Here is a 144,179-nt window from a genome sequence, read left to right as displayed (position 1 = left end):
AAATGATGAAAAACGCTAATCTAGTCGCGTGTTTGTATAATGTTGTTTGGCTGATAATTGTCATAGTATTGAAAAAAAATTGAAAGTAAAGAAATTACTGTTTTTAATAGGCATATTTTCCTTGAAATACATGACCGTGTAAAGAATATATGCTAAAAGTGTTTAAGAGTAAATTTCTTTTCAAAAATTAATTTAATCTGTGACCAAAGGATTTTTATTCTTTGAGTTTACAAATTCAAACATTGCAATTTGTTCAATCATCTTGTGCAGTGCAAAATTTACAAAATGACTGAAAAACAAAAAAAATTGGCAGAATTACAGTCTTTGTGATGTAAAATTATGGGTTGACATCACAATAACTGTTAATCTGTTTGAAGTACTAATATACTATAATTTAAAAAAGAAAAGTTCATGCAGAAACGGTAAAATATATTGTCAGCAATGTAGTGTTAGTTTTGACTTTACATCAAAATATGCCTTTGCTGGATACCAAATATATAGGGCGAAAGATTAAAATCAGCCATGTTCAGCAAAATCCACACAACAGCATTGATCCTTTTCTAATTTGATTTGATTTGCTTATGTTATCCTTGTATGACAGTCAGTACAATATGGAACTTGAACACAACACAGTGAATAAGTATGCTGTAAATGAAATGGTGTGGCTGCATCCACATGCAGCAATAGGAGTGCCTTTGTCTCTCACCCCTCATTTCCAACCTGTCCCATCCCTGAAAAAATAGTTTGGTCTTATATTTATGATGTTAATAATTTCTGTATTTGTTAAAATGTGCGCATCTCAAAAACTTTTAATCATAAACATTTTCATTGTTTTTTATAGCTGACCAGTCAGTTAACCAGTTTATTTTGAATATTTGCGCATTTTTCCTCAGTATTTGACATTTTCTGAATACCTTCTTATTCAGTTTGTCATTTTCTAAAAGTTTAAATGCTCCATTGTGTGGTCAAGCTTTCCTCAAGCATCAAATATGGTACTTCATATAGGAGGGTCTGCCTCTAGAGGGCGGGCATCATGAACAGTGTTTGTTGGTTAATTCCTCCACCTAAACTTCTGATTGTAGTGTAAACATTGAACATGGCCGACGTCCGATTTTCCTGTCTAAAACTTTCACTCATTTTCGTTCATATGACTCTGAAACTCCAGGAAACGATTGGGAAGAGGAAAGGGTTATCTTGATCTTGAAATATTGAGGTACTTGCCGATATTTTGCAAAATTAAATGAGAAAAAATGCAAGGAAAATGCCGACAGGCTTACACAATGACAGTTTTCAGACTCGAGGCATATGATCATCTCTGCAGATTATGCAACAGGCCCAGATCACGTGAGGCCATGAGGGGATATCTACGCAACTCAGTACCAAACACTAGCGCTCACAGAGTGAGCAAACACAAAGTGAGTACCCCTAACGTCAGCTCAGTAGTCTGTAATAGATTGTAGTCAACTAAGAAACCTTGGAGAAAGGCTTAACACTGTGGCTATGCCGCTAAGTCCCTTTTGATTTTTGTCATAGCTCAAAATCGTTCTCCCACACCTCAACCTGAGCCATGAACACCCCCACCAGTTTATGATATGACCCATCACAATGGCATGACGTCAACGGATCTTGACAGACGGAATTCTTGACAGACGGAAGTCTTGACAGCAGCATACTGGTTTTCAACTCTAATACCTTCTCTGTCTATAAATAGACACGAGAAGGTAATAATATACTAAACGCAAACAACCAATATATGAACGATGTGTGAAGCTGCTTTCCCTTTTCTAACATGACTCTTACTTACTCTTGCTCTGCAGGCTCAAGTCGAAAGCTTACATACACGAGAATACATTTTCGGTATCCATCGTCCAATACATACATACAAACGTAACACTAGCTGTCCTAACAATCATGCACAGATTAATAGGCAATACACAGCTCGACTCACAAAAAATGTAAACAAAGTTAACCTAAAACACAAGATTATGAAATCATAAAAAATACACTGATCAGAATACACAAATATCAGCCAATTACAGTGCTCAGTTTACAGCCAGTAAAATTCGACTAGAAGGAAAACTAACCAATCAACATGAAGGCGGGTACAAGAGCCAACACCACCCTCAATACAAACAAGATAACAAAAACGTAACGGTTTAGTATTTCATGTACGCACGGTAACCCCACTCTTTCCAAAACGAATGGAAGAACCACCATATTTTAGCATTTCGTTCAAAATACCATCCACACCTGGGGATTTCCCCGATTTTAATTTACGCAAAGCTTTTAATATTTCTGATACTGTAAATGTGGAAAAAAGAATAAAATTCACATCATATTCATTGGCCGCTTCCATTTTTGTTAATTCAGAAAGAATAAGTTTAGAAACATTATCAGTTTCTTCACAAGAAAAATTACCCAACTGCTTAAAGTGAGAAAACCATTCACTAGGAGAAATAGACGAGTCTATTTTCTTACTGACATGACTCCCTGAAATATCCTTCCACAATTTCCAGTAATCATTACGGTCTTCGGAATAAACCTTTTCTAACTTCCTTAATTGACTCTCTCTGAAAGAAGACTGTTTATATTTTAACAATTTTTTGTATTCTCTTTTCAGAGTGAAACATCTCCCTCTAATATGTGGATCATTTGGGTAGCGATTCAACAGTTTACAGCAATCTTTCAGATCTTTACGAAGTGAAACACAAGACTTATCAAACCAAGACTGAAAAACACGTTTTGATTTCTTCTTTTTCAATTTCGGCGTAACCTTACGTAAACAGCGATCTGAAACTTTGTGAATAATACCTTCAAATACTTTTACGATATCATCACAAGAATGGGAACTATGACAGTCAATATTAAAATTTCTAAAGTCTTCTTGAATAGATGAACTTTGCAGAGTATTTAAGAAATCTTGTTTAGCATTATCATTCCACAAATATTTACGTGGACATGGTTTACACTCTACATCAACTGACCGCTTCACAATATTATTTATATTCATAGAAAAACCTATTGGACAATGATCAGAGAAATGTGTAAAAGTATATACTTTGAAATAATCTATCCGGTCCACTAAATTCTTTGTAACAATACCATAATCTACTGTACTAAATCCATTTCCCTTGTAACAAGTCGGTTTTCCATAAAGATCCCCTGCAGTTCTACCATTTAAAATCTGTAAGCCATTTTGAATGCAAAGATCGATAAGTTGTCTCCCAAAGGGATTGATACTACAATTACCATTATCCAATGAAATTCTATGATGTACAGAGTCAGGAATATAATCATTAGGTGTATGACAGTGATTTATGTCATCATGTTGAATATAATCTTGCAAATTACCTGTCCTAGCATTAAAGTCCCCTACTAAAATTATGTCTCCCAAACTCGAAAATTCAAGAATCTCAGAATGAAGAGCTTCAAAATAATCATTATTTACATGCATTACAGACCCTTGTGGAGGCAAATATACACAACACATAAAAACATCACTACTGAATGAGAAAAAATCCTTATCAAGTTTTACCCAGAGCAAGTCAGAAATTTTTGAATTCATCTTATGGATACCTGACTTAAAGCATGACTTAAATACAACAACAGATCCCCCAGCAGCACGTTTACTACGTTTATGTTGTAAATTTCTATCAGATCTAAAATAACTATAACTATCAAAAGCAACAGTGTTTGACTTTGAAAGCCATGTTTCTTGAATACACATTATATCAAATAGATTAACAATTGAGAGAAAATCTTCATCACCACATTTTTTTGATAAACCACCTTGGATGTTCCAACTTCCAACACGTAAAAAAGAACGCTTAAAATTCCTTCTTAAAACAGCAGTACTCTGCGAGGCAAAACACATGGCAGTGTAAAAGCTGAATAACAGAACTGGACAAATTGAAGGAAAACTTTATGAATAGCTGACTACAAATAAATAGAAAAAAGTAGCCAGAATAACAGGTGTGCTAAATTTAGCACCTGGTTGACAAAGGTTAATGGACACACAACAACTCTTTTGGAGCACAGTGTAACATTGTAGCCATTAGTGGCTGTATCCAGACAGTCCCAGGACATTAAAAACAAACAACATGAAAGGAAACAATGCTTCTCTTTGATGCTCTAGTCACCCCATTTACTATCAGTCATCAAAAAACCTGTGCCACCTGAATTTATATGAATTCCATCACTGTGATACAGGTAACTTGCATTAACATATCTGCTGTGCTGGTCACAATCTAAAACTGGTTGCGATTACCCTGATCATATCTAGCGTATGAACTATTGCCATAATTATAGTATGGCCTTCTATTGTAGGGCCTATTTCCTTGGAAAAAATCTCTACTATCCACCCGTCTAAAATTTGACGGGGATCTATATGTACAAGAATGAGTGGTTACATTGCTTCTCTTTGTTGCTCTGACACCCCATTTAATATCACTCACCAATAGACTTGTGCCACGTGAATTTATATGAATTCCATCACTGTGATAAAGGTAACTATTGTTACCTAATCTATTATGATCTACAAAGACGCAGTGATTTATGTCAGAACATGCGTTCTTAACCTTCTCATTAATATACTGGATTTGATTATTTAGAATGGAGTATTCACCATGGAAAGGTAAGATACCCGACACAACAATCATTGCTTTAGGACAGACATACTTAACTTCATTACATAATGAAATTATTCCATCAATGATTACATCATCACGTAAATAACCAACATCATTCGACCCTACATGCAAGATTACCAATCTCTGCATCAATATTATAGACATTTCTCAAACTTGAAAAAGCTTCATCAATATTTGAAGCTCTAAGCTTAACAGAACGCTTATTCTTATATAACAAACTCGTGTTGATGTACTTAGTAATTGAATAGTAAACGTTATGAACAATGTACATAACTGGATACAGCATGGGCCAAACAAGGATAACAATAGCAAACGGCCTTTTTAAAGGCCAACACATACTCAAAAGGGAGATACCGTATCAACACTGTGCCATGCCTCGAGACCAAAAATGTATACTAAAATTATACATAAAATTACAAAATAAATAGAGGAGGTCAACATCATAAGATGGCACAGAAACAGAACACAATATAAACATATCACGTCAACAAAAATGTCGCATTACAAGAGCACAAAACAAAATAAACATTGATATATTGTACACTTAGCAGCCACGAATTCATCGGAATTTCCAATTCCAAAACACAAAATGCAATACACCCAATCTCTAAGGCATGTCGTCAAGAACACTATCAGAAAACGGTGAGTTACCATCAAACTGTTAGATAAAATAAGCAGAATGACATTCTATGCACTAATGATTAGGAAGCGTCAAAGGTTACTCGTCCACAGTGATTTCAAACAAAGATTACAGCTGACAATTTATAACACAGAAAAAATACAACATTTTGACAGACACGCACAACATAAAACATGTTGACCACATATATCTATCGCTTAATCTAGTAGTGCAATATGAACACGACCTTGAACAAAACTTAACAAAATTAGACATCCGAGCTTCAAGAATGAAAGAACAAACCTTCAGTGGGACAACATAGGAATACGTACAATCTGCCCATATACCACACAATTTATCCACTGAAGACGAACTTGAGGCAACTGATGAAGAAAGTCTGGCAAACTTTCGAAATGTACCGTCAAAGGATGGCACCCCCTAAGTCAGTTGCCGGTCACTTACGTGGAAAACGCCTGTCACGGTTTAACGGGGATCGAAACAAATGAAGGAAGCCATGTTGTTGTTGTTTGAGCTTAAATCCCTGCGTTGATTTGTCGCAGCACCGTCTAAGGAAAAAGACGTAGAGTTAAAAAACACAAAATAAAAGAAATTAAGGTGGTCTGTCCAACTCTCCCCTTCCGTTCTTCAGCAGAACTGCACGCTTGGTGTGGATTGTATATAGGTACTCCCTACTCCATAGTTCGATGAAATGTGTATAATTTAAAAGGTTGTTCGCATCCGGGTGTCTTGTAAAGTCTAAGATTATCTGTGTGAAAAGTGCGGGGTTGAGTACTGTTATCCTGTATGTTGACTGTGGAATGATTTCTTGAAGCTTGGTCTGGTATTTCAACCTTATATCTGTAAGAGTGCAGCATTCACTGAGGAAATGTTGTCTTGTTTCTGGTTCGAGGTTACATACATGTTACATACAACCAGCGTAAAGTTGGCGTCATCCTCATCCTCCTCCTCAGCCTCAGGTGACCTTTCTAGCTGACGCTGAAAACGACGCTGCTCAGCGTCAGCTTCAGCGTCGTATCCGAAGATTGCCGAAGTGACGCTACCCGATAACGGATAAATGATAAAATTCGCCCATAACTTAAGAAAATAACAACTCCATTCTTTCTCAACTTTCTTTTGAATCGTAAAACTGGCTCGCAGGTAATTTTTAATCGTTAAAATATCTCATACAGGCTAGTTTTTTGGAAATGTACGTAATTTTCAGTCCATAGCTCCGTGGATGTGTTTGTTGGTATCCTCTCAACTCTTGCGTTAAGATTTTCCAAAAATTGGTGCAAAAAGGTACACATGGTCCGAAATTTGTAAAAATCGCCACTATGAGAGGCGATATGAAAGCCCTAATTATTCAGAGGATATATAAAATAATTAACTTGCAGAACTATGACTTGAGGCCTGAAAAGTCAACGCCACCTTTGAACTTTAAATTGAAATTAAGGGCTAAGAATGTTGCATTGTAACTACATCGTGAGAAGCAGAGAGTTTACTAAATATTATGAAATACAAACCCAACTGTGTTCTGATTTCTGATTAACATTTACAGTGATATGAAACTTGGAGCACATTTTTAAAGTCGTTTTTACGCTTACTATTCCCTCAGACGCATTCGGGAATAATCGGATCTGACGCCGGTGAAGCTGACGCTGTAGCGTCATCCTCATCCTCATTTTCGCGTGACCCCTGAGGCTGAGGATGAGGATGAGTATGACGCCAACTTTACGCTCGTTTACATACATACATGTTGTTTTTGCACTGGAGGGTAGGCAACACCAACAATCATAACCGTGGGTCAGGCAAACGAAAGTAGAGGTGAAAAGCACTTGCAAACTATTGGTGGCGCTGTGTCATTCTGCGGTCGCCGGGTTCAATCGCCGGTCTCAAGAGTTTGACAGGGTAGATCAATTTTGGAAACGGATTTTTCTCATTGTAATTAGACAAATATAACTGGAGATGCTGTCCATATATATTTTTGATCAAGTAAAAACATTTGTACAAGGTAATTAGAAAATAAACAGCTTTGAGATGGCTAAAAAGGAATGCTTGAATAATGGCAGCAAAGTTGATCATTTCTCCACAGGTGTTGTATTTGCTTGAAATCAAGTTTATGATGGATCCCTTCTGAAATCATACATTTCTTGATTAGAGGGAGCAGATATGAAGGCGGCAAAGCTATTCCAACAAAATTTAATCATACTTTTCAAACTTAATTTAATTAAACAAGCAAAATATTTGAAATTTTAAGAGTGACATGAATTATTCTATTACAAACACACATAAAAATGCTTAAGGAAAAAATTTATTATTTAAAAGTTTAATATAAAATCATAACAAATATATAGAATACATACTTTATAAATCAAGCCTAAATTGGCAAGTACCTGGGATATGCTTTTGCCCTCCATACAGCATAAAAATCTGCTGTAAGGATATTACCTGAGAAACTCCACTTCACATAATAATTATTTAAAAAAATAATGACCAACTGTGATAAGAGAAAGAATAAAAATCACTTTTACTAAAAAATACTACACTAAGATTCACAACCTGTTGACTGATTGTTTCTACTCAGATTCATTTGCCCTAGATTATATTGAAACGTCCAGTGTTCACCTTACATTGCAGTATTGAAGCTAAACATTGTGATAGCTGAACCACTCATCATCACTCTGATCATTGCATTAAGACAGTCTATTAGTATACTTTGTAATGTTTCTATGTATCTATATGAGAACAAATATTGTAAGTGTAATATTTTTGATTACATGCAAAATAAAATATGCACTATAGACCAAGGTAAAAAAACAACAGTAATTCAGAAGTTACATAAATGTTGCTGGCACGTCTATGGCTTCTGAAACTCTGCTTCTTCAAAGAAACTCTTTTTAGCCATTTCTGAATGCATGTATAATTACTTCTAAACTACTACTACTTCAAAGACACTCTTTTCAGCCATTTTTTGAATTGCATCGTTGACAAGCTTCACAGCTGTACTGAGATGTTCATCAGTGACTGTAATGCAGTAATCTGCGGGTATTAAAGCACCACCTCCCTTCTCATCCACAGCTGGCCAGGGAGGGAAGCTCAGTCTTGGTCCACCAGTTACACAACTACAAAATAAAATTGATGGACATTGAAGCAAACACAACATCTTTTAAATAGCTGAAGTCTTTGGTATTTTCATTGTGAAATGTTTTACTAATGGGGAGTAAGTTTATCATCTAACACAATATCATATGAATACATGCAGTGAATACACTGACATTTCAAATAAACACGAAATCCCATGGCTGTACATGTACTTTGTAATGTTACAATGCTGTAATAAGATTACAGGAAAATATTATTTCAGTTACAATGAGATTTTGGTAAGTTTCTGAAATATGTCTAAAATGAAGGTGGTGAAGACAATGTTCATTTCTTACCCTTTAATGGCAGCGTTCTTAATATATATCACAGGCATTGTATATCATGGCAAAAAAAAGAACACATAAGATATTTTATATAAAATTTAAAATTCAGGATACAATGGTAAATGTTAATTCTTCAGCATATTCAAGTTTAAATTGAATTTTGTTTCTATTATTAAGAGTACCATATGTATGTATGTATTTGTGTATATATGTATGTATTTACATGTGTATGTATGTCTATATGTTTGTATGTGTCTGTATGAGTGTATTTGTTTGTATGACATTTTATGATTGAAAGTATTCATTTTTTTAAAAATATGCACTTTATCATATAGTAATGTAAATGAACAAATGACACAAATGTATATTTAAATTGTCAATTAAAAATTATTAATTTTAATTATTAATTAATATTAATAATTGATAATTACTTGTCTAAAACTCAATTAAAATATTTCATAATTTATGTTCGTAGCTATGTATGTTTTATTTGTTTTGTTAAATTTTGGTCAAAATTATGAAAATATCATTTATACACTTCAAAAGCACACTACTTATGGAATTTTTTGAAAGGTTACACAAGCGATCAAAGGATTAACATGATCACAATTTAGAATCATTTTAAAGAGATTTTAACAGAAAAAAAATACCGTCAAGGACAGTGTGCTCACATTCGGTTTGAATTGGGCCATTCGAGAAATATTTAAACCAGGAAAAACAAGAATAACAAAAGCAAATAAGGTCTCCAACTTAGGTACTGGAGGTCATCTTTAGGAACATGCATATCAACTTCTATAGCAATGGGACAAGCAGATCCTAAATACATAAGCAAATGTCAACCACAAAAAATAGACAGAGAAGGTTTGATAAGAAGAAAAGGTGGGAGTGGGTAAAAAAATGTACAAGGGATCTGGTAAAAAAGTAATGCTACCTCATCAATCTTCTAGACCCTACCCCCTCCTGAATATCAAATGTTCTATCCCTTGGTATTACATAACACCAGATGACAGGAAATATATTTACAGCCTTGGGGATTTTTTAATTAATGCCATGAGTGTTATCATTCTAATGTAAACAGCACTTAAGTTAGTTACAGATGGTGAAATGCCTTCCACTGTGGATGGTGATTACAACATCTGGAACTATCCCAGATCCAAATTTCTCATCAGTTCTTGTATGTCTTACATAGAAAAGTTGCAAAAAATTGGTCCGCAATGAAAAAATTCACCTAAGCTTTGTTTTCTGGATCAAATTTTCCTACATATTGATACCAAATATTGATGCCAAGGAGGCATCATGGGCCAGTGGCTAGAGCAGTGGACTCATGATCAAAGGATGGTGAGTTCGAGCCCCGGCATGGCTGTGGTGTTGTGTCCTTGGGCAAGGCACTTTATTCCTCATTGCTTCTCACCAACCAGGAGTGATGGGTACCTGGTAGGACAGAGGTTGTTATGTGTGCGTTTAGCTCTGCTGCGCTTATTGGCTGCACATGTGAGCTGTTGTCTGCTCCCCAGGGAGTTGAGTGGTATCATATGAGGTCCAGTGACCAGGGGTAATAATAATTGTAAAGCGCCTTGATCACATCTACTTGTGGATATGTGCGCTATATAAGAACCAAATATTATTATTATTATATGACAAAATTATGTTCGGAGCCTTCAAAACTGTCTCACAACATATCCTGGGTTGGTGTAGGTCATTTAAGGTCACAAACTGAGAAAATAAAATATACAAAATTTGGGGGTTTTCTAACACTTTGAACAGAAAATGTATCTAATAACATCCCTCGGGACTTTATACCAAATTACAAAGCTTTCAAACAAGTAATTTTGAGATCAAATTTTTTGACCAAAAATGACAATATTGTCTTAAAAATACAAATTTGTATATTTCAGGACAATTTCCACATATCTAACTATTGTCATCTCTGTACGTCTGTGTACCAAATACAAAAGCTGTCTGTCCAGGGGTTTTAAAAAGAAAAGACTGTTTAAGATTTTTTGACCAAAAATGACAAAATTGCTCCAAAATAGTAATTTTCCAAATGTTGTCATAATTTCAATAAATTAGAAGCATAACACCCTCGCAAAGATCCAACCTAAATTTGAGAGCAATTGGGCAGGCGGTTTCAGAGAAGAAGAATTTTTACTGAAAACGAGAAAAATCACCAAAAAATTCAGTAAAAATACAAAATTAAAGATATCTTCACAATATTCATAAAACTGTATTAGGTTCACCTAAGGTACTTGCACACAAATTTTCAAAGCAATCAAAACAGCGGTTCTCGAGATATTAAATCTTGACCATTTTCACATTTTGTAAGCTCATTTGCATAATTTTGGCAATGCAGACTTCATTTGAACAAAATCCCATCTATAGCCCAGGATGCATCCACACACCAAATACCAAGCTGAAATGTGCAGTGGTTTGCGTGTTTTTGATGTTGACGGACATACTGTACGTACATACATACATACATACATACATACATACATACATACAGACGCCATCGACTTCAGCTTATACGATAAACTCACATTGGTATAACCAAATGTGAGCTAAAAACAACTCTTGGACTCTTCGACGAGCCCACCCTTGCATTGTGTGTCATTGCCTGACAGTGACCATGGACGTCCATGCAGTGACCGGCAAATGACTTAAATGATCCCATTTCAATTTGTTGTCAAATATTGAACCAAGGTATGTATACTTCGAAACAATCTCGACTTCTTGATCGTGAACAATGGACGTAGGAGGGTTGCGTTCTTGCCTCCTAAAATCAATTATCATTTCCTTAGTTTTCTTAACATTTAAGTTTAGGCCTAGATACGAATTATCACACCACTCAACAAACTCGCTAAGAGCGGGACCATGATGACATTCTGATCCCTGTAGAAGTGAAAGCAGAGCACTATCGTTAGCAAACTTAACAAGATGGCTACCTTCATGTGTACTTCTACAATCGTCAGTATAAAGGATGTACAACAGAGGAGACAGAACGCAACCCTGAGGAGAACCTGTATTTGTTTGAATGAAACTTGACAAAAGACCATTGACAAACACCCTTTGTGATCTATTTGTAAGAAAGTCAATAATCCAAAGAACAAGTTGATTGCTAAAATTAAATTTTAAGAGTTTTTCTGCGAGGATGTGGGGTTGGATTGTGTTGAAAGCACTGGAGAAATCTTGCATGAGCACCTGTTTTTTCTAAGTCTTTGTACAGTGTATTGAGAATGAAAAGCTTAGCATCTTAAACACCTTTTCCCGGTCGATATGCAAATTGTAGGGGGTCTAGTTTGTTGCCAACCTTTGTCAGAATAATGGACTTAATTATTTTCTCAAATGTTTTCATTACCAGGGAAGTAAGAGCAACAGGTCGAAAATCATTGGGTTCTTTAGGGCTAGCTTTCTTTGGGACTGGTACTACTATAGAATTTTTCCATGTGGCAGGAATACTAACTGTATCAAGAGAAACTTGGAAAAGGTATTGTAAGACTACACTAAGCTGATCAGCACAGAACTTCAGGATGCGACCACAAATACAATCAGGACCTGGACTTTTGTTCACATTTAATGATTTTAAAGTTTTAGCTACTTTATCTTTCTCAATAGACATCCCTAACTCAGGAGATAATGACTGTTTTAGGTTTGAGATTTGAGATGAAAAATCCTCTGTTTCAAAACTAGTGAAGAATGTGTTCAGAACCTTTGGCAGCGCCTCTGAGTCTAAGTTATATAGTGTAACTTTTGACTCTGAAGGAGTAACCTTATTTACTGCTGCCATATGCTTGATACCTTGCCAAGTAGATCGAAAGTTACCAGAAAGAAACTTTGATTGCATTTTATTTTTATAATCTAACTTTGCCTGCCTAATCGCTCTTTTGACTTCTTTGTTTCAACTGCTTCTCGCCTGATGTACCCCGAAAAAAGATTCTCTTCTTCTGGTTAAGAATAGACTTCGATTTTTTGGTCACCCATGGCTTGTTATTGGAGAAAATTTAAACATTTTTCGTAGGAATAACAGAATCCGCACAAAATGAAATATAGGAAGAAATGACATCGGCAAGTTGATTAAAATCGATACAAGAATGATAAAACATCTCCCAGTCAGTACATTCGAAACACGCCTGTAGGCTAGAAATACTGTCTACTGACCAGTTCTTCACAGTTTTTGTTACTCTACGAATCCGCTTAATGACTGGTTTATAGATAGGGGCAAGCATTACAACATTGTGATCTGAAGATCCAAGAGGCCCAGGCAACGCAAAAGATTTGTATGCGTCAGGAACTGTACCATAACACCTATCAAGTAATTTATCAAAACGAGTAGGACACGAAACATATTGGTGGATATTTTTTGCACTCTTACTAAAGTCACAATGATTGAAGTCACCAAGTACAAACTTCGGAGCATCCGGGGCAAGTGATTCCAATTTCTGTAAATTATTTGATATGTGTTCAGCTGCTGTAGAAACATTCGCTCGTGGGTGTACGTAGACTAAAGTGAAAAACAATAGAGAAAATTCTCTAGGAATACTTTTCATACTTTTCTCTTAGTTTACCATGTATAGCGAATCAACATTCTCGATTAGATCCATGGCTAATCATCAAATTTTTGTACACACATGCACTTTTTACCTGCCACTTCAAGCAAAGTACATTTACATGAATAATCACACACATATTATAAATGTATAGATGTAGCTTGTTTTTATGGGGAAAACGGTAATAGTTTGCCTGATAGACTCCCATGTATTGGGATTTGATATTTTTTGGGAAACACTATATAAGCTACATTTTGCCTTCCTTTTAGGGTGGACTTCACAATTGTAGCAAGTCAGAAGGGGGATTTGAACACATTCCTAGTTTGTTAAGGGGGCATTTGAAATCAGAACGGTGTTGGAATCTAACATCCGCCACTCCCCCAGACATCCGCCACTCCCCCAGGTGTTTGTGAAAGCAGGCTAACAGCAAGTAGTAGTTGTACATTTATCGGATTTATAATGCAACCCGCAAGCAAATGAACGACATGGATCTTCAATCAAGCAGCTTATTAAAAGTCACGGCTATGATACGGGGCAGTTTTAACAAACTGAATAACTGAATACAATTTTCAAAGGAGCGAAAAAGGATAAAAACCACGTACACATCACTTGCTCCCAAATCACAAGTACAGGGAATTTCATCGCTGATACGTCCGACTGCGAAGCCCCTCAGAGCGGAATTTGACTTTGCCGCAAAATAGTTGGTTTTACTCTTTTATTTTGCGAAATTCCAAGATAGTCGCCATGTTTTACGGCTGTATCTTTTATATATCTCACCTTATTTTTTCTTGTATTCGCAATGTAAGATTTACGATGCTACTGTTATAATCATTTTTAAATGCAAAGTGTTTTACTTAGACCTTTCACAAAGCCATTATATCTGCGTCATGTTGAATGTTGTCGGTGAAAGCTTAACTTCAGTCCAACTAGAGCTTATTTTGCAACAAAAAATTGTAAATTGTGCACAAACGCATAAAAGTTCTGTGTTCAAGGCAAAGTCCAATACTTCATGCTTCAGCAAACTTCTGGCAGATACCGTAACCTAAACAAACTGCAATCGTTACAGCTGCTATCCCTTAAGCCATTCACCACCCACTGTAATCCATGGGACTTGAATTGTTATCCATGGGGACTTTGGACCTCTTTACTGCAGGACATGACAAAGCAACAGGATGGCAACATGAGTCAATTGATGGCCACAGGCTGAATGCTCGATTTTCATTTTTGTACCTGTATATACACGCGACGAATCTGATTACTCACTTTTATTTGTATCCATACAAAAGTAAATACAAAAGTAAATACAAACTCTTTGATAGCAATATTTACCATGTTTAGCTAAGAAAAAAACAATTGGGTGCAAAAACATACATCCATTTCAGTACCAACGGAAGATTCATGTATTTACTGCATGAAACCATATTTATTATGGAAAACAAAGAAGGTATATTCGAGTGTAATTTAAAAAGCAGAGTGTAGACCTTCTTCATGTCAGGAACAGACATGTTCATCAGTAAAAACATTGTAAGACTATTTTTCAAGATGAAATAAAAATGCATATGAAATAGTGTCAGAGCTGATAAATAACAGACACATTGCTGCCTAACTTTATAACTAGGGTTACTGGGGAGGAAGGGGGTGACAACTTTGGAGGTGCTACGGTGCAAAATGACCTGGAACCATGCAGAGTGGATTGGGGTCTCTATAAATATTTTAAAATTTCAAAAAGCGATCTTGCCTTAAAGCTTACCCTATCCCATCCCCTAACAAGCTGAGGAAATTGTAATAAATAACAGGTGCCGCCAACTGGTAAATTTCATCAATTTCACAAAATCATCCAAAACATGTTTTGAAGGCTGATATACCAATTTTACTTATTTTTGACCTTGACCTAAAATTTGGAGGGGAAAGTAGAGGTGTTTGTAACTGTCCTCCCACTGGCATACACAGAAAATGTGCCCTCCCACTGAATTTTGATGCCCACTCCCCTCCAGTATCTATGGACTGCCTACTCCCAACTACCCTCTCCACACTACTGAAATTCCCTGTTGCCCACTAGATGCCCACTGGGCAACCCAGATCAACAAAAAACCGTGCAAGCAGCTGGCAGTATGCCTTGGAACATTGCTCCCCTCTAAGTTAGGCACTTAATCTCCCCTCAAGTTCCATCAACCACGGCTTTCCCCTCCCTCTACATATTTTTCGGTACCCAATGTCAAATATTTTTTCCCCGCCCACTGAAAATAAAGAAATGTCTTCCCCGCCCACGGTAAATATCGATTTTTTTCTCCCCGCCCGGTGATTAGGTTTGAAATTTGCCCGCTGAAAAACTACGCACGAACACCTTTTTGCACAAACAGCTTAGTTGGCGGCACCTGAAATAAGGTTTCAATGAATATCTGTCGGAAGTATCTGAAATAAATTCATAATAAGATTGTCTTTAAAAGAACTAAAAGGCATCATGAGATAAATAAAGCCACAAACACAAACAATACACTCGTCTGTAATGACATAATGTGTGTGCGATTGTGGTTATTTTATTATACATACATATTACATTTTATTACATAGTAGTCACTACATTGATTAATTTAAACATAATACATATTCATGAACAATAATACTTTGAGATTCAATCACCCATATCATGATTACTATTGTTGATGTACTTATAAAAATTCATATTTTAGAATACAATATTATCATGTGAGTCAAAGTTCCCATTTTTCAAAAGTTATATAACAACAAAAATATAGGTATACACTTTCTCTTCAAAAAACTGAATTTATACAAATTAAATACCAAAGAGTTCAAGGTGAAGTGTTTGATTGTTATACCTATAGAGGTATTAGAAAAATGCTGAGGAAATGTTTTATTAATATGCATATGTCACCATATGTATATTGTACTCTGTCGCAAATAAACTGACAAGTAAAACATCCAACATTAAGATACAGTGAGATATTTGTCTTCAACTAATGTACTTTACTTGATCCTTAATTAATTCATATTGATAGCGACATATTACACCAATTAGCAGTTTACATATCCAGGTTGCATTTGTTAGTTTCTACCACAGTTGTAATGAACAATATAACCTTGTACTTTCAGTTTGGTAGTCCTGTAGCTTAACAAGATAGTTCTGTAGTCTAGTTTGGTAGTTTTACAATCTACTTCTAAAAATAAAAAGTCATCTAGTTTGGTAGTTCTTTAGTATAGTTCGGCACTTATCTAGTTTGGTAATCTCTCAGTCAAGTTTGGAAGTGATAAACATATATCCATTGTTTGTCATTCAATTGATGTGTGTTGGTCAGTTAGCCCAGCAGCATGAGGCAACAAGTCATCGTTGATGACACAGTCCCCGCTTGTCCATTTTGTTATAATCTTTGGTGTCTAGGTAGCTGTGGTCTAGGTAGCTGTGGAATGACATTGATGCAACGGGTGCATCAGGCCTGTGACTTGCATAATAAAGTAATCTGAAGAACGTTCAATAAAATTGACCCATCTCTGCCGGTAATGACCACTGAAGGAACTTTTGATTACATCACACATAACGATGCCCTCACTGCCTCTAGTGTCATGATGGCACATACTATACACATGGTTTGGTGGAATTTTAGAAATGGTATGGGATCGGGTATGTTGTTGTAATCAGCCATTTCGGATCATATAATGAAACAAATTAATGTGCACAAGAATGCAGCCATATCACGTTTAAACAAAATCAGTCCATCGAAGGACAGTGACCTATGTTTATATTTCAAAGACATAAAAAATCACACCAAAATTGAAATCAAATGGCTGTCTATTGACCATATATAGCACAAAATTAGTAGACATGCATATGTATGCCATAGTACTTTATCTTTGTACCAAATCTCAACAACATTGGATAAGGAATATTTGCATATGATTAAGCCTCAAGGACATGAAGAAATCCAAAAATGACCATACGGCAGCGATATTGGGGAAAAATGACAATCTGGCAACCATATTGGAACATGTCACGAAGTACATTGACATGTATATGTATGCCATAGTGCATGATCTTTGTGCCAAGTTTGGACAAAATCGGTGTAATGACCTTTGAATTAAGCTTCAAAGACATGCAAAATTCCAACAAAATGGCAGTTCTGCAGCCATATTGGCTCCTATCGCAAGGTTAATTGATACATGCATATGTATGCCATAGTGCTTTGCCTTTGTGCTATGTTTGAACAAAATCGGTTCAAGGATGTTTGAGTTATGGTTCAAAGACATGAAAAAATCGCAACAAAATGGCCGCCTCACGCCCATATTGAATCGTATCGCAATATAATTCAACATGCATATGTAGGTCATAGTGTTATGCCTTTGTGCCAAGTTTGAACAGAATCGGTTCAAGGATGTTTGAGTTAATGGTTCAAAGACATGAAAAATTGCAAACAAAATGGCCGTCTCACGCCCATATTGGATCATATCGCAAAATAATTTGACATGCATATGTAGGCCATAGTGTTATGCCTTTGTGCCAAGTTTGAACAGAATCTGTTCAAGGATGTCTGAGTTATGGTTCAAAGACATGAAAAATTGCAAACAAAATGGCCGCCTCATGACCATATTGGATCGTATTGCAATAAAATTCAACATGCATATGTAGGCCATAGTGTTATGCCTTTGTGCCAAGTTTGAACAGAATCGGTTCAAGGATGTTTGAGTTACGGTTCAAAGACATGAAAAATCGCAAAAATATGGCCACCTTGCGGCTATATTGAATCGTATCGCAAAATAAATCGATGTGCATTTGTAGGTCATAGTGCTATGCCTTTGTGCCAAGTTTGAACAAAATTAGTTCAGCAGTGTCTGAGAAATGGCTGCGGGGACTAATAAATGATTTCACCAAATTCATCTGTTTGATTTGCTGATCACAGCATTGATTGACAAAGCCTTAGCCTCACTGATTGACGAAAAACCTTAGCCTCACTGATTGACACAGCTTCTGTCTCATTGATTGACAAAGCCTTTCACTCATTACCAAAGCTTTTGCATCATTGATTGATACAGCCATTGCGTCATTGATTGACAAAGCCTTTGCTTACTGATTGACAAAGCCTTAGCCTCAATGATTGGCATAGCTGCTGCCTTATTGATTGATACAGCCTTTGCCAGGTTGAATTAAAATTTGCCTCAATGATTGACAAAGCCTTTCTTTGCCTTTTAAATTGACTAAGCCTTTGTCGCTCAAATTGGCAAAAGCCTCTGCCTCATTGATTGCGATAGCCTTTGACTCATTGATCAACAAAGCCTCATTGAGTCATTGATTGATATAGCCTTTGTCTCACAGATTGAGATAGCCTTTGTCTCATTGATTGAGATAGCCTTTGACTCATTGATCGACAAAGCCTCATTGAGTCATTGATTGATATAGACTTTGTCTCACTGATTGATATAGCCTTTGTCTCATTGATTGACATGGCCTTTGACTCATAGATCAACAAAGCCTCATTGAGTCATTGATTGATATAGCCTTTGTCTCACTGATTGATGTAATGTTCTCCTGATAACAAAGCCTTTGCCTAATTGATTGATAGAGTCTTTGCCCCTGGAATGCAGTTAACTGCAATTAGCGTAAGCCACTGTGTAAGTTTTCCAAATCTTTTCCTGATTATACTGAAAGCTGATAGTTTTAAGATTTTCAAGACAAAATACATTTGAACTGGAATGTAAGATAGCTAGTTTTGGTTTCCAATAAATATATTGCTTCAAGTGATGCTGAAAAGAGTTCTGACACACAAGTGTCCAAAAACATTCATGTAAAAAATACCGCAATTATACGGTGTCACTCAAATTTGATCGGAATTGGTATATACCAGTATGGGTACCAAAGATCAACAATAAATATTGTTTCTATCTGTTCAGTGCAGGAAAATTCTATGTTGATGTTATGACAATGATTTCTGCACAGTACAACCAGAAAAACAACAAGAAATATTTAAACCAGAAAAAAAAGAATGACAAAAGTAAATAAGGTCCCCATTTGCACATTTTTGACACTGACATGTTCATTTGAGCAAATTCACATCTCAACCCCTGAAACTTTAGGTACTGGAGGTCAACTTTAGCAACATGCATAGCAGAAACAGTTAGTCCCTCTTAGTTGGACCATAGACAGTCTTCCCCCCTCTACTGTCTATGGTTTGAGCTGGTCTGTTAATATGTAACAGTTCATAAACAATGACAGGAAATGACTCAAGCATGTTTCAGACACTGGCCATCACTCCTGCACATTTGCAGGATTTCCCTTTTTCTTACCTCATTTGCACATTTTTGACACTGACATGTTCATTTGAACAAATTCACATCTCAACCCCTGCATCTACCTGTACACCAAATACTGAGATGGTAGCTTTGGCGGTATGGGAGCCTTTGTGTGTGACGGACATACATCCGCACATACATATCCACAAATATACAGACATACAGATGCCACCGACTCATCATATAAGCTCTTTTTGGTATTTATATACAAAACCAAATATGAGCTAAAAAATGTCCTTAAACAAAATATAAACATATCACTTGAGGAAAATGAGAAACTTCAGACAGATGAAGATGAAGTCAAAATGTAAGGGAAATTCACAAGTCTGTGGCTTCTGGTCCACTGAATGTTTTGTAAATAATTAAAAAGTGGCAACTTTTCTTGAATTTCCATACTGCACTGTCTGTAAGTGTGTCACATTGGTTAAAGCAGTAGTCAGTCTGAAAAATAACATCAGATGTAAAAATATTAAATGTAGCATGCAGTTTAAAAAGTAAAAGTTCCGATTCTGGGCAGCCAGACTCTAATAAGAATAATCAAATAAGAATAATCAAATTTATATCATTAGTAACTGATGTATGCATGCTTATATTCAGTTTTACTGCTTCTCATGGGTAAGTTTTGGTCAATAGTTTTTTAGCTTTTTCATTATGGTAGTCTTTCTTTTATTTCTTTATTATTCGATAATGTCTAACTCTGATTGATTTGATGAATTCCATCTTTGACTTGCCCTTTTCTTTGATTTTTTCAGAACAAACCAACATAACTTATATTAGGTTTCTTTCTACCCTCTGTCATATTCACCACATACAAAAATGTTTCTAAATTAACATCTTACCATGTGATAATATCTCAATGATTGGTGATGCAAAAGAAAACATTTCATGAGACAAGACACAGAAACTATTAAATCATGTTCAGCTCACATTTGGTGCCCTGCGAGATGAAATTTTGCTGCAGTGAACCAGGAGATTAGTGTCTTACTACAAGTAAATAACTTATTCAGGAAAGAAATTCATGTATAAAAACACCTTATCAAGACTTATGTTCTAAACTTCAAAATTTGAAGTGGGTATATCATGTGCAAGCTTAGTAGTAAATACAACATATTAAAAATCCAATCAACATAGACATCATTCCACTGGATGTTGTGAATTTTGCTGCCATGGAAACAGGACCTGTGTCTACCGCCACGTTTCCTTGTGTATTGACTGGGGAGCATTCCTTACTAGCTTGTCCATCCAGGGCATCTTTGAAGAGTTTATATTCAGCTGGTGTGTTCTGCTCTGTGAAGTGATATCCTAGTCTGTGTGCTGTCTCTATTGCCCAGCTGGAGTCTTTGCAGTTCAAATATCCAGCCACGGCAAGTGTGAACAGGGCTAGCAGAAAGAACAACAAAAATAAGTGTCATATGTTTTTGTTGCCTGTTTTTCTTGAATTTTGTCATGATTTTCTCTATATTTTATTGTGTATTAACCATGACTATATATCCCTATAAAAAATATGACTACTTTTAAAATAAAGACTTTCACACGTCAATACATTGTCTTTCCTCATAGAACAAGAGAGTGTAAGAATTGATCAAACAATTCTATGTTCAATTTCTCTGATTCTTTGAATTTTAACCTGTTCACCCACAATTCCCTGTGAACAGGTCCACAATTACCATTGCTAACAATGGGATTGGGCCAAACCATGGTGGTGAAAGGGTTAAATACAGAGTAAAGCGTACAATGTAACTGTGTGTTATTTGCCCGGTCTTTCATCTAATCGTAACTTTTTCAGGTTAAAAGAAAGTTACTAGGAATAGTCAACAGAGAAACACTAGCAAACTGAAAACAATAAACGTTGGTAAAAATAGTAATGTCAATTTGAATACTTTAGAATTGTAACTATGGTTTCCAATCATTTTCAAAGAAACACATTCGAAGAAACACATCTTCCATGTTAGCTGACCTTTGACCTATCTGTAAGATGAAAGGTTTCAGGTCACACCATGGCAAATTAACCACTATATCAAGGTACCTAGAAGACCACTTTGATAGAAGCAAACAAATCACGGTCCTTCCACAAACCCGTGAACAAATCTTACAACTTACATGCTCTATAACCAGTTCTGCAGTGTACAAGCACAGGACCATGGGTCAGAGCCTCTTTAAAAACTTCTTTGAATACAATGAAAGTTTCAAGGTTGTATTTGTACTGACCGCCTGAAATAAAATGGGAGTACTGAAGATGTTTTTAAGGTTCCACAACAACAGCATGCCCAATCAGAACAAATACATGTAATCCAATTATAATCATGTGACCTTGGGCATAAAGTAACTACCTAGCACGTATATATTTTCAAAAAGCCACGATACTGCAGAACACAAGTCAAAATTTCATTGTCATTGTTTTGTATTAAGATTTTAGGACCTCATACAAGAAGTGCTGTGTCTTACTTCAATGACGTAACATTTCAGGTTAACATTTGTCTCATACACAGAAAATATCATGCTGTTTTTAAAATGAGTCCATGGTTTTGTTTATGTGCTTTCGTTTGTATCTTATGAATTGTTATCCATACAAATAAACATCATTTGATTTGTCTGAAGGAACTCAAAAAAATTCACCAAGGACAAAATACCCTTGCACAGTTTCCAAGTGTATAATGAATATTTTGCCAGTCACAAATTTTTCAAAGTAAAGTTTTTGGTATAGAGTTGATATATTGTGGCTATAATATAGCCATAATATATCAATTCTATACCAAAAACTATACTTTGAAAAATTTGGAAATTGCCAATCACATTTCATGAGTTCAGCAGTTTTGCTTTTTAACAAATGATTCGTAGTAAATACGAAACAGCTTTAGTTATCATTGGTTAAAATTGTTATTACCTGGTATTTTCAATTGTCACAGCATATCCACATTGCCAACAGATTGAATATTTTATGGTAAATCTTTTTTTAAAACCAAATTAAACTTTGTTCTCAAAAGGGATGAGAAATTCATGTTCCAAAAGAACAATAAAACATGGATGTTAAAGAGATGTAACATATCACATTAACTTTCATCTGAGGGTTTTTCGAAAATTGCGTTTCCTCTCTGTGAAATTCACCAGTCAGTCAGCTCTCCAGTGAAACATAACTCACTTGTATAGAAGGAAAGCTACATGTATGGTATGCTGTAAGACAACATGGTATTCTTAGTGAGACTTAACCCTTTTATCTCCAGACTTTGGTAAATTCTCATTGTTTCTGCTGGGAATGGGTGGACTCATGCACATGGAAATGGGGGTCAAGGGTTACCGGAACAATCTGAACCAGCTTAAGAGAATCTTTGTGAAGATTTGCATTAATGATGTCTTAACAACAAATACTCAAGCCATAAATTCGTGTTTTTTGCATTGTAATCAGGAGTGCTTATAAGGCAAGGTAGACGTTAATTTCAACTCTTACTCTGATAGCTTTGCAGCAACTTACCGACTGGAAGGTGATAATACATGAAATCAGTGTTTCCGTTTATGTACTCTGATTCCATGGTTTCATTGTAACCAATCTCATCACCAAATTCTCCAGGATTTGTAGATTCATAGTTGACCGTGGAAGTAGGTGAGATATAATTATTTGGCTTGTTTGGATCAATCCGTGATTCAAGGAGTCTTGCTGTCGACTGTCGTCCACCATTTGCGTATGTGCCAGTCCTATCAATTATGTTGAGTAGAGTAACTTCTTCCTGTGATGGGGTTCCCTGAGGTTTTACTGTAACTCCACGCCTTACATTTATGATTGACTTGAAACCAGCAGCTTCCATAAGAGGCATGTGTTTGCTGTAGATCTGGCCTGCAACAAACCAGTCAGCAGTCACAGGCTTTGCATGCCAGTATTGTTGCCGAGTGCTGGGGATTGATGTGATACTGTGGACACCAATCCTTGTGCTCTCACCGATGGCCTGAGCAATGAAATCAAGTATTGATTGGGTTGTGTAGTCGTGACCAAAAGCCTGACCTATTGAGAAGACATCATCGATGGTATAAGCAGGACTCGCATCGGGATTCATTTCTGATTGGCTGACAAGATACAATACTGTAAACAGTGTGCTGACGTAGGAATTGACACCTGCGACAAGAGTTGGCCTGGGAAGAGCTGCTGCAGTGGTTTTGAAGATCATGAAATCATCAAGATTGTCAAAGTTGACTGGATCTGTAGAAAGCACTTCCATTGGAATGGCAGCAAGCCCTGCAATGACTCTACTCTCTGCTGATGAAGGCAGGTTACGTCCAGCATTTGCTTGGGATCCCTCGGTGAAATTGAACAATGAAATGATTGATTTAAAGCCTGCCTCTGATGCATACTTGATCTCTCTGTCAGATAGCCTCCCGGCAGTGTGGAAGTCATCTGAAATTCGTTTTGTCCACCAGGCTTTGGGAGATGGGAAAGATGACCCCTGAACTTGACTTTCAGGTGAGGTAAGATATATGCCAATGATGACTGCAACTATGATACAGACCATTGTGATAGTGACCAGCTTTTGTACCGGAAATTTCTTCTCTCTCTCCTTTGACATCAATTCCTGTTGTGAAAACAAATTTTGCTTAGTGCTGCAAAATTACAAAACCTGTTCATGAACATTTGACTACAGAAGTCTGGCATTATGCAAATTAATAGAAATGTGATTTCTTTCATTAGTTTGTTGCCTTTACTTCCAATCAAATTATTATAAAACAAGTAATTGACAATGACATAGTCCCTGCTTGTAATTGGGAATAGGTCAGTGGAAAGAACTACATTGAACTTAATATGATCAACATGTAAAATGAAATCAGGGTACGAAAGACCTATCTGTGACTGATGCCCATATTGGATTGTACTGTAAACAAGTAGACATTAGCATGAATCGCATAGGGTTGTGTATTTTTACCAAGTCGGACAGAATTAGGTATGCCATGTACTGGATCTTGAAATATCAAAATTTAACTAATCTGCAAGAAAGTGGTTAAGGCATGCCTGAGTAATGGCTCTAAACATTAAAAATTTCAGAACGCCAGATATGAACCAAAAATGTCCCTATGTTCACTTAGGAGGAGACTTGCCATAATCGGCTATCGATACTGCTAAATGCCTTTCTTGACTGTTAAATCTTTTAATGATCAACATCTGCAGCAAGTTTCATCAGATTTAGTGCAGTAATTCAGGATACAGATCACAAATTACAAACATCCTTTCCCTGTTTAGAGACCCATGCAGCTTTACTAAAGAAAACAAAGGGATTGGTCCATACCATGGTGGTGAAAATTTAAAGCCAATCTGGACTGCCACCCTAATTATGAAAGGTCATTGAATAAGTGAATTAGTAATAAATCAACAGGATGTTGCTAAATGTCATTGCATTCAATTTGGTATATCAACATCTGTACCAAGTTTCATCAGATTTCAGTCGGTATTTCTTGAAATATCGAGAATGGTTAGAGTGTCTTTACACATTTACATTGGGAAGACACAAAGGTAATTTTGGATTAAGATTCAGGCAATACAAGTTTGAATACTAGACACCAAGATTTTTTGGATCCAGATTCAGAGGATGTAGCTGCGAATATCCCAAAAAGTGAATCCTTGGGGGCCAAATTTGATTGTTTTGTGAAAGCAAGTGGTGTGCATCAAAAGACCATAGAGTACAATACTTATGCCAAGTGACTCAGAAATTGCTGGTGACAGATGCATGGATGGACAAAAATTCAGATTCAGACAAAAAGAGTCTCAATACCAGACATCAAGGTTAATTTTGGATTCAGATTCAGAGAATGTAGCTCTGAAAATACCAAAAATGTGAATCCTTGGTAGCCAAACTTTATTATTTTGTGAAAACATTTGGCGTGCATTGGGAGGCTATAGGGTACAGTTAGGCCAAGTTGTTCAAAAATTGCTTTACAAATAACTGAGAAATCGCTGGTGACAGATGCATGGATGGACAGATGGACCTAATCTATAAGTCCCCCATGCTACACGCAGGGAGTAATAAGATACATTTATTGTTAGCTCATGGGATATAATACTAAAGACATCAAGTCTGAAGAATTGTGTGTGCGCCAATAATTTCAGTACAATTATGTGATTGGCTTTTATCATTTTTCGAATCACATGACGCCAAGTGCCAGATTTTATCAAAAGATTTTTGTTCACTGATGGTGAAATACAGTATGAAAACTTGCTTTCCCAGCTTTATATACGTCATATGGTACAGTACTGACCGGGATGGTCGAGGATGACAAATGTAAGCTCATCTTAGGTAGAAGTTTAATAACATGTAGTCCAAAAATGTCTTTGTGATATTCTTTTTGTAACCACACTGACTTGCATACTATCATGAAAGAATGCTGACCACAGTCTGAGATATAAAAATTTTAATCTTGTGATGATGATTATTTTTTTTATTTCTTTTACCACTCCTACAGACTGAGGACCCCATTGCAATGGACATAGATGATCAACGTACAACTTTTCAGCTTGTAGCTGTGCTAGCATGGAGCAACATGCGCTCAGCCCATGCAATGTATGGCCACCATCTTTTGTGGAGGGACGGCGGTATGGCTCTGTGACTGCGGTCACAGCACAGGAGACCCAGTAATCTGGTTGTTCTTGTTGTTTGTATTTTTGTTTATGTTTATACTAGTGGTGTTGTCGTTGAACAATAAAATTCAACAAACATAACGGTTGTTTTGTTGTCGTTTCAACTGTAATGTACCGGTAGATGTCATAAGAAACACTACAAGGACAACATCGTTATTTGACCGATGTGACTCTCTCCCAACGTACACACTCTTCCTGGACAGTGTACATTGAGTTGGGAGAGAGTTGCATCGGGTCAAATAACGAGAGTGTCCTTCTGGTATTTCTTATGACATCTACATTACGTTTGAAACAACAACAACAACAACAACACAATAGTTATGTTAGTTGAATTTTATTGGTAAACAACAATACAACTAATATAAACATAAACAATAAAACAACAACAACAACAACAACCAGAGTACTATGTATGCGACCTACACGACCTTTGAGCGCAGTTTCGATGACTGTATCCCTTTAAGTGTACAGAAAAAAGACATTGATTCAAAGAAAAACATAGGGCCCAAGTCCCTGAAGCTACCATAGACATACAAAATTAAGTATTTCCTGACTGTATGAAATTATCTCACTAATGTCACCCTAGGGACCTGTAAACCAAATATTAAAGCTGTCTGACCAGCGGTTTTGAAAAAAACAAGCGATCCAACAGTTGACAGAGCTCTGCTGTGTTATGAAGAGAATAACTTTTTGTGACACATGTATTGATGAAGAAGGTGGATATCTGAGATAGCTCATTTCAGGATGGTGTGACCAAAAATGGCAAATTTAGCTGCAAAAATACAAAATTGAAGATTTCATCATAATTTCAATATATTACATTAAGATAAAGCCTAGGAACCTGTATACCAAATATCAAAGCTATCAGATGATTAACTTTTGAGAAACAAATAATTTGACCAAAAATGGCAAAAATTGACCCAAAAATACAAAAATTGAAGATTTCATCACATTTCAATATATCACACTAAGACAACCCATAGGAATCTGTATACCAAATATCAAAGGCATCAGACAAGTACTGAAGTAGTTTTCAAGAAACACATTTTTTGACCAAAAATGGCAAAAATTGCACAAAAAATACAAAATTGCAGATTTCATCATATATTCAATATATCATATTTAGTTCATCTGTAGGCACCTGTATACCAAATATCAAAGCAGTCAGACGAGCGGTTTTAATGAAATAAATTTTTGACCAAAAATGACAAAAAAATTCCTTAAAAATACAGATTTGCATATTTCATCACAATTTGAACAAACCCCAAGTTGGGTTATTCCTAGGGACATGTATACCAAATATCAAAGCTGTCTGACCAGCGGTTATGAATATTTTTTACAAAAAACGCCTTTTTGGTGTTAATTTCCATATTTTCAACAATATCAAAAAATTAAAAATCATAATCATATTTTGCATCTATACAACAAATATCAAATCAGTAAGTACTGCGGTTCTCAAGATATATGAGTGGACCATGACAAATGCCTCACAAACGGACATACATACATACATACAGACTGACGACAGCTCTGGCAAACTGCGGGCAAATTTAATTGATTTTACTGGTGATATTGGGCCCGATACTTTAAAACCCCCTTAGGAGAACAGTTGGTATTTCATCCCAGGAACGAAATAAGTTGTGTAACCAGTGCCATGCCCTTCCCACGTTTGGTGTACGATGATACCCACGTGATGTCTAGTGTTTATCCTGTGGTCAAAGCTGAGGAATCCCTTGCGAAATCTCTTACATCAAGTTGCTATTGTTCTATGGTATGTAAGCTTATTGTGTTATATTCTATACCAATGAATTTAGTTGCAACCCTCGATGTCTGCAAACGCGACAGTTCATTAGACTATGGAGCTACCAAAAGATGATCTAGACAATGTGAGAACGTTGAAAAATGTATGGTTTTAATAATCACTAAAGTCGGCAACAAAGCTCTGCCTTTTTAAAACAGCTCAATGCTGTCTTGACAGTCTTTAGTTTTGGCATAGTCCCTCTGGCTGTGGACACCTATTAGGCAAAAAAAAATAAATTGTGCTGTTCCGATAACATGGTTTTCAAAAACAGGTTAGGTTGGTCGGTAGGAATTTTTTTTTTCAAAATATCTTCACGAGTTGTTGCACCTGGCTGACCGGAAACTAAACGGGAGGGACTGACTGGTTGGACGGTTTATGAGGTGACAATAAGTATTATTCCAACTCGACGAACAGATTTTATTCATAGACGAACGGTGACAGACTTTGCTCTTCCTGTCACATTGACCATGAGTTATTGAAAATTCACGAAATTTCGAAAGTAAAATACGTCTGTTTGCCCATTACGGAGTTGCACGGAGGCAATAGACTTTTTTACCTCCCTGGTAGTTGTAAGTTGAAAAAGGTACAAATCCGACTCTGAAAAAAATTACATCCAATACTCTTGAACTTTCTTGCCGGGACAGACATGAGACAAATCTCTCAATTTTAGGGGACATCAATTAAATAGGTAACGATGAGGGACTGGGGTAAAATTCACCCTCGAACCGCCTTTGTTCTCGCAGCCATTAAACGAAAGCAGTTGACCATGGTCAGTGGAGAAATGGTACCGAGCGACGTAGTTCAGTGGTATGGCAGTTATGTCAACAGAATCCCTTGCAATTCACAGTTATTTTAAAGGAGAGCTTTGGAGGTGTGAAATACTTAGATAAACCTTCGTGTGAACTTCGGAAAGGCGAAAAAAGTCAACCGACTGGGCTTTGGGGGACACACCCACCTACAACTTTCACTAGCTTACAGCGCGAAACACTCAATGTGAGATATGGACAGCCATAGAGATTGATTGTAAATGTTGTTTTGGGCATGGCATAGACACTTTAAACTGCGGATCGTGAATTGTAAAATTTGGTATCTGGCACATGGCTCGCGGCGCATGGCGCTCAAACTAGGCTTACCCACAGTCGCGGTACCAGCTTGCTGCAGATCCGTAGCCCTACCACTCCCTTTGCTGGTTGTGTTGGGGGAGCCCTTATGAAAATTGTCTGTAGAAATTCTATTGAAATTGATGACAAAATTCAATTAAAGTGATATAGAATTTCTACAGAAATTCTACTGAACCTATATCGAAATTAACGGAGTTTAATGGAGTTTTGGCCCCCTTTTTCTGTAGATATTCAACAGAATTTCTGTATCTTTTCTGTAGAATTTACAGAATTTCTATGTAAATTCAATACACGTTCTACAGTATATCTGTAGCACTATATTGAATTTCTACCACATTCTACAGAATTTTTATGTAGAATTTCTGTAAAACTATATTTAATTTCTGCACTCTTTTACAGAAGTTTGTTTGTCTTATATGAGTTCAAACTCTTAGAAAGTATGACAACAATATGTGTTAAACTTTTATTCAGTAAGGAATACCACCTTATGATATTGCCATAGATACCAATGCAATGAATTACTGCAAAACTCACAAAAAATCAGTCAGCAAGTAAATTATAAACATGTAGTTTATTTCTAAAAGAATTATGATTAACAATCGATCAAAACTTGATGAAACATACAGGGACTACAAAATATAAGGCAACCTACACATATGAATGCAAGGCCTACCTCTCCAGTCCAGCAGTTTTGACCGCAGCCAAGTGCATAATTAAAGTGTTGTGTATCTTAACTCACGTAAATTTCAGTTGATGCTGCAATGTGGATCCTTACAGTTGTGACATATTAGTGAGCTCCCTTCTCCATAACACTGTTAGAATCTTGCTAATGGACCTTGGATCCTAATGTTCCATGCAATTTGGAGTTGAACTTTAGTACTTTTCATAAGAGCCATGTGCACTGTGGACTGCCTAAAGTTCAAATGAATAATGCGTGGCTACACTATTATGTAATCAGCCCATTGTAAAGGCAGGAAACTATTTGCATAACAAAGTAAAGGCACAGGTCAGCTCACTTGACCTAGGATCTAACAAAGAGAGTCTGGTTGGTCTGTGTACAGTCATGAAATGTACAAAAGCAATGGCAAGGTACAATTGAAACTGTATACATTTTCCTGGCACATGTGTGTAAATGAAAATAGCTTTTCAGAATTAAAGGGTACACGAGAATGTGCTTAGAACTCTCCATAGTAAATGTCACTACCTTTTCCATATTGAAACCAGCTATATATATGTCACTGAGTTCTTATCAAAGCTCATGCCAACATGCAAAAACATTAACTTAAGTCTGAAACAGTGTAAACTGTGGGAAAAAACAGAAAAAAAATTTCCACAAAAGCTATGGAATCGAAAAATTCCATAAAAAATATGTTTAATTTCTGCAGATTTTCTACAGAAAATTATCAGCAAACTTCAATAGAATTTAAAGTTTCTATACACATTAAAATTTATAAAATTTAAATTTTTCTACAGAATTGTATTGAAAATTTTCAATTGAATTTCAATAGAAGCATATTTCCATCAGATTTCCATAAAATATACAGAATTTCTATAGAATATCAGAGTTCAATAGAATATCTACAGACTATTTTCGTAAGGGAGCAAAGGGCCTAGGGAGTGGTAGGGCTACGGATCCGCAGCAAGGTCCGAGGGACCGTGGCTTACCCGAGTCACGGTCCCTCAACAACGTGCCCAAGCTAGTACAAGAGCTGCAGAACTGAGCACTGCTACCTTTGAGGCAGCTCACCTGACGTACATAACAGTAGTGAAACTACATGTAGAACAAATACTGCAGTGGCACGATACTTGACAAGGTAAATCATTTTTATCCGATACTAGCCCTGCGTACGATGCTGTGTGTTCCCGGCGTTATATGGCCTCCGTGTAACGCCGGGAACACACAGCATCGCACGCAGGGCTAATCCGATACCGTCACTGATGCTGGAACTCGTGTACTGAGCCTCCGATTTCCCAGTGCTCAGACTGGGTCCAACTAAAATACTACCAAATTTCGCCCAATAACACTAACCCAATATGTTCAACTCTTATCATGCCCGGCCGACCAAAATACATTGCTCAGGACTGGAGGTGGGAAGGACATGGAGTATCGAGTACACCATGGATGTTTTTACATCCATGAGTACACCTTGCGTAACTTACATATGGCACTGCATCGGCAATTTGCAGAGGACGAGGTTTTTCGACACATCGTTCGTAAACTACACGTGATAACGCACCCTTTCGGTACCGAGCTAAGATACAAGGGACCTACCTACTCTAGCACGTGTATCTCCACTACTCCTACGGCTAGCGGCTCCTGAGACCCTTTACCAGCCTGGGTCTTGTGGTACCTATGGCATTATGTAGTCTGCTTCCTGCCACCGCTGCTGCTTCGTGAGGGTAGCGCCAGCAGCGGTAGAAACGGGGTATGAAGATGACACGCTGATAAAGGTCACATGGGGTCAAACCTCTATCGCGCTCTCGCAACAGATCATACTTTCGAATCATTGTAGGCAGTCTGCAGAGACTGCGACAGATAAATCCAACTACGATGCTTCCATGAGTGGTATTCATTTTTGTACCGTTCAAAGTGTATCAAAGAACACTCAAAAGTCGATGATATTCATTGTTCGTTTGTTCTCACTGCTAGTGTGTTTCCTCTTATCTGTGCACGCAAAAACATTGTCAATATGGCGACAGCAGCTGCGTCGTCGTCTGTGCCGCTCTTTTCGTATGACAGCCTTGTGCACGCACTCGCTGGTGCTACTGGCAGTGCTACAGCAATGACTGCCTTCTACCCCCTCGACGCAGCAAGGGTACGTCTACAGGTTGATGACAAGAGGCAAGCTCGACACACACCGCATGTGATAGCTGAAATCATACAGGAGGAGGGTGTGGGGTCGCTGTACCGAGGTCTCGTTCCAGTGCTGCAGAGTTTGTATTGCTCAAACTTCGTGTATTTTTACGCATACAATAGCCTCAAGATGATGACATACGGAGGTAATCGCAAACCTGGAGCTGCTAAAGATCTCGCCATAGGTTTCATCGCTGGTGTTATCAATGTTCTCGTAACCACGCCATTGTGGGTGGCCAACACTCGACTGAAGTTGCAGGGCGTGGTTATGAAAAGTAAAATCGATAAGGAGATCCGCCACCCGAAGTACAATGGAATGGTGGACGCACTGCGGCGAATATACAGCGAAGAAGGTGTTCAGTCCTTGTGGAGTGGAACTGTGCCATCCTTGTTCCTGGTTGCCAACCCATCCATACAGTTTGCCGTGTACGAAGCCTTGAAACGATGGCAGAGGCGACACTCTTCTGAGCTCTCTGGGCTCACCATCTTTTTAATGGGCGCTGTTGCTAAGGCAACCGCTACCGTAGCAACATATCCTTTACAAGTCATCCAGTCCCGTCGCCGTTACCATGGAGACAAAGAGAACGACGGGAAGAGACAGAGTTTCTTAGAAATGGTGATCAACTTGTTTAAAACACAGAATATTCGTGGACTGTACAAGGGCTTGGAAGCAAAACTTTTGCAAACGGTCCTTATGGCTGCCTTGATGTTTTTAACCTACGAAAAAATTGCGGCTTTTGTCTTTACAGTGATGAGGGTGAAACCAATCGCAAAGAAACATTAGCAGGTACCTTGGTAGAACACATAGGGAACGATTTGAGAGAGAGAGAGAGAGAGAGAGAGAGAGAGAGAGAGAGAGAGATGAGGATGATGGTGATGATGATGATGATACATGTAATGATGATGATGATGACGATAGAGAGACTTGAAGACATGCAGTTCATACAAAATATTGTATTTGACGTTATCACAATGCCTTTGGACTGAAGTAGCGATTAAATGCCTCAAAACTTAGGTACTTTTTGGATTCTTTATCCATCGTGCCAGGAGATAGATCATGATTTGGTCTGAACTTCAATGAACTTTTGTATCTTCTGTTATGTCTGATTCCACTAACAATGGTGGGCAGCTTACGAATCTAATATACGCATTTTATAATCGTGTAAAGAAAATGTGAATTTGGTTCCGAAAGGCAGATTTTTCTCACATTTTGTGTGAAAACAATTTTAAAGTTTGTACTGAACAAAGTATATTTCACTAGCAAACAAAGTGGCTATTGTACACTTGTATAATACCCATGTATTCAAGTTGTTCAGCATCAACTGAGTCTGGAGATGGATGATTCTTTTTGACAAATCCATAGTGAAATAGGTAAATAGATGTTACATCCGAGTCTCTCACCTATTTCACTATGATTTGTCAAAAAGAATCATCCATCTCAAGTTATTTCTCAATCCAGATGAACTTATTTAAAGAATGAACTGAGTCTGTTAATTCATTACGAATATGTTACCCATCCAGGGTGGTATAGGCCTAAGAATACAGCTATACAGCTGCTCATAACTCACCATTCTCTAAAGCTCAAACAACTTTTGGTAGTTGTCTAAAGAACTGACATATGAGACTAGCGTAATACAACAAGACAACCAGCCCAAGGTAGTGCAATGGATACAAGTTCATTTCATCACTGAATGCATCTTTCCTTGGTGTGCATCTGTGTACCACCAGTTATGTACTATCGACCACGTGTTATTTGTGCAAAAAATCGTCTGCCGTGTTTTTTTTTTTCACAGCTATATGAACTGCCAGTTAATTTTGTTGGCATAATTGTTTTGTGAAGTGAACGTACTCGACAAATAAAGTTCTTATTCTTCATATGCAACGAATTAAAAGTGTATTTCAATACTCTACGCGTCCGTGCACTTCCAAATTCTGAAATAAAGTTTCCATAGCCTGACGATCTATCACATTTTCCAATAGCACCGCGCGCTAGAAATTAAGGTTTAGAAATTAATATTTAGGCGAATTAAAAACATGTCGCTAGAAACGCAATCAACCATGTTTCAAACATATAGTAGTTGTGCATTTTTGCAAAATAATGCAAGAATAAACAAACTAATTTTTATTAGTAACAGCGAGCAGAAAACATATGCCACAGATAGTAAAAACATTGGTAGGGAAAGTTTCAGTTCCCGACCGAGCTACCCTATATCCCCCGGAGGGATGTCACAGGAAACGATCATATGTATTATCTGTATTATCGGTAGTGTGTGTGTCCTTCTACGCGTGATGCCCCGTAGTTTCATGTATCGGAATGGAAAACGCATTTTCTTACTCTAGAAGGCGGCGTCTTCCTTGCTGTATGCCAGATGACGCAGGTCATGATTTTAGGTTTGTTACTGAAGAGAGCGTTGTGTGCGAGATATTTACTGCTACACAGATGAATTTGGATAGGTTTTCTGTGTTAACACTACTTGCACATAATTAAATTAAATAATTGGTTTGCGAAGAGAACCCTTCACTTGTAATTTTTATGTTCATTTCATTGCTGGAAAAAAAGGATTTTATCAATTTCGTGACTTGTGGATACATATCTGTTTTGAAAATTATTAATTGAACGAAGACACCATTTTGAGTAACCTGTGTCGAAGGTTCCCACAGTGTTTCTATCTTTTAATGAGTTCCTTTTGTTTCGGTTAAAGTTTTGGTTAAAGTTTTCAAAGACGCAAGCTTGGAGTGCACGTGACTTGCTAACACCTTTGCTAGGTGAGTTGGTATATCGCGGTATATACCGTGAATGGCGTCTCAGAATCGGATAGAAAAAGCTTTGCATTGTCTGCGGTGAGAAGCGTCAGCGTTGCACTTGCTGTACGAGTGTTCGTCGTTCTATCAAAGTAGAATTTGAGCAAGTTTACAAAGGGCAGTGCTGTCTTAGCATGGATTTTAAATTACAGGGATGAATTCGTGTGGATTATACAGGTCATTGGAGCGATGAAACTGGTGCCAAGTCACGTACGTGGCGAATTTCAAACTAATGTTCCATCAATCATCGCTATGGCGAACTTTATACCTCGTACGAGGTTCTTTCCAACAATGTTAAATATTGCCAAGTATTCCATTGTAAAGTTTGGGGTTACTTGGCAAGATGTGACTGACCTGTATGGAAAACACCAAGGACATTGACCCTATATACTAAGAAAACACAGTTGTATGCCCGGATACTTTAGGCAGCGTTCACAAACAGGTCGGAGGTGGGGATTCCATGAGTCTAGAAAATGTTCTCATATCTTTAAAGTGTCCCCAATTGAATTCCTGAAAATCAAGTAACCTTTCTTTTTTATTTATTTATTTATTTAAAAGAAATACAATTGATGCAAAGATACAAATACAATTACCATGAGAAGAAAAGATAATAATGCAAAAAAAAAGATAAAAGTACATATTAGCATCAGCGCAATGAAAATAATAATTATAGAATTACAAATCGTTTCAAATCATAATAGTCTTACCACCCCCACCCCGCCCCATCGTGCTCCTTCACTCCGCAAGGCGGTGGAGGATCGTACATTTCAATGTTTTCTTTCGCACACGGCAAAATACGTACCAAAGCAAAGCACCGATCAGTAGAAAAAAATGAAGCACGATGAGATTCCAATCTTGCCGACGAGAAAATTGTATATGATAAATAATGTATGTACAAACTATATCTACCATGTTCCATGAGTTTACTTTCCCTCCACATCGTGTGTAAAAGTACGCAGTTCAAGTCTCTCTCCCTCTGACCAAACTTTCCGTCTATTTCATCTGAATCAGAACTGCTTTTTCACTTTCGCTGTCTTCACGGATGCTATATAGCGCTACCTATCTCAGGTGTACTGAGCATGAGCAGACTGGCAACTTAACACCCACTTTTGATTTCTTGTCTGTGCAGGAGAATGTAACTGCAAATTATTGTATGTACATTCTTGTAAGTATAAATTCCAACATTCGTTTTGTACGACAAGGTCACTGTAATTTAGATGACTATGTTTTAAGCAACGTTTCCCCGAATGCAAAACAAAGTGGTTGGAGCGGTTGCATATGTTACGTGCTACACATCTATGGGTATGAGAAAGTGCCCGTTTTATATGTGTTTGTACAATAAATACACAACTGCATACGATTTTGTTAAACTTATTCAACATTGCCTCTCCTGAGGTTTTAGTGAACGCATCCTTAGTTCCGTAACTATGATAAAGTGCATACTGATACTATGCAGTGTGTGACCTGTTTATTTCAAGTTACCAGTACATGGAGATGTTAATCATAATAGTCCTTCCTCATCATGACAGCGTATTAACTCATAAAAACACACCAGAGGGCTTTTTGAAATACCACGAACTCTAAAATCGAATATAGAATAGGATATATAAGGTTTCCTTGCAATATGAAAAAACCAACAGCATCACAAATAGGTTTCAATGTCAGCAAGGCAAATATCACGTGTGGTAAGGATTTGAAGCAAGCATAAAAGAAGATGCATCAGTTGTACGCTTCAGGAGTACACATATTGTGAGAAAATTTTAACAAAAATAAGAGTCATTTCTAACTTTCAAAGTTCATGTGTTTAACAATCAAATACTTCTAGAGACGGTAAAGTTAAAAAAACTTACGAATATGTAATTGATTATTCTGCAAAAAATGAAAATCAAAATGACAAATGATTGTAAATAGGAATTTTGGCTGGGGCAATTGGCGTATTTAAGATTTCAGTGACAATATTAGTGATGGCTAGGTGAGCATACGGCTTTAACGTAACTACCGAAAATTTAGGGACAAATGACTGTTACTGTACCCCGGTAGAGTAACCGTGAACAAGTCCATTGTAACCATACACAGGTCTTCGGCTTCACTTCATCATGTGAAAAAACTACAGGCAGATTTTGCTTAGTCTGGTTGATTTTGTCTGTGGTGTAGTGGAGGTAAAAAATAACATCACAATGCGCCAAGTGTGTGAAGGGGATTTCATTTGGCGGGGGGGGGGTATGCAAGACAGCTGGTTAGCGAACAACCAAATCAAGGTAATAGGTGTGAATATTTGAATAATGGCATTCTAATGATCTGTCACTTGTGCACTATAAAGCAGATTCTTGTATCTAGCTGTTGCACATAGCATGAAAACCGGATAAATGTCTGATATTTGCATTCTGACAAACAAACTTCCCGGATGTTCAGTGCAGACCCACGAACATTTCACGACTGAGTACTAGCCAAGCTTCATTGACATGCATAGAATAATAACTCAAGCTCATAGTACGTCAAAACATGGAGGTAGAAGCGAGATGTTGCTTTTACTTCCATGTTCAACCTACCTCCCCGGTCAAAAGTTCACGTATGACAGACTGAGTATTTTATCACGGCCCCTCCATCAGAGGTGCTGAGGGCGTAGTTCTTTGTAATTATCGTGTCAGTTTTGTCACTTTTGTGATCTCAATATTATCATAAAACAACAGGAGCCGCTCTGGCTAAAAGCAACACTTAAACAGGAGAGCATCATTTTTCTCCTGACACTCTATGGAAAGCAAGTGTGAGGTCACGATGAGAATGTATCACTTTCTCACCAAAGGTAAGACTTTTCCCTCATTCTCACATAGAATAGACTGTAAGATCCGTCGCTCGAGGGCGCTGTCTACGCTCCCCTCGAGCTATACGGATCTTTCGGTCTATATACACGGGATGGATTTCGAAATACAAAAATCAATACTGTATACAGAAAATGTTCGGTACTTCGGAGGTTAACATTATCATAAATTTAAAGGGACAAAGTCGCCCATTTTTCATTTTAAATAAAACCATCGCGAGAATGAATTAATGGTCATGACCATTAATTTATTCTCGCGTTGGTTTCATGTATCATGTCTAAAACCGGTGTTGAATATATGCATGGTCAACCCATTCATTCAGTATCTTTCAACATGTCAGAAAATATAAATAGTATCTCGTATCAAACAAAATTCATGAAAAATGGGCGACTTTGTCCCTTTAAAGACAGACTTTCATCGAAAGTTACACATACAACTTTTGACGACAAAACCACGCGGAACAGATGTTCCGTTATTATCACAATAATGATTTACCACTGTCGTTTAAACGATTCAACCTGTAATTTGTAATCAAAATACACTTGCATCGATATTCATAAGCAGCAATTTTGCGATGACATAAAACATTTCTCCTTCAAAAGTAAAGAAAATACATGATCGTTCTTGATTGAAGGGATGATAAAAGTGAGCACATTTCTGAGTCAATCATCAACATATCCCTGTAACTGTTGAAAATTATCAGTAACTGAAGTATGATCAGGAGTTCGATTGATAATACAAAAATGGCTGTCGAAAGCTTTAGCAATATCAATCGGGTTTCTCAAAGAAATTCTACCAGTGGTTAAACTGGGAGTTGGTGACAGTATCATAGACTTACCGGATCAGCGGGATTCGAATCACTACCAGTACAACTACACGGCTGACTTGCAGCGATTTGGAAGCTGTTATCCAATTGGTTGGCAAAATCTTACCATCATAATTGAATAATGCAAACAAACTCCCTAAGTTTCTGTGAATAGTGACAATCGACCAATCAGATATAACCTTGCAAACACACTGCAAGTCAGTCGGGGCCCCAACCGTACAGCATTTTTAGCATGGACAATAAGGTGTACGACTTTTTCTTGTACACATTCCAAGTATTATGTGTATTATAAGAGCTACCGCGCTTTAAGAAAAAGGTCACGCATTTTCATAGCTTGCACAATATCTCAAGAAAACCATTCAGGTTGATTTAAGAAATATTATTAAATATCCAAGTCCATGTGTCAAAATTATCGATCATTACATCAATGACATCATCAATTAATTAAATGCCAAGGGGCATGTACTTTGCAGAAAATGTTTTGAAAGATCAGTACTTATTATCACATCACGAGAAGCAGACTTTTGGCCGAGAAATGTTCACTTTTCGGCTAGCCAGAACAGAAAAGTCAATCCGATTCTGTAAAAATTATCTTGTAATATACATATGATAAAGACAAGACTTGGCCGCTTGACAGCTGCAGGTGATTCAAACTCCAAGTTGCACCATATTTTACGATAAGAAAGATTAACTTCGAGTAGACAAAATATCTACATTAAAGTCAGCATACGTATATTTATTTTTTGAAAGAAACCCTTTCTTCAAATAATTATAACAAAGATATCAGCATCAGTAGTATGATTGGATGCTCGATTAACAGAAGCGAAGAGATGAATGTGTGAAATCACCTGTATTTTCTTTCAAATGACGTTGCTGCATGAATCACAGTTGAGGGGTTATGCATAAATCAACCAAAATCACGAACAATTTGACTCAAGAAAAAAACCCTACCAACTATAAATATTTGAGCCTTCTTGAGGCCCAAAGGTCAGTGATTGCAAGTTGTTCAGTGAAATTAATTGTCCTGGGAAAAATCACCTATACGGGAATCTCACGAAATTTAAGAAACGAATATACATCACAGTATTTCTTGATATTTTCACATTTACATTTTGACATCTTGAAGATTTATTTTTACCAACGTGTGAGCATTTTCAGCATCTCTCGAACGTCTGACCATATCGTTTTTGAGTTGCGTTGGGAGGTTCCAAGGATAATATTAGATATACCGGTATAGGATAAAGGGGATGAACATGGATTTGGGATTATTATGTATCCATGCGATAGCCTTCCTTACCAGGCAACTTCAAGATCTTCAAGGTCACTATACATGATGTAGTTGTGGTGTTTCTCTGTTGTACCGACAAGCATACACTGAGGAACAGCGATTCGGACATAGTCTGACAACACACAACTGACTGAAACCCGAAGAATAACTCGGAGCTATAGAGGGCGCTCAGCACCACAATACGGCGAACATTCTGCGTAGGCGAGTGTCGGCTGTTAATAAAGTTAACTATTTACGATGCCCCTACTTGCTGTAGTGCGTACTGAACAAGGCCTCTACATACCTGACGGCATGGGCATCAGCCTAGAGTCACAGATATTTGACACTTGAATTCACAAATACCCGAGTCAGCTTTTCGCCAGGTACGTGCTTCGAAACTGCACCAGAAAGGCCCAGAGGACCGGCTGGACAGGTAAGAGTGGATCGCTTGCTGTATTTTTGGATCCGATCAGGGAACAGTGTACTTTGTTGGCTCTAGCCATGTAACCACAAAATTTGTAGTCATCTCTGGTCGGAGCTGGCCTTCGAAATTCCAGTCCCTTAAAATTAGACCCATCACGTTTCTGATTTCGATAAGTCTCGAAAATGTTGGTTTGCGTGCACGTCCTATAGCTTTACTGCATACGAGTTATTTTTCACCAACGTTTGGCGCCTTGCCAAATAAGTTACCTATTAGTAAATATCATTTAGACGACCTGTTACCTAATTTTAATTACATTAACGATGAATGTACGTCTGAACCTATTGTACACTGTATACCGTTAGATTAGATTTGCCTGCTTCGTCAGTTTTTTAACGAGTGCGCACGGTGTTTGGCCGCAGCCGGCGTTCTTTTTAATTCACGTAACGCGCACAAAGAGAAACACTACATTGGTAGGGCTATTATCATAGAAATCCTGGTCGCTCTACTTCAATATGAATCATCCGAAAGTACCGTGTTGTATTGACAAACAAAAATGTGCAGGTAGAAAGAATCCGAGCGTGAGATGAAAGCACGCTGGTATTTTTAAGCCTGTCTATTAGTTTAATAGGCTTATTTGAGAAGTTGGTTCTGTTTTAATTCGGACAGTTGTCACAATGCTAAAACGTCCCGATTATTTTGTAATCTCTTTGCTTTTACGTAATAATAGTGTACATATGGTGGTGAAATCAGGCCGATAAGTTTATTTTTGCATAGTAGCTTTTATGTAACACATGTCCACGTTCGAATACGTGTGGGCACTTCGTTTCAGCTCTGAGTTTTAAATCTCTGAAATTGACCTCTATACCATTGTCATTGTGTTTAGCCATTCTTGAACCCACGAACTTGGGCCCGAGCATACGTGTTCGTACATGAACCGACATGTTTTGACAGGGCAAGTAGATCGGCTATTGTTCTCTATTGTGTTATTTACGGTCAACACGCCATTGTTTGTGAAATGGACACAGTTTTTATTGTGAGTGTGGAGCGTGAGAGGTTGTGGCAAACCGCAGTCACGCTGCTGTTGTACTCAATAGTCCTTTTCTTGCATATCTGAAACATGAAATTTACCGCATTAATAAACAGTGGAGATATCGTCTGTACACCGTAAGATATTTTTATATAGGGCCTGATATACACTAATAGCCACACCCAGTGATTTAGGCCAATCGAATTATTTTTATTTACACTTCCCAAGCTGTTGACATTCGCGACGGATTGTTTTTGTGAACTTGAGAATAAAGTCAATGTTAATCGATCCGTAAACTTTGGTTGCCTGTATCTCCTACAGGCAAAAGAATCCACTTTGACTTCGTCGGATAACTGAGCTCCGACAAGAGTTAAGCCGGCTTACCGGCATCCCACCACATACTGCTTGAAGTTGCCGTTCGTTGACTTCATCGTGCCCTTCTTGGTCTTGGTCCGCAATGACCATGTCCTTCGATCACCTTTGTTATTGATCCGTGACGGTATTCAAGTGCAGATCTGCCATGCAGCGATTTTTGACGTTCGACGTCAAAATTTTTGACACCAAACATGTGTCCCTATATACCCCCTAGTGGCCACCCCCTCTATCTTATCGCCTGCTCCAACCCAGCTTATCATGAACCCTTGTGACCTACATATTAACACGCAATGATCACATCTACTACTGTCTATACAGTCTTAATTAAACTTGGAGAGTTGATATCAGCATAACAGCGTGGAAACCCGGATTAGGGAAAAATCAATTGTATTTCACCGAAGACGAAATCAATAACTTTGATGGACAGTGATTTGCACCAGACAATGGCGTCGTCTTCAAAGACGGAGACAAATCGAAATCGATTTAATACTCTGCATACTGCCACTGAAACAGTCATAACTCTCTATGAGGCATTGCTCTTGATGCAAGTGGTTAGTCTTTTATCTGCATTTTAGAACATCTTCATTAATGCGATGTGAAAATCCAGTATAGTGATGAAGAACTTATTGAGTTGAACACACGACTGCATCTTCCCAGATTCACTGAATCAAAACACCCTATACATGGAGGTCAGAAATGGGGAAATTACAAGCACATTTGTGTAGAGATATGATATGGACATCTGTGCAGTTTTTCAACCTGGGATACAAGTATGTACAATTCTAGCAGCGCACAATCTCAGCGTTACCCGGGGTGGAAATTCTTCGAATGGTAGTGTGTTTCCTTAGTAACAGGTTCAAAAGGGAAGTGGAATTTATAGGTGGGTGTTTCGTAAAGCCATTCTATTGTCGAAATAATTCTAGCGGAATACCAATGATATGTAAAACTTCAGTTGTCACGTACGCTGATATTATTTGTTATGCGTGGTAACCGTGTGTGGCCGTGGGTGCAAATGCGTGTTGAACACAATTGTAGTATTTGTACCCACCAGTGACTTTCGCGCTGGTACTTCTTGCACGTCAGCTCTAATTTTTCCCATCAAAATTATAGTGCAACATTTTACCAATTTTTAAGATTTTTTCTTTATTCATTTGATAATTTTGAACCAAATAGTCATTACATCGGCTACAGTTTCTTATCAAAATTTCGGAAAAAATCTTTTAAAAATTGTCTGGGATAATTTTTTTAAAGGCGACAAAAGTTGACTTTGGCGCTCAAAGCGTTAAATTGAGCCATTCCATATGTCCGCGAAAAAAACGCGTTTCAGATATTTTTGAAATCTCTATTGGCTTCAAAGCAATATTAATGTCAGTTTTTCAGTAAAATTACACATCAATAATGGATATGGTTCTCCACAAACTGTATCATTTGAACAATGCGTGATCTCCACAAATGAAACGTGACATATTAGAAAATCACATCGCCCTCTATAGGGATCGATTGGATGATGTACTCCTATTTACAGCTTTTCTTTTTTATTCTATAGTTCGCCATGGGAGAGTGGGACAAGTACATCTACAATGAGTCGTCATTGGCGCTATATAACCTTGGCTTAAGGCATTTTCCCGTGGAGCTTTGCGAGAAAGTTGACTTGACCAATATTCGACTTATCAGCAACAAACTGAGCGATCTACCGCCTGAATTCTCCAAATTTAAAAATGTCATCTGGTTGGACATCAGCAATAATGAATTTGAAATGATTCCCCCTTCAATGTGTAATCTGACCAGTCTGAAGTCGCTCTGGGCGAAGAACAACAAATTAAAGACTGTTCCATTCGTGTTTGCTAAATTGCTGAATTTGAGAGCGTTATTTCTCTACTCCAACGACTTGGAAGAGATCCCTGAAGGGGTGTTGGAAGCGCGGGAACTTGAATACCTGGATTTAGCTTACAATAAAATCAACGAAATTCCACCTGCAATTGTTAATTTTAGGAATATGACTGCCCTGGACATCCACGGCAACAACTTGACGGTTATTCCGGACGAGTTCTGCCAGTTAACGAACCTCCAGAAACTGAGCTTACGGAAAAACCAGATTTCTTATTTGCCAGTCGATCTGGGTCGATGCTTGCAAAATCTCTCCTACTTGGATGTGAGTCAAAATAGGCTTGTTGAGCTCCCTGGATCTATATGCGAACTGCAGTGCTTAGAAAGTCTTTTCGCCAATAAGAATGAGTTACGGAACCTTCCATTTATGATGGGTTGGAGAAGTCTGCCTTCGCTGCGGGTTCTTGAAGTCAACTACAACAACTTGACCGAACTTTCGGAAGGCATCTTCATGCTGCAGCATTTGAGGGCGCTGTACGCCAAACACAACAAGCTGAAGAAGTTGCCGGCGTATGCGGACAGAAAGTCCACGGGACTGCAGAGGTTAGTCCTCTGCGACAACAAACTGGTTTCAATTCCAGACATAATATGTGATTTCGTGAATTTGCAGGAACTACAACTTGATCGCAATCTCATCGAGACATTACCGGGTGGATTTGGAGAGAATTTCCAACGGCTGCAACTTCTGTCTCTGGATAACAACAAACTGAATGTCCTTCCGGAATCCATCTGTCAGATGAGCAGACTCCAGACCCTCTTCATCAACAACAACGCCCTCAGAATTCTCCCCCGTAGTATAGGCAAACTCAAACGCCTACAGACCCTGGACATGAGTTGTAACCAGCTTACCAGTCTTCCAGCGTCGTTCTGCGCACTCAGCAACCTTGTCGACCTGAAAATGCAAGGTAACAAGATTGAATATTTGCCGGCCGACTTGTTCGACGAACTGATACGTCTGAAGTTGTTGGACGTCAACTGTGAAACGGTTGAAACGGATGTTGTGGAAACAATTGAACGCGGTGAGTTTTGTGTTCATTAGAAATCTCAATTTTCTATAAATTTGGGAATTTCAATATAAATATAAATACACAGTAATGTAAATTTTAAAAAAATGCATCAAACATTTTGTCGTCATTCCTGGTCATAATATTCTACTTCATTACTTAATGGGATACAGTCGTCGGAACTGCGCTTAAAGGTCGTATGGGACCCATACGACCAATGTAAAAAATGTATCCAAGGCACAATGGTGATTGATGAAAGTTAAAACATGTCTGTCATAATCTACACCGTATAATTTAAATGTTGCAGCTATGATGATGAGGTGCATCTAGATATCGTGTACGAAATACATTGTTTGTACACAAGAAACTCGCACAGGCGCAGTTCCAACGACCGTTTCCCTTTAATATGGTTGTTTCACCATCCATGGGCCATCAAATATCTGGAGAGTATAGTTGGTATGAAGACATCCAAGGTTCAGGACATTGTTTCGGAGCTGGTCAAGAATACATACTACTTCAAGAATGCAACTTTTCCATTTTCTATATGTGAACAGTATTTTTCTTGCAACATCAGCAAAGTTGCAGATTTTTCCCTGAGTACTGTGTAAACACCGCCTTCCAAGATCTAATGGCCAATCTATACGCTAATGTGACGTGCTATTATGTTACACAAATAAGAAATAATTGAACCAGTACTTTAAATTGTCAGGAAGTATACTTTGTAGAAATTGGTGGCCATTAAAATGTATTATGTTGGTAGACTGATTGCCTTATCTGAGATAACTAACCCCTTTTTTCTGTTCCTCTTCACAGATGTCGACCTCAACCACACAGGGGACGAGGTAGGCTGTGGAGCCACGGCCGTTGCCATGTGAAACGCTGTGAAGAAGAGAGCATGCGCACTCAACAGGTGTCACTGCAACTTTGGAGTCGACAGAACCAAATCACGTCCTCATTGAATAATTATATCTGTATAGATCATGACGTTAAAATGCTGCAGTTGATGTAAAATGTTCAGCATCACAATTTAAGAAGCAGTGCAGTCTAACTCTCGTAAAGTTTGGCTTCAATTTGATATAAGTGACACGTTTCACGTATCGTTCGGTTTGCCGTGGTGGTGCCATATAAATATATCCCATCTCCTTGAAAACAAAACGAAGAAACAAAGACAACATCAAACTGTCAAAACATAGAATCAAGCAGCAGTACATTGACAGTGCACTTGTAATTGTAAATAATAGTTTTCTACATTGGACATCGATGTAAGGTGACTGAGTGCCGTTCGTTGTGGGTTTGAACCCGATCGAAAACTACACTGTATTTCTACATGGGACATCGATGTTTGACACTCATTACTACTCCGTGACACTTACAACATTAGATAAAGAGAGTGATAGATGGTCTTGATATTTCAAAATAAAAACTCATCATTAATAATTTATTCCAAAACTGTAACCGTTACTGATTCAGAGGGCCAGGTGATTATAAAAAGGGCATTTATATTTTTTCTTCTGCAAAACATTAGAAAAAAAAGCGTGGTCTCTAGGGGAAAGTGCATAGCTAAGACTCCTTTTCAAAAAATGTGTCATAACTTCGACAGCGGTAAAACTCGTATGTTATCATTCTGACCATAACAAGATTCAATATTGTATCTCTGAATAACATTAACCACACTGTAAACCCACTACCTCGTTATCTAGTCTAACTAACATTTACACCAAGAAAATCTTGCATTAAAAACGAACAAGAATAAGAACAATTGTTCTCTTATTACCACAGACAAATATAGACACAGACTGGCAATGCTGCATGCCTTTTGTTCCATGGTCGTCTCAGTAGACTATTACCTTTTTATATTAAAATGAGCTTCAAAGGTGTTAAACTTTTTGGAGAATTTGTTTGTTGTTGATAATTGCACGAGATTATACGAAAAATACGACGAGATGGCATCGTGCTGCCAGTCGCGTAGCAACCATAGTTACTTTGTGAGCTCTTATGGCAGAAACACTGCTTCACGCCAATCAAAACATAACACGCCAGCAGTTTCATAAACATGTCCTTCCTTAGACGAACGTGTAAAAAAAGGTATGACCGTAAACCATTGAGTAAAACCAGACAGTATCGATAAAAGATTTTCAAATTTGGTTCAAACACACTCATTATATATTCATAAAAATATGAGAGGAATTTTTAAAACGGTAAAACTCACTTTCCTGAAGCTCAAAACACTCCCGTTTTCGCCAGCACGTCAATTCCGCTCAGCACCACACGACAACAACAACACAAACTTTGCCGAACATACTTTCGCTTAACAATTGGCGAAAATCCGAAAATTACCGAATGATGCATGGTCGGCACTCTTCGGAAAAGAGAGGCGAGAGCAACCTGAGGCGAGGCGAACATGGATGAGTTACGTAACCGTTTCACGCCTTGAACAATACCCGTTGCAAGTCTGTTTCTATATTGTCTGTGTTATTACTAATAGTTTCAAGTCAGCCAAGTCAGAATGTAACGCACATCATGAATGATATTATCCATTCATGACAGTATGTCACTGATATTATGTCAAGATTCGAAAGTTCAACGGACTGGCAAAGCATTTTTTATAACGAACATTGTATGATAATTTATGATCAAATTCGATAAATTTATAACCATGTAAATAAATGTCCTTCACTAAAAGCTGAATTGAGTTTGTCTAATTTTTTCTCCTTGTGCACGAAATACTAACCACCCTACGTGTTGAAGATATTTCATATTTTTTAAGTCATAGCTCTTCTTCATTGACACAAGCTTCGGCTTCTGATCTAATTTCGCAACAAGACAAGCTATGCCATTTTCAAAACGATATCAGCCGTGTAACATCTGCCATTGATGACCTGGCTGTTTCTACTTAATCCGACCTGTGCAATCCGTGTTTTTTCTTGTGCGTTAGTCTCAATGTTATCCTTTTGTCGCATGTATTTTCCATCAATATTTAGGCATTTGTAAAAGCTTTTACAATTAATGACGTCATACACACAGTTATGCGGTCCTTTTCATGAGATAGTGGTTCTATGGTATTTCACAGCTTACAATAATCCTATTTTAAGCCACATTCCATAACATCTTAATGTAATCGTGTATAAGTGATTCCATGCCGAAAACTAGTCAGTCACAAGTCGTCGATCTTTAACATTCAAAACATGAGAGAGCCAAATTGTTGGAGCCGCAAATTTTTTCATCCTTTTCAACCGGGCTAGGATAAAAGCTTCTATTTTAACGATTTGCACACACCATTTAACGTGAGTATCTGTTATTGTCTGTGCAAATGCTGGTATTATTGTAGCGAGCAGTCTCAGATGTCCCAAGCTGCCACTCTAGCTACGATAACGCCACCAACGTCGATGAGGAGAAGGTGCTCCAGCACCGGTGACTCTCATAGCGTCCCTGGATACCAAGGCTGTCAAGTCAATAACAGTAGAGTTTACTTTGGCGTGGTCAGTTTAGGCTAAATACCTGAATACAGTATGTCGGACATTTATTAGACAAACAAAGAGAAACATCAGGTCGAGATGTGAATTGTGAGGATCGTCGGTTATACCGATTCACGCTTCACAAACGCAAGTCACAAACTTAAGTGCTTCATAATCAGTAATATGGCCGGGTCTCGAGTGCAGAAAAAAGAGTTATTAAAACGGACTTTTGAGAAGTATAATACGTAGGCGATCAAATTATTAATACATGTGGACCATCCATGTCATCTGATATTTGGAGGTCTTTAGCCTCCAATACTTTTTTCCACAAATATTTCTCATTTTCTCATCGGACCATTTTTTCAAAAACTTTGTAGTAACTGTATTGCATTTTAGGGCAATAAGTGGAGATCAAAGTGTGTGACAATTATAAGATCAAGATAAAGAGAATGGTGGATGGTCTTGGCATTGAAAAATAAGAACATCATTAATAATTTATCCCAAAGCTGTCACTGCTACTGTAGTAAAGGCTAAATAATATAAAACCGTTGCCTTGTAATTCACTTTACGATCTGATCACTTTAGGTAGAATGCGCCCTGGGGATAGATATGTGGACTCTCACATTTTACCCAAAACCTTCTAATCCATCGATTGCGGAGACTCATTTTGAAACTCTTGGAACAGTTAAGTGTTCACTGTCTAAGTTTAGCGAAATTCGAAAATTAATATATTTCATTTTCTTAGTAGAGTAAATACTAGGATGGCTTGCATTTTGAATGTCAAATATCGGTAAATACCTGGTGATTTGTTACTCTAGTACCGAACTTTGCACGTTGACCCCTAATTTTTATTCGTAATTTGGTAAGAGGGTGGTTGAAAGTTTCCTTGAGGTAAAAGTTGAGCAAAACTTAAAGTATTTCAGTTTTGAGGCACATGCTAACTTAAAGGCAAATGTGAAAATTTGATCACACCTGTAAGCTGATATTTACAGTCGATGGTTCTGCTATTTATTTCGTAAAAGGCCAATATGTACGTTTCCATGGTAATAATAAAGGTATCAACTACTGCTACACCAATCAAAAGATGACAGGCGATAGACCCTTACAACATTTCGAACTGCCCAGTGAGAGAATAAAAGTTATTGCTGTATTTCTGTCTATCTTACCTTTTGCCGCGGCTAAATCATGAAATAATTCCCCTGTGCTGTAGCCCATACCCACTTCACTTTTAGCCGCGTTTTCAATAAAACCTTATTACCGAGGAACTGGCTTTTTTCAGACAACCGTCAATCACCGACCCGGTTTTATCGTTGGCAATCTATAGTTGGCTGATAGTTAATATGTGCAAGGGTCACGACTTTTGAGTCGAGATGACACCGACGCTGACGATGTCAATTCAAAGAAAGGAACTGTAAAGAAAAACGGTTTATGGATCAACAAACAATTTTCGGAGGCAATCCTGTCGTAATTACGCCTCATGGGTTGTAAATAAAAAGCCTTTTCAGAATTTTCCGAATAACAGCTCGCATTAGTGGTCAACTTTACAATGTCTGTTACAGCATTCCGGTTTCCTAGCATCCAGCGAGAATCAAACGCGGCCTGTCAGACTCGTCTTCAGAAAAGGGTTTTTGCGGGGACGCTTTTTTGTTCTGCTCTCCTTGTAAATAGCAAAGACACAATTGTCAGCGATTTAGTCGCTCTGAAAGCAGATGCAAGCATTTGAATGGGGACAAAAAAAAAACCAGCAAAGAAAAACATACAGTGATGTCCAGTAAGTCGGTTGTTCACGGTATTACCTGCCGTGTCTTGTTTACCTGATAGGCTGTAGCAACGGTGACCAGCCTTGCCCAAGTGAGTCAATTCCGCTCCACGTCCGCGGGGAACGAAACGTATCTACCGCTGACGACACCGCTGGTTCTGCATGAAGTTTGTACTGAAACGAAAAATACCCTTACCAGGTGACACTGAGGCCCACCGAGACACATATATCGATGGTAAGAGAGCATTTTGGGGGTATTGAAATAATATCTGTATCGGTATTTGAATTCGCCGATATCTCAGGAGTAAAACCACCACGAGGCTGGCATAGCATGGTATGTACGTTACCATAATCTGCTATAGGAATCCAATTGATGAAATCAATTACATCACGGTTCCTCCACAAGGGACCGTGATTGTATGTTAAAAGGCGACACGACAAAACCTATTGGAGGCAGAAATCGGATTAGGTGTAAATCAGTATGAATTGACCATGGCGGTGGCTTTCACAGGATGTGTTCTGAATTTATCCCAGTAAAGGTTAGGCTTGACCTCTGTGCGTGCCTATGTACACAACTCATATCAGTTTGGAGTAGTGTCCAAGCCGACAATCTTTGCTCACGAAACACACTAAACACTGGCGGGGCAAACAACTCTTAACTGTCGACAGTAACGTGCGCGAGCTCTTAGTTGTCTTCTGAAATATATGACATATGGTTAAGCTGGCCTCCAGCGAACATTGATGTGAAACATGATATGAAACATGCACCCATGTAACAGGTAAGCGCTAGGATTTCTAAATTACCGGCATGGGATTTTCAAGACTCCGTTTCTAAGATCCGCTGATATGGTTTAATTATGCGGACCAGTGCACGTGTGTCACCATTAGTACCTGCCTTGTACATATACAGCCTTGTAAATTCCTGACTCCTTGTTTTTCTACAGTGAACATTTTAAAAACATTTTCCTGTATCTGTGTGGAGGCCCAGAGTTAGCATGATGAGGGGTTTCACTGCTGACACAGGGCAGTGAGTGATAAGATGGCGATACCATGAAATCTTGTCAATCACGACATTTGTTTAAAATATTCCATTTCAGCCGCCCGGTGAATATCGATCCCCACGACCTGACGCGTCCCTGGAATAGGCCACCAATGCCGAAATCCATCGATTTCTAATAATTAATATATCATTAGTTGACAGGGACTACCACAGTGTGGGGGCTAATCTGTCCCCGCCATCGCCACCATCGGGCAAGTTTCAAGTATTCCGACCTAAACTGAGCCTCACAAATCTTTACACATACAGACCTAAATACATGTAATCGATGTGTATACTGTACTAGTCCTACGTATAAGCTTGGCTGTAAATTAAAATGAGCGGCTTGAACAGACGTGTGTACCTGGCTTAAACGTGCTACCGGTCTGCTACCGTGTCGAGGTCGCGGTTTAAAATTCACAATTCTTGTTTACGTCAACAAAGTTCTGAATGATGTCCCTTTCAAGGTAAGATCCTCGATTACATAGGTAAACAACGAACCTCTCTTATCTGTTAGCACTTTCGTTAATGCCCATGCGCAGTCATTATACCCCGTCTTATTGTGTCAGTGATGCTTGTTTCATTCACCGAGTGTAGGTAGATATCTTTCCGAAGGTAAAGTTTTCTTCCCTGAAGGAGTAACCGAAATCAACCCCTTTTCTATTTCACAATCGAAATTTACTTGTCAGATAATCGATCCAAAGTTTGAGTTCTAGACGAAAATATTACTTACAGGTCATCAACAGGATTAACCCTGTCGATACCAGGCCGTTGTGGGCTCGAAAAATGTATTGTTCATCCGTGTAGTATTTTATAGGATAGAACAGATTGAAGTGCGTCTGGGACGCGATGAAATGTACAAACCGCGGGGTGATGAAATGAACAAACCACAGGCGAAGCTTAAAAAGCTTGTTGCCACCATCCTGAATATGCGGCAAATCTTTTTAATTTTGTAAAAAAAACGCGTACCCTTTCTGTATACAGCTGGCTCCTTGTTTGTGACGATAAATGTGGTCAATTGCATACTCTTATTCTCGTTCTTGTGACATGATTGAACCCTATCAATACCTAACACATCATCAGAAGACAAAATCATTTTACTTGATATGAAGTGACATTGTACACCATATACTCTCCCTTGCTTATGAGTATCTCAAGTATATCGACATGTTGTAAAACTGATAAGTGGATTTGGGTTTTTATCAAGGCGTGATTTCTCTTATCAAAGTCTTCTGTCAGTTGAAAGGACCAGTCATCAAAGGCTTGTTGTTCCATTGAATACGTAGACGGCAATCTTAACAGTAACCGCAACACACCGACAAGAGGCCTGTATGTGAATAGTTTAGATTCCAGTCAATTCAAATTGACATTAATAATTTTGTAATGAACTGAGGTCATATCAGGTCAACTCACTATTCAACTCTCAGGTAACTAAATAACAGATAAGATTTGCAGTGAAATTGAAAAAAAACCTTGAATTTGAATGATGAATTAATTGCAACAGTGAAGAATCTTGGGCCAACGAACAGGACAATAACACCATTTTAAGGGCTGTGTTCGTATTTATTCATCACGAAAAGCACCGTAAGGTATGCACTGGGTAGAACAATGCGGTAAATGAATCCTGACTGTGGCTTGATACTGTATTTGTAAAGGATCAGTAGAAATTCAACAGTAACGACATGGTGGGTAAAATATAGTGACAGCGTTTATGCTGAATACCGTTGCCTGAAGCTATTTCAAATACGGACATTGTTGTTTGTGAACAGTGAATGAGGAATCTTATGTATTCACGAAACGTACGTTCCACTGAGAAAACAATCGCTGTACTCTTGTCTGTAGTAGATCTTGTCCTTTTATCACAAGGCGGTTTGCGAGTGGGTTTGACAGCTACACTGACACAGCGAAAGTTCTGAAGTTACATTAACAAACAAAGTGTATTCCTTGCATTTTGTGCTCTCAGTGTAAACCACTGACTCGGGATTATTTTGTCAAAATAAGATTATTACAAGGAACTGTCTTCTTTGCATTAACTGACAGGTATACAGTATCAGCGATGACGTCACGAAGTTCGACAGAATTACACTGGAGGTACAGTTACCAAAGCCTCGTCAACTCCGTCAAGAGTTCACGACGAACTAGACGGACAGCCATCGGTATCCGGTCGCTGTCGGCGACCTCGCGTCGTCACCGCGGCACAGAGTTTCAGGACAGAGACGAAAGAACCGGAAGTTGAAAGGTATGAGACAACTAGCAAACCTCACGGACTGGTAGTTATCGTTGCCATAGAGAACTTCAACAGAGACAAAGACTGCCCTCACAGTTTACAACTGGCGAACAGGCCAGGCACGCAAGATGAAGTCGGTAAGTAGTCTCCGTTCTGGGAAAACACCCTGATCGATTCCACTCAATGCTGTAAAGTCAGATACTTTTGTTTCTGTGTTTCAACTTTGGTTTAGGCCTAACCAATAATTTTCCGTCTTGCTCAATTCGAAATAATTGCAATAAATTTGTCCACCACACATCACATAAAACATACAAATGCTGTTTCGCTAATGATAGGAGATGTAATCCTTGTTCATAAAAGCAAAAGGACTCAAGATAATGAAGCAATTAAATCTCATTTTGTTGTAACGTCTGACATATTTTTCAGTATTTTTACTCCTACTGTAAATTTCAGTTTCTTGATCAATCCCAGCATTTTCTTTAATGCTTAGTGTTAGGAAAGAATATCAAACAATATAATGACTATTAATATTATAAAATGTTACAGCTACTGTGTCTCCAAATACTAACATCCTTTCAAACTAATGCATTTGGCAATGATTGGAGGCAAAACGTCACTTAGTCACAAAGTATTAGACAATTGTAGCTTTGGGAGATCACGTGACATTGTGACTAATATAGACCAATCTTTAAAAATTCGCAATCTCCTCGTCTCTGTGTTATTGTAACTGACTCACTTCTTTGTTGGTACAATTTGAAATCCTGATAAGAACAGAGAAAAGAACATAGTGGGAAACGAACCATTACATAAAACATGTCGACAGAAAAGACAATAATAGCGTTTGTTTTCGTCACCACCACCACCACCACCACCACCACCACAACCACCACCACCACCATCATCATCATCATCATCATCATCATCATCATCACATCCTCATCAATAACAAAGATCGGGATAGTAGCAACGAGACAAAAATCAAACCAACAAGACGTTCCCCATCTACATTGCTTTGATGGAAAATGAATGAGGAATTTCATCACGTTTCGTCAGGTTGACGTAATAAAAAGCCATCTCGCATTAATAATGAAACAAACAAATGGATTAAACGATTAATTGATTGCTTGGCATAATGCCAACGTGAAAGATCCGATGACTGTAAAACGTCGAGCGGATAAAGGCAAGCAGGTCCATTTTGTGTTTGTTTTTCGTACACTGTAGCTGAGGTTTTATCGATCGGAAAAGGTGTCTCATAAGTCATATATCACAGATCTTATCTAATAATTTATAATGTCTTTACCCTTACAGCTTATCTACGCCGTGCCTTTGAAAGTCTAGGCTATATTGTACTGGTGTATCCGGACTTGACAGCGGCCAAGCTAAAACTGAAAACTGGTTTATTTTCCGATAAGGACCACACTCACTACGATTCCTTCGTCTGCTGTATCCTGTCACGTGGTACCAGGACTCACATTTACGGCTCGGACGGAGTTCCAATTAAGCTCTACGAATTAATCAGTGATTTCAACGGGCGGCGGTGCCCTTCTCTTGGCGGCAAGCCCAAGCTTTTCTTCGTTGAATCTCATCCGGCGCCAAAGGCCAACGTGGATGTACAATTTGCGGAGAAAGTGTACGGTGAGAAATTTAACGTGCAGTTTGCCGGCTACAACTTGAACCTGAACTGTGAATTATCGGGAGGGGAGCAGGTGGCTACCGTGGAAACGAGGCCCACTGACGTAGATTTCCTTATCGCCGCTTGCACGTGGAAATACCGCGGGAAAATCCCGCCTTCTGATGCATCCTACGTAACTAGACTTGTACATGCCATGGAAAAATCCAACGGCAGAAAGGATATCACACGGGCACTGACGGACGCCAGCGACGAATTTCAGGGAGAAATAAACACTATCGACTCGAGGGTGAAATTCACATCAACTTTAAGAAAAGAATTGTACTTATGCACTGACAAACCAACGAGAGCCAGAAGCGTTACATTTCACTCCAAACTAACCAGAACAAAAAGCGAATTAGTGTAACTGTAAGACAAACACATATTAAAGCTTTAGTGAGCTGTCATTATTTATGGACTGGGAGTGAATCGGCAGAAACGTTTGTCCGTAAAATTTAGTTACCCCACCCTGGCTTAACCAAGAAGTCCGAGTAACCGCTTTCTTACAAATGTTGTTTTGAATACCCTTCCCCTCTGTCTGTCTGTCTCTGTCTGTCTGTCTGTCTGTCTGTCTCTCTCTCTCTCTCTCTCTCTTGCATTTCAATTATCATGCAGAAGTGAACCATTCCCGCCGATTTCAAAGGGAAACAAACGTGACAATATCTCGCAACGTTGTCGATAACGGCACACATGAACATGAATATAAAATTCACAGAAATCTTTGTGATCATTTCTCACCTAAAGTTTGGCAAATATATGAGCAGCCACACACTTCAATCCTAAAGTTTGGAGTAACCTCACTTTGTACAGCTTTTGATATTTGGTAAGCGACCCTCTCCCTTCAATTCCTCCGACCCCGACTGTAAACAATGACAGCTTTCTCGATGTGTTAAACAGTGCAATGTAATTTCAGTACTTCTGTGTTTACGAACAATGACACAAACTTCGTGGAATATTTGCATATTAATCGAGTCCACAACGAAGTCAACGATGGTCAGGAGATATTTGATTACCCATGATGCAGTTGATCCCAAAAAAGACTACTGGTACTTCAATCAACAGTTAAACCTCCTTTGTTACAGTTTGCAATAACTATATTGTCTCGCTTTTAGTGATATTACTGTACCTTTCATGCCTCGTATGCCTTTGAATTATCTCTGACGAGGGCGATATAGTTTTTCATCCATCTTGATATTGTCGGATAAGTGTCCGAGCGGCACCCTTATAGCATTTTTTAAACTGATTAAAGGCCTCTGTCCAAACAGATTACACAACGGTAGTGCTTATTTAAAAGGTTAGAAAGAGGCCTGAATATTTCACAAAAAAGACAGTTTACATAAGAGGGGAAACTTCTGACACAAACTCCATTTTTGAAGATTTGTCTTCATCATTCATATAATATCCCGACTGGCACTCTATATGATAGAATGCGTCTCGGGAACAGATATTCAGACTCTCAAACTTTTACAAGACTATTTTGGTTTACCATGTTGGCTCACTTTGAAGCTCATGGAGTAGATAAACTTTTCACGGGAAATTTTTTGCGAAAATCGAAAATTTAGTTCTCTTCCCCATAGAGTTAATGCAGGGATGGTGGCCATTTTGAATTTCAAGTATCGGTAAACACTGAGTGACTCTATGGCCAAATTTTGTACGATGAACCCTGATTCTTTGTCTAACTTTTCCGTACGGAAACCTGAAACAAAACTTCAAGTCTTTCCACTACCTTTATAAAACATGTTTTCACTTCAAGTCTACGAGTCAGCTGATTTACGTCACCATACGCTTACCTGTAAAACTTTCCCAGTATTTATATAAAGGCATTTCAGGATGTATTTAATGATTGTTTATATTAAAAAGAAGAGTGTTACTTATAATAGAAAGGACTATTTCTTGTCATGTTTCTGGGGAAACTAATGCTATGAAGGCAAGTAAATTATAAATGTAAAAAGTAAATCACAATTGTGTTTTTGAGTTGATTTTATCCATTGACCTTACTAGAGAATACAAGACAGAACGGACTGACATCTTCTCTTTCTCTCCAGAAAATAATATTAATGTACTTTAATTGTGTATATCATCCGATAGAAATCAAGCGTTGTCACTATGATATCGCCCTCATTTCAAGTTAGATCTTACTGTCAACTTCTCGAGAAAATAACATTAGGTTTACGACTTCACGGTAAGCTAAATTATTCTGACGTCATTTCGGGTATATCACGTGTTTGTCTACCCTTACAGTAACGTGGTTCTGTGAGTTTATTTGATTGATAGATCACATATTTCGCGTTTTGTTTATTGTTTTGACAAATGAAGAAAAACTGAAGTTGTGTTATTTGTTGCCAAGGATACAAATGAACAAAATGAACTTCAACAACTTACAGGTGTCTGACCTTCCAAAGGCATGGAAGAAAGTTTGACAACGATTTGAAAGACCGGTTACGTCCTCTTGAGCACGTAGATTTTGATTCCATTTTGCCCCTTGAATGAGACTCGATAAAACCATACTTAATCCTGGTATTCATAGCATTTCTGCCACCGACCTTTGTTACCCAATACTCTGCCTCGTCAAATGGACAGATTATGGTCGAAACAAATGTGTCGGGTCAACCGGGTCAAATGGAAATATTTCTGTAATTGTTGGAAAAAAGCTCAGCCGCCTACAGCATTGATCGGATGGCACTTGTTCAGTTCCCATTGAAACTCACAAACATGTTCTGAGCAAGCTGGCGGCCTTCTCTTTTCAAAATCTTTATCCAACATCTCATCATGCTCTAAGACTTTTTAATAGAAAAAGGTTCGTGCAGGGTTTTGTGAGTTTAGGAGTTAAAGCGATTCAGTAGTTAAGATTGCATGAGTCCCCGTTAAAGGGTTATAAAGCATATGGATATAACCTCACTCGACAGGTACAGCGAGGCATGGCAAAATACCTGTCTTCGTAACAGACAGAACATCCATTACAAAAAACAGACAATACCGAGAACTTAGGGAAACTTATCGTATTACTGAGATGAGATGAATGTGAAAGATGAGAATCATCCACTGTGATTAATATTGTGAGTGGACTTTCATTTTTGCCAGTAGTTAAATAATTGTTTGCACTTGTAAAACCTGCACATTAACACAGTACGATCTGCTCCCATATGTGTTTAAGGTAAGAACTAATGCGAACCGCTCATGCTAGAGTAATATGAGAAAATAATCCCCATTTGGTCCAAGACAGGAACATATAGGTGAATAGATTTAAGAGGGCAGAGATAAATTTGCAACTTGGAGAAATATTTGCGTCCAGCTGTGTATATTATTTCATAGACAGTAGAGAAACGTTTCTCTGCTGACTATGGTTATTTATCCAACGCTTTCAACATTGCACCTACCAAGATGTGCAGCATTTCTCGACCCCTGAACAAGTGTACAGGATAAAGATTGTCAGGACTGGCCATAATTGATAAACTCCATGTTTGCAGAAAAGCTATGAAAATGGTTTTTATTTTTGTACCATTTAGAACCTCGATGGTTTATTTCGGAATCGCAGATTTTCACAGGAAGCAGTATTTCAAAATACGCATAAAACATCGATTCTGTGCATGACGTCACCGTCCAACTCAGCACGCTGCCTTCCATGCAATCTTTCAATAGTTTTTGTAATGACGTTTGACTTTGGAACCTCAGAAGTTTAAAGTGAAAATAGCCAGACACAGATATCGTTTCCCAAGCACTTATCTTCAAAGCACGTACACACGCATCATTACATCTGTTTTGAACTTAGTCCTATAAAAACAAGTTGTAAAGAGTTGTTACGATAGATTTGCATAAAAACCTTAGGATGGGCCATACCTTGAACACTCGGTCAATATTTAAATTTTTAACTCGAGGGCACGGTCATCGGACCTAATTGACTGATGGGGACGGATGGGACCTTTCACATCGTATACAATTGCCATATCCTACCGCTAAAAGTTGGCAGGGATTTGCCTACGTGTTCTCGTACGGGTTAGCCGATGGCTATACAACCACTATTGGAGAGTTGGATATAAACAAACAGCAAAACGCATAAAGTGTTTTCTGTAAGGGATATAGTGTGTACGCAAAGAGAATCAAAATAGAACATAACGTTGAACGCGTTGAAAATTGCAGTCTGAGTTTGTGTATATTTGTTGACGTTAGATCGAACACACTTCAATATTGATAACCATCTTCTCGTTTACATATGCGATCTTGAAATATTGGATTATATGACTTTCAGTCGCTATGTTTCATGCCACTTGTTACCGTGTGGATATTCCAGTCCAATCTTCCGTCATATGTCTAAGACACCTGCCCCTTGACCCAATCACTGCCCTGTCACGTACCAAACTTCGATTTTTTCCAAGTTGGCATGGCGACCTTACAGCTATAGTCTCTTGACTTGACGAGTCTATATAGCTGTTTGTTGCCATATTTTCGATAAGAGCCTGTCATGGTACCAGCACGCGGAATGTTTGATCATGTAGTACTCGCCAGACCTGTCGATAAACGCACCAAAAGGAGTCCGTTCGAGCAGCTAAACTGAGCGAGCGTTGTAAACTAGCAAGTTATCTGCTGTGCGCTGCAGGATTCAAGATCTCCTGGTGAGACGCACACCCTGTCACAAATGTCTACCCTTGACTAGTCTTTCGTGAAGTGACGCGTTGCATGACTGTCACTCACTTCTGTTCCTTCCTCGGTCACTTAAATCGGAACAAGGCAAGACATTTCAGAGCAGAGGTAAGTCGTTTTGACTAAAGATATTGCTGCAAGACTGTGAACTCGGAGCGGTGACGCACTCACAGCCTACAAATTCATGTACGCGTTCAACTTGCCTAGTTAGATTTTTATGCAACGAGAGGAACCGTATGAGGGAATATTACAACAAAGTTAACATTACGGTATAGCAAGTTTCCACGTAGGCCCTACAGAAGCAAACTTCGGATTAATTCAGGTTCGTAATTTAATCTTTACCTGACATCCCATCATGTTTGGTGCCTATGACGTATAGCCCTGACGTATATAGTCTCGAAATTCCACATTGTGAGGTTAATCACTTACAAATATTTATTTAGTTATCTGTGAATACACATAAATTCGACTTTAATGCACTGTAAAGTCGTGATTTACGATGAAATTGGAATGAGGTGTTTTATTATCTCATTAACAGAGTCTGCAATCAGGTGTAACAAACAGTGTAATTGGAGAGGTATTTCGGTCACTTGTACTGCTTTTGAATGCCTTTCCTCAATCTACCGCTACACTCTTAAAGTATGTAATATCTGTATTTTAAGGGTGTTAGTATTAACAGTTTCATATCAGATTAAGCTCTAAACCGGATTAGCGCTCTTAACGGTACATCAAGTTGTTCCTTGGGGCTGTTACGTACATATTGGTCGATTTTGAAGTGCGAATATTGCCATATTTGTCTCCATAACAATTTACTTGTCCGGTTGTTAGGACAACATTTTGAGATAGACGGATAGAAGTACTGATATCTTTCTTGCGTTCTGTTTGAAGTGATATGTTCATTTCTCAGGAACATTTCCTTCATGTAGCAGACGCCTACACACCATTTCGAACATACCGTTTCTCTCTTGTGAAGGCTTGCCAAATCTTTTTGTTTTCTCCTTCTCTATTAATTTGATAACCTCTGCCCATCTCTTCTGTCTACATGTGGTTGTCTTCTACTGTCTGGCAGTGTCTTGTGTCAACGTCTATGTGGCTCTAACATGTACGGTATTACTCGCCTCAAAATGGAACGATTTTCTCAAAAACAAGCAGGTGAAAACTTTATTTACTCCAATAACTTCAACATGAGCCCCGGCAAGTGGTCCATGCTGCTTCGATGCATTTCTGTTTGTCGTCTGCACTGCGCCACTATTCTTTCGTTTCCATTCTTTGTTTATTCGTCACCCAAGTCTGTCTCTGCTTCCATATATTTGATGTGAACCGTGTACACTTGCACAACGGTGCTTGTAAAGACATCGGACGCAAAGTAAACCCCTCGGCTACAGTATTTGTTCGAAAATTAACCGCAAGCAACATGCAGGTTCATATTTCAGTTTTTGAATAGCTCGACTGTTTGGTATGCTTTTATCCACACCAAACGCGTAATCTCTTCATTGTACCAGCTGAAAGCACGGACAAGTGTCTAACATACAGGTGGCCCACACATCGTTGCGGCATGCCCTGAAAAGCACTGGCCCTGTTGTTCACAGTGCGTTTACAATGTGTACCAAACACATACACATTGTACAGCCACCCGACATTTTTAACCTTTCGACTCAAAAACAAGTCCACTCCGCTTTTGAAACTTCGACAACTGATACACGAAGGTGTAACACCGATATCATAGAATGCCGTGTGCGGCATTTCACCATCATCCACCGCAATTCTTGGCAAGAACGAAGCTACGTAAGTCTGACGTAATTTTGTAATAGTGTTCTTGTGCACTTCCTAAATGAGTATTATTGTACATGGCTGTACTGGTGTATCGTATTCACTGTCCTTACTTAATCAATAACTGTTTCTGTTGCACGTATTTAAGCTGGCTTTTACTAGCGCTGGGATCATTGGTATTCTAAAGACGGTCTCTCATATGGAGGGATTCCTCTGGTCGGGTTGGAAAATACGTTTCCACGGTATAGCACGTGAAACCACGTCAGTTTACATAGTTTTTTTTCAAAATCGATCCGTCCGCCGACTATAAACACAATATCCGACATAAAGGAACAACAAAAATATTTTCAATAGATTCTCCACTAATTAGGACACAGAGATTTGACATTTTGTTTACTTCTCTTGATTAACCGCATTGCCTTCTTTATACAACTAATACTTTTGAATCGTTTAATCCCGATGTCTGTAACACTCTCTGTGCAAATCAACTTCACGGAGGAATTCGGGGCCATTTCTGTTTGCACAGCGTGAGGGCATCTCCTCGTTACATAGGAAGAGGCGGCAAATGTGGAACTCGATTTTTGTTGTTTTATCAAAACAGGTGGTTGCTGGAAACAGAATGCAGATTAATTCTGACGATACTAAGGAGTTCAATGGCGTTCACGGTGAGTCGTCTAGGGAGGCAGTCAACGGTAGTCCGGGACTTGATGAATATGGGTATCACCTCCATAGGGGAGAGACAGCGTTCAGTGCCTTGCTTAGAAAATCTCGGAAGAAGGGTTCTGTGTCTTACAAGATGTATTCCCGACCTCACGGGTTCGCTGTCATTATAGCGAACGAGCATTTTAACAAAGACAGCGACAATCCAGGCAGCGTTCAGCTTGAGGAAAGACCACACGTCAAGACAGAAGTTGGTAAGTGTTGTTACCAGAGATACATCTTTTTCTGCTGACCGTTGGATTTTGTAGTCTCTCACTGGTTTCCGCGCTTTTGATATGGCGAGTACTGTGGCGGGAAAACCGCGACACATTTTATTAATTATAAAACGTCACACGCGTGTGTAAAGACAGTGTAGTTTGCATTATGACATGGATTATGGCTAAGTTATCATGAAATATCGTCTGCAGAATGTTTCCAGTTATATATATATATATATATATATATATATATATATATATATATAATATATATATATATATAGTGTGTGTGTGTGTGTGTGTGTGTGTGTGTGTGTGTGTGTGTTTATATTACATCTGCTTAACAAAGTGTGCCACACCCTCACAGTTTAAACAAAACCTAACCCATCACAAGATTTCACACCTGTATCACTGAAAAACTATTATAATGGTGCATTATTGACATGGTATTTTCTAAATGTCCGTTTTTTCTAACTTGTATGTTCGTAATATTTTGAAATAACATCGGCATCTTCCCCGTAATGATTAAAACCGATACAGCCATAGAAATTCACATAACTCGATAGTTTATAATAATGTTTTAGTTTATAATAATGTTTTCTTTATATTTTGACATGGAGTTTACGAGAAATGGGAATTTTACGGGGTTTGAAAATGAATCACTCATAACTTTATTCAACACACTGTCTCTGTATAACTGTTAACATGTGGTAAAGTTTTATTTAAGAAAGTCGAATAAAACACATTTTGTGAGGGAAATTCATGTGCCACGTATCAGTGGGAAGATGTGCTGAAGAGTAATTTTAGGGTTCACACAGGCAGGTTTTTTAAAGGAATTCCTGAGAAGTTATATGAAGTCTTTGAATTTCCACAAACGACGATTAAATACTGCACTGGCATTAGTGCAACTTCCATGTAATCAGTAAAAAATGCAACCGCACTGTGCTTTTACAAAATAATTCACAGTTAAGTTAAAACGTTGACATGATTAATACGTGGTGAGGTTTTAATAATTTTCAGATTTATTCACGGACTTAATATCGATGGACGTCTAGTCTTGATCATATTCTTATCCATGAGCGATTTAATTTATTCCGAAAGGTTTATTCGTAATTCATTCCCAGTGCTAAACTTAAAATAGAGTTTGTTATCAATTTGATCAAATAGCGCTATGTTACGCAACAACGCACACAATCTATTATAGTTGATACGGTATGCTCTAATTAAAGAAAATATTTACTTAATTAATAGCAGTTTTGATTTGTCCTGTCTCCAACTCTAAATGTTTCCTTCAGAGGAAACATTTGAATGAAAAATGCTTGGTCGCATCGGTTTACCTCACATTCCACAGATTATTTTAGATCATTCCGTCTTCCCACTATGACGAAGCAGACCTAAGCCTGTTTTTCTGAATTGTCGAGGATCAAATTTTCTTTGTAAGCAGGTTTATTTTTTTCTAGAAAATATGCCCAAAACATCTCTTGACTGAAGGGTTTCCCGCCAGGGTATTAATTTCTGAATGTTTCTATTTATTCGTATCCAGGGGCTAAATCGAAATACGTATAAATCATAAACGCTTGGCAACTGAATGACCGATTGAACTGAAAAAATAATAACGGTTTTAAATTAAAAGCAAACATCGCATGCTGGGTGTCAGGAATTGTATTTGCCTATGATAATTTCCCTGCTGAAAATTTGCATTTCAATTCGACCAGACAGCTCGTGTTAGAATATTTTGATTTGAGATGACGAGCAGTGTACATATATATCAATCTATATAAAAGGAGAGTATTTATGCAGTTGATGATATAACATGATTGCAGCGGAAAGGGGGACTAATGGAAAGCAATGATACTGATCGCGTTGAATAATAAACGCACTTGGCATACTAAGCTTAATATTTATCTTGATAGCTGGATCTGAACAACGATGTTAACCGCTTCGCGTGCGCTGAACTTCGGGGCACGCCCAGCTCAGGCAGCTGCGATGGCGTGAAAGAGATCGTTCCAGACAGCCATTTTTTACGTGTGTATGTTTGCTGTCTCATGGTAAAACTATTCCTCCAATTACACTACCACATACATGACCATATTAGTGAATTTACATTTTGTCCACTTGAGATCTCAGAATTTGTGAATGTTGATGCATGATATTTTTCTGTTGCTTTGACGTTTTGATATTTACCAATTTTTAGAATTTTGACGAGGACAGTATTTTCGTCACTTTACGTCATTCCATTATTTGTTCTGTTTCAACGGTACTTCTCTCTGTTCAAGTTCTGTACATATAGCGTCAATGAAAAGATAACAGGTAGACGCAATACGGTTGATCAAATTCAATGTCAGGTACGCACTACAGACTTCAAACCACAAAGTCGCAGTCCCTAGGATGACTATATTCTGTCTGGACCTCCATCCACCCTAAAGAGAGGTTATACCGCGAAGATCCTTGTGATGTCACCGAATTAGGAAATACTGTGGCATTTTGACGCACATGAAAATTCTTAGGTTTGCAAATGAAACTTTTGGGCAAGCAGTCTCTTCCAGAAATTTCTGATCTGTTTTTGTAATGTGCGCATTGGTCTTCTATTATGAAGCTAGTCTGAGAAAAAAGATTCTGATATGAAAAAAGTTCGTTTAAAATCGAGTCAGTGTATCAAATATAAATCCGTGATGGGTTCAAGCCCATCCTGATTTGTGCGGACGTACACCAAAACAGTTATCTGTCACGGTTGTATCTGTTAATTGCGCCATTTTTAAAACTCAACCGCGGTCTTGCGCAAGTTCATGATCGTTACCTGCAAGAGATAGGCCTACATGTTCCTAAGGACAAAACCGGTGTGACATCACTTGTCGTTTTCATAATGGTTATCAGGGAAAACAGTGGCAAAATTGATTTTCAGAACCATACGCACACAAATAAAATAATTCTCAGGCTCAAACAATGTGATATCAGATCGAGCATATGGTAGCATACCACATCTTTATCATATAACAAAGTCACGCAATGTTGTTCATGGGTTACCATGCACGAAAACTAAAACTTCGAAAGGTATCGCCTCCAAGGAAATAATACAATTCTGATCCACGCTCTCATCAACTCTTGCCACAAAGGTGGAAACTAAATTACACCACATTGCTGGTTTTACTTGGAGTTTACGATGATATAGTTGTGGACGATTTCTTGCAAGTAATGATGTCTGTGACATCCACCACTTGCCACAAGATATTTGTATTCCTTATGTAACCCTGGACAGGCCATGGCTTGGTTTCATCACACGCACATATCATTTCCAAAGGCAGTCACGGTAGGTTATGGCGTCGGTCAGCGAATTTCACACTAGGAAGCCATCTGAAAACATTAACATTCAAGCTTCATTCGCACCAATGTATTAGTTGCTTTTTGAAGGTGTCCTTTCTAGAGATTTATTCACGGTATCTGGTTTGGAAGGTAATCTATTGTGTTTATACATGTAACAGCATAGACCTCATGACAAGGTCAGAATTAAACAAAAATTATGCCTTTTTACATGTGGCATTAATGATGGGCTTTTTATAGTGATCTAGAAGATAAAATTAGGATTTGAAGGGGATAACATAACCCTACCATGTCACCTGGGAACTATTCAAGTTTCAATCCCTGATTGTCTGTGGACAGCGCCCTCCTTGAGGATAAAAACATTATAGATCGATTTCGGTAAACACACTTGTGAGTCTGTAAGTTATCATTGGATAAAATAACAGTACATTGGCACAGAACAGGGCTACAGAATGATGAATAAACAATATAAACAAAGATTGTATTCGCACCGTACTCGGAATGTCGATGGATATCACGGTTGTATGGAAAGGTAAACTTTTATTATCTTGATCGTTAAACTTGTAATAATATGCTTGATCTTCAGTCTTGGCATACACTTGTAACCGTGTATTGTAGTTGGATGGTTTATTCTGAATTCAAGGTCTTGGGTGCAATAAGGAATTCCATCGTAAAGACTTGAGAAAACAAATATCAAACACTTGCCTCATTATATCGTCTCGGTGCACGGGACGTAAACTTAGCTAGACCTTGTAACAATCCTACGTGACGACACAGAACTCTTAATAAAACTTAATCTATAATAGTCTGTCACAAGGATCGTAAGGCGATCATAACAGGTTTGAAGTGCTTTGCTCTGAGAAAAGTTCAGTGTAAAAGTGAAATATTGTTATCTTACCTGTATGTGAAACGATAACAATATTAGTAGCGTTGAGAAAGCAGAATACGAGAATATTTTCATAAATGTCTATAAAGTACGTCTGGCGATAGTGACACATACTTTAAGTCAGATGCAAGATTGCCTGGCTTGAAAATCAATAAATTTGTTTATTTCAATGAAGTATAGCGTACAAATGCGTTTGTCCTGTAATATTGCTATTTCTTCGCACTGATGGCGTCGATCATGACGAGTGAAAACCCGGCCTTCTGGTATAAAAGCGTGTCACATGACACATGTGGTTTGTCAGGTGACGGAGGAGAAAGCACAGTGCAAACTGTGTGACAGACAGAAAGTTCATCTCAGCCCTGCGTTTATCTAAAGTTTCCTGGTCGTCCCGATCACATGCATGGAAGTGAAATAACAATATCAATACTCTGTTCTCAGCTCCTCTCCTTTCTTCATTTCGGCGTTTTTTCACAAGTGTGGCCTGTTATCGGGAAAAAATCAAAAAACACTTTTTATTGCTCAAAACATACGAGGGAGAGTGGAGAAAATCAAAATCGGTTGAGATTGATGAAATGGACTGTTTGCAGCGCGACTCACCATATCCAGATCAACTGCTTTGGAGATTTCCAGACTCAGATATAACACCAAAGCTGATACTGTTATAGTCTGATACTGTTTAAAAAAGTAACAAGTATGTCTTTCTGTTCGCTTTCAGAGTGTCTTCGAGGCGTTTTCCAAAGACTTGGATATCTTGTCTGTGTTTACCTCGACCTGACCTCCGAGCAGTTGATCAACAAATCAGAACTTTACTGCAGAAAGGACCATAAAGCATACGACTCATTCATTTGTTGTATATTGTCACGTGGGACGTCCACTCATGTATACGGAAGCGACGGCATCGCCATCAGCTTACAGGAATTCATCGCCAACTTCAACGGTCGCCGAGCGCCATCTCTGAGCTACAAACCCAAAATCTTCTTTACTGAAACGTACAAGGGGCCAACAGTCAGTGCTTCAAATACATTGGTGCGGACAGAGACAATCCAGGTGTCGTTTGCCGGGTATTGTTTAAATCCAGACAACCCCTGCGAAATTACCATGAATGCAGAATGTCGGGACTCAGGCGCCATATTGCCCGATGATTTTGATTATCTTCTGGCAAACTGTACGTACAAAGGAAAGGTTGACCCAGAAATTCGGTCACTGTTCATGATGATGCTGGCCGATAGATTGGACGGCTGGTCACCATACACTCACATCGAAACTATTTTAGATAGATTGAAGCGCGACCTCAAGCGGCAGAAAATGGAAGGATGTAGAGTGAATGTGTCCGTGGAATCAACACTTCGAAAATCACTTTCATGGACGAATTCATGATTTTTAAAGATCCAAGAACATCTACTTCCAATATAGGCGGCTGATAGGCGTCCGTAGCTTCCTTCGGTTTCTCGGTAAAAGTTGCCATAAAACGACATACTCACAACACTTTTTGCTTTATGATGCATGTGAACTTCCCAGTGTCCATCTACGGCAAGATTCATCTGAAGACGCATAAGTCCTAGAGCTTTACAACGAATAAAGCAAATACCGTGTTTTTACTGCACCATGTGATATTAACTGACACTTCCTTTTATACTCCAGTAAGCCTCAGCTCAAAGTAACTATTTATATCAACGAATCCGACTTATACGTATTTTCAGATGAACCACTTTAATCTTTGAGACCATCCGAAATCAATCACCAATCGATTGTATCGATTAGTCTTGACCAATCATTGGCTGAGATCGAGAGAACTTGGTGATCGACGACGAAAGTTAGTGACCGTTCGTGTTTTTGTTATTTTCTTTTTTGGAAAATGGGGTTTCTCCCCATATCTTCCAATAGTCAGCTTTGAACAAATACTTTCGTTGTCGCCACCATTGTCATTATCGTCATCATTATCATCGTCGTCGTCGTCGTCGTCATCGACGAATGAAATAGAGACAGCTGGGAAATGATAAGGAAGACATGACGAAGCTATCTGGCATTATTCTCCTCCAGCATTCATTTTGTTCGCTCTTTTTAACACAAATTTCAAACTTTATGGTATTATATGGACTAGCTCAAGATAGCCATCATGCACTGGCATTTTCACGAAAATTTAAAGCCACCTTCCTCTGCCTTTTCACTGTAAATATTCCCTTTTTAACACACGATTGTTAGGGGTGGAGCTATTATAGGAAAAACACTAGTTATACTCCACAAAATCTATACAGATGATAACATGAGGAAATATCTCTATCATGCATACTTACAATTTTCAAAAATCGAAGGCGTTAAAATTCTGTCGGTCATATTTAGGAGAACAGTACACGACCTTTTACTTAATTTAATGATTTTCATAATGGGTGAAAATTTTTCAGAAAACGAGAACATGCATTTATACACTTTTCCAGAGATTTGTTGCATTACCACAGCTGGCTATAAGTGCGGCGAGGGCGCTATTGTTGCCACTGTATGTGTACTTTGCAATAGACCATGTTCCGAACCGCGCGAGACATTCCGAGATATCGCGAGAATATGTGGTTCGCAGTGGACGTGTTCTCGCAACACAGGACAAACTGCGTAAAACAGGACAAGTCGCTAATTACGTTAAACACTGCATAAAATATATGAAGTTGCAATCTTTGCTTAGTTCTTCACTTTTTCTAGTTCCATACAAAGTTTGACTTGTATTACTAAGCTGGGAATCCTGTTTCTACGGGCATGTATTACAGTCTCGCGAGATCTCGCAATCAGCGGACCATCGTCTATTGTCACTGTATATCTCTTGTCACTGTATATCTCTGTGCATGCGAAGTCACACTTTCATAGCTGGTGTTTCATTTTTCTACAGAGTCCAGATTTCATGAACAAAGACATGTTTCAAAAGCTCTGTTGATAACTTCAATTTTTAACATTTATTCTTACAAAAATGCCAATTCCTTAAATACTGTAACACTTCCATATGAGTCTGACGAAAACTGGTGAAAGCTTTTGCTTGACCTTGACATAGTTTTTGAAGTGTACATTCAATTTGAAAAAAACTCAGTTTTAAGAATATTAACATTTGGTTTAACGTTTATGGGAAAAAGATAAGGATAATATTTACTGTGTACTCACTGTGTTGTGTTGTTATGTAAATGTCAATATAGTGAACTATACTACATGTCTTTATAGCTTTTGCATACTTTGGTATGACAGATTTTTTCTGAATTAACAATAATGAACTGTCCCTGCAGCAAGAAATAGTCCATAAATTGTGGTAGTCTAATTCACACTCTTAGCTTTTTCATTTATATACAAGTTGCTCTCTGAAGACACAATCCATCCTCCACTATCTCAGAGCTGTTCCATTTAATCAGGCAGTCTGCCGTGTAAGCTTTTCTGAAATGCACTGATCATTGTTGCAGAAAAATTTGCATGGAATGCCAAAGTCAGTCCTGGGTAACCTTTGAAATATTCTACACTGAAGGGCTGGGTAAACTGCATAAACACCTAAGAAACTTGAATTGTACATACAAGTTAGAAGGGACAGTCAATCTTCTTAAAACACTTTTATGGCTTTCTGTATTGCTGATGAGCACTCTCTTGATATCTGTGTAAATGTCTTTTAACACTGTAACTATTCCTTTTTATTTCAAAAGTTGTAACTTTTGTAATGGTGAACTATTTTGTTCATTTCAGAAATGTACTTTTGTTGATATGCTAATGTTATGTAAATGAAGAGATGCAGGAGCCAATCAGATCAAGTGTTGTACTTTGTTGTATGTTTACAAGAAATAAACACCAAAATGCAAAAAATTACTTTGTAAAAACTATGTTTTTATTACTGATGACAATCACTTCTTTGGAACTGGTCCAAGTTTCAAAGTCAAATTCAATGTCAGTGTCAAATATAGCGCTATCAACAGGGACTGTGCGCTATCTAAATATTTGAGGCTGAAAAATAACTCTGAAAACCAACTTCAAAGGTATCTCATGGTAGTCAGTAAAACTGTAAATCAAAACCGGACATATGTTAAATGTACATATTAACTCATTAGAAACAATTTATCATGTATAAGTCAATGGCAGGTGTTGATACGTGACATTTCATAAAGATGAAACTATTGTTTCTCATCAGGTCTGATGTATATGGTGTCTGTGCTTTACTGGGCAAACGAAAGTCATAACTGGAGAATACTGGGCAAACTGAAAAGAATTTCATCAATTAGCATAATCCTAGGGGGTCTACTTCATGAATCAACATAATACTAGGGGGTCTACTTCACAAATCAACATAATACTAGGGGGTCTACTTCATGAATCAACATAATCCTAGGGGATCTACTTCATGAATCAACATAATCCTAGGGGGTCTACTTCCTTCACAATGCTATTGTCATTACTATTGATGGCCCACTTAGAAAACCTTTTTTTTTAAATTGAAGACTGGGTCCAATTTTCTTCTGGTACACCTACAGAAAATATAGGTGTCTGTTCAAGATGTGTTTCCAAAAATATCTGGTGTAGTTTTTGCTTGGAGAATGACGCAATGAAGATTGTGACTTTTGTGTTACCAATGTCTGGTTTGTTTCCAAAATACTTGTTACTATTGATACACGTCGTTCTGGATATTTGCTGTATTATAAACACATTTCATCTGAACAGAAACACCATTCTCTGGAAAGAATACCAAAACTCAACATATTTTGCTTTGTCTGTTGATTCATAAAACTTATTTTTGCAAAAGGAGGGTTTGTGAACAGTGAAAGATTTAGACTTGCGTATTGTAAAACTCATACAGGGCACTTGTAAGAAATTCAAATCTGAGTAATTTATGAGCCATGTTAAAGATGCAGCTAGGAAACAAACACCCAATGGATTTGAAGTGTGAACTCATGTCGCAAAGACTGCAATGGTCATATCTTGATTATATGACAGCTCTGGGGTTTTGAACACTGAACACTGACACAATCTGATATCTTAATATCAACACTGGAAACAAAAATCACAAACAACCTAACAAAAGTATTGCAGACTGCATCAAATTTATGAAATCAAATTTTGAAATCAGATCAACACTAAAAGCATTTTAATATTTACAGTACAAAATTCATCATGTCTGTAACTTGCTTGACCTGAGGAACAAAACCTGTAGAGAATATTGTGAAAATTTCTTAGTTTTGCAGAAAGTTAATTTCTTTTGCGGACTGATACTTGGCTATTGACTTGCACTTTACATACATATAAAATAAAATAAATTAAATAAAATTTTTAATTTTGTAAAAGTGTACTCTATAGTTACTAACTTACTGATTAATCAGTTATATAGAAGCTTTGAGCTCATTGGTGACTTTGCAACTTCCTAACCAATGGAATAACTTCTATCAAAGAGTCGAGGATTTCATGTCTATATGCCAAGCATCATACAATGCTTGTCAGTGTTTAAAAAAAATCAAAATATCAGATTTTCTTGCCTTGTAAAACTGATTATTTACACTAGAAAGGTGGCCAACTTAAAGCTGGAACGCTACAAATTTGACTCAAAAGGTATTCATTTGGCAATAAAAAACAAATAAACATACCACTGAACTCCCATATCACAGATCTTTTACCCTGGGTACATGAAAAATGCAAAGTTGCACCTTGGGAGATTTGCCCACATTGGGCTGGTCTATTCTGGGGTAAAAGTCAATCTGCAGGCAAAACGTTTTTGGCTGCTTTTTATGGAGATGTCAAATGTAGAGATTTTGTGCTCTGTCATGGTATGACACCTTTCTTGCTGGTGTATCTTCCCAGCATGCATTGGCTTACATGCAAAGATGCAGTCAGGATCAGTATCAGAGGAGACTGACTTGTTGTGGACATCTGAGAGAGACAGCCATATAAGCCATAATGGTTGTTATGACCACAGTCTTTTTAGAATTCATTGTAGTTCTCAGCTACCTTTTTGAATTTGAGCTTGAACTTCTCCTGGGCGGAAACTGCTGGTGTGTCTGCTGTGGCTGTTGTTGTTTGGACATGGGATGTGGAATCTGACCGGAGAGCTTTCCCATCAAATTGCAGATTATTGCAGCCTGGAATAAATCACAAAAGTTAATGATACATGTGATTGGTCAGAGAAACCATGAGTAAATTCTGAAGCACAGTCAGTGTGCTCAATGAAATAACATCAAGTAGAAAGTGTTCATAATTTCCTATAATCCTGTTCTTTACATTCCCTATTCTATTGACTGAATCACCTTATCTGGTTTGTTGTCTGAGATCTCCACACACTTTGGCTCAACCTGTCCACCCAAATTCACAGTACACAAGTCCACACTCACCATTGATAACAATGGGTTTGGGCCAAACCATTGCAGTGAAAAGTTACACTACAATGCATAACTATTTTCACAAATCAAAGACCTTTTCTACCTTTTATAATAAGTGAACATACCTACATATGTTACATTTTGATTCTGAAATTTTAATTCTTATTGTTCAACTCTTGTCCTTCTGAACAGCTACGGTTAAATGGTTAACTAAACTTACTCAACTTACAAGTAATATCACTGTAACATTTCTTTATAGAAAGGTTGTTCAAATAAGAAAATGCAAACATTTTAGTCGACAGACACTGAAACTGGATTTCTGCAATCAAAACAATTCTCACTTCCCACCCAGACCAAACATATTGCCAAATTCAATATTGATTCAGAAGAAACGACAAACCACAAAGAAATCTGAATATTATCTATTTTGGGGATTGATTCATTTCATTTTTTACCTGCTTGGTCTTGATTTCAATGAATGGTGTCAGCTTCTCTTTCCTGTAGAGTTTAAACTGTCCTTTGTCAAGTGTACACTCCCATTGCAATCCATCGTACCGGGCTGAGTAAATCATGGTCTGTGCATGTCAATGGGAAGAAAAGAATGAATTAATTGATGATTTATATGTTGAAAGTTACAATGGGACTAGAGTCGATTTCCTGGAAGTAGTTTACGCTTGAATTTTCTCTCAATAATAACAACTGAACATGTACGTGAGAGAATATTTATGAAAAATTTGTTACCTCCTGCAAACATGCAGAAATTTTTTTTCACCAAAAATATGACAACTACACAGAGACTGAATGATTAAATAAACATCCAAGACAGCTGATAAGAAGTCAAATGAAAAGCCATCTCTGATATTTCTACCTTGGAATCTGCCTTGATGAGATGGATTCCTTGGGAATTAACTCCGATGTAAACACCAATGGGATTCCTTGCTCCGGATGGTGGTGGAGCAAAGCCAAAGAAGAAGGCTGATCCATAGGCTGGAAAACGTGTCCTGCAGTATTCCAGATACATCACCTGTAATTTCTGAATACAATAATGAGATAAGAAAGCATTAGGTAAGTGCTTGAAAGGATTTCTAAGTTTAAATGTGATTGAGAATTTGCTGAATTTTCTACACTGGGTTGATAGTTCCTGCTGGTGGACAGACTTGTCCTTTTGGCTTTCTGAAGCCAAGTTCAGGATGTATTCTTTGCTTTGATGAAGTTTGTGTGTGATGTATGATAGCGAGTATGTATATGCAAGCGCTTCATGATCGCTATATCATGTGGAGGGGTTGCTGTCAGAAAATTATAGCAACGTATGTCAGTTATTGAACTACCTGTATTCTCTCTTCTCTATGTGACTATGTGCCATTGTGAGTTGGAATCTGATCAAGAATTTACCGAATTGACACACTGTGTGAGTGATACTGGACTGTTGTAATAAAATGACACATCTACCATAAAGGTATGACCAGGAAGGTATATAGATTAGCCTGTTCATCCCTAATGCCCTGTAAACAGGTCTGCTATGAACATTGACAACAATGGGTTTGGGCCAAACCATGGTGGTGAAAGGGTTAAACAGAACATGGCAAGACAAGAATTGGCAGTATAGGAGTCCTGAGAATTAATTTGCAGGTGTGTGAATGCACTAAACAGTTATAGCAATCATGGAAATCAAATATATCAACTCTTTATCAACGAAGATAGGTAAAAAAACAAAATCTCATCATTGTAACTAGCCCTCCCTGAAAGGACATTCTCTTTTGACTGGACTGTTTCATTCAATGTGAAAATTTCAAATTGTTGAAATAGTTTCATCTCCTTCTTTTGCTTGCAGTCATATCACTGTACACATCACTAGGGGCTGTACACACTGCCATCCTAATTGGCAATGACTCATAAAATTGTGATCATTGGGATCTACTTTGATAATGAATTGAAACAGCTACAGCTGAACACTAGAATGTGAAGTGAGATGTGAGTCATGGCGGAAGAAAAGTTTAATTCTTCCAAACCATAAGAAGTGTCACTCACCGATGTTTCTTTGATCCCTTTAGCTGTGACATTCTTGTGTTCTTGTACAATCTTTTGTGCCCAGTTGATAGTTTTACCACTCTGTGATCTGCCGACTAGTTTCATGGTTGGGATGAAATGACGTAAGTTGATATTGCTGGAAAAAGTAACAATGAATGAGAATAGTAAATAATTCACTTCTAATAAACAAAATCAAAGATTATAAATCCAATGAAAATATTTCACTTGTGCTTGCCTAATATATTGAATGATTTGTTCAAGAAAAAGAGGTGAAAGCTGAATAAGTCATCACATGTTTTCTGAAGTGGTGACTTAAAAGCTTCATTTGTTTACAGACATTTCAATAATGCCTCTCACTTTATGGAACCTTACATTCCAACAGAACTGGTTATAAAATTTCCTTAGCGTAAAGACTGCACTCCAAGGTATTAAAATGTTTGTATATCAGAAACACAGCTCACGAATCACATTGGTACTGTAATGTAAATTACTGTTTTATTGCAAAAATTATGACAGCAATGTCGACTCACTTGAGAAATCCTGATCTGTGTTTCTTTGGATCATGGTCTCCGTAAATGATCTGTTGTATATAAGACAATGAAAATCATTATTAGAGCAAATACAATAGCCTCCTCATCACTTTATGCATGTTGTTTATTATATTCAAATAAAATGTTATCAAGTAATCTTAGTTAGTGTTGCTGAACGACTTTTACGTAACAAATATGTTCATATACTGTACGTGTACACTGGGTAGTTTACTTTTTCACGGAAAATACTTCATAATGTTGCCACGAAAAGAATAGTCTAAAGTTGCAATTGATTCATGATCTTTTTCATAATTCACTCATTCCTTCATCCACAGTATAATTTTTGTGAAGAGATATAAAGTTGATGGAAATCTATGACTCGGTGATTTCTCTTCTCTACTGCAAACTATTCTTGCAATTGAAAACCATAGCTGGCATTGCAGGATACAATAATGTTACCAATAAACCAAGGGTCTGATAAGAAGCTTCACGGTAACAAACTTGTCACAGTGTAGACTTGACTTACCTGCATGAGTATAGCAGCCAGATTTATTGCATCTTGGTCTGATGTAGGGTACATTGACCTTAGCACATTGAGAACACACTCATCAAAGAGCATTTTATTGGCTTCAGAATCTTTTATCTGTTGGTAACAACACAACACCCTTTAGTAATTCAAAAATTGTGACATGAAATAGTAAGTAGAAAATTCCTACCTCTGTTTATTCAGGGGATGCGAAAACTTTAGACTTTAGCTTCTAAACACCACCCTCTGTAGACGCATATTTAGTTTCTTTTGTTTTTCTTGGTGCATTATCCTAGGGTCACTTTCATTAGGTTAGTGTGAACAGGTTGCATAGCATAACAGTTCATGGGGAAAATTGTTCCAAGTTGAGTCTACCCTTTCACCCCTGATACTTTCTGTATGGGTCCAACCACACTATTGAAAACAATGGGTTGTACCAAATCAGGGGGTGAAGACAGGTGACATGGAACTTGTTAATAAGGGGTAGTGATGGATTACAGTTCAAGTTCCCATACTGCCTCAGCACACATGTAGGGAAGCAACCAAGCATATCAGATTCATGCACCAATAAAAAGCAGAAACTTATCAATGAACAAAAATGATGAACTCAGTTTTTTAATTTCCATGAATGCAACATTATGCCAAACGGGGCATGCCGAACATTGGAGGATGTCTGCATGAAAACAGCACAGTGTAGCATGATGTGTTTGAGGATGCAATTCCCTGCAACCGACAATCCTAAGTCACAAGCAATATCTGTTGTGAATTTCAACTAGGCAAAGCAGGTTCTCTTGTTTTCTTGCATGTGCACACACACACACACACATACATGCATAAGTCAACACTTTTTTATGGCATGTTGTGTAGTGAAAATATAAATACTTGAAAAAGTATTCATCTACATCACACCATTATTTGTATTATTGTTGCTCTATGCATAAGCACTGTTAAAAGGAAAATGCTGTCAACTAGTGATTGATCTAATTTCTCTTGACAAAAATAGCAATTGATGTAAATTAGCAAATATACAAATCTAAACATAACACACCAAATTGTTGGTTACCAGTGATTGTTAATATTTATAACAGTTATTGAGTTGTGGTTATAATTTGTTGTTGTTGTTACTATGGTTATTGCACAACACATAAAAGTTAACGTTGAAAAGCGGCGACGTCTACGCTGTGAATGCGACAGTGCGATGTTATGGTTAGCATACAAATAAGTGTACCCAATTTACGTACACCAAAAAAACATGAAACATCAACTCGTTTGCAACCGGTCGGCTGCCAACCTGACGTACCTCTCGCTCAACTGACAAAGGTAACTTAGCGTCTCGTCGCAAATAGAGTCGCGGCTTCTCAGCCTCGGGTTTGTAGTTTGTCAATTGTTTTACAATGATCTCCCATGACTTGATATGCAGGAGGGGCTTATGTTCTGCTCGCATTTGTAAATCTGTGTGCAATTAAAGAAACATGGATCTTCAAGTTCTATCTCAAAGCAAGTTTGAAATCTTCCCAAATGATGGCGACAGCCTAACAGAAAAGCACAATGCTCTAGAGATATGTCATGCACGAACATAATTATAGTAATCAGTAAATCATATTGGTGTTGTAATATGAAGTTTCTACTTTTTGGCAAAAAACTGTTTGAAAAAATCACAAACAATGACTGTACTCTTTGCATTTAGAGAGTTGTGGGAAGGTTTTCCACGCATTTACATCTACCCATCATTGCAATTTGCTCCAGACTTGTACGTGCGACATTACTGGAAAGTCATGCTCAGTGAGCTGGACACAAAAGTAGGGTATTGAGAGCAATTTCATTTCATTCAAGTTTGCCGTGCATGCAAGCTCACCAAATCATTTGTTTAGAAGGATGTATCAATGATGACAGAGAATACGCTGACTGATGACAGAACAGATATATCTGCAATGTTCGTACATGCTTTCAAAGCATTGAAATCATGAACTCCATGTTTGACATTGGAGTCTCTCTCCAGAGCATTTCTGTGCCTCTGCTAGGCTGTGCATCTCACTTGGGTGGGCCTTACCCACCTGTCTTTCTGCCCTCAGAGACAGCAGAGCGTTTCTTCGCAAGTACAAGTACGGTCTCTCGCGCTCTGGTTTGTAATTGGTGAACTGTCTAATTGTGAACTCCCAATCTCTGACCTCCATTATGGGTTTATGTGTAGGCCTTAATTGTAAATCTATGCAGAGAAAACCAAGATGGGAAAAAATACCGAGAAGACAGACAGGGCAAGACAGTGAAATAACACCACCGAGTGTGCAACAGACACCCTAAGTGCATACATTAGTATACTAGATTCCCTAAGTGCATATATAAGTGTGATAGACTCCCTAAGTTACCATACATAAGTGTAACAGGCTCCCCATGTGAATCACGTCTCCTTGAACTTTGAAACATTTCTTCCTAGGGAACACATTTGTAAGTAAGCATTAGTCTCCCAAGATATCAAATATGATTATCATTTGCAAATCCTGAATTAAAACATGATTGGATAGGAATAGGTGAAAATAGAGGATTTCTCAAACTCTATGCAGATTCTGAAACAAGTTACAGAGTATTGGAAAGTGTAAGATGACCTTATGATAGAGATCACTGCGTGTTTGATGATTGAATTGTACCAACTGTTTTGTCTATTGCAGCCTTGTCAGACGTTTGGTTTGTAAATTTACAACATGTCATGTCAAAATCAAACGTCCATTGTCAATTTACAGTGAAAGAGTGATGTTTTCAAGAGGTATACATGTAACTTTGGACTATTGTGTTGGCATTTAATAGTTTTAAAATAGTGAAATGGATTTTTTCTAATAATGAGTGATGCTTCCTGATAGTAAGGTTGCTCTATATCACAAAACTTGTTTAGATAGAAACATCTCAATGTTAAATGATTATTGCTGTGTTTGAAAACCTACATGAGGTGATAGTTTGGACATAAACAGCCCAGAGAACAACGTGTCAATCATCAAATTGGACACACCAAGTGAAGATTTCTACGAAGAGAGGGGGACAGGATAGAGTACGCACTAAAGCTTCAAAGACCGTGATATTGATATCTTTAAAAGCACCATAGGTGACTGAAGGGAAGTAGAGACTGTTGACACCCTAGCTAGATGAAGAAACGACACTAGTAGTAAAATAGACACCAAAGATTACCAGCCTCTAGACTACCATGATGAAATAATTGCCCAATTTTTTTTATAGGATTCACTGACATGTCATGGCCGTACAAGAAAATACCATACTGTATGAAACAAGAAAAGTGTCAAAAGTTTTGAGAGATGAAAGTAAAGAAACAGTGCTCAGCTTTTGTAGCATTCATTTTGCAGGAAGGACTGTAGCTATGACTGCTTCTGTATGCATCATTTTGAATTGTCTGATGTCAGTGCACTGTTTTCATTTTGATTCCTAGCACCCAATGTCATCAACTGAACAAGTTGTACAGTTGTACAGAATGGCATCAGTGCTCTGACATGTGACAATCCATAATGTTTCAAGAATCAGATCATAGGCTCTCAGAGCAGACCCCTTTGAGGGCTGACAGCAATGACAACAAATTTGAGGACGGTGCTTTCACTTACGTAAATTTTGAGATGCAATCCAGATGGCAAAGAGATGCTCACAGCCGACAGGAAGTTTTCCAAGTTGCTGTGGATGAAAATTATGTAAATATGTTAATAAATGAGAGAACAAAGAAATGGAATATAATAGTTTTGGGTTCATTTCTGACAATAATTTCATTTGCATATCACAGTAGAGATGAATAAGTATCAATGTATATATCCAGGTAAGAAACATTGAAATTTGCACTCAACCTAGGTCTCTTTGTTTGTCTGTAGCCTTGAATAAAAACAGGTTTCATGATGTCGGTGGCAGATTAACAGGAGAAGTGAATGAAATCTTCACATGGTTTTTTACAAACTATTACGGTTCCTCACTACAACACGGAAGGTCAATTGACTCAAGTCTTTACAATAACACTGAAATGAACACAGAAATTAACGCTAAGTATTGTTTGGTACAAGTGCACTTTGCAATAAAGCCATATGAACAGGCAGTAAGTTTAAGGGGCACATAGCAAGTCTGAGGATCAATTTTTCAACGCTACCTGTTTCTATTGCTAGTCTATGTATTCTTTAATTGCAGTAATGCTAAAGGAATGCAAACATACATGTGCTCTTCTTTCTCCTTGGCTTCAACACCTCCCTCTAAAATTTTCTATCGATGTCCACACAGTTTTACTGCAGTATGGCCGCTAGAGGGCTCCCTAACTTACCCTGAGCAGCTGTTCCACTGTTGTATTGTTTCCAGACACCAGATCAAGTACAACATGTGAACTGTCCAGATCCATCAGATGTACATCTATCTTTGGAGCCTAAAAATCAATCAAATGTATCTTAGCAACACAGTTTGTTTCTCTTTGCTTCATTGCAGGTTCAGTTTTACCATACACACAATGGGTCTGTCCCAAACAGGTGGTAAAAGATACAAAGTACAGCTATTAGCAACATAAACCGGAAAAATAGTGGCAGGATGGAACAGCCAGGTGGGACTTGAGCTCTGTACCCATATTTTTAATGTTGATCAAGAAAAATTATTTGTGCTTTAAGCTACAATAGAGGATTGCTCTTCATTAAAATCTCACTATGCAAGCTCAACCGACATTTGTATCATCATAAAACACAGTGCTTGAACGTTTTCTGATCAAAATGGATATTTATCTTCACAGAGCATGGATTTTTGTGCTGCAATCTTTCAAAACACAATGGACAGACAGCTTTACCCTTCCAAATTCAAGAGAAAAAGAGTGGAATGCTGCAAAATATCTGAGATTTGCAAAAATGATACTAACAGGTTTTTTCAAGGCTTCACGTAACATTGCAGAAACTTGTTCCCATTCGTTCTCTTGACTCTCTTCACAAAGCTGTAATGGTGTCTTGTTATCTTTATCAACAGCTGACTGCAAACAGGAAATAAAAATATAAACTGAGATAAAATGATACAGTCACCCATATTCCCATGGCTTTGGAGGTCAAAGGTTAGACATCTAATATAGGAAAGAGTACAGTCAAATGAAACATTGTGGTATTTTGTTACACATTACTAGTGTACTCTGGCTAGGGAGAATATGTTTCAGAGCGGCAGGAACAATGCATAGCCAATGAACTTGTTAGGAGTGGGTGGTATATTACTTTTGCCTTGGCCTTGATAAAGGGATTTTGACCTTGACAATGCACAAGAGTTCACCTTTCTTGACTTGACAGTTTGACACAAAATCGACTGTTTAAGAGTTTGAAAATAAATTTAGTACTTGAATACTGAAAGTAACATTGGTTTACCCTAATGCATTTCAGCACCTATACAACATGGATAGCTTGTACACTGATATAGTCCAGCATGAAACAGAAATACTGCCCACATGAAAGAACTGAATTAAATAAAGCTTGTCAAACTTGTGCTGTAATAAAGGTTTGGTAAGGTAGTATATTGAATAACCATGGTTGACAAATCTGTGTAAGTCATACAAATGCCATAAAAAATTAACTATCAAAATTTACATGGCAGCATGCAGTGTATTATACAATAACTGTGCATTCATGTCAATTCCAAGGTATTCTCAAAGTTCATGGAAACTGTGACTTACCTTGTCAATCTCTTGATGTGCAAGGAGTATTTTCACAACTCTGGCATAACCCTTCATGGCAGCAAAATGAAGGGGAGTTGAGCCAGTCCCATTGCTAGAAAAGAAAACCAAGGTGTTTATTAGAATGTGCTGATCACAGAATTGAAAGTTTCTAATCAGAAAATCATCAGTACAGTCCATGTTTGTCTGTTTGAATAACTACAACCAGAGCCACAACATATCACACACTGGGGCATGAATCTTTGTGCTGGCTCTTTCCCATAGGAAATCTACTGACCAAAGACAGTGGGTGTCAGATTGTGGTAATTTATCAATGTGAACATTTTCAAGATAATCTGATATCTGACATACTCTGGGAAAGCCAAGACTATTCCAGCTTTTCAAGCTTTGGTTCCATTGAAAGATGACCTGTACTTACGCTATTGTGGGAGAACATCTGCCTTGCTGAAGGAGTACTTTCACAGCCTCTGCTTTGCCATACCTAGGTATCCACACATTACAATGCTTTAGTATATTGATATTATGGAAAGATTTAACATACTATTTTGAAGAAATCATTTTTTAAAGCTTTCAACAGTAAACTTGTGGAGAAGTCAAAATTTAATGTCTGAAATATTAGAGTACAAATTAATCTTTGCAATTACAATGCAAACATTGATTTGTCTACATTGTCTCTCATGTCCTTCTGATTGCTAAAAAATGGATTGAAACTGTTAAACAAAGTTACAATGAAAGACTCTTTTACATCAACGACTTTATCACAGGATGATAAGACACACTACCTACCAACAAGCACAGTGTATGGGTGCCCAGGAATCTTTGTCAAGAGTGTGTGGATTGTAGCCATCTCTCAACAACTGTTTTATTCTTGGAATATCGCCCTCTAGTGCTGCACTATGGAGAGGATATTCATCAACCCAACTTTGGCTGAAAACGTGAGAAAAACAAATAAAATAGTGATCTAAACAGTTGTCTGTGGTTAACATGTTATATTTACCAATGAGTAACAGCATGTTTTAGTTTTCAAAAGGCAGTGGGAGACAAAATACTCATCTGGCATTCTTTTATTGGTAGCATTACACTGATCTAAATATTACAAATTTATCAATATCTCCATTCCAAGAATACATGAGTGGTGTATAATGATGGAAGTAGATATTTGTACACAGGATGTTAAAAAGTGACATGTTCATCTTTCTGGACTCTCTCTCCTAGAAACAGTGAAAACTGGTTTGGAATAGTGCTAAAATCCAAGTTTTTGGCTGGGTGAGAGAATTTAAATTTAGGAATTGTTGTTGTTGTTATAGTGTTTTCTTTTGACGCTTTTGCAGTTTTAACCTGGTACTATAGATAGCATATGTGATTAACATAAACAGAACTTTAAATCTCTTGTATAATTCCTAGGAGTTTCTCTTAACATGGAAATGAGATCCATATGGAAAGTGTACAATGTATTTTGGAATTAGAGTACTGGTTGCAAAATGCCAGAAACCCTTATCAGTAAAAGAAACCCTCATCCCTTTAAAAAGTTGAAATGAAATGAGCACTGATTGTCTACATCAAAGTCCCTCCACTTACTGGAGGGACTGTGTCTACACTTATAACTTGTGTTGCACAGTGCAATGGTAGATCTTTTCATTTAGCATGCCACCGTTATTTTTGAATTAAGACAGGAATTTTATTTTGCAAAGCAAAGAATGAGTGCTGCGATGTAATATATTATGATAATTTTTATACCGTACTCTATCAATGGTCTGTGCTTGTGTGGATACAGCTATTGCACAACACAACTAGACTGACACCATTTTACAGTGTGGAGGGTCTTTCAGTCAGAAAATGATATAGCACTGTTAATTACTTCCTTTGTTTCGCTAACAATGACATCTTGGGTGTGTCCACTTTATGAAACAAAAGATTTGACACGTAATTGTTCTAATTGTTTTTCAGGACTGGCAAACACTGGGGCTAGACACAATGCAAAGGGGATTTACTTGACAAAACACAGGGTAAACATAGTGTTCACAAAGTGGCCAAACAACATGTCATTTGAAGTGGTTCCTACCTGAAGAGGCTGTTTTCCCTTGGTGGTTGTATTTTCTCATACCTGGGTACGCCCATGCCAAAGAACTGGTTCTTCACAACCATGTCAACAGAACAAAACCTGTTGATTTCCTGAAAGTGTGACAAGCAAAATCAGGAGGCAGTGTTTAATATTTTGTCTTCATTGGAGCGAGCCACAGACACATAAGAATTAATTTTTCCCCACCATTGAGAACTATAGGAGAACACAAAGAATGACATAATGTTTTTCTTTTCATGGTACATTTATAAATTCATATATGGAAATGATAATAGAATTAGTCATCATGTTTTCAATAATTTATTTTGTATTTAACTCAAAATAATGTTTCCTGCTCTTGCATTGCTGTGTGTTTAATCCTGTCTTAGACAGCAGGCAATATAGAGAAAACAATAGAAATAGCTGATGTATTAACATTAACAGTTCATATTTTTAGCCTATCTTCAGACATTTGAACTCTTGCTGCAATTTAAAGACAACAATTTAAGACTAAATAGTCTGCCTTTCCTCTCAAAAAGTCTCTCACTGAAAGGCAACTAACAGAACCTAAAAGTGGAGTCACAGCTCTGGGTGAATGTTGTTTGCTCAATTCTGCAAGTTACTTCAAAATTTGTCTATTTCTGTGGCAACACTTGCAAATATTTGGAACAACAGGATGCCACAAAGTATTGCGTGGCTTTGATAACATTTCCACAATAGCTATTCCATGAGAGACTAGCACCCAACATCCTGTGAGTGTCAGGTGTCATTGTATCAATGTGGTGAAACATTTGATAGTAAAATGTTACAATTTACATACTCTGACCTTGACACTATTTAAAATGACAGAAAATATAAGCTACGATGAAGTGACCTTTGGTCAAAAATTAATCTTTAAACAGATCGGTGGTTATTTTCAAGGATCAAAGAGTAAGTTTTCATTTGTTACCAGCTGATACATCGTATTAACTCTATCATTTACTCTTTCTGTGATCTTAAAAGGGTTATTCACTGCAAATACCAGTAAAGTTTTTGTGATCTCTAAAACTCATGTGATCTGATGGTGGAAGTTTAGAGGCAGACAAAGTATAGCCTGACCATTGTTTTCAGATAATTGCCTCTGGAACACTTACTTCAACACACATAAATTTTGATTGGGATAACTATAATCCAGTCAAAATTATTAATTAATTAATTCAAACTACCCTTTGTCATGAAAACTGTCTTTGTGTGACTCATTCTTGCAAACACACACTCATTCTTGGGTTCCTAATCGCTTTGGAAATTAAGGGGCGTGTCGTCGAATGGAGACAGGTTAAAAATAACTTGATAGATAGCTCACATCTATCAACACAACAGTATATACACCATTATAATGAATGAGATTACCAGCAAAATGGTTCCTAGCAACGGAAAAAAATCCAATAGAAATAGTATTTTTCTTCTCTTTTGAAATCTGGCTTCTACATTGCTAACATATTAATTGTGGATGAGTAGGGCAATAATTCCCCCCAGCCTCCAACCCATTATTGGGAAAACAATTTTTTCATAAGTTAACAATGCCAGCAATGTGAATCAGATATGCAAACAAGAAAAATATGCATTCATATAGCTAGGGGGATGATTGACATGTCACCATGCTAACACATATTCTTGAGGCAATGACCATAGCTGATGAACATGTATACTGCTACGCGAGTGCCTCTGTCAATCACACAATCTGTACAGTATTTCACCAGTTTCTGATTCATGATTAATTTAAAAATAACATTAAAATGTTATTTAAAGTATACCTTTGTGACAAAGATGGAAAATATGGTAACATGTAACTTGACAATTGTGGGCATATGGTGTCAGAAAGTAAAGAATCCAAACCAAATTGCCGAAAGAAACCATTTGTTTAGTATGGTCGTCTGGGAAAATGCCATGATTCTCTCTGAAAACCTTCTAGTATGAGTCTCAGCACTGTTATAATTAGGGAGATATCTGGTTATACTTACAGGATCTGAGAATGGAATTCCAGAATGAAAGAGTGGGTTGATAACTGTGATGTCACACAGGTCAAGGGACTGCATATGCTTCAATGCATCTTGTGGTGAACATCGCGTGTCCGACTGACTGATTTCCGTGACATAGGCAGGGTTCGTTACATGTGAATTTATTTTGTATCGATGGCCTGGTAGCCTGTTGGAAGACGTTGACGCAACAGCACTAGCCATCTTTGTCCAGGTTCTATATGGCAGCAGTTAAGAAGTACTACTTTGGATGACTTCAGTGATGGTTTCGTCGAAAGAAAATAATAAATACAGCTAACAGTGTCTCCGCAGTCAGTGTTTTTCACTTTTCTGAAGTGTCTTTTATCATATTACAAGGTCCACTCGCATCATATCGATAGGTGAATAACGGCAAACATTTGCTGCGAAGGTTCTGCAATAGGCCGGTACGTAACGCGTTGCTACATCCTTGGGTGTGGTCGTCTAAATCTCGAAATAGGACACGCGTACGCCATTTTACTGTCGTCAAGGTCATAAAAGGTATACCTAGGGTACTTCCCAAACTACATTTTAAAATCGTTGTATTTCAGGTAAGAAAACGGCAGACCGCTGATTTCTGATGACCTTCTAAGCGCTGAACTGAAAACTTGGAGAACAGCACCACACCGACAGCACGCGCCGGTAAACTGCTAGTTGCACTTGTTTTACAGCGTTCTTGGGGAAATGATGATGCAGATACAAGCCAGGAGTGTCATGCGGTACTTTCACTTCACTTGTTCGAATTACTGGAGGTCCTGTTTCAAAATGCTCGTCTTTAAATCATCTTGTCGCGGCAGTCTGCTTGCCCCTTTCAGAACTTTTCCACCATTTTGTCGACGGACTGGTGGGATACGTTGTGTCAAAGGTTATATTATGTCACGTGATAGACATATGACCGAATGGGTGTCAACAAGGTAGTCGCACCATCTTTCCAGGGGGAGTTCGCGGTACAGCAGGTTCACTTGAAACGATAAAACCTGGCATATGTGTGCATCAAAATCAACGAAAGAGGAACTCCTTTAATGGTAAGGGACTCTTAAACGTTTGTTACAAGCTTTTCATATCTCCCTTTCGTTGAAAGCGCCCCAGCATGCAAGAAACATTTGTCTGATAGATCCGACTCACGAAGTTGTAAACTGACAGTCAACTTACAGTCCAGACACTCATCAGAGATATAGCCTGTACAAAACTACGTGCAATGGGGAGGTAGCGTTACACTAATGCGCGATGTCGTTAATGTTAAGTTGTTTAAGGTATTTATCGCTATTTTGGAGCTCATGGCACTCCACTTTGAAGCGCAGGCTGGATGCAAATGCTCTGAACTTTCGCAGCCCTCATGTATCATCTACATGTAGGTCCACAAATAGATAACACCACTACACGGACATGGCCAAAGGTTATATTGGGATCAGCCGACATCCAGTTCAGTTCAGTTCAGTTTAGTTCAGTTCAGTCAATAAGAGGGATATTATAGGTATCCGCTAGAATATCTCTTTGGAACTACATTTTGTAAGCGGTCGTTGATCGAAGGCATTTCCTGTGTTTGTTTCCATTTGTTCACAATCCTTGATATGAAGATCCGTGGATGTACTGAATACAGTAGATTTAACCATGCTTTTTGGTAGCTCCATGAGTTAACAAGCTTGTAGTTGTGTCCTCTTGTTATTGATGGTGTGGCTAGCTGGAATGGTAAGTTCCACACGTTGTAGCCGTTTAAAACGTTGAAAACAAGGATCATGTCTTCCCAGATTACTGTCCAAGCCCTAGCCCTACAGAGTATTACTGGTGTTGTCATTTATCTGCATTGAAGAGATCCGGGATCATGTTTAATATACTACGATGGCTTTTCTAAAGTTTTGCTCCGTCTATTTTGGAGCCAGGGGACCAAGCTTGTACTGCATATTCAAATCGTGGTCTGGCAAGTTGGGTTTACAATAACCATACTTTTTTAAAGATGAGGAGAACACTGCTGAACATAGGTGTAACTATAGTATGGTTTGCTTCAAGTTTGTTCACTCTCCTTGCAGCTGGAGTACACACTCTGCACTGCTTTGATGGTTTATGACTAAAGTGGATAGTTACACCTTTGTCCTTTTTAAGTGAAATATTGGTCACATTGTATATCTTATATGACTTTAATTTCTATAATCAATTTATGCATGGATGCATACTCATCTCCAGTCATTTCACCATTGTGCATTTTATTTCTTGAATTGTGATCTGATTTGGATTATAGGATATCTACACTATAACTTCAATTCCTGGTTCTTGCAAAGTGGTTATTGACATTGACCGTTATGTGATTTTAATCTTTTGTTCTCCTGTGAAAGTTGTGCACAGTTAGTCAATTAGATGAAGCTGATAGAGTACCTACCTCTTTAAATAAAGATTATTTCTGATGTACTAACTACTTGTATGCTGAAAAATAGAAAAGTACGAAAGCTTTTCACGATTAGATTTTCACACTCTGGCAAGTCCATGACACATATGCATTTCTGAAGCTTGAAAAAGTTTGAGTGTCAGGACTAGCAGTTCTAAACAATTAATTGATTATTTTACCTGAAATATTACTGTGGGCCTTTCTAATTCTAGTGATGAAATATCATTCATCCTCATTCAAATGGTTACATCTTCAGTTCATCACCTGACATCTTGAACGTTCATTCATTAGATTCTTGAAAACCAATATGATCATGCTTCAACTAAGATTTAGTGCACTGTACAACTATCATGGACTTCATGATAAACGAAAAGACATCAGAGGAGCCATGGTTACTCAACAAAACCATTGTGTAGTAGCATTGTGGTACTATGGTGACATGCAAGTTGTTGAAAGATCATTGTTAATATCTGGTTAGTGTAATTTTCTTGTGTGATGATGTACAATCAAGATCAATTTACTAGTAATTCATTTGATTCCCAGAGACCAATCAAGTAAGGACTCAAGAGACTTATTTATCAACCTGCACAGCGTGCATGTCAGGTGTTGTATAAGTGTGAACCAGCTTTCCAGTACGGTGCATAATAACCACATTATAGTTTGTGAATAATATCTAAAGTTATCCTCATCACCACTCAAGTTCAAAGATTTTGCATTCTTATTCTTTGGTTTATATGGTAGTTTTGTATTTTACCAACTTAGTATCAAAATTCAATAGCAGTGCCATGTAGTATGTGTCATACATATCAAGCTTCAATATATTAGGACATAATGTCGTCAGTAATATTTTTTTTCACATTTTCACCAAAACATTGAAAATGTGGAGATTTATAGCCAGACCAAAACTTGGTGATTTAGCTGTCCATGCTGTAGTATTCTTTTCAACGTGCATAGTATTCATATTTGTCTGGTAATCTGCTCCACAGTAATATTTACATGCAGAGTACTGTGTACATGTAAGCATTTTGAACCCTAAAACAGGATTTTGTTATTCTGTAGGTCAGTGTTTGCCATGAACTAGGGTTCTTGAGAGGACATTGATTCATACACCGTCCCTCTACCCACGGTGATTCATACAAGTATTATGACAGATTCTGATATTCAGGAACATTAATACTGGCAACACATGCTGAGAAAGTTCTGACACAATTTGTATCTGAGGTACATGAATGATCTCAGTTTACAATATTTATTTTATTCGCTTATTGAAAGTAAAAGTTCTACACAGCCAAAGTGAGTAGTTTGGTAATTCTTATCCAGTGAGTTGGTTTATTGTTATTTCAGAGAAAAAGTGATTGTCACAGACTGCCTTGTCTCTTTCACAATTCTGTAAGGGGCGTATCAGATTTCACATACAATGCAAATCCCAAAGCTGTCAATTTGTGAGCTTAATGTCAATAAAAAAGTACACGAAGTCAGAAATTGTTGACTGGAATTAATCTTAAGATCTATCAGACTCAGTGATTGATATTTCAAATCAAATACAAAAGTTTGTGTGAATTCATAGATACAGTATCAGCTGGTATGGTATGTGTAATCATGTACATGTTCAATAGATTTGTAGCTTAAATTTCAAGAGGATTTTCTCTTGCTGTCAATAGTGTACCGGTATGTACTGTAATTGAGTAAGCTTGCATGCTACTTTAGCTACTTATGGTAGTCACTGTTGAACACTGTTTACTCGCAATATAGTATAAACATTAGTATTTACGGTACAGTATGTAAGGTTGTGTTAATAGTTTCATGCTGTGAATGCTTCATCCAATCAGATGCCATATAATCAAATGTCATTGGTTGTTATATTTATATACTAGGTGTACTTGACTTCACAAATTCACTATCTCTAAATGTTGCTGTTCAAAAACTTACACAGCTACATGTATAGTACATTGCATGTATACAGAATCCTCTTCAGTGTTGTTCTCCAAAAAAATTGACATTAACCAATTACCAATGTATGGATATAACTGGCTATCTATGTAAAAAAACAAATAATCATTGAAACCTGATCAAAGTTTTAACTGTAAATGTACACGTACATTTGCTGGTGTTGCCTTTTTTCATGACTGTTATACTTTCATTTTGTATGCAGTACTATCCTTACAAATTCATATTTATTTATCATGATTGGTAAATTTTCTACATTCAGTAGCATTGTGAAATCAGGGCATATTTTTAGAATAATTCTACTGTCATATGATTTGTTATATAGATAGAAACTGACAGTCAATCGAAACTCTTCTTGAGTCTTTTGTTAATCTGAATACAGCTACAGGGTGAATCATAACATATTGTCTGGATTTAATTGTGGTCAGTGCTTTGTTGTGTCAACCAGGAAGTAGTATGGTCAGTGTGTACATCTCTATGGTGTGTGCTTATTGTAATGTTACAGACGCGACATTGTGGAAACACTAATACATTTACTGCAGATATCAAGTCCTGTGTATTCTGACATTCAAAGGTACAGCGGTACTTGGACTTGTCACAAAAAAGGAAAAGGTATATTTAACGACATGAGTTGTATTGAAAATGTACATTTCCTTGCCTCTTTCATTTTCTGATTATACAATGGAATGTATTGTTGTTCAAAAGGCAAAAGAAACACCATTATGCAGTTGCTAATAGATAGATAGGCTTCACAAGATGATTTTAGCATTAGTTACATTACATGTATGCTGCGATGACACTGGTTAACACTCTCAGTCTTTTAATAGTCCAGATGTCTGTAGAATATTTGATGAGATATATAAGTATTATACATTTAGAGTGTACATGTCAGGTATACATTCCCTGAATTATGCAGTGTCACTTGGCTTTCCCTGTACTGTCCCTAATGTATCATTCATTGCTGACAATGTGTCTGGAAACCCTAGACCATATTGATTACATTTGCTGTGAGCAGAATTGTGGTAATTACACCTGGGCTATACAGGGAATATCTTTGAACAAAGTTCAGACCATGGCATGACTTTGTATAGTGGGATTAACCCTTTTCCTGCCAAGTCGGTGAAAATCCGCTTGAAATTCGGTGTAGCCAGAATCTAAGCACTGGTGACCGTTATTCTCCCAACCCGGTGGAAATCGGACCCTTTTTGGGTACCCCCTTTCCTGCCAAGTCGACGGCACTACGTTTTGCTATCCCTGTGCGTTTAGGGGTCATCCGAGGAGAGGTTTTCTGACAAGGAACGCCTTTTCCCCTCGAAATGGGTTCGCAGGGAGTCGATAGACAGGGAAAGGTGCAGAAACCTGTCCGCCAGTCCCCCACATCCGAGGGGGGCTGGTTTTTTTTTACCGCTTTTTAGCGGACTTGGCAGGATAGCATGGTGACGTTTTCTGGCGGAGTTGGACGTACTTGGCTGCCTGGCACTATAGAGATTGCTGCCGAACTTGACCAACTCGGCAATGCTAATCTAGAAGGCTACCTCTTGCAAACGACTTGGCAGATGGTGCCGATGGTGCGAGACGAAAGTCACTTATTCAGTAGTGCGTGACTGAAAATGAGAACGTATTTTTGACGGGACGGCTCGACTTGTTCCTCCGATGGAACGGATATGAACGACTCGGAAATACCATTACAAACTGGTGTCCGACGTACTAAGCTGGGCTTCAGCTCTGCAAGTTCAAGCCAGGCAACGTCCTTCACCGCCTTGGCCATGCCATTCAATGGACGTAGCTTTGGATTTTTTATTTATTCCATCGTCCGAAGTATTGGCTCTGGTTTGCAGGCAAACGTATCCTCTTGCCGACGCATTGGTAACTACGTACGCTGTTTGCGTACAGAGAATTCAAAAGGTGACATAAGGTCAATATGCTGTACGGGGATACCGCCTGCACTTAGCAGGGACTGCTTTTGTTATGCAAACCAGCTAGCAGTACAATATGGCTGCCAGGCATGTGGACACGTCGATGGCTAGAACAATGGAAGCATATTGCGTTGTACCAATGCATCGCAAAAGTGAGACTGACGACTTGGATGTAGTGACTGTTATCACTGGTTAGCTGCAGCCCAATCCATGTAGGTACAAACCCGTACCTGACTGAGGACCACTCGATTAAGTCGGTAATGAACGGTAACACTCGTAAGCCAACTCCCAAATGAGCTGGCTTAACTACGTGGAGCTGTGCTTCAATGGCTCAGCCATGTCGTTAATACAACAGCAAAAACGTAGTTTTTGTGCTACACTGCCAAATCGTTGAAGGTACGTATTCAATTGACCCTACCCTGGGGAAACAGGACAGGTTTGCCGGTGCTGCGCCGCACCCCTAGCACGACCCCCAGGGTCTCTGACTAACAGACGAGTGAGGTGATGTTTGTGCCTAGCGGACGTGCGCAATACTGAAGGAGTTTATTTCAGAAAAAATAAACATTAAACGGCAATAAAATGACGCACTCCCAGGGGCAAACAAAGCCGGTGACCTCAATTTTTTTCTGCAGTAACCCTTGAGCTCCTTCCCCTGTCAATGGGCATGTAGAAATTATCGAAGTCTAACACGTATAAGTACGGCTAAAACTACCCTGAAAATGGGCGATTTCTGCCAAATGCCTGGCAGGATAACATGCAGGAGAGCCAATCTTTTGCAGGACATATTATGGGGCGGTTTTCTACTGACTTGGCAGGATAACGGACAAGGGCGCTCGGCAGGAAAAGGGTTAAAGTTAGGTGTTGAAGTTCAAACAAAATTGTGAACAAATGTCTGGCACATAAATGTAACTCTTGAGATATAAATAGAATGATTTCAAGACACTGAGAATAATTAATGACCTGTGTCATGACAGGTAGATTTGAATTGTTAATGTATCAGGTGACATTCAATTGTTTGGCTGATAAAATAATAGACTTCTGTACAACAGGGCAAACCATTGAACACATGGTAAATACACAGTAGCAGTCATATTTGTATCACTGGCAGAGTTGTATTTGAAATTTATTTTATTATTTGTGATGTATCCTGTCACTGATTTGCTCTGAAATGTACTCTTCTCAAAACTTTTGTACTTTTATCTTTTGTATTGTAAGGTGAAAACTTGGCCCATAACTGCTTCAGAATTTTCTTAGATTTCAAAGAAGAGGATTCTTCATTCCTTTCATTTTTCAATGCACTTTTACTTGCCTTTTCTGTTTTTATGGTGTGGTCATCAGACTGGACTGGTCATATATCTGAAAATCATTGTAAAATCCACATTGTAAAATGCAGTTTGAAGCAGACAACAGTACTAATGCATACAATAGTGTCTGATCTGCCTGCAGAAATCATGAGTAAAAAAAACCTGATCGATATAAGACTGGAAATTCCAATTTTTTTTTTCAGGTTCACTGGAGAAACCTGGAATAGGAAGTGTGAGTCATCATCTACCCCCCACTGTGAGAGTGAGTTCAGAAGAAAGGCAGAAATTGATATCATAGTGTTCTACGTAACTGGGGAGTATTAAAGGAAGCGATTAGTGACTTGTAACAGTACGTGGTGTTTACACCAGGACAGAGTAATGGAAATGGATACACATGGCATCTAAGCGTGTACGTGCTTCAAGTTGTAGTGATGATTTTGGAAGACTCAATAATATCGTTGTCATGTCCAGCTGTATGAAACAACCTTAACAAGGATGTGAAGATGATGTTAGAGATCTGTCATGACATTAAGTGCTTCCTTACAGTACATCTTATAATCTCAACTTTGTAGCGTGTTGCTGAAAGTTCAAATCTGTCTCGAGAGAAGATGGCATCACGAGCTTTGGTAATCGGCAGAGACGACGACGATGACGCCAAAAAGCTCGCCGAATACAACATCAACCCCCATGTCAACATATGCAATACGTTTTGGAGACCGAACTTGACCTTTCATCCCCACCACTATGGCGGGATATTGGTGGCGTTTGAATCGCTGTGGCCCAACGGAGAGGACCTGAGGGTGCTCGTAAGGGATGTCTTTGCACAATCAGCATTACGAGAAGCCGTGATAGAATGCGCCAAGCTGGTACTTCGGTGCGGACCGGTCAGAGTGTTAAAGGAACTGCTCAGATGTAGAATCATAGGTCAGTGCTTTCACTTCATTTTATACCTCCGCCAACTTTCATTGAATTGTGAAATAGCTAGCATCACTGTCAGGTATAAATGGAGTTCAGACATTTCCATGTACATGTATTAAAAGCTAAAAACCAAACTCTACTATTGAGAGCTGCCTATGTTGTGTTTGCCTTTGTTATCACACATAAAATGAAAAATTTCTGTAGACATTTGCTTGGGGTATAGCATAGACACTTTCATGCTAGTTTGTGTGCCCTTAGCGCTTGACTGCCAGAAAATCACCAAGCACAATGTCCTAACCTGTTGTGCAATACTCTCAATTATTATCCTGCATGCAGACTAGTTTCATTTCAATGCCAGCTTCAATACATATACTGTGTGTAGACACATAAAAGATAAAAAGCTGTGTCTTCACACCAGACATGAAGAAAACTGTGGAAAAAGCCTCTTCATTCTGTAAGTTTGCAACATTTCTGGGGCAAATTAATTAAGTCAATGAAAGTGAAGGCCTAGGTGTCAGAAATGATCAGCACTATACAGGATGGAAATATTATATTACACTATCCCTCAAGTTTCTACATTAGAAAATCCATTGCTAGACAGCAGTTCATCAAGAACATTGTATTAAGTCAATGCTGCCTACATGTACATGTACTTGGTGGAACAAACCTGTTTTTGTGTCTTTGTGTGAATTAAGGTCAACTACAGTACTTTCTGCAAGACTTGTGTTTTCACAATGAAGTCTTTGTTATCTGCTGGTGTCTACACCTTGATCACAAGATTTAGGTCAAAGGTCTTGGTTGTTGGTTTTTGCAGCCATTAGTTGATGGAAAATTTGGGTCATAGCGATACATGTGGGTGTTATATAGAATAATGCCTTAGTTATTAAAGCCCAGTAATGGATGAGAAATTTTGTTCACTGAAACTTTCTGCATGCAATCTTCCATTATCTGTGAATTGGGGGAGGGGGAAGTAGGGAGAGAGAGAGATCTCAGAAGAAGATAAAGCTTTTCATGGAGAGACAGGTGTTATTGACAAGCCACTTTTTATTACCCTGCATTCATTGAGATATTTCATGTGCTGAAGTCTCAAATAAATACAGATAAGAATTAATAACATCTTAAAGACGGCACATGCATAAAGCATTGTTGGATAATTATGTAGATCTTTTTTATTACAGAGTGCCATATTAGAAATTAATAAGATTATGTGGTTCACTACTGGTGGGTGTTGTATGTATGAAATATGAGAACTTTCATTTAGAGTAGACTGGAGGCGATGCATTCAGCGAAAAAATAAATATCTTCTGATTGAACGAGCAAATTTTATGTTACTATATGAGATGTTCCAGACTTCCATCCAAAGCTTTAGGCAAGTAACTCCCATGAGGTCATGACCTGAGTAACAATGAGGTCATTGTTGTGTCAAGTAAAGTAGAGTCACTATTGATTATAGTGCGCAGGGTATTCATGTCAGTGTCTGGGCAAATGATTGCAATGTCACTCTACATGATAGCCAGATAGTTATTGCCACAATCCAACATACAAGTATTACAGCTGTTTGTCCATTTTAATGATAGTCTATCAAATCTGTAATCAATTATTTGGCAATTCTCTTGTCATAGGCATGCGTATACAGTAGATTGATTTAAAAGGAGGGTATAATACATTCTGTAAAACAAAACAACAGTCAAATGTGGCAGAATGTCTTTGGCATAATTTCTCTGCTCTTGAAATGAGATATAAACTGTTTTAGCTCCACTGTCAGAGATGTGGGGCGTATTAGATAAGTTGGTTGTCCATTATCCTTAGTTGACTTTGCTCTCTTATTCCACAGCCAGTGTCTGAAAACATTTTAATTCAGTGTATAAGTCACTCAGGGTGGCCGACCTTGGATTTTTGCAAATAATATTGAAATTTGCTAATGGGATTTTTGGGGGCAGGTTTTTCACATTTTTTGTCAAGACCTTGTTTTCTCTGATACCACTGGTCTTACATCTTCCACATACAGCAGTGAACTCCTCAGTTAAGGTCTTCTGAAATTATATAACATTTGCATAAAATCTGCATGTTTACATTTTTGAGAATTTGTTTCTCATTTTTTGCCTAGTCTTCTTCAAAACTGTTCTCTGAAAACTGTTAGTCCAAGAAGAATTAAATTTGGTCGGTAACTTCCAACGGATGACATTGATTTTTGAAACTACTGCAACCTCCATTATGAAAATATATCATAATTTGGTGACTGCAATAATGATGTCATAGTTTCATCATTCATATAGATGATGAAGTTGAATGGAACATCTGACATGAATTGGGGAATTTCCATCTCAGTCACACAAGCCAAAGGGCAGTTAGTAACAGAAATTCCCCTACATTTGTATGTAAGACATTCTGTGTCAGCCCATAGGGCATGGGATTGCATTTCAATTCCTTCAATACTTGCAGAAGCTGCATTGTTGTATCATATGATATGCACTCATGTGTATAGCATTGCTGTTACCTCGTTTTGATACTACTGTGTACATCATAAACAAAATCAATGCAATTCACTTAAACACTTTGTGTGTTAAAGTTAATGTCTGACATGTATAAAATCTGATGTATTAGGATTAATATTGATTTAATAAAAAAGGAATATAGTAGTGTTGGAATGTATATTGTGAACAATGTAAACATACCGTAAATAGTAATATTAGCAGTAGTAAATGAATGTATTTCTTTTGAATCTAGTCATTGTGAAAATTGAGCAAATTGTTGGTCTGGCCTGTACAAATGTACATATGCATCTCAATTTGTATGTGTATGCAGTATAATTATATTGCAGTATAGTTTTGTTTCAGATATAAAAGAGTGTTGCAGTGTCCCAATGTATTGCAAAAATTAAAAAAATGGTTTTCTTGTGCAATGTACATGCAATTGTATACAATGAAGTATACATACGGTACATGTACATGTATCATTCATGTGTACATATAGATAGAAGGATTACGTGATTCTGTTGTCTGGTTGTAGGTTTGAGTCAGCGCTTTGAACCATTGGGAAACACAATGTTACATCTAGCGTGCATTGCTAGGAATCAAGAAGCCGTAACCTATCTACTCTCTCAAGGCATTTCAACAAAACATACTGACAAATTTGGTAAGTACAGTACATGTTAGCCTCTCCTCATATTCCTATTCCCATCCCCATACATTATTTTATTTGGATTGAAACTGAAAAAATAGAAAGTGAAATAGTAGCTGTATTTAGTTTCACTATAAATGCTATTCTGACCATAATTTTTATCACCTCTAGTGTTTTTGAGTTTTTGAGTCAGTATATAAAGATCCTTTATCAGATATTTTAACTCAAACGAGGGTGAAAGGTTATAGGTGAGATGTCAAGATTCACTTATTTAACCTACCATAAAAACAAGTATCTTTTGACCTATGTACAATTGAAGGTCTACAGTACAGTTTGATCTGTGCACATGATTTATAGCTGCAAATAGCCTCATTCCTCGCAGTTCAGCTGATACTGGAAAATGGATGTGAAAGCTGTGACGATCATAATGTGCTCACATGATGTTGTCATTCAGTCAGTAAAATACTGTTCATGTATTTAAGGAGATATTTCTCATGTTAGGTAAAGTGGTTATCATAAACAGAATTCACAAAAAAACTTTGTGAAAATTATTTCAAATTGGTGTATCAAGAAAGTTATGGCAAGTTATAATCATAATAGATGATGTAATCTTCCAGTGAAAATACCGGTACATGTAGCTTCTGTTATTATTTTTAATCAGTGATATCATCAGTTGATTCTTTCATTGTTTCAGGAAGGACAGCTGAACAGGTGTGTTTCTGTAGTAAAACTAAGAGACTGCTGACAGTGAGAAGTATTACACCAATGAAAAGACCCAACACACCAGCATCACTACAAGATAAAGACACTCTCTTTGAACTGATCACACACTCCAAGAGTTATGATGAAATTCAAATCAAACTTCAGGTAAGCTGAGACGTACAATGTATGTGTAATGTAATGAAATGGTTGTTGGTATGCTAGCAATGTGTGATCCTTCATCAGTTGTATTTGTTAGATTTTGAAAATTTAGATACTGGGTATATTTAGTGTTCATTATTAGTCATTATCAGCTGATGCAAATAAAGTCAAGAAATAATAAAAGATGATACGTCAACAAAAGTATTGTGTTTCATCTGTGTATTTCAGTTTTTGCCATATGTAACATATTACAGACTGACGAATTTCATCCAATTGATCCATTTACTGTATTTTTTTGCAGAGTTTAGATTTTGACATCAACAAGGAAAGGAACAATGACGGGGACACATTATTTCATAGTGCTGTCAGAGTAGGTAAGTCATTAACAATGATGGGGACACATTATTTCATAGTGCTGTCAGAGTAGGTAAGTCATTAACAATGACGGGGACACATTATTTCATAGTGCTGTCAAGTAGGTAAGTCATTAACAATGATGGGGACACATTATTTCATAGTGCTGTCAGAGTAGGTAAGTCATTAACAATGACGGGGACACATTATTTCATAGTGCTGTCAGAGTAGGTAAGTCATTAACAATGACGGGGACACATTATTTCATAGTGCTGTCAGAGTAGGTAAGTCATTAACAATGACGGGGACACATTATTTCATAGTGCTGTCAGAGTAGGTAAGTCATTAACAATGACGGGGACACATTATTTCATAGTGCTGTCAGAGTAGGTAAGTCATTAACAATGACGGGGACACATTATTTCATAGTGCTGTCAGAGTAGGTAAGTCATTAACGACGGGGGGACACATTATTTCATAGTGCTGTCAGAGTAGGTAAGTCATGGAGACACATTATTTCATAGTGCTGTCAGAGTAGGTAAGTCATTAACAATGACGGGGACACATTATTTCATAGTGCTGTCAGAGTAGGTAAGTCATTATACACAAATAATTCAGTTTGGGCAGTGTGTATCTTATCAAGTATACTCTGTTCTTATTGCCTTCTCACACAGTAAGAGAACATGCACGGTACTTTATAAGTAGAGTTACATCAATATTAGAGCAAAGTATCTATCATGTATTCCAACATCTCTATGTACAACACATATCTTCAAATTCTTTCTCTCTTTAAATTTTTTCAAGCTCATAATTTTGCCATGATTTTCAAGAAAATTTTGTGATTAATATTTCATACTTTGTGAGATATATTTGCATGGTAGTGTCAGTTTAACAAGACAAAGTGGTCAGTGTGCGGACTGTTGAGAGTTTTAAGGTTAAAGGTCACAATGACAATTTGTTGCTAAATAAGAGAAGACTGATGTTCTTTCTGAAGTTGAATTAACAGGTAATCCAGAATACCCCCGGTATCTGTCAGCTGATAATACTTAGTATGTGAGAATGCTGAGTAAATTTTAGTCATATCTGATTGAATCCTGTTTATTGTTCACCATAGGTTTATCACAGTTAGGCCTTATATTGTCACTAGTTCATATTCAGTGTGCGGACATTGAGGAATACACACGCTATGGTATGACTCCATTGTGTATTGCTGCAGAATATGGCTACTCAGTCATTGCTGAAGTAAGTCAAGTTTCATCTTAAAACCCAAATTCTTCCCTTAAATCTGTTAATCCTTTGTTCAATACTGACTGTACTTACTGTACAATCCTTGCCAATAAAAGGATAAAACCTACTTCCTCCTTTCCCACCATTCTAAGTCACAAATTGAGAAGTACATGACAATACATGTATTTTGAAGACTTGGTTAACCCTGTAATTTCTGCGCAGAATGTTCAAGAGCATCGTCTTTTACCAAACATACACTGAACAGTTAAGAAAAATAACAGACAAATCAACATACTTTTCAGTGTCTATTATACATCCATGACATTAAAATGGAATTTATGAAGTAAAATACAACAATTCGTCAGTAATTTTGGTGTTTGTATTGATATGCAAAAGATCTCTGTTTGTCCAGATGAACTAATATTAACATTTTTGGGAAGTTCTTATGCATTTCTTGAATACCAATTATAAACTTTACAAAAGTAGTTGGGCTTTGACTGTTTTTCCCTTTTCCAATGCAATAACATCAATAGTTGAACAAATGCACTTTAGCAAAATAGGACTTTGGGCATCAGCATGGCTTTACCCATCTCCTACAAGTAAAGCAGTAATATATCAGCTACTTTCAATGTAACAAATGTCCACAGTTCTAATGACCCAACACATATGAGTTTATCCATGACATTTTTTCTATGTCAGGTTTTGATATGCTGTCTTGGTGCTGACCCAAACAATGCTAATCCTAGGAATAGATGGACACCATTACACTATGCTGCCACAGAGAATAAACTAGATGTTGTCAAGTAAGCATTTCTCTTCTTAAGGTAGTATGCGCCTCGGAAGTGAAAGAATTAAACTTTTGCTCAAACATTCCTCGAGGAATCTTTCAACCATTCTCTTTCAAAAAAGAATAAAAATCTGGGGTCACCGTGCAAATTTTGATACTGGAGAAGCAAATTACCCAAGGTTTACAGATATTTGAAATTCAAAATGGACTCAATTCTATGTTAACTCTATGGAGAAAAATAAAATTTTCGATTTTAGAAAAACTATAACAGTGAAACAGTGAAAAGTTTTCTTACACCAAGACCTTTAAAATGAGCCCCTTCTTCTTCTTCTTCTTCTTCTTCTTCTTCCGAGTCTAGCTACCCTCAATAAATTGAAGATTTTGCTAGTTGTGCGCAACTGAATTTACAATGTACCGGTAGATAATCACTCATAGAAATGTGCTACTTTGGCTTTGAAATTTTCGAGTGTTTCTGCTGTCACAATGTCTGCGGGTAAATTGTTCCAGTCAATAATAATTCTTGGGAATGAGGATTCTTTCCTGTAGTCTGTCTTAAATTTTGGAACCTTGTACGTTCTACAGTGCATGTGTCTTGTGAGCCTATTTGGGTGTTTTAGAAATTTATCGTTATCAATGGCTACTGATTGCGTACTAATTTTAAATAACATTGCAAGTCTGGTCTCTTTTCTACGTTATCCTAGGGATTTCCATTGTAGTTTTTAGCTCCCATAGCCATATGTATATATGGCAATGGAAGCTATTCTTATAGGCTAGGGAAATGTCTGTATGTATGTATGTCTGTATGTCTGTATGTCTGTATGTCTGTATGTCTGTATGTCTGTCCGTCAACATCAAAAACTCCAAAACCGCTGTACATTTCATCTTGATATTTGGTGTGTACATGGATGATGGGCTGTAGATGAGATTTTGTTCAAATGAAGTTGTCATTGCCAAAAATATGCAAATTAAGTGAAAAAATGTAAAAACAGTCAAAATTGAAAAAACTCAATAACCACTGAGCAGATTACATGAAAAATTAGCATGTAAGTACTTTGGGCTGACATGAAATGATTGTGCACATCTTGGGTCAGTATCTTGGACTTGCTATTTTTCATGAATTTTTTTGTAATTTTCTCCCATTTTTGGTCAAAAAATCTTCTTCTCTGAAACCACAAGTCCGATTGATTTGAAACTTGGTATGGAAGTGCATAGGAGTGACCTTTCCCAAATTTGGGCAAATCGTGTTGAAATTTGCGTATTTTTAGTTTACACGTCCATAGACTCCCATGTATAAGGCGGATCTCCATAGACTCCCATGTATAAGGCCACGAAAAATAAAAATTTAGTTTCTCATATTGCAAAAAGGATGTAGTGACACAATTTTTAGTCCCCGTGGATGAAGTCAGGTGGGCTTATAGATTGGGTCATGTCCGTCTGTTCGTCCATCCGTGAGTCCATCCGTTCATGCAGATATCTCGGATATTTTGACAAAATGTCATGTGACCTTAGTGACCTTTGACCTGAAATATACATATTTGTCCATTACTCAGTAACCACAAGTGGTACACCCTTCATATATGGTATGATGGGACACCTTATGACGCCACATATTGTACCTCATTAATTATGCACATATCTAATTTTGAGCGAGCCAATAGAGCTAGAGGTCTGATTTTTGGTATATAGGGATAACTTAGCAAAACAGTTTTTTTGACAAAATGTCACGTGACCTCGGTGACCTTTGACCTCAAATATACATATTTGTCCATAACTCAGTAACCACAAGTGCTACAGCCTTCATGTATGGTATGATGGGACACCTTATGACGCCACATATTGTACTTCATTTATTATGCGCATATCTAATTTTGAGCGAGCCAATAGAGCTAGAGGTCTGATTTTTGGTACATAGGGATAACTTAGCAATACAATTTTTTTGACAAAATGTCGTGTGACCTCGGTGACCTTTGACCTCAAATATACATATTTGTCTATAACTCAGTAACCACAAGTGCTACACCCTTCATGTATGGTATGATAGGACACCTTATGACGCCACATATTGTACCTCATTAATTATGTGCATATCTAATTTTGAGCGAGCCAATAGAGCTAGAGGTCTGATTTTTGGTATATAGGGATAACTAAGCAATACAATTTTTTTGACAAAATGTCAGGTGACCTCGGTGACCTTTGACCTCAAATATACATATTTGGCTATAACTCAGTAACCACAAGTGCTACACCCTTCATGTATGGTATGATGGGACACCTTATGACGCCACATATTGTACGTCATTAATTATGCACATATCTAATTTTGAGTGAGCCAATAGAGCTAGAGGTCTGATTTTTGGTATATAGGGATAACTTAGCAATACAATTTTTTTGACAAAATGTCAGGTGACCTCGGTGACCTTTGACCTCAAATATACATATTTGTCCATAACTCAGTAACCACAAGTGCTACACCCTTCATATTTGGTATGATTGGACACCTTATGACACCACATACTGTACCTCAATAATTATGCACATATCTCATTCTGAGCAAGCCAATAGAGCTGGATGTCTGATTTTTGGTATATAGGGATAACTATAGGAGAGAAATTTTTTGACCAAATGTCATGTGACCTCGATGACCTTTTACCTAAAATATATGTTTATGTCAATAAATAAGTAACCACAAGTGCTATGTACTTTGTATTTAGTAGGATGGGAGACCTTATGACAACACATGCTTTACGTCATTAATTATGTACACATCTAATTCTGGGCAAGCGAATAGAGCTAGAGATCTGATTTTTTGGCATATAGGGATTAATTAGCAATATAATTTTTTTTTTCAAAATGTCATGTGACCTCGATGACCTTTGACCTTGATTATACATATATATGCATATCTCAGTAACCACAAGTTCTATACCCTCCAATTTTGATAGGGTATTAGACCTTAAGATGTCACATCTTGTACCTCATTTATAATGCGCATATGTATTTCTTGGCTGGCCAATACTGCTAGAGGTCTGATCTTTTTTCCCGATTTAGAACCATAACTTAGACATGCCTCGTACGTTTCAAATTGGGAACAACGACATAGACCTATGTGCCCATAGATCTCAACATATACACTCCAGTGATACTTCTTAATGACCACATTTTCCTGCCCCATCAAGACTAATACTCCTATTACAAGTGGGGACTATGTCATTGGAAATGACTTGTTGAGTTAATGATTGTATCACAGTATTCAATATATCTAATTCTGTATTTTTTCCATTTTATATTCTGAATAAATACATTAAACATATTTCACTGTCTCCGGTACATTACATTTAAGTATTTTCACTTCATGCACTTTATCCCTTTCACACATGTTCAAATATCTGACCAGAGAACAAACACTAAATAGTCCAGGATGGGAGCTACAGTGTCATTGACGCTATTTTTGTAACATAGCATTAACACTTGATTGGGAATGGTATTTGTTTAAAACGAAACAAGCAGCACGTTTTTGTACTTTTTCTATGTTAATGATATCAACTTGTCTGTATGGATCCCAAACTGTAGGTGCATATTCCAGCATAGGTCTAACAAGAGCTTTGTAAGCTTTTTCTTTACTGAGTAGGAGCTAATGTTGAGATTTCTCCGTAAAAAACCAAGAGTTTTATTGGCTTTGTTACAAATTGAATTTATGTGTTCCTTCCCCGACAAGTGGTAAATCAGAAAAGAACTGTAAAAGTGTGAGAGTGCAAATATCTGCCTCCAATGTGCATTCTACCTTAAGAGTCACTCTTATCCATCATATCCTGTACCACTGTCCCATCATATCCTGTACCACTGTCCCATCATATCCTGTACCACTGTCATGGACTGTTCTGAGGTACTTTCTAGTGTTCAGTATAGATCTGACGACTGTCAAAATGTACATACAGTGAAACCAGATTTTGCTGATAAAACAAACCTGATATTTCTAGATGAGAGGTACAGTATTTCTGAGCTTGTTGATTGATGTTATTTGCTGGATGGTTTTCACAACAGTGTTTTAATCAAGAGAGGAGCTGACGTAAACTTGGAGAGCATTGATCATCTCCGTGCCGATGACCTTGCCAGGAGACATGGCAACGAAGACTGTGAGGAAGCCATTGTCACTAAAAGAATACAGAGATGTGAGTTGCTTAGCAACAGGGCAGAAAATGTAAGTAACTTGGTTGTAAGCTGAGCCATTGAGGACACAGAGAATGTGGGAGTATTCATATATTAAAAGGAAAAATAAAAAATAGCGCAGTGAAAATTTAAAAGCATGTTACATGTACATTTCACGAGAAATCAAAGTGCTTTGTATTTTTGCAAAATCAACTTTATAAATTACAAATTTTGTGCTCTGTGCTTATTAATTTCTTGGATTTCATGATTTAGAAAATATGTTTGAGTCAAACCTCAGCAAATGCTGACAATGCACTTGGGAAAAAATTAGAATTTGAAAAGATAATGGCCAGCGAACTTACATAAAACACAGTGAGTGAGACACAATGGTTGCATAACAATGTGTATGCACTCTGTTATATGTAATTGCTTTGTTTTGTTGTCAAAGTTATTCCATGACAGGATAGCCTTGGAGGCTCACTCATATGTATCTGCTTTTCCCGTAGAAACAGAAATTACAAAGTTCATTTTCTGACCATCCCTTTTTTACATGAAGGACATTGTCAGAGTTTTAACAGCATTAAACTGATATTATATTAAAGCAGTATTGGCTCTTGATTCCTTTTTCCTGTTTCTCAGAACAATAACAACGATCAGACAGTGACGCTTTGCAGAAGCCTAAGCAGCAACTCGCTACGTCTAACAAGCTTGTATGTGCCAACTGCTACTCATGCCATGCAACATTCGCCTGTAGAGGGCAGCAGTGATGATATCCCAGCATGCTTTGAAGTCAGTGTTCCCTGCTGTAAAGTGCTGTCTCCATTTATTGTATCATCTTTCATGCTTTACAAACACACCATTTCAGTGTTTCATCTGCATCAGTCGCTCATCTATTTTACTTCTGTAACTTTTAAAACATGCTTTTCCCTAAATAACCCCACTCACTGCCAATTATTTACAATAAAAATATAAATTATTCTGATGGATTTAATTTTGCTGTTTTCATTGGTAGATGAAATCGACTCAGTTCTTAGTGAAAATGCTAAATAATTGTAGATACCATTCTTTTGGAAAATGAGTGAATTTGAATCCAAGTGAAAATGTCTAATAGGGTCAAAATAGTATAATAAGATCCCAGTGGAAATTAATAATTGTACAGTATATATCATCATGATTTGTAGCATTACTAATGAAGTGCATGTGTTTGTCTTTCTTTCTTTATGTATGTATGTATGTATGTATGTATGTATGTATGTATGTATGTATGTATGTGTCTCTGTATGTGTGTTAGTGTATCTGTGTGTGTATTTGAATGTTTCTATGTATATTGTATGAGCAATGATTTATGTAGCTATATTTATCTCCATATGATTATAAAATCCAAGAGTTTGTATCTTTATAAACTAACTGTTAACATTGTATTGATTAGATAGGGTATTGATATAAGACTAACTTGCTGCCATTTCTATATGTCATCAGTATTTGTCTGGCTGAAGGTTTCTTATAAGTCAAAGTTTTTGGTTTGTGTACATATATTTGATTTGGTCTTCAATGTCTAGGGTTTGAGAGCAATTAGCGTGTACTAACCAATGTTCTATTATCCATTGCAGGCTAAATTGAAGGAATCAGATTTGAGGGAAACTGACCAGTTTGTTGTTGACAGCCAGGATAGAACATTGGTCATGGTAGCGGCAGAGTGTAACAGGTAACCATGGCAATTACTAAAGAATTTTATTATCATCAATTGCTTTATTGTGTTAAATAAATGTAAAATTAAATGATGGCTGCTCTTGTACATGATTGTTTTTTTTCTTCTTTTATGCAGGATAGAAAATCTAAGAATTTTACTGAGTTTACCAAAGTGCCCTGTCAATGCACAACATCCTCAGGTATGTCTGTCCAATTTGTAATGCACTGTCCATCATAAACATTTGATATGAACAGTTTGAACAATTTTATCCTTCACAGGGAATCTTTAGCATAGCTTGCCTTTCTCTGATGGTGTTTAAATAATTTGGTCTACTTATGTCGCACAATAATACGAAACAACCAACTGTGAAATACCCAATCATGGAACAACTCACATAATTATATATTTACAGTGAAGTAAACTGAGGCCTCCATATAATCTGATTTGTTAATGTTTTATCAGCTGTACAGATATTCTGAGACACTGAAAAATCTTATTCAAAAATTCAAATATTTAAAGCTAATTATCATAAGATCTTCAAAATAATATTTGTACCTGTCTCTTGTAATTTCTCAACATGTGTATCTACTATACTTTTGCAGACATTGAAGACAGCATTGTCGATGGCTGCATCCAATGGCAATGCCAGGGCAGTACAGGTCCTGATACAGAACAAAGCTGATCCCTCAATCAAGGATATCTTTGGATACATACCTTTACACTATGCATGTAAAGAAAATCACAAAATGTTGTAGAGGCCATTCTCTTCTATGACCATTGCCTTGTAGTAAGTATGGCTGAAAGATATAACTTGACTAATGAAGAGATTTTCAGAAGGAAGTTTTCATCATACTTTGCTGTACAGTGGTTCTCGAGAAGTGATTAGAAAACGAGAAATTTAAGAGAGTGTTTGATGTCTTGCTTTCATCAAGAATTCAGTATATCGCTATTATGTCAACACAGTTTATATATAACAGTGGCTTGTTTGAAGTTTAGGCAGTTTGTTTTTTTTATTTTCAATTCGCCAGAAATTCTGATGATGGTAAAGTGTGCAAATCAAAATTTCCAATGCAAAATGTTAGGCAAAAGTTGAAGACTTTCATCGTCAAGGAAGATGTGCATTAAAGTCATCTAAACAAAAGCATCATTCCCCATGGTAGTTTTTGCAAGGATTTGGAAACATAGTGCTGAACATGTCTTCCACTGCTGCTAAGACAGAATGTTAAAGGAACTCTTGTAGATGATGAGGAAACTTTAGTAATATTGTGATTTACACCATGCATGTATATTAACAAGGTAATGACCTTGAACTGAAAGACTTAAAAGTTACTGACAAACTGTGTGTACCAAGCAAGAAATGTTTTTCATCAATTCTAGGATGACAAGAATGTAAGGCTATTGATCTGTTATAGTATGATTCTGTTGATATTTTGATGTCAGTGTACCGGTATTTAGGGCCAATTAAAAATATATCATATACTCAGTGAGTTTAATACATGTACTCGTATGAATGTCTGAAATATCAACCAATCAGAAGTATGCTCTCAACAGTGGTTGACCAATACCAGCTCATGTTATGTATTCTGTAGATCATGTCTCTCATTTCCATATCTTGTTTCTGCACTGTTGTACGCAGGGTCTTGAGAAAGCACTGCATGTTAGCACAGATCCTGAAATCAGAGAACTCATTGAGAAAGCCATGGAAAAAAGACAAAAACAAATTGTAACGCCGGAACTTTTTGAGTGTGCTGCCAATGGAAATGCAAACCGATTGTTCTGTGTGTTGGAGGAGGGTGATAATGTCAACCCTCTGACGGGAGCTGGTGATTGGCCCCTCATGGTAGCCGTAGAGAATGGACATTTGGATATCATACAACTCTTGTATGAGGTAAGACTTGTGAAATTACAGATGTCAACTGTAGATAACGTATGCTACAACACAGGTCATCTGTAGTCTGTGTTATGATTTGCCCATTTATTTATGATTATGAGCCATTCTAATAATGTTTAGAAGACAATTTGTAAAAGAAATTTTTTGTTCAATGGATAATCTTCAGTAAAACAAACACATAAAAGTGCAAAATGTCCATCACTGACATAACTCTGCAACAGAATTTGTGATCAGAAGCCTACCATCCAAAACAGCATATGGTACATCTCACTGTAGAGTTACGGTGGTCGATATTTGGCAGGAATAAATTCTTGTTCAAGATAATCAAACTGTTTTGTCTTTATCCACAGAGAGGTGGTGATGTTAGTCGCAGACACCCATCCACCAATGCCACAGTGTTACATGTAGCCAGTGCCAGGGGACACATACAAGTGGTTATTTTCCTATTAAACATCTGTAGACGAGATGGTCTACTTGGTCCGGGCAAGGGAGACAACATTTCATTCTATCAGGAACTTGACATCAATGCAATGAACAATTCTGGACAAACAGCTTTACAGATGGCTGCTGCCAAAGGTAAAGTTTTTTAGGATTTGTGCATTCATGAATTTTTCCAATACATCTTGTATATTTGAATCAAAGTAACTTTCTTTCTTCTCCACTGTCTTCCTTCATAATAGCTGACAACATGCATTACACTCCATGTACCAATTAACTCTATTTTGCACGCACTACATGTTGTGAAAAATTGTTGAACTTTTGATAGTTTTTGTTTACTTTTTCAACCGATTTATCACTTACATCTGGTTGAGTACCATATGGATGGTTAGAAAGAGGACTCTGTTTCTCTGAGTCAGTAGTGAATAGTACAGGTGTTAATTGTACATGCAAGATCAACAGTCTGTCATTCATGTTGAAGCATAGGAATATAGTCTACTTCCTGCATGGCATTGCATATCTGTTAAGGAAGTATTCCAATTTTGGCTTTGCACTCAATAGAAAATGAAAATATTTATTAGGTCCATGAAGAATTGCATTTATGGTAATGCATGCATCGTCCAATCAGGTACATAAGGAGCTACAGTTCAGTAAATTCTTTTCTTCAGAATGGAATGCTAAAAGTGATGTATTGTAAGTCCAGTGATTTTTAGTGTTTCTTTACAATAAATACTTCCATAGTCATTACTTGTGTTCATAATCTGCTTGAATTATTGCCTACCTGATATCACAATCCAGGATTCAGCAAGGTTGTCAGGGCTCTGCTGATGAGAGGAGCCAGCTCAGCCCTCTTGGATTCCGACGGCAACGTCTATAAATGCCAGGAATACGAGGGAGTTCAGGGACTCCTTGAGACGCACAGGAAGGAGCGTGCCATGAGGATTATGGCAATGATCAGAGACAGGAAAGGACTGTCAAAACTGAAGAGAGTATGGCAGGTGAGTTGATGAAATGCATGGTATACTGTCTCAATAATCACCATTGATAATAATTTATAATTATTTGATTGTCATACTCAACCCTTTCACCACCATAGTTTGGCCCGATTCATTGTCAGCAATTGTGACTTTGGACCTGTATACATGGACTTGGAGGGGTGGGGGGGGGGGGGTGGGGGTGAGAGATGGGTTTGCATATTAGATGCTGGTATTTCATCACTGCAAGCATCAATCATACGAAATGTTCATGAACTGAGGTCCAGTTCCTTATCCAAGCATCTCTTCTCCAGTGATATTTGTATTGTCAACTTTGACAAACAGCATACATTGTTTGTTGTGAAACAGTTTTACCTGGTAAATTGATGTGCTAAAAGTCAACAAAGCAGTGTATTGTACTATTGGTCTTTCAGCGTTTTCAATTGACATTGTTTTCCAATTTATTTGACATTATTGATATGACAGGTTAATATTTTAATATATAATATATTTTTTGTCCTATCAGTCAAACTTTGACCATAATCTGAGGAACTTCAAAGGTGACACCCCACTGATGGTAGCGTGTTACCATGGCAGAGTGGACGCAGTTAAGTTTCTTGTACAATCTGCGATACACCGACAAGTAGTTGATAGCAATACTGACAGGTAAGTACTGCAAAGCTAAATCAACCAATCTCAACTGTTTCCTTTGTTATATTCACAAATTTGCCCCTGCAAGAAATAAATTATGATTACAAATTATGGTGAAAGAGTTAACTCAGTGATTGATAAAGTCAGATGTCATGCCCTTGAGGTCATTGTCATGACAAAATGGCCAGTCAGCATGAGAGGGCGCTGTTCTCCAGTGTAAAATGGTAGGCCTATGCTGCTGTAGGTTTGCTAATTTTTGCTCTGTAACATTTCACTTTTCATGGTGCAAAAATAATCAAATTGAAGGGAATTGACTGTCTCCTCTTCTGACTCAATAGATTTTTAACAATACAACATGTCATTCACATTGAATGATAAGTGGTGTAGTATTTACATGTCTGTTGAAACATGTTCTGGTGGTAGAAATTTATTGATGTTAGCTATGATTATTTAATCAAATCTTGATTGTAATCTTGCCAATAATGTCTTTTCATTCAGTGCTTAACTTTTCCAACATGATTGTTAGTTTTGGGGAAATACCATATTACTACAAATACTTACAGTTACACAGCAGAGTTGTATCACAACCAAGACTTGACAGATGAACTGAAAAAACTTACTTTAACAGATAAATCGTGCTTTTGATTGCACAGATTCTAATGCAGGTAATATTTGCATGAATGCACAATGCTTATTCAGTCACTGACATAACCATGTAATTTTGTTTACTAGTTACTGGAATCATGAGCAATCAGACACTGATTCGGGGTCTTACATGGATCACAACACAAGCACCATGATGAATTCAAGATTTTTGGGTAAGCCTGCAAAATACATGTACTCATGGATAAGGTGCAAAACTAATTTTGAAGTCAGTGTTGGGAGTGTGATTGTGATTGTTGGTTGTGAGTAATATTGACATGATTTCACAAACAGAAGAAAAATTATGGCAAATACATCATAAGTTACAGCTAACGGAGGTCCCAAGTTAAAATGTTACCAAAGCAACACATTCTATTCATTGTATCACTGTATAGCAGAGATGTGACAAACATAAATTATTCATGATGCTTTGACCCTTGACCCTTATTAATTTTATTAAATGTTATTTTGATGCTAAACCAGGAACACGAACGGATCCAAGCTCAGCGTCTGAACTCAGCGACACGGAGAGCAATTACATGTACAATGCCCGTAGATGCAAGACTCCGTCTGGGGGATGGTTGCAGCAGTCAGCTGAGTTCACCAGCTCTGGAAGATTCAACCGATACAGTGTCCTCAGTCAGAATCCCAAGAAAATCAGTCCAGTCAGCTCTGAAGATGACCTAGCTGGTATGTGATAAAGGGATTGTGTTTTGTACATTGTACACACTTGCCACGATTTGATAGCCATATTCCTCAAATGTCTTACTTTTGAGAATTTGAAACTAAACATCAAATAGTTCATGTTTGGGAGACAGTTTTGATGTCCGCTCTAGATGAATGAATTGACAGAATTAGAGTACCTGAAATTTTTTATTTCTTAAAAGAAGACACAATTGAGACCATTTTACCAGATGTTGATTTGTAGGCCCCATTGTATTCTCAATTTTCTTTGAGCTCCATAAGGAACATATTTGAGCCATGCAAGGTAAATCCTGTCACAGACTTTGAAATCAAATTCAGTTGAAACCCATCCTCAAGTATTTACCATAAGAAGTATTTCTAGCCAGTTAAGTTCTCAGTCACTTTCATGTGGTGTACTGTCAAGCTGTGAACTGTACTGTCAGTCTGTGAGCTGCACTGTCAGTCTGTGCTATGTACTGTTAGTCTATGCTATGTACTGTCAGTCTGTAAATTGCATTGGCAGTCTGTGCTATGTACTGTCAGTCTGTGAATTGCACTGCCAGTCTGTGCTATGTACTGTCAGTCTGTAAGATGTAGTGTCAATCTGTTTTATGTACTGTCATGCTTTATTTAATGTTGCTAGGCTGTACATGTACTTGTTGAAGTTACTCATCCTATTTGTTACGTATCCTTTGATTTTTTTCACTTAAAAGTGTGTTGTGTCTGACATTGCTACAACCTTGTCTTCACCTGAATTGCTGCTGTGTGTCCGCATGAATGCTGTACAAGTGTGTATTTTGCCATGTGACTAACATAACATGCTGTGGTTCATTGCTGCAACGCCAGTGCACTGGGTTCTGCAGGCCGTGTGTCTGAACAATTCTGTATTCATCTAACAATTCCCCCGCCATCATTGCAGAAACTTTACCCAATCTATCTTTTATTTCAGCAACACTAACCAAACTCTTACCTTATTGGCTATGAAATGAGCATGAGTTGCTGTGTGAGTGATGAGCAAAATGATACATGCAGACTGAAATTTCGTTCTACTTTTTTTTCGCTCACCCAGTATCTCATATTCCCATCGAAAATAATAAATGTAGTATATGAAATTCATTATTGTTCTATACAGATCTGTTACATAGAATTACATAAAGTTTCTTGATTGCTCCATCACAACAATTTCTACTTGATGTTTCCTCAATTTTGATATGAAATACAGAGATTTCATATTATTGTGCTAGGCACTGAAATATTTGAAATGACAGTATTGAAATAGGCTGAAATTTAAGAGTAGGTAATATTTTGAAAATCTTCCACCAAGTTTGTTGATCTAAACTTGAACTCTGCACTGAAAACAAGATAGTGGTCATACTTTGTGAAGACTCATTTCATTTTATGATTTTGACAATTATAAGAACCACACATGTACCGACATGAAACCAGGAGAATTGAAATTCACCAAACATGAAAGGCCAATCTTCAAAATGTCATCGCTGTTCAAATATATTAGCATGCTAGTAAAGATGAGGAATGGAAAATGAAAAAATGGAAAGTTGGCATCACATGGCATATATAATGCACGAGTTAGGCCAATGATTATTCAACATAGATAATAAGTTATTATCATTCAATTTGCATATTCAAACATGTCATTATCATTTGATTTATATATTCAATCAAGCTGTATTTTGTAAAGTTTTCAAGATGAATGCATAAGGAAAGTAACCATTGGGTGAATGCATTAATATGGAACTGCCCAGTTAAATAAAAATATGAATGTAATTACGAGGAAATCAAAACTCCTGGAAGATAATTTGTTCATTTCACCTCAAATCTTCTCTCCTGTGATCAACAGTGGCTGCGGCAGTTGCTAGGCAACAGAAAGCACAGGATCTTAACAGGTCATTCAACCGAAGAGAGCAGGCATTCCGTGACGTGGTTGGAAGTGAAACTGGTCTGAGCAAAGCAGACATTTATCTGATCAGTTTCTCAGAGCATAACAACCCACCTTATTACAATACTAGTGCTGGTGAGTCCAGGACAATTTTGGATGTTTCATCTTTCTCGGCAAAGACGCCTGGATTTGGGTAACATTAGAATTGCCAATTCACCCACAATTAATCATCACCATTTCTAATTGATGATGAAGAATTACCGGTATAATCAATCTAAATTCCAATTAAATATGTGTGACTAAAAATTCTGGTTGTTATGCTTGAACCATGGATGTAAATTTTTTGCGTTCAAGAAACTTTCAAGTTTGTGCATTTTTACTATTATTTGCCTGTATTTGCATCTCAATTGAGATCTAAAAATTGCATGACAATGTTGTGTTGAATTGACCAATCAGAGACCACAATCACATGGTTTCACGTGACACATCATGAAAGACACACTCCAGATAAATTATATACTATTCTCATCTGAGAATAAATGAAGTATAGGTGATCAGTTGTAAACCTACTGACTCAAAGAAGCTATCTCTCTTTCAAATCTTCTCTGACCTTCATTGACCTGTCTAAATTTCAAAATATCTGCTAACTTCCTGATTCTCTGTAACTTCAAAACTACATTTCAGAAGAAATTTGCATGTCAAGTCCATAAAACTGTTCAACTTACCTATCTGCAAGTCTATCATATGCTCAAAAACTTCCCTGTGTTATGTTGTATCCAACTGATTTCAGTATAAGTCGGCGCTAAACTTGAAATGCAATGTGGATTATTGATATCCTCAATGGTTTGATGTCATTTTTGTTGTGTAACTTTGGTTTATATTGGATTGCAATTCTGTAATCAAAGACAAGCAGATTCTTTTTGTCTTAAATTGGAGTTATGATCAGATATGAGAAATAAAGACATGTAGACAGACGTGTTGTGACTTAGATGAATTGTAGAAACCAAGTTGTATGTTATATGTCAGTCACCAAGGAAGTATTTAAACTTTGAAATCCCTGGGCCAACAACTTGGCATTGAGAGATGGAAAATGGGGTATTCACATCTACCACTGCTGTGATCCAACTTAACAATTAGTTGATCCAAATGAAATCTGAGCTGAGTGCACAAAGAACTATCTCTGTAGTTTAGTCATAGATCCTAGAGAAACCTGGGTCTTTCCTTTAGTCTGATCTTTGTACTGAAATTGATTGTACCGGTAGTGTTCAATTTGGCAAAAATTTCACATCTGTGTGTGCTTTCAACATGCAAGGATATCACAGTATTTACATTTTGGAAAATATTTTTTCAGAAGTTATCAAATAGCAAAAGCATTTCCAGGTTTTTCACTTTTTTATAATTTTATAAGTGTGAAAGTAATAATAAGAGCAGTGTTTTGAACTATCAAGTAGGCTGAAATGGTTGATCATATCTAAAACTGTCTTGTTTTTGGAATGCCTTTTTTTGGCCCATGTCTTTTCAAGTTTGTGAGAACACTGAGTGAGTGCACCTTGCCAAACTAACCCTTGCAAATATGACAATTATTGCACGTTTTTCTGTTGCATGTGATTTTGTATCCTATGTGAAAATTTATTGTTTTTTGTTGCTCTAACACAAACCGAATAACACATTGCAGGTTTGTAAAATCATCAAGCTAGGGGGTCTTTATGCAGATTAGCAGTCTTCAGCTCTGAACTGACACTGTCATTGGATGAGGTTGGAGCGATCTGTATAAGGATCCCTTAACTCTGTGAAAAATCTGTCTTTGCAGTTGTTGCACAATGTTCTTATTCTGCACTTTCTGCAGTTATTTTCCGTCAGCTTTTCTGTGGTATGTCATCTTTTCTGATCAATTTCAAACATAAATTGTGTTCCTTCCTGTCTTCATTGCTAGACTGAATGTTCAAGCACAAGTTCATATCACAAAGTATTACTTTTGTCGTAAATCTGACATGTTGATCTAACAGCATAATTCTTGTGTGAAATCTTTCCATCAATGTTGTACACAGCCCTGAAGAGAGTCATAAACCATCTGTGTGACTACAACTTCAGAGATGGCAGTACCTGCCTGCATCGAGCAGTGGAATGTAGCAGTGAGAACAGGGCCATTGAAATCATACAGTCAGTTCTGGAGAAGGAGAGATCGTGTGTGAATATGCAAGACTATGCTGGATTGACACCGCTGCATCTTGCATGTAGTCAGGGAAAGAAACATATGGTTAAAATGCTCACTGTAAGTATTTGTTGAATTATTTTGTAAAATTTTAATAACTTTCAGATTGGTTGTTATACATGGACATCTGTGGATCATCTTTGTCAATACAAGTTAAAGGCCCGATAGCTGTATCTTTTAGCATTATTTTTTGTGATTTTACTTCCAAACTAAAACAAGTTCATGGGAATGTGCTTATTGAGGGGTGGTTATACAGGTAGAATAAACTGTCCACTGGGACTACATGTGCAATTTTGAGCAAGATAAATAATAAATGTTTGCCCAAACAAAAAATGGCGCCCTCATGCAGATAAAGCAAAAACACAGTACGCAGTGCATATATGCATTGGAATCTTCACAGAAACAACAGAGTAGTCCAATATAATGCATATAGTGCTGAATGTTTTCCGCTGGGACACCATATGCTATGTTTTCTTTGTAATATTACCAATTTTTAAAAATGGCGGGAAATCAAAGTAACGGTCAAAATTTAAATTTACTTGTCCAATTTTTCAGTGGTAAAAGTCTGTATCCTTTAAATCTGTAGAATTTAAAGAAAACCAGACAAAATAGAAAGCCTTTTTCAGGTCAACGAATTTCAAGAGTTACAGCTACAGGGGCTTTAATTTTGTGACATCATCCCTCGGATTTTTACTGATACCATATCCGATAATCCAGCATTGTGGCCGCAGATGTTTACTACATCTACAAATTCACTGGCATTGCCGAAACTGTAAAATAATAGCAATAATGCACCCCTCCCAGCCCATAATGAACAAAACAAATTTAGCACGACAGTATGTACCGGTACAAGGTAAAGGTGAGTACATTATGGAATACTAAGTTTGCGTGAGTCCATAATGGACCGGGAGCGGGTACATTATTGCTTTTAAGTGAAATGAGATGAGCATTTTTAGAATTCAAATAATAGTGAATTGTACTATTCAGAGGGGTCAAAGTTCATGATCAATGTTATCTTCATCATATTCTGGTGCAGGACTTGGAGTTCATTGACCTCAATGTGAGAACTTTGGATGGTAAACTTCCTGAAGAGCTGACCTTGAACAAATCAATTCAGAAGATGGTTTGTAGTGCCAGGGAACTTCATCCATACAAGTAAGTTCATGGGTCAAAGGTCAATGTACAAGTGCTTTCCCAGCATGCACTAGGGTTATAGCTTATTGCTGTAGTAGGCATATTGAACATGAAAGACTTATACTTTTGCTCAAATGTTCTTCAGTGAATTTCCACCCATACTCTAACCAAATTACGAATAAAAATCAAAGGTCACCATGCCAAGTTACATACTAGAGAAACAAATTACCTAACATGGGAGCCACCATGGACCAGTGGTTAGGGTAGTGGACTGACTGTCAGAGGATAGTGAGTTTGAGACCTGGTTGAAGTTCTGGTAGATCCAGAGTAACGGATTCACTGTCGCAGGACGGTGAGTTCGAGACTCTAGCTAGGTGTTGTGCCCTTGAGCAATGCACTTTACTCTTCATTGCTCCGTTGGGTAGTGGGTTCTGTGTACCTAATCCTGAAATTGGGCTAACACTGGACTGATAAAAAACATAATACTTATAGTTGAAATTCACAATGGCTGCCATCTGCATGTTAACTCTCTGAGGGAAAGAATAAAATTTGTGTATTATCAATGTCACTGAGACTATCTTATAGTGTCTGAATCAATGACTTTGAGTTTTGAAGATCTGAGAGTGAAAATATCATAGAAGTAAATATCAAAATTCATATCTTTAAAGTGAATTCCAACTTTAACCAAAACAAAGAAATGAACAACAAACAAATAAACAAACATAAATAAATAAATACTGATCTGAGTACTTGATGTGTAGCCAATTTCAATATGTAGGTGGTTGATATGACTGCTAGCATCTAAATTATTGACTATACCGTGTACCGGTATTTGATAAATGAATATGGGAGACCACTTTGTCAAGTACAATGAATAGTTGTGAAATATGTGACAGCCTTCTAATCCTGCTTAAATTTTGTTTTGATGGCAGACCTCTACCAAGTCTTCCAACGCCTCCAGCTAGCAGTGTTGGTGATGGAAGTATTGACCTGGATATGTTGAATGATAGGTTTCAACAACTGCTACGAAGCCAAGACTCCTAGAGTTCATTCCTTGAGATTGGCCTAACAACAACCCCATATGGTTTAAGTAATGGAATTACCCCATTGAATGCAAATGGATGGATTATTCCATAAAGCCACAGGAAGGTGAAGTTGTTAACTTTGTTGTGTTGGTGCATCTTGTATCGACAGCTTGATGTTGGGTCACATCAATGTTATCAATCTGTGTCCTACAATTATACTGTTCATCAGTTATCTTTGGACCCTGGAATGTGCAAATTTACACCATCAATTACGGTACTTAGCTCTCTAACAAGGCCAGTTGATGAATGTTTCAACACTTACACTCTTGATGAAAACAAGTTTCTGTATACTGTAAATTACAAATTCAAGATTGACAATTGTTCAACCCATGTTGTCACCAACTGCAAACTTGGACTGATCCTGTCGTTGTCAACGGTGATATCGGACCAACCGACTTGAAAACAGGGATGGAGAATCAGGAGAAAATATACAGCATTTTCTAAACCCTGCCATACATTGACATAACTACTCTCTGAAGTTTTATACTTTCTATGGTAAAAATTGAAAAGCCATCTTTGCATTGTGGTACATGGTAAAAGCATCTTTGTGAAAACCATATTTGTGGCATGGTACACGGTAAAGTATTTTACAAAAAACTTCTTAAAACTTGAAACTTTTAATATTTTCAGGCAGCTACTCGTGAACAGATTATTTAAATGTAAACTGTCAAGTGTTTTGAAAACTTTTATTTTCACAAAAATGATAGATGCTTTGGAAAGAGCAGTCACTGTGTAATGTATAGCTTATGTTGTTGCTTTAGTGTCACCTTGACAACTACTATACAGGGGCCCATATTTAGATTAAGTAATATGAAATGTTCTCTGGGGAAATAAAATTATTTCCTGCAGGTAAAATATCAATCTGTGAAATTTTGAACACAACCAGTAATGAACTTTAAGAGACTTAATGGTCAGTGTATTGTTTATGTGAACATAAACTGTTTCCTTTGTTTGTTTGTTTTTCTCTCTAAAGAGGAGCTCATAATTTGTATTTTTTTAAAGCATTTCAGTGTAAGACAGAGATACACAAATTTGATTTCAACAACAACACTGTTGGTTGTGACAGTATTTATGGATTTTCAGCCTGATTAGAATCTTCTTTGTTCATACATTTTGTGTTTTTAGTAACTGGATTATTTTTAGATGTATAGATGTATGTTTTTTTAAACTGTAGCCAGTGTAAAGCTCAAAGCATCTTTTGAAAATGCATATTTTCTCGTTCATTTTTCATCATTTTAGCTCTGATGTGCAATGAAGATGTGTACACATTTTTTATGTTTCACTGTAAGAGCGTGTGTGTTTGTCTCCTAGTTTGTGTCTGTGTGTGTGTCCATGTATGTCATGCCTGCAGTGTGTGAGTATCATGCTCAGATCATGTGTTTATCGTTTGTAGAGCATGTGCGTGTCATGTGATTGTCACTCTAATATGCATAAGAGAGACAGAATCTATAAATTATGTAAATTCTCCACGTCATATGTTTGTATCAGTAGTTTTTGAACTATTCAGTAACTACGGAAACACCCAAAATTATTGTAAATATTGTAGATAAATGACACATTTCATACCTTCATTAAATGCTTATCATTCTAATATAACCTTGACATTGATAACTTATCCATGAAAATCATATTTACCATGCCAACTTTGGAATGTTACTTTTTTGTTGGAATTGAACTCTGATTCATTATTAAGAAAAATCCTTTTCTTTACAGTAAATTGAAGTAAATCAATTTCTGTCAACTCTACTCACCATGGCAACTTCGCTAAACGAAGAATTTGGTGCAGATATATATTGATATGCATCTTCATTTTCTCAGTGTTCATTTGTACAAATTGTCAGAAGTAGTGACACTTCTGTGACCATCTATGTATGAATGAGAAAGGGTATTATGACATCTTATGTGTCGTACACTTTTATACCCAAATCTGAGGATGCAAACAAAATCTGTTAAAAAGTGTTACAAAAAATGAAGAAATATTCTTGTTAAATATCATATCAATAATATGCCTCATGAATTACTGACACTTTGTATTAACATTTTCACAATGCCTCGTTTTTACATTTGATGAAATATTGTGTGTGCCTCCAATGTTCTGAATGACTTTCAGCAGATAAAATTTTCAAATGAAATCATCTTGACAAAGAGGATTGAATGACCTTTTGTCATCCTGGCAATGTATCATTCAAAATTTGACAAATGTGGTGGTCTTAAATGGCAACTTCTGACACCAAACTAGTAACAGTTTGCTGTATTTTATAAAGCTCGTTCATCATTGAAACATTAAAACTTAAACATTGAGTTCATAATTCTCTTTCAGAAGATGACTTTGAAATTTTTTGTTACTGTATAAGTAGAGACATGAACTTCAAACCAGCAGATAAAGACCAGAAAATGTTTTATTTTAACATTTTTCAGTTAAAAAAAATCCTATGATGAAAGTAGTGATATACATTGTATCTCACACAACTTCTGCCAAAGGTCATAATATGAAAGCTCGTTGAATCACTGAATTCTGATAATTAGGTATGACTTGATACAAACTTATGGCCATGTCTGATTATTTTTCATATTCCAGAAGTTCAACAGATTCTGTATTTAACCCAGTGACATTGATTTCTAGTGCAGAAGAGAAAGAATTCAAAGTCAATTTCTTTAACGCCATTTACACAAAATTATTTCAGAAATTGTCTTATTGTCATTCATCATTATTCCAGAGAGTAGCCACTGTGTGAATGCAGCTTGAGTTTTCTGATCAGATCGTGACATGGACTGCTTGGAATGAAGTGAAGTCATAATGAGATAATTTGTATAAATTCTATGTGACCCAGATGCAATCTGGGAAATCTTTAATGAGGTGATAGTATAGATTAAAGTTTTAGACAGTTTAATTCTGAATTTACATTTGATACTGGGAATGTTCTCTTTCAAAAGTGAAGCTGCTCGTGAATGTTGAACCTCTCAAGTATGCAAAGAAGTGCAAACTGAAAAACTTGAACTGCTGTAGGCATTTGGAAAGATTTGCTTTGAATCAGAAATATTCTGTAATTGGAACATTTCATAGTAGTGTATACACACCCATATTTAATAGATGTTCAATGATATTTTAGTAATAAACCTCCCCGAGCGACAGTATACCATGAGATTTTGACCAGTTCGAGACATGTGTGCGCGAGCAGTAGTGAGTGCACATAAACTTGTCAATAACTGAACGGTATACCCATTGCTGAGGTGGTTTATTCCTATGATATCATAACAGTATTTTGAAATTCTGTCATGAAACGTTAAAAAAAAGGAAATTTTCTCTAAATAAGAGTTCGCCCCTTTTACAACCATGCTATATCGCAAACAAAGTGCGGTTATTTTCACGTCTCAACAAATATACTTGTATAATTGATATTATATCATACCAGTATATTGATGACACAAATACAGCAATGTGATTGGTCGAGACGTGAAAAGAACTGGTATATTTGCAATATACCACAGCTGACACATGCACGAGCTCTTGGCTTGTGCAAAAATCCATTTTGACGTTGCATGCCAGAATTTCAATATAGTGTTATGATATAATAGCAATAAATCACACCCAGTGAGGGTATACCAGTCTGTTTTGACCAGTTCACTTCATATACGCACTTGCTATCACTTGTGCATGTAAGTCATAAACTGGTCAAAATCTTGTGGTATATCATCGCTGGGTGTGCTTTATAGCTTAAATGTAAAATATCAGAATTGAATGTCACATTGTGTGGACATGCTGACTGTTGCATTTTGCTCATTTCAGTCAAATTGAAAATACTCAGACTTAACTAAACAGAATTGTATTTTGGTGGCATGTACAAATTACAAAAACAAAAATTAATATTATTATTTAAGTTTAAGTGTGGAATTTCTTCCCCAGTGTGAATCTCTCAGATTGTAAAGTTACCATAGATAAAATGTTTTGCAAACGTTGTATGTGAGTTGTAAAATTTATTGCTTCAGCATTTTGAATTGGATTAGCAGGGTTGGTTCCATAGATTTTTATAGTTCAGAAGTTTATTTACTGTTTATATACCATCAGAATGCTCAATAAAATGCTCAATAGATGTAATTCAATGCCTTATTGACTTGTTGAAAATTTTTTGTCTCTTCCTGACATAGTCTTTTATTGTGGCATCTTTCAAACATGTTATTTTAATACCAACAGTGCATATTTGAGATTAAATTCTTGGAGAATCATTAAAATAATTAATAATGCTTCTGGAGAAGCTAGCATTATGATGAGCTACAGAATTTGAAGTTTTGAAGATTGAATGTTTGTCAGTGGTAATCTTGTAAAATGTAGTCAGACGGTGGTAGTCAGACATGGACACTCTCTAAAAAGGTCTGCTAATGTGCAGCGTGCTTGGAAGGTTATATCTGATTGGTCGATTGTCACTTTTCACAGCAACTTAGGGAGTCTTTTTGTATTATTATTTTATGCTTCTTGTTGACGTATGGACTCCCTAGAATAGTTATCAATGAGAATGACCACTCATGCTCAGACAGTCTGCTGAAAATCATGAATGATATGTGAGATTCTTAGAGTCATACCTTGAAACAATCTTTTTTCTCAACTTCACTCAATCCGGTATTAATTTCAGGGTCAAATATTGGCAATTGCATCCAACTGAAATATATCTGTGTGACATTTTACAATATCGTTTTTTTCACAAAGTTTGTTTTGTATGTCAATTGCAAGTTTTGTTCTACTCCCAAAGGCATGTTAAAACGCCTACCATTTACAGTAGCTTGTCAACAGTGTCTATATGTGCAAAATGCACCGTTATTGTTTGTGTATATTTGAATTCCAGTCTGACCAGAATTTACTTTTCATCAATGATTAACAATACAGTTTACACATGTACAGGCTGAGTTGACAAGCTGAATACTGGGTATCCCAACATGCTTTGGTGAATAGAGCAAGAAACTTACTTGGAATTAAAACCTGAGATGGTGGAAAAGATTATTAGGTACAGCTAATGGCCCTTTAATAGCATGTACTCGTAATGCAAAATGCCACTTAAATTTTAACTTATATATTCCTCTTGAAATGGGCATGATCGAAATCAGTTTACATAGTACCTTAAATCTGCTCATGGGGGTTCTCAGTGAGCGGATGATTCTTACAGACAGTTATTATGGTGTTATTGTCATTTTAGTACAGATCCTGAATTTATGGATGAGATTTCAACGCGGCCACCCATTGCCGGGTAGTATGCCCTCTACGCCGGATTGTCTAAATCTATTGTTTCTGCTTGAATAATGGTACCTGTATGTTTGCTCCAGGGTGATTTTAGATCGTTCAGCTGTAGATTTGAAATTCATTTGAGAAGTTCAGCATTTTACGCTGTTTATTTATTCATAGCACTGAAAAATTACCAAATGGGGCAGTGCGTGCTTGAGTTCTCTCAATATTAATCAAATAGTACCCTCTAATAAAACCACCTGTTGATCATAGAGTGTTCTTCCATGACGAATGAATAAGAGGATATTATCCATGCTTGCATAATTAACTTGGTCTAAGGTGATGATCAGTTTGTTTTTCATAGGAAGGAATATTCAATTAACGACGATATCTTTGTTTTTGGAGTTTATCTGCTTTTTCCTATATTGATTTGGATTTTTTTTAAACTTGTCTTTTGAGGAGTTAGACGCCGGTCATATGGAATACCGGTTTCACATAACATATATTACTAGTAACTTCTTTATTTTCATTAATCGTTTTTCACATGAGAGTGAGTTCCAACGATACATGTATACTGCCTCAACATCGACGTTATTTTAAATATAGGCTACACGCGTACACAATATCACTGACTCCTCAGCGTCACGAGACAACAGTCAAATCTAGGTTTTGCGCTGATATTACCACAGGTTGTCAAAACGGCGTATTTTTTTTAACGAATTCTTCAGTGAACCCTGAGACAGAGCTCTGTTTTAACCTCTGTGGGTATATCAACAGTACGCTTCCGGCTCGGACAGATTCGTCACAGTGACAATCATGGTCGCTCGGTCAGATTCGACAACGCCCGACAGCAGTCGAAGAACGTTTGTGACGTCACAGCCGTGGTCGTTCGTCACGCGTCAAGGAAGACGGCACGCGTTCTCTTCGCGGGTGCTCGGTAACGCGACGCTGATGGAGAGCCATTCACATCGGTAAAATTCCTTTTTGCGGCGATTATGTCCATCGAAATCCCGGTAAAATAACATGTCAGGCAACAAAATTGATCAAGACCGCCGTGGCGGCATTCTCGTTCCTGACTTGTGCCCAGAAACTCACTCGTCCTCCACAATCCAGGAGGAGTCGAAGAGCACCATATCACCGTTGCCGCAGGTTAGCTTTCAGAGACCGAACACAGTGGCCGGGGAAAATGACGCCAAAAATGTATCGGATAGAGCGCGTACCAGAAGGACTTCGCTGAAAGTGAACAAACTGTCGGGGCTTCGGAGACAAAGCAACGCGAGGCGAGCAAGTTTACGGAAAACTAGTGTGAGTTACGGGCCTGAAATGATAGGCATCGCAGTGAAAAAGAAAGCGCCCGCACAAAAGAAGGAAAAGCACGGACTCACCAAGGGACAAGTTGAAGGTATGGTATTAGTCTGTTTATGAAGCTGTTCTCTTCATGAAGCAAACTCAACATTATTATAAATCTAAATCCATAGAAGCAACTAGTGTTTCTGGTTGCTTCGATGTAAGTGGCGAATATACCAAAAGACAATCGAGAGAAAGATATGAAATCTGCAGATGCAAAGAGGAAATATTTATTTCGTTATTTATCTATATATTTTACTTATAAACCAGTTCAACAAAAGTTAAGTCTCGTTATAGCAGGATACTGATGAGCTAGAGCGAAGATCTTTCATAGATTGAGCTATACTATAATCAATAGATTTAAGGCATCTGATTTCGATAGAACACGTGCCCGTAGAATTTCCTTGAATCAACATGAATGTCTTCGTTATTAAGTTCCTAACAACGAGTTATTGTCAGAATTCATAACTAAACCATTGACCATATATTTTTTCATTCTGCTTTCGTCACTATCAAGCTTTCCGTGAGGTATTTGACTTATTTGACAGCAACGGAGGCGGATCTATCGATGCCGAGGAATTGGAAATGGCCTTGCGGTCTGTTGACATACACTTGAGTCGTGATGAAATCGAGGATGTCATGAACAACTTGGATAACGACGGTAATTAGATTGTCTAATGGTTAAATGCACACGATAATTAATCACAATATTCACTGCGATTGGATTTCATAATGTAAATTTCTTGACTCATTGTATGATGGGGTCCATCGAAATAAGAAATTTCGAAACTGCAGTGTGTATCCCCGATCCAATTAATTTAATATGTGGTGTGATGAGTTCTATTTTTTTTTTTTGCTGTTAACAGTTAGTGTTACTTATATAAATGCTGGTCATTAGACTTGCTCGAAGTTTGTGGGCATATCAGAACATATAATAAATTGGAGAACTAAACAACAGCAGACCGTCGCGCCAATGGTATGCTGTTGCGTAGATCGTGGGGTGAACGCCTTGGCTTGGCCAGCATGTAACTCAACTGACGAGAAAAGCCAGGGAACTGGGGGCCAGTCCAGCTGCTAGCTAGTCATATCCGTTTAGGTCCACTGTTTTCCGAACAAAACATCGACACGGATGACTAGTATAGTGCCTTCTCATAGTTATCTTGTAAACAAAACACCATTATATAATTAATTGCGACAACTAGTGCATGGTGAGGAAGGTCGTCAAAATAGAAGTTTGCTTGACATAATTAGTTTTATTAATTTCACTTCGTGAAATGCATGGTTTTATTTCCATAAATATCAACTAATTTCGTACGGTGTATCTTCAAACTGACAACAGCGTTGTCCATAGTTGACGTTGTAAAACACCTAGTACCTGGTCATGGAGGCTATAGCGCGGGCGCCTATTTATTACCCAGACGACCTGTTTGCTTTCCCAGAAACATGGGCGATAGGCCGAGGCCTTTGCAATGGAAAAAGATATGTATTTAGAAATACATCGCTATTCCCCGAGGCCGATGGATATAGCGATGTATTTCCGGTAACGTACGGCCACGAGGGGCAATAACCGGGCGCTATAGCCCGAATAAAGACCAGGTTATAGGTGTTTTATATATGATTTCATTATGTTATAGTTTTTAATGATGTTATGGGCTGCAACAATCCATCGTGACAAGTTTACTTGGCGATTTCTCTACAGCGGTAACAGTAATACTAATTTCTTAACAAAAATATCCAAAGCTTACCAAGCAATATCCTTGGTTGCACTTGAATCTCTGTCATCGACGCGCTGTTCAAGTTGCTATGCTGTTGGAATGGAAAATCTTGCTGTTTTAGAGTAAAGCTCGTCGCTCATGCATAGCGCCCAACACGTTCAAGTCACCCGCCATTGTTTCAAAGCTGCAGACGACACTGCTCGTATGGTCACGTGACCGAGCACTTTTCCAAATTTGCCGATAAACTTTTTCCCTAGGGAAATAGTTATTCACAAATACCCTCTTACGTCACTTTTGTCGATTCAGTGGGAACTGAACGTATCTATTTTCTCGTCACGTGACGTATTCTGGCGAATCGCGCGACAGGCAATGAGCATATGGCGTGTTATAAATTAATATCGGAGCAGTTATTTAGAAATGCGCTACACATGTGCAAAGGTTGTACGACGTCCATCGGCTGAAGCTCAGGCTGAATTCTACATGTAACTTTTGCTAATATATAGTCTACATTATCATTACTCAGTGTATCGGCGACATTTTATCGGTGTGCTTTCCAAAGCTTAAATTAACCCACATTTTACTTTTTAACATGGGCCATTAAGATTATTGATGTTTGATTTAACTCCGAACGTAAAAGATCGTTTTTAGATTTTCTGAGACATTAAGGTCCAAATGTATTTAAATATAAGACAGAAGGGAAAGAGAAAAATATGCTACGGGTATATTTTCCAGGGACAAAAGTAAATATACATTTAAAATTTATATTATTTTTATGTTTTAATTGAAGTTCAACGATAAATGACTCTTCAAAAATTAAGAGTGTAAAACCAAAAATAGACAATGGACATTACTTACATTGACTGTACCAGTGTAACGTTGTTGTATCAACTTTGTGGCAGTGGTTCCATCAAGCAACGTTCACTGACTTGCTATAATCTTCACGAATTTCTACATGCGGAGCATCCATTTCAAGGTCGACTGTAATGCTGACTGTGTGTTCTTTTTTAATATTGCGCCTTCCAGGTAATGGAGAAATCGATTTTGAAGAGTTTTTGACGTTGATGACAAACACAGAGAGATTCCTTGAAAGTTTTGGTAAGTACAGATGAGTAATATTTAATCCTATGGGGCTGTAATGCGGCCAAATATACACCACACCAGCAAGGCTTGCATGTACTTGGAGACAACCGAAGGTTAACATTGCCTGTGGTATTTAATACTTTGTGTATTGAGAAATAGATAGACGCAATCAATCTCTTTTCTTGAAAGCTCTATAAAATGTAACCTTTGGTGTATTTCCACTGTTTTAGTTCTGTTAGTAAAGTACGGTTTCTCGTCTCTTTTATTTCAAATTCATGTCAAAGTGAAAAAAATGTCAAAATGCCCAGTGTACATTTTGTCGACGGCCTGCATGTGTGTGATTTTAAATGCACTTGTTGAAAACTGAATTCATGTCTGGAGTAGAATTCATTTGTCAGCAATACCATTGTCCTTCAGGCGATAAATTAGCACGATTTATACTTTGTGTTGTAACACAGTTTAGGAAGATTTATACTTTGTGTTGTAACACAGGTTAGGAAAAAAAATACTCCTAATATGACAAAAAATAATGAAATATTACCAGTCGTGCCTTTAATCTCCTATCGATTTGTTCCGGTACAAGTTATTTTCGTTATCGTGAAAAACTGATTCATAAAAATTAATAAAATAAGAGGTTATTTTACTGATAGGCTGAGTGCGTTTTATCATCCATGGAACAATTTTCGCATAAGCGAAACCTGTGCAAACTTTCCTTGAAAAACCAGCGCTAATTCAGATCACATCGATAGTTGAATTTATCGTCAGTCTTGCTCCTTGTTCCTGAGGCGCTGAGTTTCTCCTATATCTGATTAGGTTAAACTGACTATAAGTAGGTAATATTGTCTGATTTTTTTGTGAGAGGAAGGACGCCTACGACCTGGCAGCAGTATGGCCTTTCTATTCGTTCGTGTGTCCTAAATGGCCAAGTGATTTATAGTGTATTGAACCGAACCAAGTTCTACTCAATGTTATCGTTGAGGGCGTCATTTACTCAGGTTGACTTGAATATTCCGATTCTCATTCTCTCGCGATAGTTATTTGGTTTTTCTCTTTTTTAAAGAGAGGAGAGAGGATGATGGCTTATTAAAGAGGAGGTCGCCGTTTTGATATTTCGTTGTTTACCGAGTGCACTTGCAATTATTTGCGTTTTATACAGCGAGGTCGTACACATCAGATAATTGCATCTTTCATTGATTACAGTAAGGGATTGTCACGTTAACATCGATTATCGATATAATATTCTTTTCAGTTGAGAGCCACGAAGGTCCTCCTAAAGACAACACTCAGGGCATTGCCAGAGAGACGCTGCTATTCGATGCGTTGACACAGTTTATGAAAAAGTCTGCCCTGCAGGCTATGGACGAAATTGTCGGGTAAGTTGCACATCCAGATCTGCAACAAGCATTTCATCACGGAATGATTGCTACAAGGAGCATTTGAAAGTGCCAACACGAAGAATTTAAGGTATTGTTAGGTACACTCAGCATAAACATTTCTTAATATTCACACGGATTTGAATCAGTTTCTAATGACAACAAGCTGCATTTTATCTTATATTATAGGTACCGTATGCGTAGGTCGAAAACTTGATCTGTCGACAAACCAAAATTCTTGTTTTCTTGGCATAAACGTTGTTACATTTTGGCGCCAATCATGTCAGTGTTATGTATTTCAGCAGTTTATAAACGGAATGGTTTGTCCATGAACAAGCTACTTGCATCGGCACAAGTCAGGCGATGGCGTAACGATGTTGATGCCGCTCATTGCGCCAAGCAATCAAATGTAAAACACACAATCGTAAATGTTGAATACTTAGGGCAGTGTAACACATCTGTCATCAAATGCTTTACAGCTTTACCGAACAAAACAGATATCGTGAGTCGATAAATTATTTTGTGAAAGAAAGACAGTCAATAGCCAAAACTGTCCGTCAATACAAATGTTCTTTTTTAAAACAAATTAACAGGTACTATAAGACGAAGTACAAGAAAGCTCAAATACCCCACGTCGTCGGTCACTACGCTGCTGGAGCGAGACTGATTGGTCTAACTGAGAAACAATTAGTGATGCATCTTGAACATCTGAAGAGAAGCAATGCAGGTGAGAGCGGTGTTTACTTCAAACAAACTGAATAAATTTCACAAAAACGATATAGTTCTGATCCTACATGATCAAATTTTGTCAAAAACCGAATCAAAAACGTGACCAACCCTTTATTGAAATTTACCTTGATGCAAGAAAGTGATGAAAATTGCAACTATTGTGCACAAATTTTTTTAAAAACTTAAAACGATAGTAACATTCGATAAGGTTTTGTTTGCCGTCCGCGTGCTGGTAGGTTTTCAGAGAAAATTAAGAAACAAAAACAATTTTAACACTATTACAAATAAAAATATTATATTTCCAAAAGAAACCAAATGAAAATTGAGCTTATGTCAATACACTTATGTTTTTTGTGTGTATTTGTTTTTCCCCTGGCTGGCTGGTAGTTTTTGAAAAATCCAAGGACGGCAAACAAAGAATATTCTTTAAATGGCCTTATCATAATTTGACAGCCTTATCAAAGCAAGATATATATGATAATATCATACCAGTATATTAATGGAGCAACTACAGCGATCTGATAGGTCGAGAAGAGAAAAGAACCATGGTATATTCGCGATACACCACGGCTGGCACACGCGTGAGCTCTTGGCTGGAGCAAAGGTCCTTTTTTTGACGTTGCATGCCAGAATTTCAATATACTGTTATAATAGCAATAAATCACACCCAGCGACAGTATACCACTCGATTTTGACCAGTACACTTCATATATGCACTCGTTATCGCTGGTGCATATATGTGGTGAACTGTTTAAAATCTCGTGGTAGACCGTCGCTGGGTGTGCTTTGTTGCTTAAATATAGTAATATTTTTACAGCAATCATGGATGTCATAACACTTTGTCAAAGTGACCATCTGGGTATTAAGTTGATTATTTTATGCTGATTGTGAATGACTTTATCTGGAAAGAGTCTAGAAGTTGCACAGTGCTTCCAAATCTGTAACCGTCGGTGTTTCGGTCTGTGTCCCTTTCATGACGTCATAATAATCGCAATCTTTATTTCTTATATAGCGCATTACATATTTAAAAATCTCAATGCGCTTTACATTGAAAATGAAAGATGACAACAATAAAATGTTCAATAAAAGTAACCACTTATAAAAATCGTTGGATGGTTAAAATACGTAAGCATATAAAAATACTCATGTGTAAAATGACTTAAAAGGTAAGTTTTTAAACCTACTTTAAAATTATCAAGTGACTGAAGTGCACGAAGGTGTGACGGTAATGTATAGGATGTCGGATTTTGAGATCTATCAATTGATAGATGAAGTATCATATTAGCAATGTATAATGAGCAGTAATTCTTACATTTCTGATGAATTCAAGGACAAAACGAGAAGAGTCCGTACGCACAGCCCCTGCACATCTTCATAACTCCTGAGAAACCGAGACCAGTTCCTCGTCGATGCAACAGAGGGCGCATTACACTTCGTGTCAATTTCAGGCACAATAATGACCGTTCCGGTCTCGGTGGCAATCCCTACAGCAATCCACACCATTCTGCCAACAGGTCCAAGGTAAGGGGCGACGTCAAAAGTTCAATGTAGGATAAAAAACTTAATTCCCTTAGTTTCCCCCCAAACCCCCCCCCCCACCCCCCTAGAAACTTAATTGACTTATATTGAACCTGTTGCCAGGCTCTATCTATGTAAAGCGAAGCTAAGGATCAGTCAATTTAGGGGTGAAATAAAGTAATGCATCGTTAAGGCCCCACTAGCTGTAACTCTTGAAATTTGTTGACGTCAAATTATCTACCTATTCTTTCCTCTCTGAAATCTACCCTCTGAAGAGATATGAGCTTTTACTGCATTAGGAAACCATTCCTTTCAGAAACATTTGACATGTAAATTAAAATTTTATTAACGGTCATTTTGATTTCCTGGCATTTTCAAAAATTAATAAATTAAAAAGGAATCAGAACATAGAATGTCATAGTTGAAAACATTCACCCTTGTGGATTACAGTTTGGACTACGCTGTGCAGTTTATATGAAGATTTAAATGCAGATATGCATAGTATCAAGGGTTTTAGCTTTTCTGCATGGGGCTGTGATTTAATGTTTGGGCGAACATTTAATCGCAGTGTAATCTTTATCTTGTTCAAAATTGCATATATAGCCCCGGCAGTGTGTACACAGACCTAAATGACTACATTGTCACAAACTTATTTTAGTTTGAAAGTAAAATCATAAAAATAATGCTAAAAGATACAGCTAGTGGGGCTTAAGATTGGGAACACACTTTGTGTTTCATCCAATGTAAATACAACATACTAACAACAAACTTGAAGTTTATCAATGAATGAACAAGAACAACAACAATACAGTCCAGGTTTCTCCTTCCAGAGGCATAAAATTTATCTCATCTGTCCTGGTGGTTGTAACAACTCAGTTCACACTGCTCCATTCAGGCGGACTACACATGCACCAGAAATGTAGCAAGATATAATTAAAAATAAATTCCGAGTGCAACCAGAAACAGTAGAGAAACTACCATCTATGGTGCAACAGAAGCCAACAGCCTGCATTGTTTACACTAACTAGGCCAGGTGCAGCTCTGCACCGTGTTAAAACAACTCCCTCCGCTGGATTCAACACGAAAGTGTGCATTTCTGCTCTATTTTTTCAAAATATTCATTCCCCTGGCAATTTTTACCTTAAATCGATTTGTAGGATAGAAACTTTTTTAGGTCAAAACCCCCCCACCCCCAAACTAAAAGAATTAAGTTTTTTATCCTTCATTGAACTTTTGATGTTGCCCCTAAAACAATCATTTTATTGGCAGTAAGTCAAACGATCGATCGATAGGCAATCGATCAAAGCGAGGGTCAATGGCGTATGTTGAGTGACCGTCACGGTGGGCTTTGCAAGAAATCATAGAACCATAGAACTGTAAACGACAGAATACGAGACACAAATACTGTTTTGTCTTTTTGAATATGGATTTATTTTTTAATTGTATATTTCATTCATCATCGAGACAGTTAACTTGTTGAAGCTATGTCAGCTATACGTATACACCAATATCTATACAAGTCAGAATATCTGACTGAAAGTTCAGCAGTAGACATGCGCAGAGGATACACTTCAACCATCAAATGCTGACTATCTGCAAATCTTCTATTTTAATCATACCACCTTTGGTTCATGTACCAATTAATTTTATTCCCACAGAATTCCAGAGACCCTCGGTCGAAAAATGCACCCAATGCACAGACAAGAGTACGGTACACACCCCGACTTGGCGCAACTCACCAGCGTCTGAAGGTTGCCGAATTCCACTTGCCGACTCTGCATAAAAAGAACGAAGTTCTGACGTATGACGATTTGCCTAAAATCAGAAAGAGCGTAAGTGTTGGTACTCAGCATATCGGGAAGGTGACCTTCACAGAGAAATAGCATAGACCTAATCATTAATGGAATCGCCCAAGTCACAATCGAACCGAAGCCGTTTTACTTAAAACCAACAACCATGCAGATATCTCAAAATAACGATAATAATTGGCCAGGAGGTGTTGATAATTTACAGTCGCACATGCAATTTAGTAATAAACCACACCGAGCGACGATATACCACGAGATTTGACCAGTTCTCGAGATATGTGCAGGAGCGATAGCGAGTGTATATATGGAGTGAACTGGTCAAAACAGAGTGATATACCCGTTGCTGTGATGGTTTCCTGCTATTGTATCATAACAGTGTATTGAAATTCCGGAATAAAATGTCTGAAAAGCAGTTGAAAAGATGAGAGTTCGCGCGTGTTCGAAGCGTGCTATATTTCGAATATAGCACGATTGTTTTCACTTCTCGACCAATCAGATCGCTGTATATACACCAGGGAGGTAGAATACATGTGAACGTCCACAGCGTACTTTAATTTGAATCTGGCGTTGATATTACAACATATCTTGACCTTAGTCGCCAAGACAGGAGTGAGGGGGATGCCGAAATTGCACATCCTTGATATTGCCAAGTTTTTCTCGGTTATTTCACCTTAGTCTTTCCAAATAAACTACGCAATTTTCAGACGACACAGTTTTACCAATGCGATGAAAACGGATAAATCATTTAGGGGACTCTGAAATCAAACTATAGTTGTGCTCTGCACTGAGTCAATTGCAATAGAGTACAAAAGGAAAAGTTAGGTTTCAAACGGTAAACAAAACTTTTCAATAATTTCATCAGATCCGAATCTCAGACGCAATGAACCCTTTCGCGACACTGATCTCTTCAGAGAGAACCTAGACAATGAAATATTCAAGATATATCGGTGAAGCTCAATTTCATCTCGGCAGGGCTATGTATGAACATAAACCCACAATAGTAACGGTGATACTTAACCAACCATAAGTCCACAATAGTAACCATGATAGGAAACCAACTATAAGTCCACGATAGCAACCATGATACGAAACCAACCATAAGTCCACAATAGCAACCATGATACGAAACCAACCGTAAGTCCACAATGGTAGCCATGATACGAAACCAACCTTAATTCCACGATAGTAACATGATGCGAAACCAACCATAACACACTGACACACTTTGTATGTCCTAAAATATATCCTTTATGTATTTTCAGGTCGACAAAGCGACAAAGGAATACTACAAACACATGACCTCCATGAAAAGGAACGAAGCTATCAAACTATGGAGAAGCTTGTACCCGTCTCAGATTCCTTCAACATTACTTCTTGACCATTTTAAGAAAGTTTTCTGTGCCTACTCGTCCGCTGAACACTACACCCATCTTTGTAAACCTTGTGATCTACTGGTTAACGGACACTGATCGGCTCATGACGGGCGCCCTCCCACGTCACTCATAACTAACTGTGGAATTCAATTGTTCTGTGTGCTCAATAGCGGGGACATTTGTACGTTTTCAGCCCCGTCATTTCTACTGTATCTTTCAGCTTGTCGTATCTTGAGTTATAATTCAAGAACGGTCATAAAATACTGCGATTTTTGAAGCAGTCTGTCGTGGAATTGAACTGTGTTGTACAATAAATGAACTGAATAGAGTCACAGCGTTTCTCCACTTTAAGACTTCTGTAAAAGCGTTTATTTTTTGCTAACTAATCCGACAAGACTTGACAACAGCTATGACATTTTGTTCGTTTTTCTCTAGATATTGCTCTATCTTGAACCGAACAATCTTCGCAGAGGGTGGATCGTGTTCATACAGACGTCTTTTTTTTTAATTTTACAATACAGCATACAGCCGTAGTTTTATTTTAATTTCCAATAACCATTACCTGAGCATTAGTTCAAAAGTCGTGCTTTTTCCGCCGAATATGATTCTCTGATACAGTTTGCACAGAAACCGCAGACTTTTTTGATTTTTTAGTACGAGACTGATTATTTTATAGTTCCCACTAGCAAAGTATGGGCCTAAGTGTTGATTTCAAGGTCGGTGTATACCGTGGTGTAAGGCCATACAATAAATATGAGTTTCCAGTAACCCGACTACCGAATTTAAAACCCTCTGACCCTGAATCAACTGGTGTTAGTTGCACTTCTGTTCAAAAAAAAAAGAACAGATATTTCACACGAGGACTTATCCCGTTCACCTTCAATTCCCTGTTCACAGGTCTACACTTTCCTTTGATAACGATGGGTTTGGGTCAACCATTGTGGTGAAAGGGTTAAACAATACATGGATTGTTTCTCTTCGTTTTGCCGAGATAAAATGAGGGATTATATATGCCAAAGCACACAGGGGGAAGATTGACCTAAATTCCCGCCTAGTCAACAAAGTGATTGGTTTTCTGGGAATCTAATAGAGAGCATTCCCAGATTGGCAAAAAAAAATAAATTAAAACTTGCAGTTCTTCTGGAATCAACATTTGTTTGTGCATCTCATAATGGGTTACCTGCAAGAGATTGAGCTCACCCGTATTGACGCTCCTGGTCGTTATAGGCAACGTGTTCCTTCCAGACGTCATTCATTGTCCATGCTCGATCGTTACAAACTTCATAATTATATATTACATGCCTCATTATTTTCAACCTGACAACTTTTGGATTTAAAAATGATGAAATGACATCTTTCACATAGGAAATAGTGTTTTATGGATAAAAATTTTGATAAACCGCATAACATGATTTAAATGTATCATTGCACCGTTCGATGATGAAAATCATTCTATTGTTTTCAACAGATTTTTGTTAAACATGGAAATAAAGCAAATGATTGTCATTTGTATGTAAAGCCAAAATTTAGGACGGAAAAATATGTAAGAGAGGCAAGTAAAAAAATGATTATAACCCAAATAAGAGACTATGTACCCTCGAGGTAGATGACAATTTGCCCTCCTTACGTTGGGCAAATGGTCACATTTTGCATGCCCCAACCATCAACCATGGACTTTATAGCTAATCTTGCTTCCGCAAAACGGGCATCATTGGAGAAGAAGGGCCTTCCCCCATTCACTCACTTATAAAGTTTACACATACAGTCGATATGTTGATTTTGTTATTAAGTAGGACAGATACTCGATCCTGATGATCCCCGGAAAGTAGGCTTTGTGAACTTCCCGCTTCGTTATTCTACCAAAACACCGACAAGATGATCAAATAGAAGCCTACTTTTGTCGAAGCACCGTGGACCAGTCCAGTGGTATGGTAACGGACTCGCTATTGGCGGATGGTGAGTTCGAGACCCGGTTCAAGTCCCGGTAGATCCAGAGTAGCGGATTCACTGTCGGAGACGGTGAATTCGAGACTCTAGCTTGCCTGGTTTGTGTCCCCGATCAAGGCACTTTACTCCTCAGTGCTCCATTGGGGGTTAGTGAGTTATGGGTACCTCATCCTGTAAATGGGCTAGCGCCCGTTGAATGATTGACTAAACAAATAAATAAATAAAAAAAAATAGATGCTGGCGTACAGCATGTTTGATTCAAGTGAAACTTTCAAAACCTGGCACTCCGTTTTGAGTGTAGACACAATGACGCAGAACCAAGAGTTCAAGTTTGATTTCTGGGACAGATTCTTTAACTTTTGCAAAGGAATCCACCAGTACTGGTAACAGTAATCGCCTCAAATGTAACAAATACGAAGTCCTGTCTGCTATCAGAACGATTTCGATACCTCAAAGTATCAACTGTTTAAAGCAGTACGCGCCTCGAAATTATAAGTCTTCAAATTGTACTCGAACTTTATCAAGGAGACTTAATAATACCCCTTCAAAATCAAGAATAAAAAACAGCGGGAGTCACCGTAGGCGTGCAGACTTTGGTACTAAAAGAATGGTTTATATGGCCGACATTTCTGTCTTAAGTCAATAAAAAATGTAAAATTTCTAATTTCTATAAAAATAAGCTGGTGAAAAACTTCACTTTCTCAAAGAGCTTCAAAACAACGAGCCCTAACAAGGGCTGGACCAAAATGAGACTCAAGTATTTGTCCCCGACCGGCATTCAACCTGAACATGTGCAAGTTTTGCATAATTCCTTGATCAGAAGGCGTTTTTTAACATAATAAGTTGAGAACTTTTGGGGCAGTGGTATTGAAGATCATATCACCTTGACAGTTAGATGACACGTGTGAGCTCTGATACACGGCATCGTCTTTTGGACAAGATCGGGGTAACTTATTTCGGGTGCGTGTACATTATTGTGACTGTTTACAAACTGCGCTATCATTACTTCTCCGCTCACGGTCACATGATTTGCCTCATTGATATAAGACACAGTCATTGTCTCATCACTCACTGTGTCACATATACGCAACTATTGTCACCCTCTCAAACTTAACATTAATACTAACTTTCAATTTGATTGACGTGCGATGTTGAGAAAACTCATATCATTACAATGCTTCAAAAAGTTTTGAAATTTTCCGCTAAAATTATCCCCTAAAAAGGTGTCAGCCACTACTGTAGTGCTTCAAGCGCCAAAGAAATCGAAATGCATACAATACGAATTAGAAAAACAATGTATTCTGAAACAAGCAAAACACTCTGCGATAAAGCCGTTGGAGTATTGGAGATTTTCTGCTACTAATTATGAAAATTAATCTCTCGCTCCCACTGGCCTGGAAATCGATTGCAATGTGGTTTCTCGCGGCTCGTAAACACAGCCAGTGGATGTAAAGTATAGTAGATTCATATCCAATATCGATGTCGAAAAATGAAATATTTGGAACCGTTAAAAGCATACATCACTGCCAGGCATCGCCACATCATATTCCTGTTTGCTGACAAATGTTTCCTAACATGTTCCTTCATCATCACATAGGTCAAATGATTTTTCCGTAAACGTTTTTTCACTTCCCCGGGATCGAGAAACTTATGCAGTCACGTCGTACTGTGGATACCAATGTTTACCTACACTAGTCTGTAGGTAGGAACGGTTTATGGCCATTCCATGGCTGCTGCATTTTTGCTGTGTGCTTTACGTACACCCAAACAATAAGCACGCTTGCGCGTCAACGTCAGTTTCAGCTCCCTATCACAACAAGTATCTTAGTCTGGCAGAGACCCTGCGATTCGCGTTCTTCCCTGTTGGAACACGCGCGCGCCCTTCAGAGACGCGACGCGAATCCCAGGGTCTGGACGTTCTTGCAAGCGACGCGTCGGATTTATGCCTGATCCGGGTACTTTATAGAACTCCACACATCCGTTAATCACGACAAAAATGACAGGTAGCATAGCCAAATAAAATCAAAATGAAAAATAAAAACATACCGCGTATATAGGTCTACCAGCTACTTGTTTATATTCTCTCCGCTCAGTTAGATAGATGTTTCTTTTGACATCACTACCCTTATGAATATTCATATACTTGCAAGAACTGACAGTCGCTGTGTCTGGCAGCGCGTGCTCACAGCTGCACAGCCTTCAAGTTCGAATGCAGGCCCATCGCGGCGCGGCGCGCACAAAACAAGGCACAGCGACTGTGGAGAGTCTACAAGTATCTGTGAACAAATCCTCTTCCGACGCAATGCAAGTTGCCATCCCTACATCTTGTTTAAGGTAGAATGCGCCTCAGGGACAGATATTCAGACTCTCAATTTTTTACAATTGTTTTCTGCTCTACCAATTATGGGAGCTCATGTTAAAGCTCTTGGAGTGAGAAATATTTTCATCGTCTCAGTTTTTCGAAAATTGAAACTTTTACCTGTTTTTGCAGAGTTAACACAGTGATGGCGGCCATCTTGAATTGCAAAGGTAAATCTTAGGTAATTTGTTTCGCTGGTACCAAATTTTGTATGGTGAACCCTGATTTTATTCTTGATTTGGTAAAAGAATGGTTTAAAGGTTTATTGAGGAAAGTTTGAGCAAAAGTTCAAGTCTTCACCTTTGGAGGAGCATACTACCTTAATAAGATAGTGATGTACTCAATATAGTCGTAGATTTGCTGTAGTGATGGAAAAACTACGGGTATTACGTTAGGGACCTGAACGATTATGGGTCTCATTATATCCGGGGATCAGCCATACTTCACTTTACGTGCATCACTCACAGCCCGATCAATGACTGTTTAGACACGATGTTAAAGGGAAACCGTCGTCGGAACTGCGCCTGCGCGAGTTTCTTGTTTACAAACAATGTATTTCATGCACGATATCTAGATTCACCTCATCATCTTAGCTGCAAAATTAAATTATACGATGTAGATTCTGACAGACATGTTTTGACTTTCACCAATCGCCATCTACCTTGGATACAGTATTAACATTGGTCGTATGGGTCCCATACGACCTTTGAGCGTAGTTCCGATGACTGTATCGTCACTGTTTCCTTTTGTACCGTTGAAGTTCCGAGGCTATAGGGTAATTCTCAATAAACACTTCACATTTGACGTGAATATATTGGTGTCAATCATCAGTGTTACCCCATATTTCAAGTAGATCGGTGTTGTTATTCTTAAGGCGGAAAAATAACTGTGTGGTCAACATACAGAATTGTTTCAGACTTTATTAGTTAGGTCTGTAATTTTTTCTTGAATTGTTTTTTTGTTTTGCTTTTTAGAGTTTCTGTTTCAAAAACTTTTTTTTATAATTCCCCTTATATTGAGTAGCAACTTGTACCAAATAGATTTAACTTCTATTAGTTTTTTATAAAGAACATGCAGCATATATATTTGTGGTTTTTGTAGTCGTGCATTCTGGCATAAGTGAACATGTTATGTGTTTCTCGTCTTTTTTCTTGACACGGTCACTTGCTGTCTAAAATGGCTTTCTTGTCATCACTTCTACAGCTTGTGTATAATGGACGAGCAAGAGCATATCTCTTCCAAAAAAAAACCCCAAAAAACCAAAACAACAACAACAAAAAAACCCCACCAAACAAAATTGTGAAATGGGTTAAATCTTTGCAGCTCGGTCGGGTCGGTTGAATAGATATTTTTCTCTCGGTAATGTCTAATTTCTACTATATGCTCCCACTGCCAGATGAAACATTGATGATGTCGCCGGTCAACACACATACAGGTACTGATGCTGATGTATAGCCGGCCTGATATATTTGATATTGCTTGCAAGCTTCATACAGTCGACCACGCCAGCGACCTGTTCGTGTTTCTCTATCGCATTGGTCATCGGTTTCCGTTGTTTTCAGCACTGTACGTATAATACCCATCACCATCGGTAATTCGAAGTCCTAGATCTTCAGTTGCTTTCCTATAAAAAATAACTTCTGTGTGACAGGTGTCAGATTTTTTCCTTATCATTTTAATGATTTTTTAAAGTTAAGCCATACAAACGAAACAAGGAAGCAAATCGCCGCAATAATGGATGGAACATCTTTCCTATGCTTACTCTGACTATTTCTTGACGTGTTTTTTTTATTTCCATTTAAATACTATCAGCAAACGACACCTTATACAGCAAGCTTCTCAACTTAAATCCGTTTACGGCTAAATAAAGACCAAAAAGACCAATGTGACATTGCATAGTTTGGACTTGGTGAAAATAAGGCTATTTGTAACGTACCAAAACAGTCTTCATTTGTCTCATTGCATACTAAGTAGTTTACGATTTGCGGAACTAGATTTGAAAGGATTCATTTCTGTAACGGATACACCTCCGCTGAATTTCCAATTTCCTACTGATACAAGCCGTTACAACAACATATATAGTTCTGTGTATCGTGGAGAGATGCAGAGCCTTGTACTGGCTTGTACAAGTTATCACAGCAAATCTCGAACGCATGAAGAATTCTTATTTAATGATTTCACGACACATCCGTCGTGCATTCAAACCATAAACTTTTGCTGTGCCTGTAGCATTGGATCGGAAGTTGGAACAAAGAGCAACATGATGAAAGACACGACATCGATGTTTTTCATGGGAAACGCCATCTTCATCGTTGCTTTCTTTGCAGGGTGTTTTCTGTCAGAAGGTAAAGTTACACTTTTATTTCTCTGTTTGTGTGTAGGGTATGAGTTTGTTAAGGTTTATCGCATATCCCAAATCAGAGGATTAAATTTCCTTCAATGGCAATATACGTATATTACATGTACCTAGACATTTGGGAGTCTAGTTTTCGTATCGTTTTCCTAGTTGTCGCATGTCTGTGATACACGCAATTCTTAGAAAGAGTTAAACTGATGTATAATTATAATGAGGCGATGTCGGGGCCAAACCTTTCCGACTGAAAAATACGGTGAAAGCTTTCGCTGTACAGCAAGCACATCTTGCCTGAATTCGTGATCGAAAGAAAAATCTACGGGCGGTGCGGATGACTCGTTGAAAAATTCACGGCTTTAAATCGAAGACTGCCACTAAGAAAAGTGTAATAAGTATCTGTTGATTTAAAGCATCGTTATTGATATGAACTCAATATAAGTAATAATACATGTCAGTAAGGTTTGAAGATCAAGGCAGTGGATAGATGACATTGCGTCCGTGTAGGATACTGAGGCATTTGTCGTAGCAGTATCTTACATTTAGTATCTTTTTACTGGTGAGAAAATTGTGTTTAAAAATTGCACGTTGAAACGTTGAATGAACATAGTAATGCATAAGCTTACGTACTCGAAGACCGTATAGGGTCAAATCTATCTTTACGAGGGAGTAATGGGGTTATGTTATGCTATTGATCAAGGCATGTGTAGTGTCAATAAGTTCAATCGTGTACAGAGACATATAGTTATAGGTTTTCTCCTCTCAGTACGTGTTGAGAAGAAATATAATTGTCATGAACAACGGTCTAGCTTGAACGTTGTGTATGTCAATCAATGTAAAGCCCTACGTTCATTAAGAAATACTCGATCGAAAATCTGACAATTTACTTTTTCCATGAATGCGGACCTTATTTTGTTAATTGAACTATTAAGGGCTGTCTTTTCGGTTGCAAGCATGGCTCAGATTTTTGTGACGCAAGCCCCTTCCCCCAAGAAACACATAAAAGATGACATAAATATGACGAAAATTTGACTCTGCATGATATTAATATTCACAACAACAGTTGATTTCTCCCGCCTGTAGAAACGATGCGTTTTGTACACGGACGTAGTCCATACGATGGTATCGTTGAGGTATTGGTGAATGACGGTGAATACACAGAATGGGCAAGAATTTGTGACACATTGGTTTGGTGGTCAATATCTGAGGCAGATGTCGTCTGCAGACAGTCAGGCAAGTTCACTTCGTTTGTCACCATCAGCATTGCTCATTCCATACAAATAAGAGCATTAATAATCAACTCATGACGAACCGTAAGTAAGATTAATAGAGTTAAAGGAGCGTTTAAATACGGGCGTGGCATTTCCTGACTACCCGGTACTTTTTTTGCTACAAGGGCACATCGCGATGTCGTTCACACTTCCCATTTTGTACAACATTTATTGGATAAAGCAATGTTACAAACAACTCCAGAGTTTCCAAGTGTGATATTTAAGATAACAAAATGTATTTGTACATTTTAGAGATGATGCACGAACGTTATCAGTGACCTTGCACCTACGCAAGTCAACTATCTTATTCAGCGTTCTTCACCATTTGGTGGTGATTATTATCGCTAGGAAAATAAACTATTCTTCCCCTTTGCCTTTAACCATTTTGACCCTAACCTCCCCTAATTGTCCAGACCAGTTGGAAATGCAATATCTGGCAAGAATGTGCAGCAGCTCGGAAGGTTGTATCTGATAAGCGGATTGTCATTATTTACTGTACTGTAACTTACGGAGTCTGAAACTAGGGGTTATTCTGGAAATTGATTGGCTGTTTAGAAATATTTCAAATAAGAAGGATGAGTAACAGCCAACCAATTAACTATCAGCTTCCGAAACGCTGCAGATTAGTCCAGGAATTACCTTGATGTAACGCCACAATTATAACAAAGATGAGATCCGTATTTGAAACTGCGGAACTATCTAATTACGAGACTAATCTGATGTTGATGTTGATGACATATAATTACTTCATGATTAAAAATTGCCTGGTTGATTACATCACATCCAACAATTTCAGAAGTAACCTAGTTTCCGAACTAATGATCTATGAATTCTGTTCTTAGGGACCGTTCAGTTTTTACGGCCTGGGGGGGGGGGGCAAAATCCGGGGGGGGGGGATCATCGTAATTTGGAATCCGCGAACGGGGGCGGGGGGTGTCATCGCTTTTTCACTGGTAGGAAAGGGGGGGGGGGTCACCACATTTCCAAAAACATAATACCTACAATAAGGTTCACTTTATGCAATGGATGGCCATGATCGACCCTCTTCAACGGCGGGCCACCATTGGTGGCCCACTAGAATAAAGTTGACTTTACGTAATGGCCCATGACCCTCTTAACCGGAAGGCTGCCTTTGGCGAACCACTCCAATTAAGTTTACTTTATACAATGTCCATGGACATAAGTTGTCTGTGGAAATGAAGTTAAAAATTGCCTTACAGTAGTCCTAATTAACAGACGTTTGCATGGATGTGGCTGAGAAGTTTGTGCACTGGCATCTCTGCTACACAAATAAAATGCGCCGCGTACCGGAGTTCAAATCCAAACCGTGCCGGTAAATTTGACATATGGGTTTTGGTTATTTTTCAGGCGGGGGGGGGGGGGGGTCATCAAATTTTTTCGTCTGACAAAGGGGGGGGGTTTCATCTGTTTTTCACGAAAATAAATGCAGGGGGGGGGTTCTATATTTTGTACACCGGCGACAAGATTTTGCCGCCCCCCAGGCCGTAAAAACTGAACGGTCCCTTAGTAACAGTCTATTGCACAGAGCCAGGTTTACGGAAGTACAGATACTCGTGTCACAAACTTTTATCAAGAGAAATCACAGTGTCTTTGTCTTCGTAGACGTTTGTACAAAGTCGTACTAGTAAGTTTTAGATAAATGTAATTGCGCCTACGGCTGACGGCAACGTAGTATGTACGAGTATCTGTACAAACGCATTAACTTTTCGGTTTAGTCGCGCGTTCCCGGATTCGCTTTAAAGGTATACTGTCACCTATTCCAATTTTGCCACAGTTACAATGGACAGAGAAAACCTAACCAATCACTGATTTTAAGCGGGTGGCCACTTTTAAAAACAGCGCTCTCACATGGGTATTTTGAACACCAAGGATCGCCCCTTGACCATATATGGGCATAATTAGATTACAGGTGACTGTATACCTTTAATATTTGGAAACATGCGAAATTGGAGAATCGTTCACTCGTTTACGTGACGCCCTCCCTAATCTTATACTAGAGTTATTACACAGTAGACGTGCCGCTAAAAAGCACAGTGAGAGTTTAAATTTTGCTTAATAGTTTGATGTCGAATATGTATGTTTTGATGTCAAATGGCATTCGCTACAGGTTACGCAGGAGGCGCAATGTGGGATATTCCCGCGGAAGAGTTCGTCGAGGACCACCGTGAGGGCGCTTGGCTGCTCAATATGACTGCGATGGTGACGAGGAAAGCATTCACGACTGCGACTACTGGTTGGTTTGGCAGTTCGGACCAATACCTGTTTGTGATGGCAAAAGCGCTGGAGTGACTTGTAACTGTGAGTAACTTAATAATTAACGAATAACGTATTTTGTCGTGATAAGGATGTACTTGTCGACCATCTTTTAAAAAACCTCAACGGAAGTTCATTGCATCGTAACAGCAGGTTCATCGTTTATCATGAAAATGGAATGAATGCGTTGCTATGCCATACACGTAATATTGCAGTAAGTCTATCTGACCGATAACCTGCAAGCATAATAGGGAATTTGCTCCGTTGTGGAGGAAATGGGAGCGTATGTGTGTGCTGTCACACCGACCGTATGATAAATCAGTCTTTCATTCGCGGGAAATACTGTACTGAGACTAGCATTGCTCGTGCAGACGTGTT

General features: G+C 37.7%; 9 protein-coding genes across 18 annotated transcripts in view; 6 read left to right on the top strand and 3 right to left on the bottom strand.

Moving 5' to 3' along the window:
* Window positions 1-6,300, bottom strand: part of LOC139144063 (histamine N-methyltransferase-like) — a 14,187-nt gene extending 7,887 nt beyond the window's left edge. Inside the window, exon 1 of one of the 3 annotated variants that reach the window (XM_070714712.1) lies at window positions 5,731-6,300. The gene's annotated coding sequence lies outside the window, so the exon portion shown is untranslated. Of the gene's footprint in view, window positions 1-5,571 lie in introns of all 3 variants that reach the window. The other 2 variants (XM_070714713.1, XM_070714714.1) reach the window with 2 other exon arrangements.
* Window positions 6,301-14,489: 8,189 nt separating this feature from the next.
* Window positions 14,490-31,493, bottom strand: LOC139144061 (uncharacterized). Of its 3 annotated transcripts, none has more exons than XM_070714707.1 (4): window positions 31,342-31,493; window positions 23,004-24,093; window positions 21,635-21,745; window positions 14,490-20,914 (listed from the first exon to the last, which is right to left on the bottom strand). In XM_070714707.1, the coding sequence occupies exons 2-4, from the start codon at window positions 24,085-24,087 to the stop codon at window positions 20,625-20,627; spliced, it is 1,485 nt and encodes a 494-aa protein (XP_070570808.1). In that variant the 5' UTR covers window positions 24,088-24,093; window positions 31,342-31,493; the 3' UTR covers window positions 14,490-20,624. The 3 variants fall into 3 exon arrangements, with proteins under 3 accessions (XP_070570808.1, XP_070570809.1, XP_070570811.1); XM_070714708.1 differs by having other exon boundaries at window positions 31,346-31,489; XM_070714710.1 differs by lacking the exon at window positions 31,342-31,493 and adding an exon at window positions 29,809-30,043.
* Window positions 31,494-31,681: 188 nt separating this feature from the next.
* LOC139144062 (peroxisomal membrane protein PMP34-like) lies at window positions 31,682-33,805 on the top strand. Its single transcript, XM_070714711.1, has one exon. The coding sequence runs from the start codon at window positions 31,760-31,762 to the stop codon at window positions 32,705-32,707; it is 948 nt and encodes a 315-aa protein (XP_070570812.1). The 5' UTR covers window positions 31,682-31,759; the 3' UTR covers window positions 32,708-33,805.
* A 6,036-nt stretch (window positions 33,806-39,841) lies between these two features.
* LOC139144060 (leucine-rich repeat protein soc-2 homolog) lies at window positions 39,842-47,040 on the top strand. Its single transcript, XM_070714706.1, has 3 exons — window positions 39,842-40,070; window positions 43,010-44,369; window positions 45,168-47,040. The coding sequence occupies exons 2-3, from the start codon at window positions 43,016-43,018 to the stop codon at window positions 45,227-45,229; spliced, it is 1,416 nt and encodes a 471-aa protein (XP_070570807.1). The 5' UTR covers window positions 39,842-40,070; window positions 43,010-43,015; the 3' UTR covers window positions 45,230-47,040.
* Window positions 47,041-47,695: 655 nt separating this feature from the next.
* On the top strand, window positions 47,696-54,867 carry LOC139144474 (caspase-3-like). Its single transcript, XM_070715173.1, has 3 exons — window positions 47,696-47,833; window positions 52,683-52,968; window positions 54,140-54,867. Exons 1-3 carry the CDS (start codon window positions 47,696-47,698, stop codon window positions 54,865-54,867), a joined length of 1,152 nt encoding a protein of 383 aa, XP_070571274.1.
* Window positions 54,868-59,065: 4,198 nt separating this feature from the next.
* On the top strand, window positions 59,066-67,543 carry LOC139144073 (caspase-8-like). Of its 2 annotated transcripts, none has more exons than XM_070714730.1 (3): window positions 59,066-59,246; window positions 61,510-61,822; window positions 66,745-67,543. In XM_070714730.1, the coding sequence occupies exons 1-3, from the start codon at window positions 59,175-59,177 to the stop codon at window positions 67,404-67,406; spliced, it is 1,047 nt and encodes a 348-aa protein (XP_070570831.1). In that variant the 5' UTR covers window positions 59,066-59,174; the 3' UTR covers window positions 67,407-67,543. The 2 variants fall into 2 exon arrangements, with proteins under 2 accessions (XP_070570831.1, XP_070570830.1); XM_070714729.1 differs by lacking the exon at window positions 59,066-59,246 and adding an exon at window positions 60,682-60,923.
* Window positions 67,544-69,851: 2,308 nt separating this feature from the next.
* LOC139144071 (krev interaction trapped protein 1-like) lies at window positions 69,852-86,047 on the bottom strand. Of its 2 annotated transcripts, none has more exons than XM_070714724.1 (15): window positions 85,155-86,047; window positions 83,158-83,267; window positions 81,882-82,022; window positions 81,514-81,576; window positions 81,096-81,189; window positions 80,304-80,411; window positions 79,728-79,826; window positions 79,033-79,099; window positions 77,485-77,636; window positions 75,431-75,547; window positions 74,905-74,954; window positions 74,375-74,510; window positions 73,215-73,379; window positions 72,802-72,921; window positions 69,852-72,109 (listed from the first exon to the last, which is right to left on the bottom strand). In XM_070714724.1, the coding sequence occupies exons 1-15, from the start codon at window positions 85,371-85,373 to the stop codon at window positions 71,975-71,977; spliced, it is 1,776 nt and encodes a 591-aa protein (XP_070570825.1). In that variant the 5' UTR covers window positions 85,374-86,047; the 3' UTR covers window positions 69,852-71,974. The 2 variants fall into 2 exon arrangements, with proteins under 2 accessions (XP_070570825.1, XP_070570824.1); XM_070714723.1 differs by lacking the exon at window positions 77,485-77,636 and adding an exon at window positions 76,731-76,882 and having other exon boundaries at window positions 85,155-86,033.
* Window positions 86,048-86,076: 29 nt separating this feature from the next.
* Window positions 86,077-121,546, top strand: LOC139144072 (ankyrin-3-like). Of its 4 annotated transcripts, XM_070714726.1 has the most exons (13): window positions 86,077-86,212; window positions 92,938-93,658; window positions 96,662-96,787; window positions 97,467-97,639; window positions 97,935-98,007; window positions 99,102-99,229; window positions 99,914-100,017; window positions 104,043-104,199; window positions 104,787-104,936; window positions 105,758-105,852; window positions 105,973-106,036; window positions 106,440-106,624; window positions 107,474-107,655. In XM_070714726.1, exons 2-12 carry the CDS (start codon window positions 93,343-93,345, stop codon window positions 106,590-106,592), a joined length of 1,539 nt encoding a protein of 512 aa, XP_070570827.1. In that variant the 5' UTR covers window positions 86,077-86,212; window positions 92,938-93,342; the 3' UTR covers window positions 106,593-106,624; window positions 107,474-107,655. The 4 variants fall into 4 exon arrangements, with proteins under 4 accessions (XP_070570827.1, XP_070570829.1, XP_070570826.1 ...); XM_070714728.1 differs by lacking the exon at window positions 104,787-104,936 and having other exon boundaries at window positions 107,474-107,725; XM_070714725.1 differs by lacking the exons at window positions 86,077-86,212; window positions 92,938-93,658; window positions 96,662-96,787; ... (6 more) ...; window positions 105,758-105,852; window positions 105,973-106,036 and adding exons at window positions 108,079-108,304; window positions 108,965-109,164; window positions 109,667-109,806; ... (4 more) ...; window positions 116,263-116,381; window positions 117,293-121,546 and having other exon boundaries at window positions 107,474-107,725.
* A 2,021-nt stretch (window positions 121,547-123,567) lies between these two features.
* On the top strand, window positions 123,568-133,931 carry LOC139144057 (EF-hand calcium-binding domain-containing protein 3-like). The gene is made up of 8 exons (XM_070714703.1): window positions 123,568-124,059; window positions 124,522-124,665; window positions 126,743-126,814; window positions 128,049-128,172; window positions 128,766-128,899; window positions 130,232-130,422; window positions 132,078-132,251; window positions 133,490-133,931. Exons 1-8 carry the CDS (start codon window positions 123,681-123,683, stop codon window positions 133,694-133,696), a joined length of 1,425 nt encoding a protein of 474 aa, XP_070570804.1. The 5' UTR covers window positions 123,568-123,680; the 3' UTR covers window positions 133,697-133,931.
* The last annotated feature ends 10,248 nt before the right edge of the window (window positions 133,932-144,179 follow it).

This window comes from Ptychodera flava, chromosome 11 (genome assembly GCF_041260155.1).
Source record: "Ptychodera flava strain L36383 chromosome 11, AS_Pfla_20210202, whole genome shotgun sequence".
In the NCBI taxonomy this organism is placed as follows: domain Eukaryota; kingdom Metazoa; phylum Hemichordata; class Enteropneusta; family Ptychoderidae; genus Ptychodera; species Ptychodera flava.
The sequence above is the reverse complement of the archived record's forward strand: the minus strand, read 5'-3'. Positions and strand labels throughout refer to the sequence as shown.

Coding starts and splice junctions, on each gene's coding strand:
- LOC139144061 (XM_070714707.1), bottom strand. CDS start 24,087: ATGTCAAAGGAGAGAGAGAAGAAATTTCCGGTACAAAAGCTGGTCACT. Junction 21,746..23,003: donor GTATTATCACCTTCCAGTCG/GTAAGTTGCTGC, acceptor ATTTTATTTCAG/GCGGTCAGTACAAATACAAC. Junction 20,915..21,634: donor CAGAACTGGTTATAGAGCAT/GTAAGTTGTAAG, acceptor TCTTTCTGCTAG/CCCTGTTCACACTTGCCGTG.
- LOC139144062 (XM_070714711.1), top strand. CDS start 31,760: ATGGCGACAGCAGCTGCGTCGTCGTCTGTGCCGCTCTTTTCGTATGAC.
- LOC139144060 (XM_070714706.1), top strand. CDS start 43,016: ATGGGAGAGTGGGACAAGTACATCTACAATGAGTCGTCATTGGCGCTA. Junction 44,370..45,167: donor TGTGGAAACAATTGAACGCG/GTGAGTTTTGTG, acceptor TCCTCTTCACAG/ATGTCGACCTCAACCACACA.
- LOC139144474 (XM_070715173.1), top strand. CDS start 47,696: ATGTCCCAAGCTGCCACTCTAGCTACGATAACGCCACCAACGTCGATG. Junction 47,834..52,682: donor GTAGAGTTTACTTTGGCGTG/GTCAGTTTAGGC, acceptor GAAGTTCGACAG/AATTACACTGGAGGTACAGT. Junction 52,969..54,139: donor AGGCACGCAAGATGAAGTCG/GTAAGTAGTCTC, acceptor TTACCCTTACAG/CTTATCTACGCCGTGCCTTT.
- LOC139144073 (XM_070714729.1), top strand. CDS start 60,738: ATGTGTACCAAACACATACACATTGTACAGCCACCCGACATTTTTAAC. Junction 60,924..61,509: donor CTTGGCAAGAACGAAGCTAC/GTAAGTCTGACG, acceptor TTATCAAAACAG/GTGGTTGCTGGAAACAGAAT. Junction 61,823..66,744: donor ACACGTCAAGACAGAAGTTG/GTAAGTGTTGTT, acceptor GTTCGCTTTCAG/AGTGTCTTCGAGGCGTTTTC.
- LOC139144071 (XM_070714724.1), bottom strand. CDS start 85,373: ATGGCTAGTGCTGTTGCGTCAACGTCTTCCAACAGGCTACCAGGCCAT. Junction 81,577..81,881: donor CCCATACACTGTGCTTGTTG/GTAGGTAGTGTG, acceptor GTGGATACCTAG/GTATGGCAAAGCAGAGGCTG. Junction 72,922..73,214: donor TCATCAAGGCAGATTCCAAG/GTAGAAATATCA, acceptor TGACATGCACAG/ACCATGATTTACTCAGCCCG.
- LOC139144072 (XM_070714725.1), top strand. CDS start 107,537: ATGGAAAAAAGACAAAAACAAATTGTAACGCCGGAACTTTTTGAGTGT. Junction 111,124..112,975: donor CTCTGAAGATGACCTAGCTG/GTATGTGATAAA, acceptor TGTGATCAACAG/TGGCTGCGGCAGTTGCTAGG. Junction 115,287..116,262: donor ATATGGTTAAAATGCTCACT/GTAAGTATTTGT, acceptor ATTCTGGTGCAG/GACTTGGAGTTCATTGACCT.
- LOC139144057 (XM_070714703.1), top strand. CDS start 123,681: ATGTCAGGCAACAAAATTGATCAAGACCGCCGTGGCGGCATTCTCGTT. Junction 124,060..124,521: donor CACCAAGGGACAAGTTGAAG/GTATGGTATTAG, acceptor GTCACTATCAAG/CTTTCCGTGAGGTATTTGAC. Junction 130,423..132,077: donor ATTCTGCCAACAGGTCCAAG/GTAAGGGGCGAC, acceptor TTATTCCCACAG/AATTCCAGAGACCCTCGGTC.